Raw genomic sequence first — 144179 nt, 5'->3', positions numbered from 1 at the left:
GCCCTAAGGGGATGGTTAAGAGAGGGGAGAGAATTGAGAAGCAAAGAGACAGAAGACAAATACACAGGATAAAAAGGGGCGTGGTCACTACTTCCGAAATGGGGGGAGGGGAGACAGACCACTTACCATCATGAGGAAGAGAGTTAGGAAATACAGCATTTAATTTTTTTTAATTTTTCTTAATTTTTTTAAAGTTGATTTACAATGATGTATGTTGTATTAATTACTGCTGTACAGCAAAGTCATTCATATATATATATATATACATACATACATATATATACATTCTTTTTTTATATTCTTTTCCATTATGGTTTATAATAGGATATTGAATATAGTTCTCTTATCCATTCTATATATAAAAGCTTACATCTGCTCCCCCCAAGCTCCCCCTCCATCCCTCCCTCCCCACCACCCCTGCCTTGGCAACCACAAGTCTGTTTGCTATGTCTGTGAGTCTGTTTCTGTTTCGTAGATAGGTTCATTTGTATCATATTTTAGATTCCACATATAAGTAATAGCATATGGTATTTGTCTCTCTCTTTCTGACTTAACTTCACTTAGTATGATAATTTCTAGTTGTATCCATGTTGCTGCAAATGGCATTATTTTGTTCTTTTTTATGGCTGAATAGTATTCCAATGTGTGTGTGTGTGTGTGTGTGTGTATATATATATATATATATATATATATATATACCACATCTTCTTTATCCATTCACCTGTCAGTGGACATTTAGGTTGTTTCCATGTCTTGGTGATTGTAAATAGTGCTGCTATAAACATAGGGGTGCATGTATCTTTTTGAATCACATTTTTTTCTGGATATATGCCCAGGAGCGGGATTGCAGGATCATATGGTAATTCTATTTGTAGTTTTCTGAGGAACCTCCATACTGTTTTCCACAGTGGCTGCACCAACTTACATTCCCACCGACAGTGTAGGAGGGCTCCTTTTCTCCACACCCTCTCCAGCACTTGTTATTTGTAGATGTTTTAATGATGGCCATTCTGACCAGTGTGAGGTGGTACCTGATTGTAGTTTTGATTTGCATTTCTCTAATAATTAGCGATGCTGAGCATCTTTTCATGGGCCTATTGGCCATCTGTAGGAAATACAGCATTTTAAATGGACTCCCAGAAGACCCTCTGAGAGTGGCTTTGAAGAATCACAAGGAATCCCCGCCTCATTACTTACTGGTCAGCACAACCAGTTTAATGACCCTAACCCCCAATTATCTCAATTGCAAACCCTATTTGGGGAGGGGCCCCTGCTGTTCATTCTCAAATCACCCTCTATGTGCAGCCTGGCACCATGAGACCTGTGTGCTCACCTTGTAGACCCAGCATATGACCTATTTTCTGCTTATGGGTAGGCACTTAATAAACGTAAGCTGAATGACTAAAGGAATGCTGTGACAATTTAATGAGATGCATGTGAAATTAGACCTATATTAGACGTATGTTACAGCCCACAGCCTATGATTCAGTCTGTTCAAGAGCTTGGTACATATTAGTTTCTTTTCCCCCTTCTCCTTCCTATTTGAAAGAAGACAAATCAACTTGCCCCTCTCCTTGCTGGCTGTTGCAATTTCACAAGCTTGTCATGCTAAACACCAAAATGCCACCTGCTGAAGTTTCATAAACCCTAGGGGGAAAACTAGACTCAAAAGCAGTTTCCTTGAAAAATTACCCTGGGTGTTTCTTTCAAAAGCTGTTTGCGGATGACATAATCACTCATAAGAACTGACTCTTGTTCTCAGCTACCATTCTCAGATACAATGACTTATTTCCTAGAGAAAATTGAAGAAAGAAAAGTGTGTCGACCTTTTCTGCAATTCCTCATGAAGAACATTCTCCTTTTGTTGTTTTTGTAACTTACTTGGTCTGGTCTCCCAGTAGCAGGGCTGAAAGAATGAGTACAGCCACTAAAAGAGATTTCACAATAACTCCCATTCTTTATGTGAATTTCCAGACCCCTTGTAGATCACAACAAACCTTTTTTAAAACCCTCCTTTTCTTTCTCCCTTCCACTTCCTTCTCCAATGGCAGCTGCTCCCACATCTGCACAGGTGAAACTGGAGGTACCTGAGTTTTACTTGTTTTAAAGGCCAAAAGGAGGTCCTGAAAAATCAGTGGTTTGTCTTCCCACTTACCCACTGGGATACTTTGGGAAAGCTATGTAACTTATCCAAGCCTCAGTTCTCTCATCTGCAAAATGGGCATACCGTTGCCTATATCACAAACTGTCATAATGAACAGATGAGCTAATGGGTATGTAGGCAAAGTGCTTAATATATTGCACTCACTAACTAGGGCCTTATTACTGTCTTTGAAAATTATGTTAATGACGTGATTAGAAACAGTCTCATGTTATCTAATAATAGCTTTCACCAACTGAGAGGTTACTACAGGCAGACCTCGGAGACATTGTGGGTTTGGTTCCAGACCACCGCAATAAAGCAAATATCAAAATAAAGTGAGTCACGTGAATTTTTTGGTTTCCCAATGCGTATAAAAATTATGTTTACACTATACTGTAGTCTATTAAGTGTGCAATAGCATTATATCTAAAAAAAAACAATGTACATATCTTAATTTAAAAATACTTTATTACTAAAAAGTGCTAACCATCATCTGAGGGTGGAGGGTTTGAAATACTGCAAAGAATTACCAAACTGTGACAAAGAGACATGAAGTGGGCAACTGCTGTGGGAAAATGGCACCAATAGACGTGCTTGACACAGGGTTGCCACAAACTTTCAACTGGTGAAAAATGCAGTATCCAGGAAGCACAGTCCAACAGGTCTGTCGGTATGTTGTAAGCACTGTTCTAGGAGTTTTTTCCATGTTTTTATGTGATCCTTGCAACAGTTACAAGAGGAGGGTTTATCATCCCCAGTTTACTGAGGAGAAAACTTGGCCAAGTTTATCCACAGGTGAGCACTGGGGTTTGAACCAGAACTACACTTGACTGCCAGTCCGGACTGCTCGCCTTGAAAACACCACTGTGGGTTTATAGTCCAGAGAGACTCACAGAGACACTAACTACCAACTGGAAAGAGAAAAAAGGTTCTGACAGTAACGACACGTGTTCTTTTTAAATTTTTTACAGGCTTTGGCTCTGATTTCCAGAAAAGTGAGCTCTACTCCTTGGACAATTTGCCCAGACTTCCATAAATTCTCAATAAATATTCATTTCACATAAACAGAAAAAAAGAATCATACAAATGATTTCGTGTATTACAATATAATACAACTAGGCAAAATCCAAACACTAAAATAACAAAGCGTAGAAAAAACAATGGAAAGAAATACTCCCACATGTTGATAATAGTCGTCTTCTAAAAGTGATTCCTACCCTAGTTTATATCTTCCTGTATTTTCCAAGTTGTCTATATATTCCTATGCAGCACTTTTATGAAGGAAATACATATTCTTTCATAAAATGAATACGACCTGTTTTATCAGTTGATTGCACAGAAACCAGCATTTCTCTTAATATCTGAGCTATACAGTGGAGGCCAACTGCTCTTGTTTAAATACTCCAAAGTTCCCTTAAACACATAAAAAATTAACATCTTCTATTGAAATTCAACAATCTATTCTCTTCCACTTTTCACATATGCTGGTTTAAGCCTGACATTTAGAAACCGCTTGAAACCGTTTCTGGAATGGAATTCCGCCCAAGAAATAAAAGTTTATTTTCTCTCTGGTTTTATGCCATTGGACTGCTTTGCCCTCTCTCATCCAGTTGTTCTACAAAATTCTTGCATATGTTTACCAGCCATTACCATTGTGCTAAGTACTAAACAAACATCAAACTGATAATAGAGACAAGTAAACTATATGAAGTGTCGTTCTGCATCAGACCTAAAAGCCAGCAACACACCACAGTCAGAAAGCTTTGAACAGGCATCTTCTAAAATGTGCCACGAGTGGGACTAGGTCCTTTTGCAGACTGTTAGTATTCTGAGAAACCTGTTGCATTAGTCAAGGCTCTCCAGAGAAAGAGAACCAAGAAGAAATATAGATAGATATGAGAGAGAGAGAGATTGAGCTTAAAGAATTGGCTCACACAGTTGTGGAGATGCAAGTCCAAAATCTACAGAGAAGGCCGGCCACCTGGAAATCCAGGGAAGAGACTCAGTCCAGTTCAAAGGCCATTTGCTGGCAGAATTTCTTCTTGTTCAGGGGAGATCAGTCTTTGCTCTATTTGGGTCTCCAGCAACTGGATGAGGCTCCTCCACATCATGGATGGCCATCCGCTTTACTCAAAATCTACCAATTTATTGCTAATCTCATCCAAAAAATACCTGCAAAGGAACATCCAAATTAATGTTTGACCAAATATCTGGGCACCATGGCCTAGGCAAGCTGACTCATAAAATCAACCTTCACACCTGTGATGACTGCCATGGCTCAAAAATGAGCCTCAGAGCATCTCTAATTCCCCTCACAAAGCCCTTCTGTAGTCGACTTTTATTAATATTTCCAAAACCCCTGTGTCATCTGTTTATATTTCTAGGAATGAAAATTCTTGAATATAAAATTCAAACATATGAAAAGAAAGCTGTCAACACTGAAGTACAGAACAGTCTCATTAATTAGGCTGATTCTGCAAATGATCTGTCAGAGAAAATAATCCTGAATTATTGGATGTTTAAAGATACTCAAGCTTATTAAGTACAGCTGTATATTTTAGCCAAAACAGGATTGCTACAAAGTAGCCAGTCAATTTCTTTCAGGATCTGCTTAAATAATCAGATTTAAATGATCAGTAAACAGCACATCAATTACTGATACGGAAATAGGGGCCGAATGGATTTTCAAATAACGTGTTCTCACGGGAGGTCAACCATGTGCTCTGCAAACTAGTTTTTTTTTTTTCTTTTTTTTTTTTGCGGTACGCGGGCCTCTCACTGTTGTGGCCTCTCCCATTGCAGAGCACAGGCTCCGGACGCGCAGGCTCAACGGCCGTGGCTCACGGGCCCAGCCGTGCAGCCTAGTTTTTGTTATTGATAAATGTAATTTTTCAAGCTTATGTCTGACTTGAAGTAGATTCTATATTAGTGAGGTCCAAATTATTAATGTTCTTCTAAGTAGGGGTAAAGCAGTGTTTGTCTAACAATTTCACTGAGTATATGGACTTTTTTTTTAAGACACAATCCTTTCCATTAGAGCAATTCCAGGGAAGAAGCCAGAAAATGCCCCATGTCTTCCACCACGAGGCAATGCCCCTGTTACTGTGGTCAGTGGAATTCCTGAGGGGAGAACTACCTCAGAAGGACATAGAAGCAAATGTCTAGTGCAGGACCTGACTAAGTGGCTGCTGGATCAGAATCTGCGTCTCCTACAGGGCCAAGCTGAAGAATAATTTGCAAGTTGATGCGAGTGCAAACCGGTTTCATGATAGGCTCAAGGGAGACAGAACAAATGAGGGCAGTTTATCAAATGGGGAATGAAGAGTTATTCTAATGATAAAACGAGATTGATGGGGTCTCCTTCCCAAGAAGTTTTCTTTCTAAAATTCCAAAGCTCTTTCACAAGCGTGACTTTGTTCACGTGGAATTTGTGGTCGCCCCCTTTTAATAACAGAGAGATAGTCAAATGAAAAACTCTTGAAACCTCTTAGCGCATTTTACGTACAGGACTTGCCCAGGCTCACGCCTCTGCATCACCACACTTCATGCTTTTCCCTGATGGCCAGTCACTGCCCATTCAAGACTCCATTTTTCTTTAAAGCTTCAAATGAATAACTTATAACACAATCACTACAGTTGGCCACACTCTTCTCGATTTCAGTTTATCCTATTCTTCATCCTTTTGGCCTTGAACTGCACTGACTGCTGATGACCAGCCTCACATCCTCCCCGTAACGTGTTGGCAAAGAGACCGGGATTCCATTTCCTATGAAAAATTGCTGGGTAAACATGGGTGTGGTTTGAGGCCCTCTGCAATTATTCTGCTTCTGGATATGTCTCAGAGCTGAACAGCTTTGAATATATTCGTTCAGAGGCCCCCCAAATTCAGGAACAGGCGTTTCCTGGGCACCTCCTGAGGCGATGAGCAGAAAGCAGGCTGGGGTCCAGGAACACTTTGGTTCAAACACTTGCTTTGGCACTGAGTAGGTTAAGTTACTTCCGCCAACTGGAGTCTCCGTTTCATCCCTTGTAAAATGGGGATAATTCCACATGTCTTGCAGGCTTAACTAGAGATAATATAAACATAAATGGCTGAGTGCAGTGCCTGTCACATAGTAGGTACTCTGTAAATGTTGAATCCTCGATATTAGAAAAGGAAAAATTGGGCTATAGAATTCAGGTAGTTTGAGAGAATGGCTGCGGGAAGAGATCTACTGGAAAGAAAATAATTTCTTCTTCATACTGATGCAGCATTTTTATAAGAAGTTTGACACATTCGCTTTCGGTTTTAATAAAGAGAAAAAAAGACATATTTAAACTGGCTGCCTGTGAATTCAGCTCAGCTCAGCTCTGTCCCTGAAGGCCGTGCTGACTCAGAAAGGCCTGGGCACCTCAGGGGGTCTTTCTGTACAAGGAGCAGAAAGAAAGACGCACATGTCCTCCTAGGCAGGGGCCAGAGTGGTCTCAGAAAGCCCTTGCCGACACCAGCTGCCAACACCACGCTCTTCCCACTTTTCTTCATGGCACACCTACCTGCTTACCTTCCTCGACTCCACAGGTGATTGCTAAAGTCACCTGGAACGTTAAAAGGCTTCCACCATAAGGGCTCGGAACATCAAAGACCATCCAATCTTGGGCCTTCCTCACTGATTGTTGTGACATGTCTGCCCACCTGCTTTCAACGTCAGAGCTAAAAGAATCATCTGGCAAAGGCAACCCCCAAGAGGGAAGAGCCTTGCACGTTCTCTAACGCTGAACTGTTGATTGTACAGAGGTAGATGCTGAGATTCGTCTGATGTATATATGGCCCCTACTCTGTCTGTTGCCTTCAAAGAATGCGATGACCAAACACCACAAGGCTTCCTCAGAAACTCACCGTGGCCCCAATAAATACATACATAATATGACATGTCTTTGACGTTTATTGGCTTCCCTGAGGCTCGTGGTATATGAAATACAGGCTGCTTGAATTTTAAACAGTATTCTACTGACCCAGTTTGGGTTATTGTTGAAAACTACTTTATCTATGGACTATCCCCCCAATACAAGTAAAATAAAAGAAATGGGTATCAAGGAACTACACACATGGATATTGGCAGGTGCTTGAAAGTCGATGGAGACAGACGCCCATTTCTTCCCCGAAAGATGGAGAAGCGGCACCGCAGAAGGTGATGCCTCTTCCAGGAGTCTGACCTCCCATCTTGTAAGAAGGACTCCGTTGCTCTAAAGGTTTAATGGCATCACTTCATTTGGGGTGAATTTAGCCAGTACATAAATGCGCTCCTTTCATATAGGTGACAACTGTGCTAAGAAAAACTAACATTACTTCAGGGCCCAGAGTCAAGTTTTTCCATTGGAACCACCTGCACCAAGAGTTAACCTAAAATCCCCCAGGAGAAGCAGGCATTGGCATGCTTCCTTCTGACATCTTGCACCAATATGCTCCAACCCACCGAGGAAGCCATAGCTGATCTTCAAATGGCTGAGTTTTCTACTGCAACTCTTAAGAAATGCTATTTGTAATTGTAACCAGATTGTCCCCCTAAACACGCCATAGAATCTGGTAATGAGGGTAATGTTCTTCTATAAAACAACAGTTTCATAAAATGATCAGAGCCTGGCCCGGTGTCCTAAACACTTACCTACCCCCATAAAGTGTTGGATTAGACTAAAGTGCCATGGGGACATAACTGATGTAATGTTTCAAAATCCTAAATGCAGGGCAAGGGATTTTTAAAGCTGGATAATGGAGAGAATGGAATAATGCAATAAAAGCTGGCTCAAACGCTGAGCCTGTGATACTTGATTTATTGTTTTAATATAATGCTGTAAAGGCCATGCTTGATTAGACAGCAGTATTTTATTTATCTGATAGCCATGATCCTAACAAGGGGTGTTTAACAACAGCTTTATACAGGAGATGGTGGTACACACTGATGAAGCTGGTTTCAGGATGTTCCCTGAGAAAGGTAACAAAGCAGCAGGGAGAGGTCCCTGAGAGCCCCTCTGAAAAATAGAATTCCTCACCTCTCCAGCATTGGCTCTGTGGCTTTAGAACTGCCCCCCAACCCTGCAAAGCTCAGCAAAGTGGACACAAGATGGAGACCTGGGTGAACAATCACAGCCCTGGCCCTGAACTTATAGTCTGGGTCCTCCCTAAAGCTAGCATTGGGGAGCATACACAGCAAGGGAAGAGTGCCACAGGAAGGTAGGGAGAAAGAAGCACCCTCATCTTCCCCATCTCCCTAAAGACCCGGCTCTGCCCTCTTGGAATGTATGAGAGAAAATGCCAAGCCATGGGGCCAAAGTTCCACTTCATTCTGGGGAGTTTTTCAAGTTGTCCTCAGCTGAGAGACAGAGGATCAGGCTTGGTACATTGGCTGACATCCTTCTTTCTTAAAAAATTCAAGGGCTTCCCTGGTGGTGCAGTGGTTGGGAGTCCTCCTGCCGATGCAGGGGACACGGGTTCGTGCCCCGGTCCGGGAAGATCCCACATGCCACGGAGCGGCTGGGCCCATGAGCCATGGCCGCTGAGCCTGCACGTCCGGAGCCTGTGCTCCGCAACGGGAGAGGCCACAACAGTGAGAGGCCCGCGTACCGCAAAAAAACAAAGAAACAAACAAACAAAAATTCAAAACTCACCACCTGTGAGCTATCTCCAGCAGTTCATTGTCAGACTGTCCAGTGGTAGGGTCTTTGAATGAACTACCGTATATAACCAATATTGCTGGAACAAGAGAGTTTCAAAGGTTGTAATGAAAACTCAGAGCTTCTCTTCAGAATGTATTCAGTGGGAGACGATTTTTCTTTGCAGTTGATGGAGGTCTGTCTGAACCCTGGCCCACAACTAATGAGCCCTAGATGATAAAATCCATCCAATCACTTCTCAAATACCATCTCAATTCAGAAATGGGAAGGTCCAGTTCTAGGCAATAGTCACATGTGACTTGCTTTCGAATCTTCTCCCCTCGCCAAGAGAGTGTCTATTCCACAAAGACTCTGTCCCTCTAGAGGGTCCTCTTGGGTTGTCTCCTTCTAAATGACCTTAGACTCAATATTTCCACCAGTCTGTACCTCTGGCCAACTCTTCATGTACCTTTCTTTGACCTGCTTTCCTATTTCCTCCTCCTTCCTGCCCCCTCTCCCACGTCAGACCCAGCCAATCTCAATGTGCCCCCAAATTACCAGCACAGACAATCCACTCTCCAAGTAGGTCCCACTGAAGCCCCCAACTGTGGGGGGAGGAGTTTGGCATCAGCTGTCTCCAAAGAAATCCTCTTCACAAATCCGCTCTCTCTACCCTTTACATCCGACGGGTGGGTATGCCTACCACCGAGCCCCTGCTCCTTTGAAAATCTGCATTTAGTCTGGCATCTCACTTTGGAATTTCACGTCTATGGTATCCTGATGCCTTTATTGGAATTTCCAGTTTACTTCCTATCACGTGTGTGCATTTGCTAGCACATGCCCAGCATGTGCTTAATAGATAAGCACTTACTAAATGCCTCTACCCATAGCAATAATGTGAACATAAATTACAGCACACTGAAAGCACATCAAGTGACATCAAGTCTGGAACACGATCAGGGCACATCTCCGCTTGGCTAAAACCCGCAGCGGCCTCTCATCACACTTAGGATCAAACACCCTCCCTATCACACGCCATCCAGCCCCTGCCTGACTCCCAAGCATCATTCCCTTCCCATCTCCATGCATTCTTCCTCCAGCCACACCAGGCTTCTTAACGCTGTTCTTTCCCCAACACCCCAAGCTCTTCCCCATCTCAGGGCCTTCGCCCTCCTGCTTCCATAGCCGAAATCCTCCTCCCAGATCCTTGCTCTCACTTGGATTCCAGCCCAAAGAGGCCCACCCTGCCTACCCAAGTGGAGTAGATTTCTCTGTCCCACCCCCTTCCCAGGCACAAACAAACCCATTCTTATGAAACATTTTCTTCTTGGCATTTACCGCACTCTGAAACCATCCCTTAAATTTTCTGTTTGCTAATAGCGTGGGCTGAATGTTAGTTTTCCCCCAAAATCTATATGTTGAAGCCCTAACCCTCAATGTGATGGTATTTGGAGGTGGGGCCTTTGGGAGAGAATTAGGCTTAGATGAGATCATGAGAGTAGGGCTTCTACAATGGGATTAGTGCCCTTATAAGAGGAGGAAGAGAGACCAGATCTCGCGCTCTCTCTCTCTCTCTGTCTCTCTCTCTCTCTCTCTCTCTCTCTCTCTCTCTCCTACACGAGGACACAGTGAGAAGACAGCCATCGGTAAGCCAGGAAGAGGGTCCTCACCAGAACCCAACCTGGTGACACCCTGATCTCAGACTCCAGCCTCCAGAATGGTGGGAAATAAATGTCTGAGTTTAAGCCATTCAGTGTGGTATTTTGTTGTAGCAGCCCGAGCTAACTAAGACAGCTTATTATCTGTCTCTTTTCCTCCCCCAAGCAATGAGTGACTTCCTTACAATTTCCATCCAAAGAAAAACATCTCCCTCTTCCCAAACGCATGATGATCTCCCAAGCCCATAAGCTATGATAAGGGCATAATAATAACTGTTAACATGTATTGAGTACTTACGTGGGAGACAAATGGCTGATGGGTATTAACAATTTAACAAAACCCTCTAAGGTTGTTGCCATTATTATGCTCATTTTCTCCTGAGGAAACTAAGGCACAGAAAGGGTTAATAAACCTGGTCATGGTCACATGGCTAGTATACGGTGGTGTCAGAATTTGAACACAGACCATCTGGCCCCAGAGCTTTGATTGTTACCCACCATGCAGTGTGCCGTCTTGTACTTCTCACCACCTCTGCGAGCAGGAGGGAGGTCCGCCAGAGGGGAGACGGACACAGTCATCTCCCACCACCACACCTACTCTCTGCCTTTCCAAGTTCTCATCACAGCTACAGATTTAAGGTTGAATTTTTCACACAAAGGCACAGAGCAGTCATAAATTTGTAGATGTTAAGACGCTAAGATTTTCCCACTCAAATTCTTATTCGCTTAATCATCATTTTATGATGCTTCTCTGAATTTTTTCTATCAACATCTCCTTGGCACTAACTTGAATGCTAGACTATGAAATCCATTAATTGCTTACTGGCAGTGTCACCCCCATGTGCATCGCTCAGCCACAGGATGGATGTCACTCCCAGATCAAGTCAATGAGAACATCTCCTGCTCTCTTCTCTTTCCCTTTCTTCTGTCTTTCTTATTCTGAGAGAAAGCAGAGAAGAACTACAGGAGTCAGGATCCAAAACATTTATTTCTGGGCTCTATAAAAACAGTAATAGTGACCGTTTACTGAGTACTTCTTGCAGAGAGGCAGTGGAGGACAGTGGTTAAAATCTGGACTCTAGGGCTTCCCTGGTGGCGCAGTGGTTGAGAGTCCGCCTGCCGATGCAGGGGACACGGGTTCGTGCCCCGGTCCGGGAAGATCTCACATGCCGCGGAGCGGCTGGGCCCGTGAGCCATGGCTGCTGAGCCTGCGCGTCCGGAGCCTGTGTTCTGCAATGGGAGAGGCCACAACAGTGAGGGGCCCGCATACCGCAAAAAAAAAAAAAAAAAAAAAAAAAAAATTCTGGACTCTAGAGCCAGAAAGTCTTTGAACACTCACTTGAGATTTTGAGAAAGTTATACCCTTTCTCAGTTCCCTCATCTGAAAAATGGGGATACATCCATCATAGAATATTTTGAATATTAAATGAGTTAAAGTATATAAAGTGTTTAGAACAGAGTTGGTATACAAATGCTATATAAGTATGATAGGCCTGTCAGTTTTGGGCAAGAGAGTATAAAAGAGAGGAGTGTCAGAAGAATGAGGGAACCCCAAAAAGAGTAGGAGAGGGGCTCAACTGGCTTGTGGATTAGTCCAAATTGGCTGAAACATATCCCCAAGAAAATGCAATTACAGATAAAAGGTTTTCTGAGTTGAGATGAAACATTACAGCACAGGGCAGAGAAGAAAAGAGAAATTCTTTCATTTAGGGGTGATACAATTTTCCTTATTGTCTTTCATTGATAATCAGTTTCTAAATGCCCACGTGTCTCTCCCAAATAGGCGTCCAGCCAGTACAAGAATCATGCTCTACCATTCCCCGCCCCCAAGATGTCCATGCCCCAAACCCCAGGACCAATGAACATCAACTCATTGGCAAAAAAGGACTTTGCAGGTGTGATTAAGTTAAGGCGTTTGAGAAGGGGGAGATTATCCTTGGTCATACAGGTGGGCCCACGGACTCACAGTGTCCTTATTAGAGGAAAATTTGAATACAGAAATAGACAATTTGATGATGGAAGCAAGAGACTGAGTGCTGGAGGAAGGCATCACAAGCCAAGGAATGCAGGTGGCCTCCAGAAGCTATGAAAGGCAAGCAAATGCATTCTCCCCTAGATTCTCCACAAGGAACCGGCCCTGCCAACATCTTGACATTAACCCACCAACTATTTAAAGTGGTTAAGTAATTTGTCCAAAGTTGTAAGGCTAATTCCTAGCCAAATGGGACTTCAAGCCCAGTTTGAGTCCAAAAATAATTACATTGAATTTAACATCTAAAAATATGTAAAACTTAAATTTTCTCTCAGTGGTCTTTCTTATACTTTGGGAATCTATTATCACATGTCTGCTGGTGTGTGCTAGCAGAGGACCACACAAAAGAACTAGAAAGAATTGATATTAACAGCAAAATTCAGGATCATCAATGCCCAAGGTGCAATTGTTTATTTAAAAACCCTAGGTATTTGGACCTGTAATTATAATGTTATCATGTTTTATGGAATGTACCATTTCGTTATATTTAATATTTCTAAGCATTGTAAATGGGGAACAAATAAGAGGTGACTTACATGCAAAGATGCTCATCATTGCTAATTATTAGAGGAATGCAAATCAAAACTACAATGAGGTACCACCTCACACTGGTCAGAGTGGCCGTCACTAAAAAGCCAACAAATAATAAGTGCTGGAGAGGGTGTGGAGAAAAGGTAACCCTCCTACACTGTTGGTGGGAATGTAAATTGGTACAGCCACTATGGAGAACAGTATGGAGGTTCCTTAAAAAACTAAAAATAGAGTTACTATATGATCCTGCAATCCCACTCCTGGGCATATACCCAGATAAAACTCTAATTCGAAAAGATACGTACACCTCTATTTTCACAGCAGCACTATTTACAATAGCCAAGACATGAAAACAACCTAAATGTCCATTGACAAATGAAGATGTGATGTGTGTGTGTGTGTGTGTGTGTGTGTGTGTATACATATAAAATATGGAATATTAGGGCTTCCCTGGTGGCGCAGTGGTTGAGAGTCCACCTGCCGATGCAGGGGACACGGGTTTGTGCCCCGGTCCGGGAAGATCCCACATGCCACGGAGCGGCTGGGCCTGTGAGCCATGGCCGCTGAGCCTGTGCGTCCAGAGCCTGTGCTCCACAACGGGAGAGGCCACAACAGTGAGAGGCCTGCGTATCGCAAAAAAAAAAAAAAAAAAAAAAAAGGAATATTACTCAGCCATAAAAAAGAATGAAATAATGCCAGCAGCAACATGGATGGATGTAGAGATTATCATATAAGTGAAGTAAGTCAGAAAGACAAAGACAAATACCATATGATATCATTTATATGTGAAATCTAAAATACAACATGAATGAACTTATCTATGGAACAGAAACAGACTCACAGACATAGAGAACAGACTTGTGGTTGCCGAGGGGGAGGGGGGGGGAGGGAAGAATTGGGAGTTTGGGGTTAGCAGATGCAAACTATTATATATAGGATGGATAAACAACAAGGTCCTACTGTATAGCACAGGGAACTATATTCAATATCTTGTGATTAAATCATAATGGAAAAGAATATATATATATATGTATAACTGAATCACTTTGCTGTTCAGCAGAAATTAACACAACACTATAAATCAACTATACTTCAATTAATTTTTTTAAAAATAAAAAAAAATAATAAGGTGTGCCTTTTGAGGTTGCCATCTATGTAGAAGGCCCCAGGCCATGATAAACATTTAATTATAACAACTGTACAAATACACCAGTGATTTTTATTTTCCTCATTTTACAGTTGGGGAAACTAAGGCTTGAAGAGCTTAAATAACTTGTCTAAAGTCGCCCATTTTATGAGTGGCAGAGCCTTGGGTGAAACCAAGAGCAGTCTGCTTCCAAAATCCATGCTCTCTTCTGTAACCCCACTGAGCTGGGAGAAAACTACCAAACTCTATCTGCCTTCCCCTCGAAAATCTGTCATCCAGAAAAGCGTTCCACGCCATCCTCAGTCCCTGATGATGACTCAGTCTGAGGGTAGCATAACAACTAGCTCTGGGGAGAGATGGGGCAGAAAGGCCAGAGGCAGAGTGAGAACTGCTCAGCCCACCGTTTTGTAGTGCTCTGCAAAGAACACGATGACTTCTTGGGATGAGAAGAAGGGATGAGCTAGAAAAGCATTCATTTTGTTGAGGCCAAGTCTGTCTGCACATGACCTCAACCCCGTTCCCGTTCCCCGATCTCTGGGGTCACAGAGAACAAACCTATGCCCCCTCCAGGCGATGCAGCATTCCTGCCTCCTCCCTGTTTTTATTTGTCTCTGAGCTAAACACGTTCCTCTTTTTCAACCACCCTTGGTGAGACCAGGTTTCTGTGTTAGGATCTGTCAGAATCGGAGATGACTCTCTAACTGGCTGCTGCCTTGATTTGATTCCTGCCATCTCAGCAAAACAGACGCCTCAGGACACAGAGAGAGAAACTGGTCAGAGACTTGGGGTTTGTTTTTCTTTTCCTTCAGTTACTACTCAAGACAGTGCAATGCAATATCTAGCTCTTCTAATCGCTGCTTCCAGCCCATGGTCAAGGGAGTGATGACTTGAATGAATGGCAGCCGTGATCCCCTAAGCTGGCACTGCTCACATACACACAGGGGGCGACATACTGTGGTAGCCCACACCCCGCAGCCAACCCCATGCATGACCAAGAACCTGCTTCAGTGGGGTAGGGGGAGCATCACCTTTGATTTCCTCCCCAGGGCAGAAACATTCCTGTCTCATCCAAGGCATTCAGGGGAGGTTCCTCTCCATCTCCAGAGATACAGGCAAACATAACCTCCAGACACGGAGCCCCCTGTCACAGGAATGCCATAAATATCCCAGGGGAGAGGGCCCTGAGCACAGGGACAGTGGCCATGCTCAGTTAAGCCAATTTGTTCTCATGAAAAAGGAGAAGTTCTTCCTTCCAGGTGAGCCCCTGTGGGGTCTCAGGCCCCTGAAGGGAATCTGACCCATGATCTCCTGTAACAGTTTCCATTTTCACCATCTTGGCTCTCCTGTAGAGAATACCATTTACGATGCCCTATTTCACAATGCAGTACAACTGAGGTGTTTAAGAAAATCAATGACTCATGGTGCATTCTTCTCTAAGAAAGACAGCACCGCCTCCTTCAGACAAAATCCCCTAAAGCATACCTGTGCTGAAAGAGGAGCGCACAGACTTGATCTGGATTTTGTCACAAAACAACCGATTTAAACACATATTGACCTAGGAGGATGCTACCACCTTGCAAACCAGATGCAGGGCTCCTGCCAAGAAATCTCTGACTTTCCAACAGTACGCTTTGGGCTCCAGGGTCCTCATGGACTTTGGTTCCGTAACCATTTTCACCAGGGTCTGGGAGCCCTGAGGTCTGTGGAACAAGTAGAATCAGGAATCTGGGGTTCAGGTCCTGTCTCTGCTTGTTTTCCTTCTGGGATTTTGCACAAACCCCTCAGGCTTCTGAGCTTTGACGACCTCATCTGTGGAATCACTATCAGTTCCCACAGCAATACTTGCCTTCCAGGTTACTGTGAGAAGTAACGAGGGAAGTACTGTGTCGTACAAACATAACTTGTGGGATATGATCAAGGGGCAGATTCAGTTCTCACCAGCTCTATGGGTTCATCTCCCAGAACTGGCTTTTTCTTGCCCCTGTATCAGATTTAGGGCAAGTCACATGATTCTTCCAGACACCTTAAAGTAATCAAACAAGTCTTGGTTGGGTAATTCATATCTTTGGGTCTGAATGGATAAATAAAACTTTTCACTTCTTTGTTCACTCACAGCTTCTCCGTGTTCACTGTGGGCAAGAAGGTGGGCTGCCTGCCTGGGAGGAGGGAGCATTTGCCTTCTCTTTCCCATCCTGCACATTCATCCCTTCTCCTCAAGCTTGTTAATCATGGTTTCTGACCCTTCTGGATCAGAGCTTGAGGGAGGGAGAGAAGAAAAGGAGTTTCATCTCGGGATGACCTGGCGTGAACCCCCAGCTTCCCTCCTGGGGCTCTCCCCTAAGCCTCTGAAACATGCCCTCCCTGGCCCCATAGCTGGGGGTTGCTCTGCTGTAGTTCTGTTGACTTGGACAAATGCCTCTCTTCCAGCCAACATTCACGCATCCTGCTTTAGCCCCTGGAAATCCAGAGCCCCCTCTCCTCTGTGGTGGGAGGCACCTCACCCCTGCTGGTTTTAACATCCTGGTTAAAACCTAAGACAGCCCCACCGTCCACAAGCTCGGCCCCATCTGCTCCACAGGGCCCACTTCCTTTGCCTAGAGAAGCGCTGGGAGTGCAGCTGACCCCAAGGCAGCCGCAATCTCTCCATCACTCCATCCTCTCAGCAGCTGGCCAGTCTCTCGCCCTCTGGGATCCTGGAGATGAGTCGTATACCCGTCTGTGGTACCCACCAAGCTGCCAGAGACACATAGTATGTTGTAGTACATTCTCTGGGCAGACTCCTTACTGCCCTCCTCTCTGGACCTGAGGTGACGCACCCTTAGGAGACCAACTCACCCCCCCCCCAACACCTCCATCTTCAATTCTCTTTTTCATCTCCCACCCTCTTGCCCATCTTTCCAACCTCTTTGAGGCTGGAGGTGAGTGGTCAGGAGGAAGTCAGAACCCACGTTTAGTTCACAGTCTTGCCTGTGGTTTTCCCCCTTACTTTGGATGGTAGCCTCTATTAACACTAAGATGTACTGGGCACTGGACCAAGCGCTTTATGAGTATTCTCTCATTGAATCCTCATTACAACCCATGAGGAAGTTGTGCTGTTTGCCTCACTTGACAGATGAGGAGACTGAAGCTCAGAGAGGACCAGGTGACTTGGCTGGGATCACAGAGTCCATAAGGGGCAACCGTTGGATTAAAAAGCTGTTGGGTCTCATTCTGAGGCCAGTGCCCCAATCACTCTCCTCATTAGACACTAGAAGGCTTGTGTAACCATGAAATCAGTCATTTATTTGATAGTCTATGAGAAAGCCTTTTGTAAAACGATAAAGTATTCTTCAATTATTTATATTGTTATTGTAGTTGTAAAAAACAGTAATTTTTATTATTCCCTTCTATTGGTATGGCTTTGGGCTGCTTATATAAGACACATTAAACACTCCAAAATGATTTAAACTGAGGCTGGGAATTGGGAGGTGATAGAATAAGTGTTACAGCAGCCATTAAAATGTCTTAAACATTAAGATTCCTAAAAATGGAATATTTAACTATATTAGGAGCGCCAAGTGAAACTGGCTAGTTGCCCAAAGCACAATCTCAGTAATTGCCACTTGACTGAATAGTGAACCGAACAAACTGACACGTAGGCAACACAAATGATGTTCAAGTCCCCCCCACACACCATTAGGTACATGGCGCTTCACTGATTGCTCAGAAAACAGAACACCCATGCTTTGTTTTGGATACATACAAACATCAGAAATATTTGCACAGGTTTCCCCTCTACTTAAAAGAATTTAAAAGAGAAAGTTTTCCATTCAACCATTACATGGGTGAAAAGGATAATAATGTCAGCAGCTAACAGGAAATGAGTCGCTGCTCTTTGCCGGGCGCTGGCCTGAGCGCATCAAAAGAAAGGCTTCCTTCAACCTTCTCAACAATACTCTGAAGTAAAACCAGGAGGATTCCCGAGTTACAGAGGGAGCTTAGGATAGTCACCGTGGAAGGCAGAATAATTCTCCCCAGAGATGCCCACATCCTCATCCCTGGAACCTGTGAGTGAGCTACATGGCAAAAGGGCATTGCAGGGCTTCCCTGGTGGCACAGTGGTTGAGAGTCCGCCTGCCGATGCAGGGGACACGGGTTTGTGCCCCGGTCCGGGAAGATCCCACGTGCCGCAGAGCGCCTGGGCCCGTGAGCCACGGCCGCTGAGCCTGCGCGTCCGGAGCCTGTGCTCCGCAACGGGAGAGGCCACAACAGTGAGAGGCCCGCGTACCGCAAAGAAAAAAAAAAAAAAAAAAAGACGTTGCATATGAGATTAAGTTCACGATCTTGACATGGGGAGATGATGCTAGATGATCCAGGTGGTAATCACAAGGATCCTTGAAATCACAATGGAATCACAAGGAGACTTAAAATATGGAGGAGGGAGGCAGAGGGTAAAGTCAAATTCAAAGTCAGATTTGAAGATGTTACATTGCTGGCTTTGAAGATGGAGGAAGGGGCCATGAGCCGAGGAGTGCAGGCAGGCCCTAGAAGCTGGAAAAGGCAAGAAATGGATTCTCCAGATTCTCCAGAATCTCCAGCAGGAACACAGCCCTGCTGACACCTTGACGTTAGCCCACTGGGACCCCTTTTGGACTTCTGACCTCCAGTACTCTAAGATAGGAAAACTGTACTGTTTCAAGCCACTACATGTGTGTAACTTGTTACAGCAGCAACAGGAAACTAACACAGTCACCTCACATTAGTAAACGATGGAGGCTGGGTTTGCGCTCTGGTGTGCCTGACTCCAAATCTCATCCTGTGCTTTCTCACTGTTGTGGTTTGAATTGTGTCCCCGCCTCCCCACTCTCAAAAAAAATAATAATAATGTTGAAATCCTAATCCCCAGTATCTGTAAATGTTACCTTCATTAGAAATAAGGTCTTTGCAGATGATCCAGGTAAATTGAGGTCATTAGGGTGGGCACTAATCCAAAGTGACTGGGATCCTTATAAAAGGGGGAATTTGACCACAGACGTGCACAGAGGGAAGATGATATGAAGAGACATAGGGAGAAGACAGCCATCTACAAGCCAGGGAACGCCTGAGGCTACCAGAAGCTAGGAGAGATGCCCGGAACAGTCCTCACACCCTCAGAGGGAGCATGGCCCTGCCAACACCTTGATTTTGAACTTCCGGCCTCCTGAACTCTGAGACAATAAAACTGAACTGTTCCAAGCCACCCAGAGTGTGGTACTTTGTTTCAGAAGCCCTAGGAAAATAGCACACCCACAGTGCAGAGCAACCTCAAGGCATTGGAGTCTACAGCCTAAGGGAGACACATTCTCCGCAGCCAGCATTAAGGAAGCTATTGATAAGAAACTGGAAACAATACCAACTTACTTGTATGCATAAGTTTTTATTTTATAGGTACTTTTTACCAGTATAAACTTATCTGATCATACCACAATCATGTAAGCAAGGCAAGGATTGTGTCACTAGCGTGGCGCTACCATAGCAGTATGTATGTTTCAGACACCAGCCTTAGACTATGCAAATCCTACCCCAGTCACTGACTCAGGAAAGTTACTAACCTTTGATGATCCTCGGTTTCTTCATCCGTGCAACAGAAATCATCATAACAGTTCCTGCCTCATGAGGTTCTTGAGATGGTTAAATTAGAGAACATGTAGAGTTCTTCATCCAGCCCCAAAGAAGCCCCAAGAAAACCCTTTTATATGATAGGAAAACTGAAGCTCAGAGAAGTTAAGTGATATCCCTAAGTACATTTGGCTTCTAAGTCACAAAACCAGGACTAAAATCCAAGGCTTCTAAATACTAAGGCAGGGGCTTCCCTGGTGGCACAGTGGTTAAGAATCCGCCTGCCAATGCAGGGGACATGGGTTCGAGCCCTCGTCCAGGAAGGTCCCACATGCCGCAGAGCAACTAAGCCCATGCGCCACAACTACTGAGCCTGTGCCCTGGAGCCCGTGAGCCACAACTACTGAGCCCGAGTGCCGCAACTACTGAAGCCTGCACGCTCTAGGGCCTGTGCTCTGCAACAAGAGAAGCCACCGCAATGAGAAGCCCACGCACCACAAGGAAGAGTAGACCCCGCTCACCGCAACTAGAGAAAGCCCGCGTGCAGCAACGAAGACCCAACGCAGCCAAAAATAAAATAAATAAATAAATTTATAAATACCAAGGCAGAACTCTTTGCACCATAATATCCTGTCTCTCTATTACCTTTCATTTTCATTATTCTTTGGTTTAAATAAATCTGAACCTTTTTATCTTTTGAGCAATTCTAAATTTAGTTCTGCTTCCCATGCCCACCCCATCAGTCAAGAAAGATTACAGTTTCTATAAACCACTAAGCCTTCTTGCCCAATTCTTTTACGAGACCCTTTATGCCAAGAACTAAGTCATCTTATTGCCCAACAGCAAAGTAGTTCTCTCAAGATAATGCCTTCTCTAGGTAAAACACTGAGACGTAAAAAGATAGAAGACGCCTCAGCCCCTGCCACCAGCCCCCAAACTGCTGACTCCCCCAAACCTGCCATATTGTATTCCAGAGTCACCATGGTTTGGCAAGGCAAACCATGAAAACTCACGAGTTCTTTTGGTGTTTGTAAATAAACTCAGCACCCTGCAGATTGAAAAGCTGCCTTGGGACCTCACTTCCCCCTTATTATATTTTCTATATTTATCCAACCATCTCAGAAAGCGGTTCTCCTTAAAATTATGAGTGCAGAATGAAAAACCCATCGGGATTTAATGACCATATTTCAGCATCTTATTGCTTAAAGGAAGTTGGCTTTTTCAGCGCTTTTGCAACTGTGCAAACAAGAAGCAGATCAAAAAGGTAGAGGGAGAGTTTGATTTTTTTTTTTAACCTCCACAAACCACCCATCAAAGTTAAACTATTGATAGGGAGAAAGGAGAAGGTAGGAAGAACCACGGGTGAGGAAGATTGGAGAATATTAAAAAAGACAATCTCTCAGTCTAATAAAATACAATTAACTGAATTTCATCAAGGCCTCTATAAAAAATACACAAAGAATCAATATTAGGCATAAAACCCAAAAGTGGGTTGTTATCTCTAAACCAGAGAAAACATTTCATTAGGCTGAAGGGTTTTATACTCCCATTGGGAAAATTGCTTTTTCCTCTCACCACTCCTTTGCTCGCTACAGAAACTCAATTGAAAAGTCAATCATCAAAATCACTTAGCAAATGTCAAAAGGTACTGCCACTTTCTAAATATATTTGTTTATGGAAAATTCAACCCCTAGAAACCCTGGCACCTTTCCTCTGAACTGACTCACACCCCTCCATCATTTTGCTGTTTTTACTTTTTCACAGATTTCTTTTTCTGTTTGCTTGTTTTTGTTGTTGGAAACAGAAAGCCCATTTTATAAGGTTATGGCGAACAGCTTTTCCCTCTAACATTTCAATGTTCTTTCATAGCCACTGCACCGCTGAGCCCTCCTGCTGCCCCGAGTTATAAATAAGTATCGCTCTTAAGTCCCACTGGCCACAGCAAGAAAAGCCTTTTCCAGGCTAATCACATGTGGGGTAGTCCTTCCACACATCTTCTCTGGAAAACACTGTTGTTTCATTTACCCTCTGCCCAGTAACAATGCTGGTTTGGTTTCAGGTCCTGCCAGCCCCAGCTGGACAAGGCGCGCCCCTTCCTTCATGACTCACCAAAACACAAGTGGAACAGATACACAGAGACCCCAGGAGCGGAATGTGAAGATCAGGCACACACACACAGTCAGAGCTGGCACTTAAAGAATCACCTGGAGACCTCAGGTCATAAAGTCTTGAACCAGATAGAGCGTGATGTAAGACTGCTATGCCTGGATACCAATGACCTGACTCCTAGTAAATAGTAACCACAGTAAAATAGCAATTGATGGGGTACCTCCGATGGGCACTTGACATGTTTTATCCTTCTACTTCTGAATTCTTTCTTCACTGGCAGCTGGGGCAAATTGCTGCATTTTCTGGGCATAGTGTTGTTAAACTCACATGTAATATATCTGAACACGCTTTATCAACTATCAAGTGCTTTAAGACAGGAAAGAATTATTTTGCCTAGCACAACTTGTTCTGTTCGTCACCAGTCTGTGTGTGTATTCATTTATTCAGCTAACTAAATTAACCAGACTGTCTACATATTTCTAACATTTTGCCTTGTCCATGTGGATGTCTCCTAAAGATGACAGATGGTGACAATAGCGGACAGCTGCAGCACAGTCCTGGTCCCTAAAGAACATGTCTGGTGTCGGTGTTCTCCTAATAATCCTTGAATTTGGAAAGCCACCTCTGATGCTGTCAGGTCCAAACCCTTTTCCTGATCACCCAGCTCTTTCCAAAAGAACTTTCCATCATCAACAGGGAAAGTATCTAAATCTTAAAAGGACTTGTAAAAAAAGAATTTACTTAGTACTGAAGGATGTACTTTACCTACGTGTCCTGGTATATTTCATTAGCGCGTAACCGCCATGAAAACCTTGGTCTGCATTGCCAACAGCTCACACACGGCCTGGCACTCAGTGAAAACATAATGACAACATATTGCATCCACGAAATATCAAAAATCGGACTATAGTTAATATTAAATTGTGGTAGAAAAAGAAGAAATTGACTACATCATACAACTGAGTGAAAATCAGGATTGACCAGTAATTAGCAGGATCACAGCGGTGTGGCTAATGTACACTAAAGCCATTTAATAAATTAGCATTTGAAGAACAAAGGCAAACGTTGGGATTATTCAAGTAAGGGTAGTGGCAGCCAGCAAAGGACTTTTAGCCATAACATTAAACCTGCCTAAATCACACATGGATCTGAGTAAAGATAGTAAGAATTATGGTAAGAAAGCCAATATGATACTTCACACAATAATAGTAAGAATTATGTATTAGATATATGTAAATATATAGTTTAGTTTATAATATTTTAACAGCATATTCGTATCCATAAAACCTTTGACTTCCAACCTCTGATCAGAGTAATAAATCCCCTTTTCCATGCCAGAGAAAGCTACTGAGACTTTAACCATAGTCATGCTGTCATCTAGTGGACATCCCTTAGAACTGCGGTTCTTCCATCTGGAAATTGTTAAGAAAAGATTTAAAGTGCTAAGGTTCAAGTCAGACATCGCTTTTCCCTTAGGAGGCTAATTTGTGGAATTCCTTTATAGATTTCCTTGAGTGTATCTCAGAGAATTCTTACACTATCCCTTTCTCCTGTCTTGGTAGAAAGATATTTTCAAATATGTCAGTGACACTCGGTGAGTCAGAATAGAATTTCTGTTTATCTGCTTTTGTCTAAAAATGAGAAGCTTCTCACAAGAGGAAAGATGTCCCCTGGAAAGAAGCACCATCAGAGGGGCAATCGCCTGCCTTTTGTTGAGCTCCATGGCGTGTCTTTGAGGAGCTAGACCTCAAACGGAAACTCTGGCCAATCGCTTCCTCTTTTTTTTTCTTTTTATTGTTGTCCTGAGACATTTATGAACACTCTTTTGTGACAAAAGTGCTACTCTTTGGAAAGAGATGTTTTGCTTTAGCCCCTTTACATGCATGGCTGCAGGATTGAGGTCACACCAGGAGGAGGAAGGACATGAATGAAAAAGCAGAGAGGCTGGGCTCTTTCCTCAGCTGTGCACCCTGAAGGAGTCATCTCTCCGAGCCTTAGTTTCTCCTTCTGCCAAAAGGGCAGGGCATTAGATGACGAACGTAACTCCTCGCTCAAAAGCACATTCAGGTACATCTACCTACATATGTGAGCTTTACTGCCCTATGAACAAAGCAAGTACTGTGCCAGGATTACAAACATATATAAATAGATAAACATGTAATACGAATAAGTACATAACATACACAATGTATTAATTTATACATTGCCTGCTATACATAAAATAATATATAATGTATAAATATTTATATATATATATGTATTTGCCAAAGTGATAAGCCAAAAAATGCTGTCCTTTTATTATTTTAATTAATCTATACATTTTCGCGATATCTCCTGTGCACTAGAGCAACGCAAGTCTCACATGGTGACCATCAGAATGCTTTGGTTGACTTGGTCTCCGCCTGGGAATGGCAGCCAAGGTGGCTTCCTTACCACAAACTGCTAAAATGGCCATTCTCCGTGGATCCTGCAGGCTTTGCAGAGGTCCTCAAGGGAAGAACTGTTTTACCTGCACACCCCGGGGTGCTCTGTTCTGAAACGCATCACCCTCCAGGGCAACACTCCTGAGGATGTGATCAACCACTGCTGAGCCCCTGGTGGCCATCTTGTCTCTGTTTGCTCTGTGGTGTCTCCATTCACTCCGCAGGAAAGGCGAGCTTTTGGTTTTAACTGTAATACAGAACTGGCTCTTCACTGGTCGAAGGCTGTTCACAGGACTCCCAGAGGCACTCAGATGGGTGCCCCTTAGGGATCTGCAGCTCCCAGCTTGGGGAAGCCTGGGGAGTTGGACACACACACACACACACACACACCCAAGGTGCCAGCTTCTTGACTTGGGCCACCTACGCCATCTCTCTGTGCCTTGCTTTCTGCAAATAGTACTTTACAGGATTAAAAGAGCTCACTTTGAAAGTAGCAGAAGCAGAGGCTGCCTCCAACACGCCGACTCCCTCTTCTCCGTACTGGAAGGGACTTCTGCCCCTGTTCCCTGGGTCTTTTCCTTCTCTGCTGAAGTGAGTAGGTCCACCTAGAAGGTAACCTTAAGGTTCCCTCTGCCTCTCTCCATAACCTGCAGCCTTGTATGCCAGCCCCATGGGGTCTTCTCCTTTGGAAACCCCAAGCCCACCCCCACTGCTGCTGCATCTAGAAGCACTCAGGAGCCCCAGTCTTCCCTCTTGAAACACCTCAGCTACAAAGCCCTCTGCCCAGTCCCAATCAAAAGGACCCAGCTCTTTCAATTCTCCAAATCTAGAATCCCTTGACTCCTTCTACAAAGGATATTCATCTTAGGTGGCCGAAATAGCTCAGTTGGGAGAGCGTTAGACTGAAGATACTCATCTCTGCCATGTATATAAAAACCAGAAGCAATCAAAATGACTACAAACAGGGACTATTAGATTAGGGTCCACAACCTCTAATGAATGTAACATGGCCACTAAAAATTACAATTATGAAGCCACATAAAAATAGAGTACATTTTACAAAATTGCAAACTATAGACTAATGCTTTGAAGACTGATTATGACGATGTCAAAATGTGCCTATACACGGGCAAAGGAATCCAGAAAGAGGAAAATTGCTTTGTTGTTAGGATATAAGTATTATTTAAAATTTTTAAAATGTCCTTTCCATTGTTATAATGTCTTCTTATAACAGATAAAATTTGACCTAACAAGCACGAAGAGCAGAATTTATTTAAAATTTCCATCTTAAATGGTTAAAATAAATAGAACACTAAAAATAACAGTGTTGAATTAAATACACGTACTACAAGTTTATCGTAATGATAGCTCTCATTTCCAGAATACTTAGTATATACCATGCGTGCATAATCTCATTTAACCTGATAACCATACTTATAGGATTAATTTACCTAGTTTCACACATGAGGAACCTGCAGCCCAAAGAAGGGCTGTGTTGTGCCCAAGATCAGAGAACAAAAGGCAGAGGTGAGGGAGGTCTGTTTGGATTTCCAAGCCCAACGATGGGGGGGGGCAGGGGGCGGTCACTTATATTGCATGATTCCTTGCTAACACAGCCGAGCACCTATGGAGTATTAACATAAAAGTTTGGTAAAGTTTTCTGCCTTATTTAGCAGTGCAAGCATGCCCAAATACTTCATTTGGGTAATTTATATTAGTGGAAAATGCTTAAAAGCAGATTACACTTTTCACTTTGCCTATCTCTGAAATGCAATTAATGGGCTACAGGTAAACTATGTGATACTTATTAAAATGGAGTTTTATTGCATCCTAAATAGCTGTGGTAGCTTCACTGCAAATTTTAAATGTGCACTGCCTTTATTTTCACTCTGAAAATACAGTTTATATGATTGCTTGCTAATCCATTTCTTATCTGATTAGTATTTGATGACTGAAGTTCAGCAGCTGACACATACTAATGATTCTGTCTACAACAGTGGAATAGGGAAGGGGTGGTGTGACCCACACGAAAAGAGTGCCTGTGATGTTATAGACTAATTCACATCTGCAAAGCCATTTAAGCCTTCAAGAAAACACTGTACTCATGTTTTGTCATTTGGCCTCTCAGAACCTTGCATGAAAACATAATTCATCTCACACAACTGGTGTCCTAGACATTCCAAGTAAAACAAGTTGCTGTTATTGAATTATACTTTTTGGTCCCCAAAAAGTATTGAAAGGGCCCTGCATCCCAAGCCACTACAGAAATCATACCCTCACCCCCAACAATTTTGTCTGCTAAAATTAGGTTCAAGTGTGTTTGATAAACGAGGAGATGGAAAGTTGTCATAAAGATGATAACTACAGAGGAATATAGCGATAGAAGAACAATCCCGATTATTTGCTTTGTTGAGGGTGGAGGGCAATTATGGTCAGATTATCAATCTTTTAGCCTCAGGCCTTTATATTCTACCAGAAGTTAATGGACAATCCATAACACATGGAGAACACATCACTGGCATCACCACGTCCCTTATAATCCAGACAAGATTGGCTGTAACCCCCATTTCATTTCAACCATCCACAAGATTTCTGGGGATTCATGCCTTTCCATGGCCTCTGATTTAGAGTCCTGCTTCTGCCGAATTGGCTAAATTTCTGTATTATCTCCTCATCCGATCCCTGTTCTGCTCTGCACCAACCCTCCCCGGGGACATCGCAGTTTCCTGTATCTGCACAAACCACCTTTTCTCTTTTTCTGTCTCTCTCAATTTCTCTCTCTCATACACACACATGCTTACATACATCATACATGCATACCCACAACCATGCCTGCATTCACATGCACACACATGCACATATACATTCACACAAGCACACCACATAGAAAAAGTATACCCTTGTGTGCACAATATACTTCACCAAAGATCTCAACAAACTGGGAGGGGGGAGAGCTACATTACTAACACGCAGCCCCTTGGTGTTGAGCATTGGTCATCTCTGTGCATAAAATTCCTTTGAGCTCTTTACCAACAGGGGCACCATGATGTTTAGCTGTATGTGTCACCCTGACAAGGTCACAAGATGCCCAGATATCAAGTTAAACATTATTTTGGGGTGTGTCTGTGAGAGGGTTTCTCAAAGAGGTTAGCATTGGAATTGATGGGCTAAGGCAGGTGGCGCTCCTCAGGTGTGGGTGGGCATCATCCAGTCTGTTGAGGGCCTGCATAGAACAGGAAAGTGGAGAAAGGTTGGATTCACTCAGCCTGACTGCTTGAGCTGCTGGGACATCGGTTTCCTGTCTTTCCTCCTCCTGGTGCTCAGGCCTTCAGACCTTGACTGGAAACTCCATCTCGCAAAGAGCAGATCATAGGATTTCTCAGCCTCCATAATTATGGGAGCCAATCCCTTATAATAAATCTCTTTCTAGATTTACATATACATGTACATGTACGTATACATATACATCCATACCCTATTGGTTTTGTTTCTCTGGAGAACACTGACTAATAGAATAGAAGCACTTCATACTTCTTTGGCTTCTGGCCCCCTCTCCAGCTTCATCCTCCCTTCTCCTTCTCCCCAAGTCCTGATATCTATACACAGCACTTTTTTTTTTCTTTGCGGTACGCGGGCCTCTCTCTGTTGTGGTTTCTCCCGTTGCAGAGCACAGGCTCCGGACGCGCAGGCTCAGTGGCCATGGCTCACGGGACCAGCCGCTCCGAGGCATGTGGGATCTTCCCAGACCGGGGCACGAACCCACGTCCCCTGCATCGGCAGGCGGACTCTCAACCACTGCGCCACCAGGGAAGCCCTATACACAGCACTTTTGAAATTCCTCAGGTTGTCTTGACTCCTAAGAACCCACAGTGCTTCCACTTCCATTCCCAGATGCCTTCTCAAGATATTTTCCTAAAATAGCTCCCTTCCTGGGACTATTTCCAGTAGCAGATGTTAAAATAATACATTCTTTCCCTACATGCTTCTCTCTTCCCTACTTTTCTCATGCCTATTTTCTCCCTGACCTACTTTGTCCTGGTAGCCAGGACAATAAATGAAAGCCATATTCTGGATTTGATAAAGCCCAGTAACACAAAGAATCATTAATTAAGTTTAAAACCATTCTATCTTTAGGGGTATCCCCCTAATCTACAGGACTTTACTGGCCTAGTCTGTGTTAAACACAGAGTTTACCTGTATATTCCTTGGCTTGGGATCCAAACCATCCAGAATCCTCATCGATTTCATGGCACGCAGCTCTATTCAGGGACAGCTGGTCAACCCTCAACCACAAGATCTGAAGCCTAGAAGGCAGATGTTCAGTAATCCAAGAAGAAAGAAAAATTAAGAAAAGAATCCCATTTACAACTGCATCAAAAAGAAATAAAATACCTAGAAATAATCTAACCTAGGAGGTAAAAGACTTGTACTCTGAAAACTATAAGACACTGATAAAAGAAATTGAAGATGATACAAACAAATAAAAACATATATCATGTTCATGGATTGCAAGAATTAACATTGCTAAAATGACCATAATACCCAAAGCAATCTACAGATTCATGAAATCCCTATCAAATTATCAATGGCATTTTTCACAAAACTAGAACAAATAATTCTAAACTTTCCTGGAAACACAAAATAACCCAAATAGCCAAAGCAAGTTTTAGAAAGAACAAAGTTGGAGGTGTCACACTCCCTGACTTCAAACTATCAAACTATACTACAAAGCTGAAATAATCAAAATTATATGGAACTTGGGGGGACCTTCAAGATGGTGGAGGAGTAAGATGTGGAGATCACCTTCCTCCCCACAAATACATCAAAAATACATCTACATGTGGAACAACTCTTACAGAATACCTACTGAATGCTGGAAAAGATCTCAGACCTCCCAAAAGGCAAGAAACTCCCCACATACCTGGGTAGGGCAAAAGAAAAGACAGAGACAAAAGAACAGGGGTGATTCCCTGGCGGTGCAGTGGTTGAGAGTCCACCTGCCGATGCAGGGGACACGGGTTCATGCCCCAGTCCAGGAAGATCCCACATGCCGCGGAGCGGCTGGGCCCATGAGCCATGGCCGCTGAGCCTGCGCGTCCGGAGCCTGTGCTCTGCAACGGGAGAGGCCACAACAGTGAAAGGCCCGCGTACCGCAAAATAAAAGAGAAAAAAAAAGAATAGGGACGGGACCTGCACCTCTGGGAAGGAGCTCTGAAGAAGGAAAGGTTTCCACACACTAGGAAGCCCCTTCACTGGCGGAGATGGGGGGGTGGGCAAGGGGGAAGCTTCAGAGCCACAGAGGAGAGCGCAGCAACAGGGGTGCAGAGGGCAAAGTAGAGAGATTCCTGCACAGAGGATCAGTGCCGACCAGCACTCACCAGCCCGAGAGGCTTGTCTGCTCACCTGCCGGGACGGGCGGGGGCTGGGAACTGAGGCTCGGGATTCGGAGGTCAGATCCCAGCGAGAGGACTGGGGTTGGCTGCATGAACACAGCCTGAAGGGATTAGTGCACCACGGCTAGCCGGGATGAAGTCCGGGAAAAAGTCTGGACCTGCCTAAGAGGCAAAAGACCATTGTTTCGTGGTGCGCGAGGAGAAGGGATTCCTCCCTGTGTGCCCACAGAAGTCAGAGCACTGCCTAAACGAGCTCCAGAGACAGGCACAAGCAGTGGTTATTAGCTCAGACATCACAGATGGGCATGGAACGCTAACGCTGCTGCTGCAGCCACCAAGAATCCTGTGTGCAAGCACAAGTCACTATCCACGCACCCCCCCCCCCCCCGGAGCCTGTGCAGCACACCATTGCCAGGGTCCCATGATCCAGAGACAAGTTCCCCAGGAGAACACACGGCGCACCTCAGGCTGCTGCAATGTCACGCCAGCCTCTGCCACCACAGGCATTCCAGTTATAACTACTGTACCCCATCTTCCCCCCAGCCTGAATGAGCAAGAGCCCCCTAATCAGCTGCTGCTTTAACCCCATCCTGTCTGGGTGGGAATAGATGCCTGAGGGTGACCTACATGCAGAGGTGGGTCCAAATCCAAAGCTGAACCCCAGGGGCTGTGCGAACAAAGAAGAGAAAGGGAAATTTCTCCCAGCAGCCTCAGGAGCAGCAGATTAAATCCTCACAATCAACTTGATGTACCTGCATCTGTGGAATACCTGAATAAACAATGAATCATGCCAAAATTGAGGCAGTGGACCATGGGAGCAACTGTAGACTTGGGGTTTGATGTCTGTGACTGATTTCTTTCTGATTTTTATGTTTACCTTAGCATAGTTTTTAGTGCTTGTTATCACTGGTGGACTTCGTTACTGGTTTTGTTGCTCTAAATTTTTATTACTTTTTTTTCATTTAAAATTTTTTTTTCTTTCCTTTTTTCTCCCTTTTCTTCTGAGCCATGTGGCTGACAGGGTCTTGGTGCTCTGGCCTGCTGTCAGGCCTGAGCCTCTGAGGTAGGAGAGCTGAGCTCAGGACATTGGACCACCAGAGACCTCCTGGCCCCATGTAATATCAATCGGTGAGAGCTTTCCCAGAAATCTCCATCTGAACACTAAGACCCACCTCCACCCAACAGCCAGGAAGCTCCAATGCTGGACGGCCCATGCCAAACAGCTAGCAAGACAAGAACACAGCCCCACCCATTAGCAGAGAGGCTGCTTAAAATCATACTAAGTTCACAGACACCCCAAAACACACCACCAGAAGCAGGCCTGTCCACCAGAAACACAAGATCCAGACAAACCCACCAGAGCACAGGCACCAGTCCCCTCCACCAGGAAGCCTACACAAGCCACTGAACCAATCTCACCCATTGGAGGCAGACACCAAAAACAATGGGGAATATGAACCTGCAGGCTGGGAAAAGGAGACGCCAAACACAGAAGTTAAAAAAATGAGAAGACAGAGAAATATGCAACAGTTGAAGGAGCAAGGTAAAAGCCCACAAGACGAAACAAATGAAGAGGAAATAGGCAGTCTACCTGAAAAAGAATTCAGAGTAATGATAGTAGAGATGTCCAAAATCTTGGAAATAGAATGGAGAAAATACAAGGAGCATTTAACAAGGACCTAGAAGAACTAAAGAGCAAACAAACAGTGATGAACAACACAATAAATGAAATTAAAAACGCTCTAGAAGGAATCAATAGCAGAATAACTGAGGCAGAAGAATGGAAAACTGACCTGGAAGAAAAAATTGTGGAAATAACTACCTGCAGAGCAGAATAAAGAAAAAAGAATGAAAAGAATTGAGGACAGACTGAGAGACATCTGGGACAACATTAAATGCACCAACATTCGAATTATAGAGGTCCCAGAAGAAGAATAAAAAAAGAAAGTGTCTGAGAAAATATTTGAAGAGATTATAGTCGAAAACTGCCTTAATATGGGAAAGGAAATAGTCAATCAAGTCCAGGAAGCACAGAGAGTACCATACAGGATAAACCCAAAGGGAAACACACTGAGACACATATTAATCAAACTATCAAAAATTAAATACAAAGAAAAAACATTAAAAGCAGCAAGGGAATAACAACATAACATACAAGGGAATCCCCATAAGGTTAACAGCTGATCTTTCAGCAGAAACTCTGCAAGCCAGAAGGGAGTGGCAGGACATATTTAAAGTGACGAAAGGGAAAAACCTACAACCAAGATACTCTATCCAGTAAGGATCTCATTCAGATTTGAAGGAGAAATTAAAATCTTTACAGAAAATCAAAATTTAAGAGAATTCAGCACCACCAAACCAGCTTTACAACAAATGCTAAAGGAACTTCTCTAGGCAGGAAACACAAGAGAAGGAAAAGACCTACAAAACCAAACCCAAAACAATTAAGAAAATGGTAATAGGAACATACATATCAATAATTACCTTAAATGTAAATGGATTAAATGCTCCAACCAAAAGACATAGACTGGCTGAATGTATACAAAAACAAGATCCATATATATGCTGTCTACAGGAGACCAACTTCAGACGTAGGGACACATACAGACTGAAAGTGAGGGGATAGAAAAAGATATTCCATGCAAATGGAAATCAAAAGAAAGCTGGAGTAGCAATTCTCATATCAGACAAAACAGACTTTAAAATAAAGACTATAACAAGAGACAAAAAAGGACACTACATAATGATCAAGGGGTCAATCCAAGAAGATAAAACAATTGTAAATATTTATGCATCCAACATAGGAGCACCTCAATACATAAGGCAAATGCTAGCACCCATAAAAGGGGAAATCAAAAGTAACACAATCATAGTAGGGGAACTTAACACACCACTTTCACCAATAGATCGTCCAAAATGAAAATAAATAAACACATGCTTTAAATGACACATTAAACAAGATGGATTTAATTGATATTTATAAGACATTCCATCCAAAAACAACAGAATACATTTTCTTCTCAAGTGCTCATGGAACATTCTCCAGGATACATCATATCTTGGGTCACAAATCAAGCCTTGGTAAATTTAAGAAAACTGAAATCATATCAAGTATCTTTTCTGACCACAATGCTATGAGACTAAATATCAACTACATGAAAAGATCTGTAAAAAATACAAACACAAGGAGGCTAAACAATACACTACTAAATAACAAAGAGATCACTGAAGAAATCAAAGAGGAAATCAAAAAATACTAGAAACAAATGACAATGAAAACACGACAACCCAAAACTTATGAGATGCAGGAAAAGCAGTTCTAAGAGGAAACTTTATAGCAATACAACCATACTTCAAGAAACAAGAAAAATCTCAAATAAAGAACCTAACCTTACACCTAAAGCAATTAGAGAAAGAAGAACAAAAAAACTCCAAAGTTAGCAGAAGGAAAGAAATCATAAAGATCAGATCAGAAATAAATGAAAAAGAAATGAAGGAAACAATAGTAAAAATCAATAAAACTAAAAGCTGGTTCTTCTTCTTTTTTTTTAATGGAATCATACAGTATCTGTCTTTCCTCTTTTTTAAAATTAATTTACTTATTTTTGGCTGCATTGGGTCTCATTGCTATACACGGCCTTTCTCTAGTTGCGACGAGCGAGGGCAACTCTTCATTGTACAGTGTGGGCTTCTCGTTGTGGTAGCTTCTCCTGTTGTGCAGCACAGGCTCTAGGCGCACGGGCTTCAGTAGTTGTGGTTCGCAGGGTCTACAGCACAGGCTAAGTAGTTGTGGCACACAGGCTTAGTTGCTCCATGGCATGTGGGATCTTCCCAGACCAGGGCTCAAACCCATGTCCCCTGCATTGACCAGTGGATTCTTAACCACTGTGCCACTGGGGAAGCCCTAGAAGCTGGTTCTTTGAGAAGATAAACAAAATTAATAAACCATTAGCCGGACTCACTAAGAAAGAAAACTGCAGGCCAATATCACTGATGAACATGGATGCAAAAATCCTCAACAAAATACTAGCAAACAGAATCCAACAGCACATTAAAAGGAACAGACACCATGATCAGGTGAGGTTTATCCCAGGAATGAAAGAATTCTTCAATATACACAAATCAATCAATGCGATACACCATATTAACAAACTGAAGAATAAAAACGATATGATCATCTCAATAGATGCAGAAAAAGCTTTCAACAAAATTCAACACCGATTTATGATAAAAACCCTCCAGAAAGTAGGCATAGAGGGAACTTATATCAACATAATAAAGGCCATATATGACAAATTCACAGCCAACATCATCTTCAATGGTGAAAAATTGAAACCATTTCCACTAAGATCAGGAAGAAGACAAGGTTGTCCACTCTCACCACTATTATTCAACATTGTTTTGCAAGTTTTAGCCACAGCAATCAGAGAAGAAAAAGAAATAAAAGGAATCCAAATGGGAAAAGAAGTAAAGCTGTCACTGTTTGCAGATGACAAGATACTATACACAGAGACTCCTAAAGATGCTACCAGAAAACTACTAGAGCTAATCAATGAATTTGGTAAGTAGCAGGATACAAAATTAATGCACAGAAATCTCTTGCATTCCTATACACTAATGATGAAAATATCTGAAAGTGAAATTAAGGAAACACTCCCATTTACCACTGCAACAGAAAGAATAAAATACCTAGGAATAAACCTACTTAAGGAGACAAAAGTCCTGTATGCAGAAAACTATAAGACACTGATGAAAGAAATTAAGGATGATACAAATAGATGGAGAGATATACCATGTTTTTGGATTGGAAGAATCAACATTGTAAAAATGACTCTACTACCCCAAACCATCTACAGATTCAATGCAATCTCTATCAAACTACCAATGGCATTTTTCACAGAACTAGAACAAAAAAATTCACAATTTGTATGGAAACACAAAAGACCCCGAGTAGCCAAAGCACTCTTGAGAAAGAAAAACAGAGCTGGAGGAATCAGGCTCCTGGACTTCAGACTATACTACAAAGCTACAGTAATCAAGACAGAATGGTACTGGCACAAAAACAGAAATATAGATCAATGGAACAGGATAGAAAGCCCAGAGATAAACCCATACACATATGGTCAACTTATCTTTGATAAAGGAGGCAAAAATATACAATGGAGAAAAGACAGCCTCTTCAATAAGTGGTGCTGGGAAAACTGGACAGCTACATGTAAAAGAATGAAATTAGATCACTCCCTAACACCATACACAAAAATAAACTCAAAATGGATTAAAGACTTTTAAGGCCAGATACTATAAATGTCTTAGAGGAAAAAATAGGCAGAACATTCTGTGACATAAATCACAGCAAGATCCTTTTTGACCCACCTCCTAGAGAAATGGTAATAAAAACAATAATAAATAAATGGGACCTAATGAAACTTAGAAGCTTCTGCACAGGAAAGGAAACCATAAACAAGATGAAAGACAACCCTCAGAATGGGAGAAAATATTTGCAAATGAAGCAACTGATAAACGATTAGTCTCCAAAATTTACAAGCAGCCCGTGTAGCTCAATATCAAAAAAACAAACAAACCAATCCCAAAATGGGCAGAAGACCTAAATAGACATTTCTCCAAAGAGGATATACAGATTGCCAACAAACACATGAAAGAATACTCAACATCATTAATCATTAGAGAAATGCAAATCAAAACTACAGTGAGATATCACCTCACACTGGTCAGAATGGCCATCATCAAAAAATCTACAAACAGTAAATGATGGAGAGCGTGTGGAGGAAAGGGAACCCTCTTGCACTGTTGGTGGGAATGTAAATTGATACAGCCACTATGGAGAACAGTATGGAGGTTCCTTAAAAAAAACTAAAAATAGAACTGTCATATGACCCAGAGATCCCACTACTGGGCATATACCCTGACAAAGCCATAATTCAAAAAGAGTCATGTACCACAACGCTCATTGCAGGTCTATTTACAACAGCCAGGACATGGAAGCAACCTAAGTGTCCATTGACAGATAAATGGATAAAGAAGATGTGGCACATATATACAATGGAATATTACTCAGCCATAGAAAGAAACGAAACTGAGTTATTTGCAGTGAGGTGGATGGACCTAGAGACTGTCATACAGGGTGAAATAAGTCAGAAAGAGTAAAACAAATACCATATGCTAACACATATATATGGAATCTAAAAAAAAAAAAAATGGCCATGAAGAACCTAGGGGCAGGATGGGAATAAAGATGCAGACTTACTAGAGAATAGACTTGAGGACACAGGGAGGAGGAAGGGTAAGCTGGGACAAAGTGAGAGAGTAGCATTGAGATATATACACTACCAAATGTAAGACCTATAGCTAGTGGGAAGCAGCCGCATAGCACAGGGAGATCAGCTCGGTGTCTTGTGACCACCTAAAGGGGTGGTATAGGGAGGGTGGGAGGGAGACACAAGAGGGAGGAAATACGGGGATATATGTATACATAAAGGTGATTCACTTTGTTATAAAGAAGCAACTAACACAACATTTTAAAGCAATTATACTCCAATAAAGATGTTAAAAAAAAAGAGGTACAAACCGCTTATAATAAATGTCACAGGGATATATAGCATAATAATATACTATATATGCTATATACTAATATATAGCATAGTAATATACAGCATAAGAGATGTGTTCAATAATATTGTAATAAGTTTGTATGGTGACAGATGGTTACCAGACTTATCTAGGTGATCATTTCATAATGTGTGCAAATGTCAAATCACTGTGTAGTACACCTGAAACTAACATATATTATATGTCACTATATTTCAATTTTTAAAAAGGACTTCAGGTATTAGAAATATCTGGTAAAGAATATAAATTATGTTTGATGTTTCTCTAAAAGTAGGAACTGAAACATAAGTAAGAAGTAATCATCTAACAAAATGACCAGCATAAAATTTTTTAAATAAATTAAGAATATGCTCGTAGTATTAAAAATATTACCTTGTGATGATGGATGTTCATACATTAGGTTTAAAAATAATCTTCTTTCCAGAAAGCAGTTTAGTTTTATTAATTTGGGGGAAAAAAAGCATCCCTGTAATAGTTTATTTAATGATTTAAAAGATAAAATTCCAATTTTCATTTGTTTTTTTAACTTGCCAGCCAAAGAAACACATATCTGTTACTTTCGCTTCTTCATAAGTATGCCAAAAGTAAGTGTATTGGGTATAAATTGAATAGCCCGAAATACTGAATTTAACAGAAGAGATTGTTTTAAACAAGAAGACACGTGATTATCTTCTGTGAGCAAGCTTATGCTTTTTTCCTTTCCTATTCTACTGTCAGAAACGTTGCCCCCAAACACATGTGAATTCTACATCTCTGACCATAGACCTAAACTCTTCTCTGTTTACACAGAAATAATTCCCTGGGTTAATGCCTGCAAATTACATTTATTAAATACAAAAAAATCCAAGAAGACTGTTGGGGGGCGTGGAGTGCCAAGGGCATGATTCCGTGTCAGAACAGAAGCCTGCCCCAGACTCTTCTTAGGGGGAACCAGAGGGGATCATGCCAGCAGGAGGGATTTCAGGATAATTCAGTAGGAGTGGGCACGGAGGGGACAGCTGGAGTGTTGCTTTCAAACCTCAGTCCCTCATGCCAGACACCCGAATAGAACAGAGTAGGAAAAAATAGAACAAAAGCATGAGCAGATGTGAGCTCAGAATGCCAGGTGTCATCTTTGTTATGATGGAAAAAGGAGAGAGGAAGGAGGGGACCAACTCCCTGGATCCATGACCTTAAACATGGGGCCAGTTCTCAGTCACAGATACTCAAGATGATACACAAAAAGCCTGCTGCCTCCAGTTTCAGGGTTTCTGCCTCGGTCTTTCTCCTTTCGGCGTCCTCCTCGGGCCCCCGGGCCCTTCTCTCTCACCTCTGTCCACCCTACCTCTCACCCCACGTTTGCTCTGTGCACACAATCACAGGCTCAGAAAAGACCATTCCTGTTGCTCCTGCCTCCATGGGAAACTGAGGATGCTTCCCACAGCCCTCAGGGGAGCTGTATTTTCACCCTGTAAGGGGAAAGCTGCTCTCTTGGCCAGGAGAATTCATCCTGCCCCAGGGCATAGGGAAAGGGGGTGGGGGGTATATGATGTGCCTGTATTTTTGTTAGAAAATGTTCCTCTTTGTTCCAGAAATCATTCTCTGGCTCTGCTGGCTTCCTTTTTTCAGTACAAAAGGAGTCAGCTTAGCCAAGGATTATGAGCAATTTGGGAGGTATGATTTCCCTGCCAAGTTGCAAAGAAAATGCAACTGGTGAGGCAATAAAAGGATCAGGGAAGAGTGATGGCCTGGGAGTTCGCTGAAAGCAGCAGCCAGAACCACAGGGGGACATGAAATGCAGAGTCCAAGAGGCAATGCAAAGAGCTCTCCAGCTGAGCTCCAGCATCTAATCACAGGAAGCCCCGGGTGCAGGGCTTAAGAAGCAAATGTGGGCATGCCACTCATGCCCCCCGCCCTGAGCCGGCTCTCCCTTGCCTCTCTGCTATCACACTGCCTCCCCCCCCCACCCACCGCCCCTCAGCTTCCTTGGCTGCTTTCTCCTCTCCCTGCTCTCCTCTTCCTGACCTCTAAACTCAGAACCTCCCAGGGCTCAATCCTTGGACCTCTTTTCCACGCAATTCTCATTCTTTAGCTGATCTCATCCACGCTGCAAGGACCATCCACATGCTGATGACTCTCCCCTTAATCCCCGACTCATCTATCCACCTGCCTGCTCAGCAGCTTTATTTGGGTGTCTGACAGTCATCTCAAACTTAACATGTCCCAAACAGAACTCTTGGTCTTCTGACCAAAACCCATACCTCCTCCCCTCTTATTCAGCTCAGTAGATGGAAAAATCATTCTTCCAACTGCTCAGACTAAAATCTTAGAGTCATCCCTGAACTTCCTTCTTTTATTTAGACCATCAGCAAAGTCTATTGGTCAACTTCTAAGTCTACCTAGAATGCAACCGCTTGTTACCACCTCATCACTCCCATCCCGGTACCAACCTCCACCCCTCTGCATCTGGACCATCACAATAACCTTCCAACTGGTCTCCAAGTATCCACCCTTTCTGCAATGTACTCCACTGGACCTGGGAGTCAGAGCAGACCATTTCCCTGTTTAAATCGTCCAAGGATTTCCAATCTTACTCAGCATAACTTCCCGCACAATCTGTCCTCTGCTGTCCACCATGTCTTGTTTTTATTCTTAGCACTTTGTCATACCTGCCATGTTAAATATCTGTTTTATTGTCTAGAACAGGAATCAACAAACTACAACACCCAGGCCAACCATCTGTTTCATAAATAAAGTTCTGTTGGAGACAGTCATGTCCACTCATTTATATTTTATCTGTGGACGCGTTAGTGCAGAAACAGCAGAGTTGACAGTTGTACCCAGAGACCTATGGCCTGCAAAGCCTAAAATATTTATGGTCTGACCATTTACACACACCATAAATATATTGACAGACAGCCCCTCACACAACCCCCAGAATTCCCCTGGGGAGGGGACGCCTATGGCTTAGACAATGCAGAACATTACAGTGCGGGTACTTAAAAAGGAAAACATGACCTTATTTGGATCATACCTTTGAGACTAGGACATTTAGCTTATAATAAAATTAGCAATTTAAAGGTTATTATTTTAATGATCACCATCGAGTATTCATGTATTTATTCATTCAATATATATTGATTGAGTGCCTGCCATGTGCCCATTATTGGGCAGGTAACAGAGATAGAATAATGAGCCCAACAGACATGGCTGTGTTTTCAGAAGCTTGTGGTCTAGGAGAAGGCAGACAAAAAACAGAAATTAAACAAATGTGTATGTGCTTGTAAATTCTACAAAGGAGAAGCACAGGGAGGGAAACACAATGAAAGAAAGAGAGGGAGGGAGGAAGGAAGGAAGGAAGGAAGGAAGGAAGGAAAGAAGGGAGGGAGGGAGGGAGGAAGGAAGGAAGGGAAGGAGGGAGGGAGGGAGGGAGGAGGAAAGAAAGAGAGACGAGAGATGGAGAGGAAGGCAGGAAGGGAGTAAGAAATGAAGAAACAAGAAAGAGGGCTTCCCTGGTGGCGCAGTGGTTGAGAGACCACCTGCCGCTGCAAGGGACACGGGTTCGTGCCCCGGTCTGGGAAGATTCCACATGCCGCGAAGCGGCTAGGCCCGTGAGCCATGGCCGCTGAGCCTGCGCGTCCGGAGCCTGTGCTCCACAATGGGAGAGGCCACAGCAGTGAGAGGCCCGCGTACGGCAAAAAAAAAAAAAAAAAAAAAGAAAAAGAAAGAAAAGAAAGAGAATGGATTCTGCAACTTCTCCACACTCCTAATTTCATCTGACCCACTGTGATTTTCTGGTCTAAGGAACGTGCCCTATTCATAGCTAACTGGCTGGGTAACTCCATCTTACGTTCCTGATCAATCTCCTTCCTTTGATCAGGAAAAGGACCCCACTCTTTGCAGGCCCCCAGGACCCACTGCACACGGTCATGACACCACACCCATCCACACCCGTACAGTAAAGAGAGGTCTTCTCTTCCCAACCTCTTTCACCAGACCGGGGGACTTCTAGGTGACTTGCTAAAAATGGGAAGATGATCCAGCCTCCCAGAATCCTCCATGACCATGACGGTACAGTTCCATGGATTCATTAACTGTTTTATAAATATATCCAAAGAAGCTGATTCTCTGGTGGTCCCACTCAGTGGTGATATGAACATGGAATGGACTTATTTTCTCCAGTAAATTCTCTGCCCAAAAGAATCTGCTCTGCAAATATCTCTCTGCTGGAGAAGGGGATTGTAATAATATCTCAGGCCATTCCATCACTTTTTGGTCACTTTCAATTATTAGAACAGTATAGTTCCAGCTCCTGAAGACTCAATCTTCATTTTAACTCTTCAAACTCATACTTGATTCAAAGCCCTCTCTGCAAGGCAGCCTAGACCCTCTGCCCTGTGGGTCCCCCCTCACTCTCTCTGTCTCTTTTCTGTTTCCTACTGCTGTGGTGTTGGAACAGGAAGACAGAGAACTGCCTGGGGCCGAAGACCCTCTCAGTTGGTGGCCCCTGTGTCTATGTCAAAGTCTGACGAGACATCAGTCGTCTCCGTGGGAAGGGGCTTCAAAATGGAGTCTCAGGAGCACACTTGGGGATTCTCGTGAGGGAGAGGAGTCCTCGGGGTCTCTCCCCCCAGGAAGTCCTGCTGGGTCTGTCCTTATCCCAGCTCCCTCAGCACCCCCAGAGGAGGCACCCCAGGGGAGGCTGCAGGGACCCATCTCCAGTAGGTACTCTCTCTCAGGGAGATCTGAGACAGGCAGCCAGCCACCCCTTCTGGGGCATGTCCTAGAACAAAGGATGTCCCTGCCAGGCCCACAGAGGTTGTGAAGCATCAGTGGAGCTGTCTCTGGGAAGTCCACCTACACAGCCCAGCAGCCTGGGAACCCAGGCAGAGGAGACCACTAGTTCCCACACTAGTGGGAGACAGGATGGTTTCGACTCCTTCTTTGGATTTGGGAGCCTCCTTCCCCTTATTTTGGGAAAGAGAGCAAAAGGAAGAGTCTCTCTTCACCAATAATGCTCACACACACATACACACATCAAGAGGCTGCCTCTTCCTTGCCCCCAGCCCCTCTCCACCAGGAGAGGGTTAGGGTGACAGGATAAGGCCACTTCTCCAGCTGGTGTTCTCTTGGAAAGCCCTGCAGAGAGGGGCTGGGTCCACCTGCTAGCAGTTCTCTGAATTTGGAACATGGGGTCCTTAGCATCATTGGGTGTCAGCCGTGGGGCTTTGTGGGCAATTCTAGGGAGAGATGATTGCACTCCATGGCCAACACCAGTCTGTTACACTATTTTAACAGCTCAAGACCAAATGGGTGAGAGCATCAGAATTCAAACATACCACACTGAAAAGATGGGAAAAGCCCCAGGGAGGACCCCCTGGTTCCCTGGTTGGAGCCCTCAAAGCACGGTGACATCTCAGTTGGTGACAACTCATCTGTCAGAAGCTCAACCACACACTCACTAACAACCAACAGAACAGGAATGGCATCTTAGGTGGCACCAGCAGGGGCACCAGACATGGGGCTTGCCCCCCTGTTCTCAGTGCCAGCCACACCAAACATACAACAGTTATCAAGTCCCAGAGTCGGATGGGCACTTGGGAATCAAAGATGGACGGCACCCCACCACCACGACCTTGAGTGACTGTGAGCCTTAGGGAGGAAATGGATCCAACAACAAACCCCCTCGCCATAGGGGAAGGTGCCACAGCAGAGGCTGGCAGCTCCCGAAAGAACCAAGAAACCTTCTCAGAGGCATAGCAAATGTCCTGGTTTTTGAAGCATAGCTAGATCAAGAGGAAATGTCAGGAGGAGATGAGATGAGGAGACAATACATCAGCTTTTCAAACAAGACTATAAGGGGGTGTCTGCTTCACCTTCACATGCCCAAGACCTGAGGACCCCAGAAATCCCCTCCACAGACAATAAATGGATACCATTATCCAAAATGGTCCATGCCAGCCACCTTTCTGTATTTGAAAAGCTTTGGAGTGGGACAAGAAGTACACTTTCTGGGAGTTGATTGTGACCTAGAATTAGAAACAATTGGTGGCAGTTCTAGAAAGGCAGATTTGGGGCTCAAAACAGCTAATTTCTAATGATTGTAACTCTCCTACAATGAAGACATCTCTAGGCAACTAGGGACACCTATCACTAGAGGGGTCAGGCAGAAGCTAAACCACCACAGGTCAGAGCTGCAGAAGCGGGGATTCTCCTCTCATCCAGCCTCCGAAGCACCTTCCAAATAACTCGAAGATTGGCTGATTCTGTTCTGAAGAGAGTACCACTCGTTTGGATGCCTCATTTCCAACACGTGTATTGAACAGTAATCTCTAGAGTCCACAGATCACCAGAACAGGAAAAATGTGCCAAAGAGCACAGTTCATGAAAAGAGCTTATATGTCAAATTATTCATTCTTTGTCTGCACCTATGGCCAAAGGACTGGAATTCTTGCTTTGAGGCTTCAGTGATGGAGGAAAGAAGGCGGCTGTCAAAAATATTAAAAATATAACTTCTTATTTTTATGTCACTAATGATAGAGGCGCTTTCTTCCCACAAAACTGCTTTTTTTAACTTTCCATCGTGGTTGCCATGGTGATCTGAGCTGGTGCCTGACTCCTGCTATGAGACCCTGGCTCCCTGCTGTGGTCCAGCGTGTTCATGGATGACACTCCCAGTTTCTCTTCAGGGACCTTGGGGTTCTGTTTGAAACACTACATGGTACATTATAAACACACATACATACACATACACAAATACAAGACAGTGCACACTAAGTAAAATCACCAGAACTCCCATTCAAAGAGGACTTCTGTTAATATGGTGAACATACTCTGGAAAATTCTCTCGTTGCCTCTATTATTTAATGTGTGTGGGCTCACATGTACACTGCTTTTTACATAAAATGGATCATAATGTACTTGATCTTTTGAAACCTTAATTTATCACTTGAAATGTCATGTGATGGTCATTGATCTTGAGCAACAAACATAATAACATCTAATATTCACTGAGAACTCAAAAGGAGACATTGTATTAACTCATCTAATTCTCATAAAACCCCAGCCAAGAAGGTTATCTACTATGTCTACTTTGCTGTTATTATCTCTGTTTGCCAAATGGCAAAACTGAGTACCTTCCAAGATCTCAAAGCTAGTAAGTGGTAGAATCGGGGTTCAAACCCAGGCTCTCTAGTTCCAAAGCCTGTGCACTTAATTGCCACATGACACTGTCCCTGCGAATGCCCCTCTTTTTCAAAGGCTATTTTGTGGTGTAAATGTACTGCCATTTATTTCCTCAGTCCCCATTTGATGGGCATTTAGTTTGCAATATTTTGCAACTGAGAGCAACACTCTGATAGCAGTACTCTGATGCTTGGATATGCCTCCTGGTACCTTCATGAGATGATTTCCTTCTTTGGCAGAGACTCCTCAAAGCAGGATTGCTAAATCAGGGGATTGACCTGCTTTTACAAAGGTTTTCTGACCTTACAGCGGAATGAGGGTGCCTCTTCCCCCCACATCCTGGCCAATACCAATTTTGTCGTTGGTAATTTCAGTTGCAGTTTTTGACTGTAATAAGGTTGACAGCTTTTCATTTCTATTGACCTCCTGGTTTTCTTCTTTTGAGTTACATGTCTTTTCCTTTGCCTGTTTTTTAAATTAGCACCCTTATCTTTTACTGGTTAGCTTCTCACAGCTCTCACTGTGTACTTGCCAGGGGGCATCAATTATGGGCAGTAGATTGGCTCCTTCAGCACCTACCCTAACCTCCTCCTGTTCCAGGAGAGCTGAAAACCATACTTTCCAGACTCCCTTGCAGCTAAGATTGCAAATGTGCTATCGTTCTACCCCTGGGACATGCTGGCAGGAAACTTGAGAAATTGGGTCAGCACACCAGGCACATGTGGCATTCACGTTTGTTGCTCTGGGGTCACTGGGCTCCATGGGGCTTGTGAGTCAACAGTGCTGGCTAAAGCTTCCTGATCTTTGGCTCACAACAGTGACCCTGGGATCCAGTGACCATGGCAGGAGACAGCAGCTTCCTCTGCAGCATCCTGGGTGAACCAGAGCAGCAGTTGCCCTGGCAGGCCAGCTCTGAGATCTCCTCCTTCTGCCCTCCCAACAATTCAGGAACAGCTTAATTCCTTGTGTTAAATCCCTTCCTGCTGAACAAGCCAGAGTGGGTTCTATAAGCTGCAACTGAACCACTAAATGTTAAACCATGCTAAACATGTCTTAAAATATTTTTCCAAGTTTTCCATTTAACTTACAATACTGTTCCTGCTGTTCCCTTGCCATTTAAACAATATTTTGTTTGTAGTCATATTTTTAAACTCTTTATCTTCATTTATGGCATCCCTGGAAAAAGTTTTTCCATGGCAAGTTGATAAATGCTATATTTTCTTTCAGTACAATTATTACTATTCGCAATTTGTATGTGTGTATTGGAGGAGAAAGGGGCACAAGAACTATGACAACTGCTGTAATCAAATAATCCCAGTGATTTTTAAATGTCATCCATAGACACCTGAATGTAGACTTCATTCTATCACAAGGGTTGGCAAATTTTTTCTGTAAAGGAACAGACAGTAAATAATTTTTGGACTGCTCAAATGGTCTCTGTTGCAACTACTCAGCTCTGCCTTTGTACCATGAAAGTTGCCATAGATAATATGTAAATGGATGGGATTGGCTTGGCTGTATTTGGCCTGCTAGTCTTAGGTTACTGACCCCTGTTCTACATCCCCTATTTGTTTATTCTTGGGCCATTATCATGCGCACTGCATGACTACAACTTGAAGTTCTTTCTCATTATACTTCTTTACAGATCTTTTCTGGCTATTCTTGAATATCTATTTCTCTAGAGGAACTTTAGAATTGCTTTTTCAAGTGAAGAAAATCTTATTGGAATTACGATCAGAGAATTGCTTAATTCATTAATAAATTTAGAGGGAATGTCATCCTTACAAAATTATCTTCCAATCTCCATTTATTGAAGTCTCCTATTATCAAGAATTTTGTTCCTAGGGCTTCCCTGGTGGCGCAGTGGTTGAGAGTCCGCCTGCCGATGCAGGGGACACAGGCTCGTGCCCCAGTCCGGAAAGATCCCACATGCTGCGGAGCGGCTGGGCCCGTGAGCCATGGCCGCTGAGCCTGCGCGTCTGGAGCCTGTGCTCCGCAACGGGAGAGGCCACAACAGTGAGAGGCCCGCGTACCGAAAAAAAAAAAAAAAAAAAAGAATTTTGTTCCGAAAGAGGCAATGTAGGCACAAAGTCCAGTCCTAGTTCTATCACTTCCTGGCAGTATGACTTTGGGCAAGTTACTTCTCTGTGCTTTTATTTTCTCACCAGTAAAATGTGAATAGTAGCATTTCTCTTGCAAGGTGTTGGGAGAATTCAGTGATTTGCCTGGAACATAGAAAGCATTGTTCACTTGGTGCTCTAAACTTGTTGTTACATCTGTTAAATCATAGTGGTTATTGCTGTGGGCATCCCATCTATTTCTAACTTTAAAAACTGGTTCTAGTGTTTCACCATCAGGCATAATGAAAACCTATTGAAATTTCCCTAATATGATCTATTACTATTTTACTGTTTTGTTTATCCAGAATATATATTGACTTTTATCAAATGCCTTTGCCACGTCTATTGAAATCACCATACCTTTCCCTCTTCTTTACGTATCAAAATAGACAATTACTTTAGCAGATTTCCCCTACTGATCCATCTTTGATTTGTTAAAATGAACCTCTCTAGGCCATGGTGCTCACCTGTTATGCATTGCTATGCTTTAGTTGCTTATGCTTTATTTGGGAATTTTATATCAATGTTCTTAGGAAAGATTAAATTGCTTAACTGTTTTGTTCTTTTTAAAACATATTTATTGGAGTATAATTGCTTTACAATGGTGTGTTAGTTTCTGCTTTATAAAAAAGTGAATCAGCTACACATATACACACATCCCTTAACTGTTTTTAAGAGCTACCCTCACCCATTATTTTATACCAATGGTGTGCTTGTTTCAGAAAGATAATTCAGAAGCTTTACTTCTTTTTCCCTGTTCTAGAACACTTTTAAACAGCCTTGGAACCATCTGGTCCTCAATATTTTAAAATTATCCAAGCGGACACTGTTTGTATCTGACGTTTTACAGCAAATGGCTCAATTTCTTCCATGATAATTGATCGCTTTCTTTTTTCTTTTCAATTCATCTTGAGTCAGTTTTATTAAGGCCATTTCTTACAAAAGCATTCATTTAGCCTATTTTTTTCCAGTTGTTAGAAGATAATCTGTGCTCAGATTTACTGGTTACAGAAAAGCCATAAAATTTTTCTAGTTCACATTTGTTTAGTTTTAGTTATTTCTTTCCTTAGGTTTATTCATTAATTTTTTTTTTTTTTTTTTTTTCGGCACGCAGGCCTCTCACTGCTGTGGCCTCTCCCATTGCAGAGCACAGGACCCCGACGCGCAGGCTCAGAGGCCATGGCTCACGGGCCCAGCCGCTCCGCGGCATGTGGGATATTCATTAATTTTTAATTAAAAAGAAAAAATAGTCCACTGTTATATATACTTCACTCTGTGATTTCATAGAAGCCTTCCGTGTCCTGTCCTCCCCACCCCAATCAAATGCACAGTCTTTAACAGTCCTTACAAATGCCATCCAATAGGAGAAGAAGCCCCCAGGCTGCAAGAGCCAGGACACAGGAAGGGGAGAAAGGCGAAGAAAAACAATGGTCACTGGGGCAGGAGCCTATAAGAATGACGCTCAACGCCCACTACACATCAGAATCACCTGGGACGCTTTTAAAATAAATGCCAGTGCCTGGACCTCTCTCCAAACTAATTAAACCAGACCCTTAGGGGTGGAACCTGGGCATCCATATTTTAGGTCTCCTCAGATGATTCTATGTGCACCCATGGTCGAGAACAACCAGGCTCTGGAAATACGGAGGGAGGGAAAAAATAAAACCTTTAAAGGAATGTGGCATCATGGTCTCCAACCCACATCCACTCAAAGACTTGAGCCCTAGATCAAGTCAGTCCTGTGGTTCAGCTTTAGGGATTCTGTTCCAGACACAATGGCTTAGGTCTGGCTGTAGGAGTCTGAGAAACAGGATCTCATCCTCACCACCTAACACAGACTTCTGGCATTAGTAATGCCTCAGGGGGAAAATAAAAAATCCCATACACAAAAATAGAAAAATTCTGTCCCAACGAGGTGGAAGAGCAGTGCCTGAGGCATAGAAACCAGAGTCAGTTCTTGGGGCTCACTGCTCTCCTCTGCGTCTGTGCAAATGCACCATTTCCTCTGAAAGGTTTAGCATCATGGGAATAAACCCTGGAAATAAGATTTCAATGTCTCTCATCTATGATCTAGAAGTGATACACCACAGGATGGCATTTTCAAATGGAATGTACGGTTCAGAAGAGAGTCCCTGGACTCTCAAACAAGATAAGGTAGAAACTTTATTGCATAATTATTCTCCACTCAACCTCATTCTTTTCCTCCCCAAATACCCAACCATCTTTAGCTAATCCAGCAGGTCAGTCTTTTCCTATTTTATTCTTCCATTATTTTTTAAGGCTCAGTAACTTATCTTTAGTGCTGGATAACATGCCAGCTAGTCAGGCTTTTAAAATTCCCCATATTTAATCTAACAGTAGTTTTATACATTTCATATGATAATCAATGGCAACCCTGAAACCTCCAGCCTCCCTAGTAATTCAGGATGGAGTCAGACAGAGCAGTCCGGGTCCTAACACTCACTATGTTTGTATGCTTGGGCACATTTTCAAATTTTAGTTTTAAATATTACCTACCTCATGGGATAGTTATGAAGACGGAATGAGATAACCCATGAAAAGTGCTTAACACAGTGTCTGTCACCTTGTAAACACTACGTCCACTCATCCAACAGCTATTTATTTGTTGTTTTCTGTAGTACGCATCACGGACTGGGCTAGGCACAACGGATAGAGTGATGAGGAAAATCAAACTTGATCCCTGCTTCCATGGAGCTTACAAACTAATTCTCAATAGATGCCGGCTTTTATTATTTCAAGATGCTAAGAGTGGGAATGATTCTTTCGCTGCTAAAAATAAATAGTGTGAGCGGTACAGCAAGAATTTGCAGCTTTTTACTTGGGCTTGCTTATTCCCAGATGGCAGGTATTTGTAGAGTTAAGTTTCATGGAAAGAAACAAATGCAGCCCTGAAGGGCTGGATAGCTTTGTGACTTTGATTAAACTTGAAATGACAGGGTTTGGGGTGAGGGGTGGGGTGGGTATAGGTACAGGCTGAGACAACCAACTTCCTGCTTCCAAGAAGTCTTCGCAGTGCATTGTAACTTTTAAGTCACTTCGCGTCTCTGTGCTTTAGTTTCTTCCTCCGCCAAAGGAAGATAATGTGCCAGACTCTAAGATCCCTGCCAGCTCCAACATTTTCCAGTAATTTTAAGTGTGTGTATGTGGCTTTTGTTTTTCCCTAAAAACAATGATGATGCAGGTCTGCCAGATTTAATGTAGCAGGACTGAAAAACACTAGGCAAAATGCTTTTCCACAGATTGAGATTTTAAATAACACTAACAAAGATAAGCACCAGGTGGCAGAGGCTGGTAGTTGTTGGCCCCAGTATTCACTTTCCCTTTCTCCTGAGCAACTGAACCCAATTTTATTTGGAGTGCCAACGTGCACAGCTAAAAGACCTTAATTCCCAGCCTCTCTGGTGACTCTGGCTAGAATGTTACTAAATTCCAGTCAATGACATGTCAATTGGTCTTTCCAGTACATCTTCTCAAATGGAAAGGGCCAGGCCCTTTTTCCCCTCAGGAAGAGCAGTTAACAAGCAGCATATATGGGAAGAAAAATGCTACTGAAACATGCAAAAGAGTAATTTTCAAAAGTCAATTTTTTTTAGCAAGCTTTTTACTTAAACATCACCATAAGCCAGCAAGCCATATGCACTCTCTTTAGAGGATTAGGTAAATGGTTCTTACACCCTTTATACTGCTAGGGGAGGGAAATGTCATCACAGAGTAATTGTAGGCTTTTCATTTTACTTTCATTCACAAATGTTTATGATCATTGAAGGTTTCCCATGCACTCTTCTATCCTCTATAAAAAACAGCCCCAAACCCTTGGGTTTTAAGTTACATTTTTATTAGAAAATGTAATGCAGTACTCCAAATGAAAGATTTTATCTACTTCCATTTAAAGAATGCCAAAATGCACTTCTATGATAAAGGCATCTGTATTAGAGTCCTCCAGAGAAACAGGACCACCAGGGTGTATACATCTAGAGAGATCTATTTTAAGGAATTGGCTCACACAATTGGGAAGGCTTGGCAAGTCCAGAATCTGCCGAGGAGGCCAGCAGGCTGGAGACCCAGGGAAGAGTTGCAGTTTGAGTCCAAAAGCCATCCACTGGCAGAATTCCCTCTTCTTCAAGGAAGTTCAGTCTTTTTTTAAATTAAGGCCTTCGGCTGACTGCATGAGGCTCAGGCACGTTATGGAGGGTAATCTGCTTCACTAAAAGTCTACTCATTTAAATGTTCGTCTCATCTAAAAACTACCTTCACAGAAACATCTAGAATAATACTTGACCTGGGTATCATGGCTTAGCCAAGTTGACACATAAAATTAAACATTCTAGCATCTTAGGTAATTTTCTTTGCAAACCTTAATTATTTGCAAAGGTAATCACAGTTTATGTAAATCTGTCACAGAGGGTACGCAGGAAGAGACTCTGGGAGGCTCTGTGGCCTGGACTGGCCAGGGGAGGCTATACCTGAGAAACTGATCTTCAACTTACCCAGTCTTACAGGAAATTCTCAAATGATCCTGGGGTTGTTACCAGTTACACAAAAGGAGTAGCCAGGCACACATCTAGTCTCCAAAGCAATTGGAAAGAGACAAGAGGGTAGAGATACCCTGAATCCCATTTGTAAACAATCTGACCATATTCCCACCCCTGTTAGACAGTATCACAAGCAGCTGAGAAATCTTATGAGCCTTCAGGGCCAGAAAGTGTGCGACCCCACCTGGGAGGGTGCCACTGTATCCCCCAAACTGAAGAGCCATACAAGCACATGGTACCACCTTGCATATCAATCTTTAACACGGGTTCAAAAACACTCCCCACATTGTGTTCAATACATACCACACAATTCAAAACCTGAAACAGTGCAATCTGTCAAACAGATGCAGAAAGTAATAAACTGTCTTTCCAGTAGAATCTTCAAATCACTGAATTTCATGCTTCCCTCCCTCAGTGAATGTGAAAATTATAAATATCCTGTTGGAATGAAATCACTTCAAGCTTCTCACCCAACAATCCCCACAATTCTTCAAAGTGTTTGCATTTTTTTCTAGTTAAGTAACAATTATCAATTATATGGAGCATCAAGTTCAATTTTTTTGGAGAAGGAAAGAGGGAGGAAGAGAGAAAGAAGGAAAAAGAAGGTGGAAAAGGAGGGAGAAGGAGGAGGAGAAGGAAGAGAAGGGAGAAGGGGAGGAGGAGTGGGCTGAGGAAGAGGAGGAGGGGGAGGAGGGGGAGGGGGAGGGGAGGGGGAAGGGGAGGGGGAAGGAGGGGGAGGGGAGGGGAGGGAGGGGAGGGGGAGGGGGAGGGGAGGGGGAGGGGGAGGGGGAGGGGGAAGGAGGGGGAGGGGAGGGAGGGGAGGGGGAGGGGAGGGGGAGGGGAGGGGGAGGGAGGGGAGGGGAGGGGAGGGGAGGGGGAGGGTGAGGGGGAGGGGAGGGGGAGGAAGAGGAGGAGAACGTGTTTTAAGACAGTTTCAAGTTACCCATGGCCTAGAATCAAGCCAAAAGGCTATTTTCAGAATAATAAAATCAAATTATATTTCTGACATATATACAGAGAAAACAAGTACTTCTTTCAAGTGAAAGAAAAATATCAAGATAAAAGAAAAATCAAGTGTTAGAAAGAATCCACCTATGAGCAAAACTGTGGCTTCTAAATCATGCCTCTTGATTACCTCTTGACTCTAGTCTAACTTATCACAATGTTTGGACACCATGATAGTTTGAAATATTACTAATGGTCCTGTGAGAATGATAAACTAGCCTTTTCTAAGCAGGTCACATATCTCGAAGAATGGAATCTGCCACAAAGCTTATCTATATTACTTTAGAATGAAGTAAAATACCATTTGCAAAATGATTTCACTCGATGAAGCCATTTTGCTGCAGTGAAAATGTACAAGGCATTGTATGATCATCTGCTCTATGGGAAACAATGGATAGCAAACCGTACTGATTTGGAAAAGAAATTACCTCTTCAGATAAGCAAACTCTGAATTAAATAAAGAAACGCAGATTTACAAGCCACAGAATTACAGAGCAAGAGCTGGAAGGAGTCTCAGCAACCAGCCTCGCTTCTTTGCTTATAGGAACAGCAGCGTCAGTCCAGAAGGCTTAAGGGATTCATTCAGCCAATGAGTAAGAGAGCAGGCGTTGAACCCAGACCTTAGGACTCACGTTCAATACTGCTATCATGGCGCTCCTCCAAGTGTGACTTTTAGGTGTGTGCTATGATCTGAATGTTTATGTCTCCCCCAAATTCATAGGTTGAAATCCTAATGCCCAATATGATGGTATTGGGATGTGGGGCATTTGGGAGGTGATTAGGTCATGAGGGGAAGGGATTATTATTTTCATCAAAGGGCTCCAGAGAGATCCCTAGCCCCTTCCACTGTATGAGGACTGCTATGAGCCAGAAGGGGAGCATGCTGTTGCCTGGATCTTGGACTTCCCAGCCTCCAGAACTGTAAAAAATAAAGATCTGTTGTTTATAAGCCACCCACTGTGTGGTGTTTTGGTCTAGCAGCCAAATAGCTAAGACAGTATGTGAAGTAACTTCAGCCATTTACAAAGTGTTTTCATCTAGAGGTTTGGTTTGTCTGCTTTAATAAATACAACTCATGGTTCCCAGTACCCATATATAAACACAGTGTATCGAATCAAACCTGACCAAAAATCAAGTCCTTGCTGAGCACCTGTTAATACTGTGCACCAATACAGGGAATGCAGAAGCATGAGACATTCTTTACCCAAAGGGTTAAAAGCTACTTAAGAAGATCAAGCTGCCACCTGAAACAGCGTCCAAGTTATAATAACATGTGGTTCATATTATTAGTGTTAAAAGATTTTGGAAAAGACCATGAAGGCTAAATATTAAATTAAACGAATGGAGAGTTCCATTTTCAGCTATGAAAGAATAGTAACTAGAAATGGACCAGTACTTCCGCTGTAACCAACTGTTTCAGAAAGTAGACAACACATCCCAGGACTGTGATCCCTGAAAGAAGGGAAATAAATGAGGCAAGCCCTGTGATCTCCTATTTCTATGTGGAGGAATTTATCAGATTCCAGTACACAGAGGGGAAATACAGAGTATGGGGGCGGGGTCTTACAGAGCTGTGGAGATAGGTTCAGAGTTGAAGGAGGCTGAGACACCTGAAATTTGCAGTGCAGAGCACCTGAGAGAAGGAAGCTACGCAGAATGAGGTCCAGAAATCTGCAGAGGGGTCCATTTGCATCTTTGGCTCTAGGCTAAGCTAGGTATTCATAGTGTGAATCTCCATGGGCCAGGCAAAGCATCACCAGGGAGAGAATAGTTACAAAGGACCTATTAGCTGAACAACTATTAAAATTCTCACAGAGCTGGGAGATCCTCAAGATCTGAACTATAGTGGAGCTGTATAGTGGTGAACTCATTCAACTCCCAGAGAATTCCATGCTTTAAGAACAGGGCTACTCCAGACCTGCAGTAAAGCCTACTCTGGATCTGCCCTGACAAAGCTCTAAAAACTCCAAAAGAATCAAACTGTCAGAGCTCAAAGGAGAAATAGAAAACACAATTGTATTCAGAGACTTTAACACTCCTCTCTCAATAATTGATAGAACAAGTGGACAGAAAATCAATAAGGGCATAGACTTCTTAAACAACACTATCAACCAACATGACTTAATATTTTAAAACATTACAGTCATACACTGCAGAATCTGTATTCTTTTTCAAGGGAACATCAACTAAGATAAATTGGGTCATAAAAAAAGTTGATATATATTTAAAATAATTGAAATCAAACAGAATATTCTCTGACCAAAGCATATTCTCTAACATAATGAAATATCAATAATAAAAAAGAAATCTAAAACATCCTCAAATAATTGGAAATTAACCACCACGCCTCTAATTAACACAAAGGTCAAAAAACACAAGGGAAATTAGAAAACATTTTGAACTGAATGAAAATAAAAACATGACATGTCAAAATATGGGAGATCCAGTTACGTTAGTGGTTAGAGAAAATTTTAGTATTAAATGCCTATATCTAAGAAAAAGAAGATCCAAAATCAGAAATCTAAGCTGACATCTTAAGACGCTAGAAAAAGAGAAAATTAAACCCAAAGTAAGCTGAAGAAAATAACTAGCAAAGGTACAAGCAGCAATCAATAAAATAGAAAATAAAGAAACCTAAGGAAAAACATCTAAGAAACCAAAATCTGGTTCTTTGAAAGATAAATAAAATTTACAAAACTCTAACTATACTAATAAATATAAAAAGAGAAAAAGCACAAAGTGGCAATATCAGGAATGTCTTACAGACAATAAAAAGGAAATACTGTAAACCAGTTTATGCCAATAGACAATTTATATAGAATGGACAAACTCCTTGAAAAACATAAATTGCCAAAACTGACATAACAAATTTAAAAATTGGAGAACCCTGTTTCTGTTAGAGATTCTCAGCCCCAACTCCTCTTCTTTGACCTGCTTTGTGATACTGGAGCTGGGGTCTGTAAACACTTCTCTTTTGCCGGAGAGCAAGGAGGGTACTGCAGGGACATTCAGAGGAAAGGAGCTTTCATCCTTGAGACCATGTGCTTTCTTCTTCCTGCTCCTGTGGTGTGGGGCTAATAGCAGCCCTGGGGACACCCTGTGATGCACCCCTTCCAGTGAGGGCTGGGACAGCCCGTACTTACCCTCCAGTAGTTTTCACCAACACTCCAAGAGCTTTCCCAGAAAGTTTCACCAGCACCACAAAAGGTAACTTTCTAGAGAGTTTCAGCAGCATCCTGGGAGGTAGTTTCCCAATGAGTCTCAAATACAGCCCGGAAGGCAGTTTCCTGCTTGCCAGACCCAGTGCTCACCATCCCAGCTAACTCCTATGCCATCCACAGTGCCACAGCCAAACCACCTCCAATGAGATCTGAATCCCGGCCTTGCAAGGAAGCCCTCTTCCAAATGTGCTCCTTCCTTGAGCACTTCTCCCAAGTCAAGGAAGTGGCTGGTCTCTACATCGCCATTTCTGTATTCTTTAGGTGTCTCTTTACTCCTTAGTAGTTAATCCTATTACTAGTTAGTATCTCTTTATGTTAAGTTTTTCCTAGTGTAGCTTCTGCCTCCTGACTGGACCCTGACTAATACAACTGATGAATTCCATCTAAGATTTAAGAAACTCACAAACTCTTTCAAAAAATAAAGAAGAGGAGGGAACACTTCCCAACTGATTTTATAAGGCATCATCCTGTTACCAAAACCAGACAAAGACATTATACGAAAAAAAAAAAAAAAACTAGACCAATATTCCACATAAATATAGAACCAAAAACCCTTAACCAAATACCCAGAAATCAAATTCACTACTATATAAACAGGGTAATAAACCCCAGTTGGTCATGCTATATCTCAGGAATGCAAAGTTGTTTTATTACGTAAATATCAAATATGTGACATACCACCTTAATCAAATAAAGGAGAAAAATCATATAACTATGTTATTAGGTATAGGAAAAGCATTTAATAAATGAAATCTCTATTCGTAATAAAATTCTCAGCACACTGTAAATAGAAGGTAACTTTCCTTAGATAAAGGAATCTACAAAAAAGAAACTCTACAGCTAACATCACACTCAATGACAAAAGACACTTTTCTCCTAAGATCAGGAATAAGGTGAGGACATCTGCTCTTACCACTTCTTCCCTGCCTTGTACTGGAAGTCCTAACCAGTGCAATAAGACAAGAACATCAGAAATAAAGCAGACATACTGAAAATGATAGGGACAGAGTAAAGGGACAAACTAGGTAATTAGTTAATCCCATTAGGGTATTGTAAGTAAAAAAAAAAAAAAAAAAAAAAGTATGGGAGGCCCCTGTAAGTTAATGATCACTCAATAAAACAGGTTTACTTAACCACAAAACCAAGCAGGCCTGCCTAGCAGCAAAACCATGTGACAAAAGCACGAGACATGCCCCAAAACAATAAAACAATGGTGGCATGAGACCCACATCTTGCCCAGTGAGCTCAGTAAGTTAATGATCCCTAGGACATGCTCTCTGCACACATAAAAAACAATAATTTATGGAAAGGTGCTCGTTGTACAGAGACCTGAAATAATTTTTACAGTCCTGGCTTGACCATGTAAGGACAAAAAAACTCCCCTGCCCAACCTGGAGGAGAAGCTGATGATGAAAGCATGACGTCTACTCAGAATGAAGAAGAAAGTGGTCTTTTCCCCTCTCCACTTTTCCTTTGATTATAAAGCTGCAGCCCACTAAGTTCTCGGGCACAGCACCCTGTTGCCCGCCCACTTGTAAGCCTCACAAGTGTCCTATTCTAATAAATCACTTCTTATCTATCACTTTGCCTCTCACTGAATTCTTTCTGCACTGAGACATAAAGGACTGGGCTCTTCAGAGCCCCCCGAAACAACACCTATATGTTTCAGAAAAGAACAAGTAAAATTGTCTGTATCCACAGATGATATTATTGTATATGCAGAAAATTCTAAGGATTTTTTTTTAATGCTACTAAAATAAGTGAATTTAGAAATGCAGTAGGACTGCAGGTTGACAAAAGAAAATCAACTGTATTTTGATGTATGCAAAACAAAGAACTGAAAAATAAAATGAGAAAACACCATTTACAATAGCATCAAAAAATAAAAGATCTAAAGATAAATCTAATAAAATATGTGTAAGACCTGTACACTGAAAACTACAGAAATTGCTGAGAGATATTATAGAAAGCCTAAAAACATGGAGATGGAACATGCTCATGGATTGAAGGGTCAATATTATTAAGATATCCATTCTCCCCATCTGTACTTTCAGTGTGATCCCAATCAAAATTCCAAAAAGGCCTTTGCAGAAATGAGTCTAAAATTTATGTAAGTGTAAAGGACCTAAATTATCCAAAACAATTCTGAAGAACAAAGTTGGGGGATTTAAACTGAGTTCAAAATTTACTATAAAGCTACAGTAATAAAGACAATGTGGTATTTGCCTAAGGATAGACAAACAGATCAGTAGAACAGAATAGGGAGTTTATTATTGGTTGTACACATATGTGGTCAATTGATTTTTGACAAAGGAAGGTCTTTTCAACAAATGATGCTGGAAAAAATTGAATATCCATATAGGAAAAAAATGAACCTCAATCCTCACCTCTCATCATGTACAAAAATAACGCAAAGTGGATCACAGACCTGAATGTAAAAGCTAAATATATTACACTTCTAGAAGACAAAAGAGAAAATCCTTGTGAACTTGGAGCATACAAAGATTTCTTAGGACACCAAAAAAACACCTACCATAAAAGGAAAACATGATAAATTGGACTTCCAAATTAAAATTTTGTACTCCTCAAAAGATATAGACTTGGAGAAAACTGACAAAATACATATCTGATTTAAAAGAAAAATTGCACCTGGAATGTATAAAGAGCTCTTACAACTCAGTAAGACAGAGTACCACATTTTTTAAATGAGCAAAAGATATGAACACACATTTCACAAAAAAAATACATGAATGAGAAATAAGTCCTTGAAAAGATGCCCAGAAGCTAATACACCTACTACAAACTCACAAGAAAGCGTTAAAATTAGAAAGAATAACAATAGGAAGCATTGTCAAGAATGTAGAACAACGGAAACTCTCAAACATTTCTAATGGGAGTGTAAAATCATACAATTATTTTGGAAAACAGTTTTGATAGTTTCTTATAAAGTTAAACATACACTTCCCCAAAAGATGAAGCAATTTCACTCCTTGGTATTTACCCAGAAAAAATGAAAACATATGTCCACACAAAGACTTGTACACAAATGTTCACAACAGCTTTATTTGTAATACCAAAAACTGGGGGGACAAATTGTGGTATACCCCTTCAATGGAGTACTCTTTGAAATTAGGAGCAAACCTTTGATATACACAGCACATAAACAAATCTCAAACACTTTATGCTGAGTAAAAGAAAACATTCATAAAAGGGTACAAAGTGTATGATGCCACTTTTATGTTTTGGAACAAAGGAAACTTATCAACAGTAATAGAAATCAGATTGATGGTTGCCTGGGATCGGGGTGGGGATGAGGGGAAATGCCTGCACAGGTATACGAGAGAACTTTCTGGAGTGATGGAAATGTTCAATATCTTGGTTATATCCATTTATCAAGACTCACTGAACTGTAAACTTAAAATGGGAACATTTTATTGCATGTAAGTTATACCTCAAGAAAGTTAATTTTAAAAAATTTGTAGGGACCTAAACTGGAAATCACTTAGACTTGGTTTTAATTTTTAAATTTTCTCTGTAATCTGATTTACTCTAATATTTAGCTTCTTGTCTCCAATAGTAATACAAAACTTCATATCAGTTTAGCCTACATTAAATCACTACAAATTCCAAAATTGTAGAATTAGTTCAATAGTTTTAAACTTTCATTATAAAAAATTCCAGAATTTACTTTATCCACATGAATGATTGATTTGCTTCTAGGAGGTACACTCATGATTAGATATAAATTATACTGCATTAGAAATATGCTCACCTATACCTAAATATATTTGTACTTTAACAAAAGAAATGCTTCTAACCACACAAAATATTAGAGGATGATCCAATTCTATAAAGTAGATAGGTGTTCCTTTTCTTCCAGGCATGAGGAGATAAAAGTATTCACTAGTTATTTTAGTCTGTCACCAGTGCCAGAAGAGAAGACAGACAATGAAAGGCACAATGAAATGAAACACAAGAAAATTGCTACAATTTTACCTTTGGACCCACTCACAGCATTGGCTATATAGGGTTTTCTTCCTCCTTCCAGTCACCTGGGAAAATGATCACAGAGAGTTATAAGGGTCACGAGACTAAAAGTCGGACCCAAGAGCATTAAAAAATGCAGATAACCCAATTAATCTGCTAATATTTATTACTGTAGAAATAGCGTTAGAGGTAGTTTATTAATGGGGCATTCTTCAAATCATCCCACTCCATATATCTATAATTCAAAAGCCTCATCTTAAAAAGGAAAAGAAAAAAATACTTTTTAGAGTGTAAGCATAACATGTTGAAGTGGTTTTCAAGAAGCAGAATTTCCAAATTTCACAATTTGTATGGAAACACAAAGACCCCGAATAGCCAAAGCAGTCTTGAGAAAGAAAAACGGAGATGGAAGAATCAGGCTCCCCAACTTCAGACTATACTACAAAGCTACAGTAATCAAGACAGTATGGTACTAGCACAAAAACAGAAATATAGATCAATGGAACAGGATAGAAAGCCCAGAGACAAACCCACGCACACACAGTCACCTTATCTTCGATAAAGGAGGCAAAAATATACAATGGAGAAAAGACAGCCTCTTCAATAAGTGGTGCTGGGAAAACTGGACAGCTACATGTAAACGAATGAAATTAGAACACTCCCTAACACCATACACAAAAATAAACTCAAAATGGATTAAAGACCTAAATGTGAGGCCAGACACTATCAAACTCTTAGAGGAAAACATAGGCAGAACACTCTATGACATACATCACAGCAAGATCCTTTTTGACCCACCTCCTAGAGAAATGGAAATAAAAACAAAAATAAACAAATGGGACCTAATGAAAATTAAAAGCTTCTGCACAGCAAAGGAAACCATAAACAAGATGAAAAGACAACCCTCAGAATGGGAGAAAATATGTGCAAATGAAGCAACTGACAAAGGATTAATCTCCAAAATTTACAAGCAGCTCATGCAGCTCAATATCCAAAACACAAACAACTCAATCCAAAAATGGGCAGAAGACCTAAATAGACATTTCTCCAAAGAAGATATACAGATTGCCAACAAACACATGAAAGAATGCTCAACATCACTAATCATTAGAGAAACGCAAATCAAAACTACATTGAGACATCATCTCACACTGGTCAGAATGGCTATCATCAAAAAATCTACAAACAATAAATGCTGGAGAGGGTGTGGAGAAAAGGGAACCCTCTTGCACTGTTGGTGGGAATGTAAATTGATACAGCCACTATGGAGAACAGTATGGAGGTGCCTTAAAAAACTAAAATTAGAACTACCATACCACCCAGCAATCCCACTGCTGGGCATATACCCTGTGAAAACCATAATTCAAAAAGAGTCATGTACCAAAATGTGCATTGCAGCTCTATTTACAATAGCCAGGACATGGAAGCCACCTAAGTGTCCATCGACAGATGAATGGATAAAGAAGATGTGGCACATATATACAATGGAATATTACTCAGCCATAAAAAGGAACGAAATTGAGTTATTTGCAGTGAGGTGGATGGACCTAGCATTTGTCATACAGAGTGAAGTAAGTCATAAAGAGAAAAACAAATACCATATGCTAACACATATATATGGAATCTAAAAAAAAAAAAAGGTCATGCAGAACCTAGGGGTAAGACAGGAATAAAGACGCAGACCTACTAGAGAATGGACTTGAGGATACGGGGAGGGGGAAGGGTAAGCTGGGACAAAGTGAGAGAGTGGCACGGACATATATACACTACCAAATGTAAAACAGATAGCTAGTGGGAAGCAGCCGCATAGCACAGGGAGATCAGCTTGGTGCTTTGTGACCACCTAGAGGGGTGGGATAGGGAGGGTGGGAAGGAGGGAGACGCAAGAGGGAAGAGATATGGGAACATATGTATATGTATAACTGATTCACTTTGTTTTATAGCAGAAACACACCATTGTAAAGCAATTATACTCCAATAAAGACGTTTAAAAATTTTTGTTTTAATAAAAATGAAATAAAGGTAATACGAACAACAACAAAAAAAGCAGTATTTCCAGTGTTCTTCAGCTTCCTGTTACAGCAGCATTACCCACGACGAGGACACCAGCTCACTAGACACACAGTCAGCATGAATAGATACATCACAGTGATGATCAAGTCCCTGCCATCTGCATGATCATGTGCAAATAAGATGACGAGAGCTACCTCAGCATTAACACAAGGCTTCGAGGTCTGAACACCCAAACGACTCTGCAGGATTTGACCAACGTACCTAGTGCCCTATGTACGGGACGTATCGGGTTATATTAAAGATTCATCTGTTTCCCCTTGGAATTCTAAAAAAAAAATCTTCAAGATGGTCAAGCAAAAATATATTTTTCTCCTCATTTACTCTCCATTTTTTGTAGCTTCCAAAAGGCTCCTATATTGATCCATCAAAACCAGAAATGGCTCTGAACCAAAACCAAAAAGAAAGAAAATCCAGAGAGTGTTCTATGGCACTCTGTGAGTATTAGTGTATGGCTTCCACATGAAAGTTGTCAAACTGTGCAAATTCAAAGGAGTGAGTTCCAATCGCGGCCCAGCCATTCTTCGGGAAGTTCACAGAGACGTTTTTCCAGAGAGGCTTGCCATTCAGCGTGCCAGAAGAGAAACCACCCTGGAGTGGGGAGAAACACATCCCTTAAAGACACGTGAAACTGATCCTCTGAAGTCTGTTTCTTAATGGATGGCCCACCTACTTAGTGCAACAAATATCCTTCTCATTGAAGATTTACCACAGCAAAATGATTCCACAAGTTTGAGCAAAAGTTTGAAATACAGAAAAAATTTTCTCAAAGGAAATTCTTATCTATTTATATAAACAGTTTCCAAGGTACAAGAATACCTCAATGTTTCCTTGTACTCCACCAAAATGCTGTAAAACTTGCAGAAATGTAACACTTTTCATAACATAACGATAAAATTTTAGATAAAAGTTCACTAAAATAAAAAACCATTTGTCATTTACACGTAGTGGCATGTACATGCATTGTACTGACAGCTTACAGCCACCAGCTCTTCAGACAGGACTGCTGGGGTCAAAATGTTTTATTTATTTATTTATTTTAAAGGCTTTTCTTATTTATTTATTCATTCATTCATTCATTTGGTTGCACCAGGTGTTGGTTGTGGCTCACCTGCTCCTTAGTTGCAGCTCACCAGCTCCTTAGTTGTGGCATGCGAACTCTTAGTTGCGGCATGCATGTGGGATCCAGTTCCCTGACCAGGGATCGAAGCCAGGCCCCCTGCGCTGGGAGCGCAGAGTCTTAAACATTGCGCCACCAGGGAAGTCCCTCAAAATGTTCATTTAAGGTCTTCATTAAGGAGCCTCAGCCCAGCTGGGAGAGGAGTAATTAACCTTCGTTTTATTGCTTTATCCTCATGTACAGAATACCACTTCAAAGTTATATCAAGAGCCTACACTTAAGTTAGAAAAACAGTAACCATCAGTTAAACTGATGACTGGGGAGAGGCAGGGGGTTGAGTGGATGGAAGAAGAGAAATACCCACAGGAACAACTTCCTAGTCACTGACAGAGAAAGATAAAAATAACGTCCTCCTCAGACAGCTGCCATTCCTACTTAGCTAAGTGGCTGGCACACAGCTCTTATTATCATTATTATAGCATGCTTATGAGCATATATCCACAGCACACTCATTCCAGCTACATTTAAAACTAGCTAATTTCAAAGAGTGAAGAGCAAAAGATCCAAAGCACTAGGCCAAGGATCAAAATAAAATCTGCTCTGAAGTCATAAAATTATACGGGAATGGGCCTTCATTTACTTATTTTATTTTATGCATGGAGACACGGTGACTTAATGAGACTAAAAATCAAAGTCACAGATTTACCAGCAATGCTAGGACTTGAATTTGAGTTGCCCAACTCCACGTTCAGAGCCACATACATTTCTGCTACTACACACCTGCACAGCTACCTTCAGCTCTGGAAGTGCTTACTGAACATCTTCTGCCACATAGGGGATACTGAATATTAACACTGAGCCAAGGAGCTTATGTACACAAATTATATTCAGCAGTGAAGCTCATCCTCCCCCTGCCCCTCGCCCCCTGGGTGTCAGCCAACCTATCCTCTGGCAGCTCGTCACACAAGACCAGTCGCAGCAGTGCCCTGTGCTCAGACTGCTCTTCCCACCACTCAGCTCTCAGCTCAAACATCACCCACTTCAAGAGGCCTTCCCTGACCTCTCTATCTAGAGAATCTGGCAGGGAAGCTACTTTAACTCATTATCTCATTTTTCCTTCATAATTTTATTTATTTGTTTATTTGGAGCAGGAGTGAGCCAACCGTGGCCCACAGGCCAGCCAACTATTTTTATAAATTAAATGTTATTGGCACACAGGCACACCCATTCATCTACCTATAGTCTACGGCTCCTTTCTCACTACAAAAGCAGAGCTGAACAACTGCAATGTAGACCAAAGGGCTCACAAAGCCTAAAATATTTACTCTTTGGCTCTTTAAAGAAAAAAAAAGTTTAATAATCCCTGTCCTAGAAGAATACAGGCTCTGAGAGAGCTGGAACCTTGTCTGTCTTGTTCACTGCTGTATCCCCAGTACTTAGAACAGTGTATGTAACAGATGCTTAATAAAAATGTGTTGAGTGAAAAATAAAAAATATCTAACTCTAAAACAACCTACAGAGCCTACCTCCATTTTACAGATAAGGAAACAGAGGCTCAAAAACGTGAAATAACTTCCTGTAAGTCTCAGCATATATCAGTAAGGAAATATGAATGCTGACCTGTCTGGTTCCTAACACACCTACTCCTAAGAATATTAACTTGACTCATTAAAGTGCTCACCATATATTGGGTACTGTAACAAACTTTCATATATATATATATTTATATATGATACCATTCAATCTGCATAAGGGTGTGTCTTCATGAGATTATGATGGTAAAACAGAAGCGGAGCAACATAAAATATCTGCAAGTGACTATTAATAGACTTCAAAGTTTATCGTTCTAACCCCCATGCAACAGCGCTAAGATAAAGCATCTGATGTGTGCTGAGAAGAATTCAAAAATGGCCAATTTCAAAATCATAAAATCCTCATATTAGCAGTAATTTGGAAAATGAACATCATAAAAGATGTTGTTTTGTTTTGTTTTTCATGTATGCGACAAATATTTATATGTCAAATGTTGCTTAAGTCACTGGGAGTTTAGGACGAACAAGAAAAACAAGGTCCCTGCTCTTATACAGCTTACATTCTAGTAGAAGGAGACACACAAACACACATGATACCTAAGAGATAAGTGGCCTGTGAAGAATTAAAACAGGTTGATGTGATGACGGGTGCCTCAGAGACCGCTCTGGATTATGTGCCCAGAGTTGGTGGAACAAGAAATAATGGGGTAGGGGGTGGAGCAGGTGTAAGTCAGCAATATCCCCACCCATCCCAGTAGCAAGACTGGAGCTAACTTCTAAAAGTAGTAAATCACATTATATAAAAGACATACCAGAAGAAAACAGCTGAAATAGTTCAAAGTGGCTGTGTCAGAGGAGCAGAACACAGAATGGGGTGAGGCGGCAGGAACAGCAGTGAGGAAGGAGGCAGGTGTTTTTGATAAGCCCTTTTTTTTTAAACATGTACGCAAAATATCTAATAAAATTCAGGAAATTTACCTTCTTAAATCCTATTCAAAATTTCAAAAAATTCATAAAATTACTAAAAATAAGCCTAACAAGTAATGTGGAAGAACTATAAAAATAAAACTGAAGGACGCAGCGGGAGATCTTAATAAATGGTGAGATGCAGCATGTTCTTGTTACCATGTTCTTGAATGGGGAAACACACTATTCTTTTTTTTTTAGGAAAAAAGACTTTACTGAATTTGTTACAATGTTGCTTCTATCATGTTTTTTGGCCTTTTGGCCACAAGGCATATGGGATCCCAGCTTCCCAAACAGGGATCAAACCCATACCCCCAACATTGGAAGGTGAAGTCTTAACCACTGGACTGCCAGGGAAGTCCCTGGAAACACATTATTCTAAAAGAATATATTACTTTTGCCCAAATTGATGTATAAATTCAGAGTAATACTAGTAGCATTTTTCATGGAATTGAAAAGATGTTTTAAAAATTCAACTAGAAGAGTAAATATACTATTGAAATAGCAAAGGTAATTTTTAAAAAGAAATAATGAGGAACTTGCCTCACCAGATATCCACTCATTCATTCTACAAGGGTTCTTGCTCTGACTGTGTGTGCACCAGGCACTTTTCTAGGTGCCAGAGAGCCAGCAATGAATAAAACAGACGCCCGTCATTAAAGGAGCTTGGTTTTAGTGAATGGAGCAGGACAAACACATAGCGATCAACAGAACATGTAAGATGTCAGGAGGTTAACAAGAGCTTCAGTGAAAAATTAAGGAAGAGAAGAGGGGCAGAGAGTGAGATGGGGTGCTATCTTATAGAAGGTGGTCAGGAAGGAACTCTGAAGGAAGTAAACCATGTAACCAAAGATTTTAGGAAGTAAACACAATTTAAGGTGGGATGTTGGATAATAACAAACAAAGCAATTAAACAGAAAAAAAGCTCAGAAATAAGCCTATGTACACATGATGATTTGTTATGTCGAAAACATGGCTTTTAAATCATGGGCAAAAGGACAGTCTATGTACTAAATATGACGGCTATCCACTTGTTTTTAAAAAATTAAGTTGGGCTCTTCTCCTTATGAACCACAAATACATTCCAGATGGATTAAAGACTTAAACATTTTTAAAAATCCTAAACTTTATTTGGTTTTGGGGAAAAAATGTTCCTGACCTTGAGAAAGGGGAAGCCCTTCTTAAATAAAACATAAAAGCAATGAAAAAAAGTGAAATATGTGACAGTAGCAAAGTTTAAAACTTCTATTCACGAAATATACCATAAGCAAATTGAAATACATGTGACAGAATAGAAGCAAATATTTGTGACACATATAACAGACGAGTTACTACCCAGAATATATAGTAAATTCATACAAATCCATCAGAAAAAGACAACACAATAGGAAAATGAGGAAAGAGTGTGAATGGGTAACTTCAGAGAAGAAAAAACACAAACAGTCAATAAACATAGTAAGATGTGCAACCTCCCTAATTATCAAGGAAATAAAAATCATGTCTATTAATTTGAAAAAAATCTTTAAAGTCAGTAATATCAAATATTATTATAACTTCTATAAAAATTGATATAGTTTGGCTAGCAATAGGGGCAGGATCTGTTAAAATTTAAAATCCAATTCTAAGACCTAGTATCTGCCTAAACAAATAACAGCACATGTGTACTGTTATTTGTTCCAGCAGGAACCACCTCACACCAAAGGCACATAAAAGATGCCTCCCCTCTATCTGCAGGTAAGCCAGCCCTTACTGCCTCAGTTCACTGCAATAGGGAAGAACTAGGAACGAGGTTACGCCCATCAAGTGTGGTTTTAGTTATATAAACTGTATCACACCCAAACTGGATTTTCAGTAAATATTGTTACTGCCAGAAAAATTAGTACTGTCAATTTTGGTGGTTGAGTAAGAGAAGAGAACGAGTTCAAAAAGTTATTTGAATTCCATGTTTTATCTCTATTGTAACCTAAAGAAAATTATGACAGGACTGTTGGCAGAGAGCAGTATATTATACAGAAGAATTTCTCTACACAGCATCCCGTGGAAGCATGTCAATCAATAGCTCATGATCAACCAATAATTCTGACAAATATTTTTAGATTTCCATGATACTACCGTCAATCTGGTATCATCTCTGACAAAGAGTCATGGAAACTAACTTCTAAAAAAGTGTGCTTATAGCTGAAAACCAAATCATTCTTAACCATCAAAAAATAAATTTATGTGACTTTGCTTATACCTATTAGCTCCAATAAGAATCTTGGTTTAAGAAAACTTGAAAAAAAAAAGTTCAATTATTGATTCTGCCAATTACTCCTGAGTTTAAAAAACAAAACAAAACAAAACAAAATACTGGGGGTGATAAAGTCAGCTGCTGATGGTTCTCGGGTGGGTTTACCCAGACACACACTATCATCCCAGGGACCGGTGGTTTGCTGGTATCACGGCAGACTCTCTGCCTATTTTCCACTATTTATCGTACTTTCCCCCTTTGATAACAGAAAACGTTAGAAAAGCACAAGAAAAGGATATTTTTACCTCAGGCATTCTGATCAGCAATACTTACATTAATAGTTAAAGTGAGTGTATACCATTTTTTTGCTGTAACGTCAGCATGTCCTGAAGTATATATGATCCATCCAGCTGTAACACAAAGAGATTATCCCAGTTGATGTATTTTTAGAATCTAAATCACAGAATCCCATAACTCAGTGGGGGTTCTTAGGCGCATTTGTATGTAGTAAAGTCAGCCTTAATAAAGATCGACATTTCCATACCTACAATTGATTTAAAACAAAACATCCTTCATTCAGGCATCCATCCAGCATGCAGAGAGATCCTACTCTGAGCCATATGTGAGCTCACAAGAGAACGAGCAAAATAAACTTACAAACCAAACATGGTACAATGACGCATTAGCGTGTATAGTTCAGGTCTGCATATACACCTGATTGGACTGAATATGAAGGATAAGGAGGAAGAGTCAAAACCTACAATAAGATTTCCAGCTAGTGTACCTGGCTACATGGTAATAGCACTCGCTGAGAATTAGAGAGAAAATAATAAGCTAATTTTTGAACGTATTATATTTGAATGCCTGAGAGAAAGCCAGGATGAGATGTCCAGTGTGCAATTTAAGACACAGAGCAGTGGGGACTGAAGTCAGAGATTTAAATCCCTAGTTCCAATTCTGCTACTACCTCATTTTGAGACCTTGGGTAAAGCAATTAACCTCTCTGGCACTCTCTTTTGGATTGGAAAATGCAAGGTACCTTCCAGATCAGTCATGCTATGATTATGCAATTCCTATTCTAATGTCCTCATTACCCACTCCCTCTTTAATTTTTATTTTATTATTGGAGCCCTTTTCACCTTAGGAAGAGGCATAGGGGAACAAACTGTAGGAGAGAAGATTTTTTATTAATGCAGGACGAAAGTCAAGAGACTATGAATCAAGAAGAGTCACCACCAATAAGGTCTAGTTTCAACAGAGCGGTGTGTACCCAAACCAAAGTGAAGTGGATGGGATTCAACTTGAACGGATTCTAAGCACCTATTCTGGATAAAATACTATTCTACATAAGACAAGGACTGTTAAGATGAATGAGAAAAGTCCAGCTGTTTTCAAATTATTGACTAAATTAAGAAATAGGAATTCTCCATCTTAAACAAATCAATCCTTCCTTTTGTATTTCCATAAGCACACCAGCAACATTCTTATAGTCTTGCTTTTAGTTATAGTGTTTCCTGAGTATTCTCTCCCTACTACTACCACCACACCCCAATCTCTGGTAATCCTACTCTGACAGCCTAGCTCAACTCTACAATAGCCGATAAGCTTTGCACAATTTTCTCTTTCACTGAGCTGCCTCTGTCTGTACTAATTAACACTATAATTCTGAATCCGTTTGGCGTTTGCTTACACGTGTTGAATCTGTTCTCAATTAGATGTTCGAACACGATGAGGTATAAAGCTCCTTCATTACTACCATAAGTAACAGACAGATAGAGCAACATATCATATAGTAACCATGTGCTATAGAAGAAGCCACTTACCTAGATCACCTGTAACTCTGTAGGTTCCATTTGCAAAAATCCAGAAGAAAACTCCCCTGGCACTTCTAATCAAAATGCCACCTTTATTCACTCTTCCAGCAATGAACACACCTCCCTTCTCAGGGGCCTCTAGGTACACATCACACTTTATAGTCAAATTGGACCTGCAAAATCAAAGTGTTAGTGTTTTTAATTATGTCATTTCAAATGTAGCACAAATGGCTCTTTTCACAGTCACATGCTTCCAAACTTCTAATCAAGGTATGTGATTTGCTAAGTCCACACTTATACCAGGGATGGACTTCATTGATGATGGTTTCAAGTTTTACATGACGGAAGTCAAGTCATTTCATTGCCTCTTTTAATGACTTACTGTTGGAAAATAATATTTACTGTTTTCAAGCTTCTTAAGAATATATTTCCTGTCTTTCTATAATAAAATAACTTCTCATTCTAAGAATATAAGGAGAAGCCATTTTTTCTAGGAATACGTAAAAGATAAGTTTCCACATCATTCTGAACAAAAAGGTTTATTACATTTCCATCAGCAAAGAGAAGCAGTGGAGACTGCTAGGAACCTCTGGGAGAACAAAAGCTGCTTTTGAGGCTAATTTTTACATTTAACCCTAACAAGACACAGTCAACTCTATGTTGATTCTACAGTAGGGCTTTTCACACTTGAGCAGTATTGAAATCACCCTGGGGGGCTTATTCAGTTCAGTCTGCAGGCCCCACCCCTCAGGGTCCCATTCAGTAGGTCTAGGGTGGGCCCCTTGAGTGTGCATGTCTAACAAATTGCCAGGTGATGCTGATGCTTCTGGTCCAGGAATCTCACTTGGAGGACCGTTTTCCCCTACAGAGTACCTAAGTCTGTGCAGAGGCAGTAAAACCCTGGTTTTGGTATCACTGACAGGAGGTCAAAGGACGAGAAAGGTTCAGCCAACCAGGAACTACCAGAGCTTTAACAATGACATCTCCTCCAGGCTTCCTTTTACAAATGCTACTGGATTCCTTCTGCAATGAAATAACCACCCCAATCCAATACGACCTCTGAAAATAATTCCCCTCCCACTCAAATTCTAAGTGCAAATGGAAAAGAATTAGAAAGCTTGCACACAGTCATGTAATAAAGCAAGCAATTTATCTAAAATAAAACTAAGAATGCCAAGAAATATATTTTGGAAATGGGGAGAAATTATGTGACTTTTACATTTCTCAGAGTTTCCTGTCAGTGAATTTTGCACAGTGAAATTTTACTTTGTAAAGGAAAACATAAAAAAGAAGCACCTACAGCAGGTACACAACAATCAGGAAAATCTACATTTAATCATTTAATTAAAGCTGGGCTACTTTACAGGAAAATCAAATGCCAAGTAACTAAAGCCCAGTCTCTCTTGTATGTCCTCCCACAGCAGAGGGAATTTTTCTCTCTGTAGATTATCACCAGCATGAAACCACCAAGCATCAGCCTTGTTCCTTACATCCCCTACCTCCCTGCTGGCTCATCAGAAGTTTGAAAGTGCTACAGATCCTGTCAGCACCAAAAACGTATTCTATTTAGAGTTAGAGTGAGAGAAGATCAAACGTTTTCCTTTTATACATTACAGTCCAGAATAAGTGATTCTTGCATCACAACTTACAGGCAATTTTACAGATAATGAATAAAATAGAATAAAAGTTTGGTTTAGTCTTCCACAGCCATAATCTCTTGGAAGTGCTGAGAGAACAAAAACCAGCCAACATAATTAAGCAAATTTGATCAAAAGGATGCAGAATTCAGGTCTGTGCAGCGAAAGATAATTTTGTGATTGTCCTCAGATCCCAACCAAAGCTTACTAACAAGATGGAAGTCTTTAACAGCTTTGGTAAAGTCTACCATTTATAGTCAAATTACTGTGCTGATACTTAACTAAATCTAAATATGAAAGGTCTGTCCTAAACACAGTTCTAAGAACTGATGGCACTGTGCGCACATAGAGCCGATTTACTAGAACAGCACTATGGATAAACTCCACTAACTTACTAACTTTCCCTTTCCTCCTCTCAGGAAGAAGACAATGATTAAAACAAGGCTGTGAGGTATAGTCCAAGAGCATGGGCTACAGCACCAAACAGACCTGGCCTCTTGCCCTGGTTCTGGAATTTAAAAGTATGGGATCTTGAACAAATCTCACCCCAAAGCCTCAGTTTCCCAGTCTATAAGGTTAAGAGGATGCTACCTTTGCCAAAAGGTAGCTATGGGAAGCTCATACCAGTGTTTAGTGTTACCCAGTTTTCATTCCCTCCTTTCCCTGCAATAAATGGGCATCACAGCCAGAGAACAGAAATGAACATGGGATGTGTGTACATCTCTAAACAGATCTGGTCCCTTGAATCCAGGATAGGATAATGGGAAATAACACAGAATAAATGGGATGAGACCAAATTTTAAAAGATCTTGGAAGTCAGGCATAGAAGTGCAGATCTGGTTCGGTAGCAGGAAAGAGTCACTGCATATTCTTTTTTTTTTTTTTTTTTTTTTTTTTTTTGCGGTACGCGGGCCTCTCACTGCTGTGGCCTCTCCCGTTGCGGAGCACAGGCTCCAGACGCGCAGGCTCAGCGGCCATGGCTCACGGGCCTAGCCGCTCCGCGGCATGTGGGATCTTCCCGGACCGGGGCACGAACCCGCGTCCCCTGCATCGGCAGGCGGACTCTCAACCACTGCGCCACCAGGGAAGCCCCACTGCATATTCTTGAGCAGTGAAAGAACATGATGAAAGCAGGGCTTAAAAAAGACAAAAATAGTCCTTTCTTGACATGCATAATTGCCATTTCCTGGTTCTTTTTCTTTCAGAATATGTCACTCCTTCCTTCTCTCCCCACTTTCCCCCATCCTCCTCTTCACCTCCTTACACACTGCAATAGTAAAGACTGAGTATTGCTATTTAAATACTGCAAAACCTTCAAAGGTATGAAGAGTTTTGTTTAATCTGTAGATGGTGCTCTACATCATTTCTCTACTACAATGAAAGAGTCTCCCAGTTTTTCTGGAGTCCCAGCCAGAAACAATAGATTTGGGGTTCAGAGAGAGCCCTATGTAGTGTTCATGAGCGTGGGGGATATGGGTTGTCACAGAAACTTAAAGGTTTTCTATGGTGGCTGGCTTCCAGACCAGTGATCAAAATAACAGGGACCATCCCTTAGACAATTAAATGCAGCCACCTGTCTTACTGTAAGACCATTAGTAACAAATGACGAAATCACAAACCCCACTGACATGACCAGAATATCCAGATAAAGTGTCTGGTACAGAGATGTTGGGATAAACAGTATTTCTGTTGTATAAGAAGATAAGCCACTGAAGTTATTCTAAATTAGGCAAGAATTCTTTACACTACCCCCAGTAACTCTCCAAGGAGCTGTAAGGGTTCTAGAAGCTCTGGATAGGAGTTTCTTAAGACTTACTATCTGAGCTTGGGACTAGAATTGGGATTTATAACAGGGAGTAAGGCAATACAGAAAGGATAGAGACTTTCTGCAGCATTCTACAGATAAACAATTCAAAGCTGTTTTCCAAATTATCTTCCCTTCCCTGCCCAATTTCCAAGCTACAGATATGGCTACTTGGTGACTTGACATTAATAGTTACTATCACTAAGCCTGAAATGCTTGTGTTTTATGTTTCACAGTAGCATTATACTAGTTAAAAGAAAAAATAGAAAAGAAACACCTAAAACATTCATAATTAGTCAATACACTGGAATTCCATAACTGACTTCTCAGTTTTGCTTTGGCCATTATATTTTAAGTGAAGAATAAATACATCTTCTCTCTTTATCAAATGCCTAAATAAAAGAGTGGAATTCTCTAGCCAACTAAAAGTTGATTTGCTTTTTACTGTTGCCATCTACTGTCAGCTGGTAAATAGATTTTCCACAAAAGCTAAAACAATGTAATTCAAGTGTGAATCCAGCAGGTGGCAACACCATTTCAACAAATCAACTCTCCAGCAAAAACAAAAACTTAAAAAACAACACGCAAATCACAAAGTCTGCTTATAAATAAATCTTAAATTATCACTGGGTCCAAAAGTCCTCAATTTTTATATTAAAATCAATCTGATCCTTCAGCAATTACTATTAAATTGGGCAAATCTGAGGGAAGGACACTTAGGCAATAAAACAATTGGCTGGTTTATGGCCACCACGATATTCAACCATTATAACACACCTATTAGGTTCTTGGACAGAAGAACTGCTGAAAAGTCCTGGCTTCAGAATGTACCTGACAACATTACAAGGTTATTTCAGCCAGATCTACATAAGGATGTCAATTTTACATACCATTTGTAATCTCCTATAACACTGATGGTGTTGAATGCATCAGCAGCCCAAGTGATGGGCCTTTGATTGAGAACCTGGCGCAGCGTGAAGCGATGCTCTCCAGGGTCTTCAATATTCATAAAGTATTCAAATACACCAGTCTGATCAGCAAAATTCGGAGCTTCACTAAAAAATGGGTAATCTGTTCAGAACACAATAAATTCTTTGTTTAGTATCAAATCTTACAGAATCTCTCCTCTCTGATATTTTCTGGTCCATTTTGATATACTTTTGAAAAGTTTTAAATAAGTAAATGATACTTATAAACAGTCAAAGTTTAGGGTTTAGGTTACTAAAGAGCTATTGACTTTTACATCATCTTTATTAAGTATCAATGTGATCAGTTTGACCTACAGACTTTACATACTTAATCCATGCAACTGCTTAAGAGGAAAGATCATGAGTTGTGGAATAAGCAGACCTGGGTTCGGATTCTAGCTCAGTCGGTTCCCCAGGCAAGTTGCTTAACGGCCCTGACTTACCAAGTTTTCAGCTTCTCAGAGGTACGAAAGCAGTATGCATTCAGCAGAAACTGTACCTCAACTTCTGAACTTTGATCAGGATGCCCTCCTGTGATGCCGGGTGGTGGCAGCAGGCTGCAGTGAGCCACACTTCCATCAGCCATGCAATCACGAGGGTGAACGACAGATACACTCAGAACCATTCTGTACCCAGACAACCACTTTGCTTTTCACTTTCAGTACAGTCTTCAATAAACAACATGACATATGCCACACCTTATTAGGCTTCGTGTTAGATGATTTTGCCCAACTGCAGGCTCACGTAAGTTTTCTGAGCACATGTAAGGCAGGCTAGACTGAGTTATGAGGTTTCGTATTTTTGACTTATGATATTTTCAACTTACGATGGGTTTATCAGGACCTAACCCCACCGTAAGTTGAGTAAGATCTGTATAACTTTCATTCCAACAATAACCTCTACATTTTTTCTGGCACTGAAACTTACAGGACCCTCAAGTTGCGATTTATCTTGAAGTAACACAAAAATTAGTTCCCGTTTACCACGTAGAGATTTAGAGCTAAATTAATGTAGTTCTCACAACCATTCCATCAGGCACCGGTTTGACAGGTAGAAATCTATCCACTACTGCTGAAATTGGAAACCAAGTTAAGCTTTAGTACAAAAACTTACCGACATTGAAGTCATCCTTATAGACACAGGGAAAGGGCTGGGACTTCGGAGGCAGCAGGTAACTGCCTTTGCTGCCGGTGGTGAGCGTGGTGAGTGTGAACAGCTCGTCCTCTTGCAGTTCCAGCGTGAAGCTGCCACCGCTGTCTAGGAGCTGAGAAAGAAACGATGCTGTGTTCAGGCCAAGTGCTTTGGCTCATCTCATTTGGGTCAAATAGCTTTTTAAAAAATAAGCTTAAGATAAGCCAAACTCATTTCTTTTAGAATTTCCTAACTACTTGTAAAGGACACACTCAATATCAAGGCCCTTGGAATCATTTTTCTTAAGTTATTTATAAGACTTTATACAATTAAACATTCTAGAAAGGATATTAAAAGAATTTCTTTTCACAGAAGGAAGAAGGACTAGATGATCCCCAAATCTATTTCCATTACTCTGTCTTTTCCATTAGACTGTACTATCCTTAACACCTGTGTATAATTCAATACATGCAACTAAGAGATCTGCTTATTTATTTTTTAGGACTTTGCTAAGGTAGAAAAATCCATAAAATCTTATTGTTGACTCAGCTGTTAAACACAGAAAACGTTTACTATATAAAAAAAGTCCTACTCATTACATGTTCAATACGTATTTCAATTAACAAATTACATTTATGTCACATTTATGACCTTGGCATATAAAGCCATAATCTCTTCATCTATAGAATGAGGGGAAGAAAACATACTTCATAGGGCTATTGTGAGGATTAAATGAGAAAATGTTTATAAAGTTCTAAGCTCAGTGAGTGACCTACGAGAAACCTTCCCTACATCATAGGTGTCCTATGGTAAAAGCAGGCCTCTGAAGACACTGAAGTCCTTTGCATAATTGTCACAGGCGCTAAACATTATGTCCACTTTATGAAATCTGAGTAGCTCTTTTTTTCTACTTTATATTAGAGGTTTATATCATACCTTTGCTTTAATAAATTGTTGGTCAGATCTATGAAATATCTAATACCATATTCTGGCTTAGGAAGAACTCCAAATGATATTATTTTTCCTATGGGGAAAATCAGTTTTATTATGCTATTTCTAGCAATGTGTTGTGCAAAAATTAGAGACTATTCCTTTTTTCAAATTTAATATACAATGGGCGTTCAGTTATTGATACTGACTAGTTGAGTCACAGAACTTTAATAATTACCATAAAAAGTAGCAGATTTGTGTCAGTCAGGTGAAGTGATGTGCTTGCATGGGCCAATTCATTCTTTGAAACATTTACTCATGAGAAACCACCATTTGCTAAGCTCTACACTAGGCACCTGGGACAAAAATGTATAAAAGGCTGAGACCCAATCCTCGAGGCATCCAATGTAGTGGGGAAAGTGTTTACTAGGTAAGTACATATCCCTAGGTGGCTATGACCTAAGACTGGTGGGGAAGGCTTCAGAGGAAGCAACACTTGGGCTGAGTCTTGAAGGATGACAATGATATGAACAGAAGGCATTCTAGGACAAAGAAAAAGCATGTGCAAAGTCACAGAAGTAATTAACTTGGCATGCCATGCTCTGAAAAATGCAAGGTGTTTAGTCTGTGAGGAAAGGTCAGTTTAGTAGGACATGCATCCAGAAAGGAAAGCAGTCTTTTACCTCATGAGGTGATAACGTGGGTCACACGCCACACTAAGGAACGTGAACTTATAGGAAAAATCACTAAGGCATTTGAGCAGGGACTGACAAAAATCAGATCTGCATTTAGACGCATCATTCTGGTAGTAGTGTGATGGGTGGCGGGGAGTCTGAGAAAACAAGAGATAGTTTCCGAAATCCGAGAGAGACATAATGAGGAACTGAAACAAGCAGTAGCCGTGGGAATGGAAAATGAGTGGGTAGGAGAGATATGTGGGTGATATTGTCTATACTTGGTCACTGATGGTATGCAAAGGGTGAGTGGGAATGACAGTCTCAAATGAGACTCAAATTTCTGACGAGCAACCAAGTGATGGTTGCTACCATTCACCAAGACAAACTAAATACCAAGAACAAACACATCTACCGAACCATACTGCCTTGAAGAGGACTTCTATTTAAAAGAATGGGGGGCAAACTTTACCTCTATTATGCTTCAGCCATAAAATCAGTTATGAAATTAAAAATTAATTCATTAATCAAATTTCTGTTCCCTTTACTGTTGCAATGCTCACACTATAGGAATTGATTTAAAACTACCCATAGAGAATCCAGTTGTTTGAAAAGAAATCTCTCCGATGGTTTTCCAAGTTTGGTATACCACACCTGCAGCTCTGGTATTTCACTCTAAGGAGGAAACACAAAGAAAGCATAGTTGAGTGATTCATCATCTCCTCTTTGAGGATTTCTAAAATCTGTACCAGCAAGAATGAATCAATGACAAGGTGCATTCTATTTCTATTTACCAAAGATCCACCTCAAATCTTAAATAGTAAACATTTTGAAAGTAGGAAGACATTATTCAAGCAAATACTTTATTTCTTAAAAATACTGCAGATTTTTGGCAAATGTTCAAAAAGATTTTAGTGTCTTTGCTTCAAAAATACTCATTATTATACCTATGTAAAAAGTTCTTTAAGAATTTTCTGGCATTAAAAAACAATTCTTACACGATTAGTAGAAAGAGCACTGTATTTCTGTATTCAAATCTAACAATAGGTAGAAATAACAAGAATCTTGTCTCTTTTTTTTGTACAGAGTACTGTAAAGATCAATGTTTGAAAGTTCCCTCAACTGCACAAATGATGCTCTACCAAAAAGAACAACTTTCTTGCAAGTGACCTTTGTTAGGATTCTTCAGAACCACAAAGAGCATTACCTCCTAGTGGCTTCTGTATGTTTGACCAAAACTAGTCAGCAGACATAAGACACCAAGGCATTTACCCATTCATATGCAAACTCTTAATCACTTGTAAGACTTCACTTAAGAACTGCTAGCCCGTGATAAAATATATAAATTCTCAAATCAAAATCAAAATAAAAGTTCCACTTATTTACTCACAAAAGAACCCTTAAGGCTGAAGGTAGCAAATTGTCGTGAAACATTGAAATAGGGAAGAAGTGGCCGTATACACATGGAATGTTTATGACTCTGAGTAGAAAAAAAAAAAAAAAGAATCATGTAAGTTATCCGAATGATATACAAGCCATTTGGGGGGGAAAAAACAAACAAACATTTAATGCCTATAGATTAACAGAAATGAAACATAATAGGTGACAAATAACAGTTTATTTCAAACTTTTAAAGACGTTTTTCTTAAAAACCTTTATTGAATGTCTATTGTGTGTATGCCTAGTCAAAGTAAAACTCAATGGCATTTTGACTGAATCAAACTTTGAATTCCAGTCATTTGATGGCACACAGATTAACTTTTATGTTCTGTTTTCCAAGTAATATACATCAAAACAAAAGTAAATCTTGGGACATTTTCACTGAAAAGGCATCTCACCTATATACAACCTTCAAATACACAACTGAGGTCAGCTAAATACATATAACAAATCTCACTGCCAGCAACATTTTTTTCAAAATAATCAGTACAATGGGCTGGGATCAAAAGAAGTCTGAGACATCATCCCGACTTTAGGGGATTCAACAATCACAGAGGACTTACAATATAAGGTTCTGGGACAGGCTTTGTGGGAAAATTTTAAATTACAATTACAGTTAGAGATTTCAATACCTTTCCTCAATAACTGATATACCACTAGACAGAAGATCAACAAAGACACAGGTGATTTGAACAACACTACCAAGTAACTTGCCTGGACTGACATCTATAGATCACTTCATCCAGCAATTGCAGAATGCATATTCCTGTCAAGTGCACAGGGAACATTTACCGAAGTACACCATATTCTTAGCCATAAAAGAAGTCTCCATAAATTCAAAAAGATTCAAGTCACAGAAAGTCTGTTCTCTGACCACAATAAAACTAAATCAGAAATGAATAACAAAAATCTCTGGAAAAATTCCAAAATATTTAGAAACTAAATAACAAATTTCTAAATAATTCATGCCTCAAAGAAAAAAAGTAAAATAAAAGGTGAAATTAGAAAGAATTTTGAGCTGTATGAAAAGCAAAACACAACACATCAGGATTTGTGGGATGCCAATAAAAGAGTAGTTAGAAAAAAATGTATAGCCCTGAACACCTAGATTAGAAATGAAGAAAGGATTTGAGACTTTAGCTTAAGATACTAGGAAAAGAAGAGCAAATTAAAACCAAAGTAAGCATAGTGTATGTATGGGATTAAGAGACACGAACTACTATGTATAAAATAGATAAGCAGCAAGGATATACTGTACAACACAGGAAAATATAGACATTATTTTTTAATAATTCTAAAGGGAGCATAATTATAAAAATACTGAATCACTATGCTGTGCATCTGAAGCTAATATAATATTGTAAATTGACTACATTTCAATAAAAAAATTTAATTAAATTTAAAAAAAGTAAGCAGAGGAAAGAAAATAATAGAGATGAAAGGATAAATCAAACAAAAACCAGAAAAACAAGAGAGAATAATTGAGAAACCAAAAGTTGACTCTTTGAGAAGATTAACAGAATTGAATAAACTTCTAGCCAGACTAATCAAGAAATCAGGATAAAAAGAAAACACAAATTGCAATTATGAACATTAAGAAAGGTGACATCAATACAGAGTATATAGATATTAAAAGAATAGTGGGGAATAATATCAATAACTCTGTGCCCAGAAATTTAACAACTTAAAAAGACAAATTTCTTTGAAGACACAAAAACCCAGTGCTCAATGAAAAAGACATGGATAAACTGAATAGCCCGATATCTGTAAAGGAAGTTGAAACTGTAGTTAAAAAGTTTCCCACAGAGAAAATTGTGGTCCCAGATAGATGGCTTTACTGGGAAATTCAAGTCAACCTGGGAGCTTTGCTCAAACAGGAAGTAAGAGCTAAGGCAGAGTTGTAAACTGCCTGCCTGAGTATTGAGGCATGCCCCAACTGTACACACAGAGCCCATCAGCAAAGGCTGGGACACTTGCTAGTTCCAAACATAAGGAAATCTGTACAGTCATGATCTGACCACTAAGATAATTGAGCAGAGGCTTCAGCGGCCACAAACGATAAAGCTAACAAACTACAGAATTTGTTCAGGAAAGTCACAAAGCAAACAAACAGCAACAACCACAACAAAGAGCAACAACCACAAATACCAGATAGGAGGAAGAATCTGATCTCCAGAGTCTCCATGCTATTTTATGTAATGTGTCTAGTTTTCAACAAATCATTATGAGATTTGCAGAGAACCAGGAAAGAAAGGCCCATACACAGGCATAAGAGCAGTTGACAGAAACTATGTCTGAGAAACCCTAGTCATTGCTTATTAGATATTAGACTTCCTAGACAAAGACATTAAATCAGATATTTAAATATGTTCAAAACACTGAATGAATAATGAATAAAGGAGAGATCTGCTTCCAGAATGGCAATGGGAGGAGCTCCATGAACCTGCTCCCAGTGAACCTGGTGAAAACTATTTAAATAATAATTACAATAAAGTCTCTGGAAATGGTCCTAAGGCCATGCAACAAATATAGAAACATTTATTCAATAAAATCTACTAAAACTCATGGCATTTAAACCATGATCGACTCCCTCCCTGTCCCTCTCAGCCTAGAGTGACAGAAACTCCATGCCAAGTAGGTACAGCCAAGAACACAGGGTTCCCTCCCTCCCAGCTCCCAGATGAAGACAACAATATCTTCGTGAGAGAAACAGAATATCAGCATTTCTCACCCCCCTTCCCCTCAGCTACTTGATGCTGAGGACAAGTAGCCATGAGTGTGGCCAAGAGGCTGAGGGTTCCCTTCCTCTGTCCAGGTTCCATTCACAGACTCACCTTAAACAAGGCACACTGAGAATATGGGGGTTCCAAACCCCCACCCAGCACCATACTCCTAAATCAGAGGTGTCACTAAGAGAGAAACACACCCTTGTCCCCATCCCCAACTCCAAGCTTCAGCTCAGAGATTTTGTCCAGGGAGAGAGACAGGTTATAAAACAAAGAGTTCAGAAAGTCTCCCCAAAGAAATTGATTGTACTTAATGCAGAGCATGGGGAAGTTCAAGAGTAAGGGTGCTCTTAAAAATAATGGAAGTTTTGGTGGCAAGCAAATAAAAAGAGACTGTCAGCTTCATTAGATGCATAAGCTTAACCACTGCCCAGCTATTTTGACAGGGAGAACCACAAAAAAAGAAAGCTAAGAAGAACCCTCCTGATGTCAGAATAAACCTAAAACACTAACCTCAAAATCCACCTCTGCAAATAAGCTGGAATTTAATTGGATCAGCTTATGGAGCAATTTAAGCCCCTGAGCATTGCTGAAAACAATAGAGCAATCCACCAGTAATCAGTGAGGCAATAACAGAGAGGTACACCTGCCCAAAGCTGCACTGTCTAAGAAGCAACATTTGAGGCCTCTCAGTGCGGGGGAGGGGGTGGGTGGGTGGGTGGGTGGGTGGAGGGAATAAACTTCACTAAATTTCTCCAGCCAATCACTAAGCAAACAAGCAAGCAAACAACAAACCCCAGGAAAGGAGGGAATCAGTACCCAGAGTTACCACAATATATTATATAAAAGGTCTGGCTTTCAACATAAAATTAGGAGACATTCAAAGAAACAGAAAAGTGTGGCCCATACCCAAAACTAGGCAACAGAAACCACCTGTGAGAGCAACCAGATGCCAGATTTAACAGTTGAAGACTTCAAAGTAACCAATATAAATACATTTGAAGAACTAAAGGAAACAAGGCTTAGAGAAGTAAAGGAAGATATAATCACAATGTCTCATCAAGCAGACAATATCAATTAAGTGACAAAAAAATTTTAAAAGAACCAAATGGAAATTCTGAAATTGAAAAATATAATAACTGAAATGAAAAATTCACTAGAGGGGTCAACAGTAGATTTGAAATAGCAGATGAATTAGAGGATTTGAAAACAATCGATAGAAATTGTGCAACCTGAGGAACTGAAGGGAAAAAAAAAAAACAAAGGATAAAGAATAATGAACAGAACCTCAGAGAAATGTGGGATACCATTAAGTACACCAACATATATACAATGGGACAGTAGAAAACAGTGGAGAGAGAAAGGAGCAGAAAATATATTCAAAGAAAAGTATCTGAAAACTTTACAAATTTGATGAAAAACATTAATCTACAGATCCAAGAGGCTCAACAAACTCCAGGAGGAATAAATACAAAGAGATGCACATACAGACACCCAGTAAAAATGCTGAAAGTCAAAGAAAAGAAGAAAATCTTGAAAGGAACAAGATCATTTACAAGGGAACCTCAATAAGATTAATAGTTGGTTTATCACCAGAAACAATGGAAGACAGCACATTCAAGGAAAAACTGTCAGGCTAGAATTTTATATTAAGCAAAACTACCTTTTGAAAAATGAATATCTCACTGGAATGCAGTTAATAGAAATCTGAAGTAGACTCTAATAAGTCAAGATTTCTACACTAAATCCTGGAACAACCACTTAAGAAAATAACTCACTAAAATATAGTAAAAATAAAAATTAAAAGAATTTAAATATTACATCACAAAATATTGACTTACTGCAAAAGAAAACAGTAACAGAAGAATAGATAAACCAAAATAATGAGACGTATAGAAACTAAAAAGTAAGCTGAAAGATGTAAATCCAACTATATCAATATTAACATTAAATGTAAATGGATTAAGCAATTGAATCAAAAGGTCAGACTAAATTTTTCAAAAAGCAAGATCCAACTATATGCTGTCAAAAAGAAAGACAACTTAGATTCAAAGAAACAAACAGAAGAGGTTGGATCAAGATGGTGGAGTAGGAGGATGCGGAGCTCACCTCCCCCCACAAACGTGTCAAAAGTACATCTACCTGTGGAACAATTCTCAAAGAAAACTAACTAGGAACTGGCAGAAGAACTTCTATACAACCAAAGCTGCAAGAAGGATCTCCACGTAACTGGGTAGAATGGAAAAAAAGGCATAAGGTTGGGTCCTCCACCCCTGGAAGGGATCTGAAAGGAAGAGAAGGTTTGCTCTCAACCTGGTGAGTGAGTAGGTCAAGCCACAGACTGGTTGTCCCAGTCCTGGGATCCTAGGCAGAGGAGAATAGCTCCCCTGTTTGTTTTTTAAGAAGGTGTTCAGTTGTGTTTTATGCTATATTTTCCAATACTAACAAAGTGAATTAATCCAATAAAAACAACAAGGAATTACCATAGTTTCAACGATGATGGTGAGGTTACCTAAGCCATCCGTCAGAGCTACATAGCTTCCTCCTTTTTCTAAATGGCCAACTGTCTTCAGGTAATACCAACCTGGTTGAGTAAACTGAGTGGTATGAGCTATAGACAAGCAGAGAAAGACCCAAATAAGATTAAAACTGTGATAATAGGATTCCGTCAAAAAATAAAAAGCTGTTTACTGATTTGAGTCTGAAAGAAAACAGAACATGCCACCCCAAAATGTGCCACTTTAGCATGTGGATTATTTTGAGCTGATGGCAATCAAGACCTAGCAGACAAAAGAAAAACTTTTCTCTCTCTTTTAACTGCCTGAAAGAATTTAGATAGGGGACCTGGCACAGAAAGACAGCTACTACCAGAGACAACTTTGTATCTGAAAGATTCACCTGCATGGCAGGGCAAACATCTGCTCTTCTCTTCCTATGAACTGTCTTCCTCCCCTTTGAAGCTCCAGGTCCCTATCCCATTCCTTAGCTCAGGATGGCATTATAAACCTCAATTGCCTGACTGCAAATTTGAGTCTCATGTTTTTTTTGTTGTTGTTTGTTTGTTTTTGCAGTACGCAGGCCTCTCACTGTTGTGGCCTCTCCCGTTGCGGAGCACAGGCTCTGTACGTGCAGGCTCAGCGGCCATGGCTCACGGGCCTAGCTGCTCCGCAGCATGTAGGATCTTCCCGGACCGGGGCACAAACCCGTGTCCCCTGCATCGGCAGGCGGACTCTCAACCACTGTGCCACCAAGAAAGCCCTAGTCTCATATTTTTATGTACAAAATTAAATGTGTTTTTTTTCCTGGTGATCTGTCTTATATCCATTTAATTATTAGATTAGCCAAAGAACCTAGAAGGGTAGAAGGAAAACTTCTCCACCCCAAGTCTGATTGAGTCTAACAGCCATTTTCTATTTTGGAGAAGAATATTCACCAGTCTCATGTTTCAACTTCTAGTTAAATGGTACAATTATGGGAATATTCTTAGAATGACTTCGAAAATAAATGAACCACACTCTGTCAGTTCAAGACTACTGAGTAAACCTATTTTTACCAAGAGTAAAAAATAAAATTATCCCCTCCCAACTTTTGATGATCTCTATTTAACCCATCCTAATATAACTACAAAGAATATGGTTTTTAAAAAGTTAACAAAATATTCCAAAAACTAAGCTTTATGGTTTCAAACAAGTTTATTTCCACAATATGTATTTATTGGGCACCTCCAAAGTTGGTCCTGAAAATGTACTGAGCAATATTCCTTGTCCATTTTGGGAGGTGACACAATTAACCGGTGACAAAATTAGAAAAGTACATTAGTTCATGTAGATAATGTGGGACCAACTATTTCAACATTTAAGGGGTTAACCAACTAGGATACACAAATCCAACTTAACATTTCCATATTTTTGAAATAACAACCTGAGTTTAGAATAATGTCATGGTTACATAATGTCATGACTAAAAATCTCTGAGAAAAATATATCAACTAAAAAAAAGCCTGGTCTTAGAATAATTGAGAATGGAATACAGAAAGTAGCCTAGTTATAGAATAATTGAGAATGGAATACAGTTACCCAAAAGGTTCTTACAAAACACTATGACAAATCTTTGTCTTGAAACAGAGACACACTTAAAACTAACACACACACACACATACACAGTGTTCATATAATCCCTGCTAAGTGTTTTCTGCTTTGTCTCTTAGAGAGTAAGTTAGGGATTGAGAGATGGAATCTGAACCATACCTGATATCCAGATAGGAGCTTCTACTACATAGTGCCCGCTCCATGGCTCCTGAGCAGTCATCAGTCCACAACGCCCATATGGCAACTGTTCATAGTAACTAGCCACCAAATTCCAAGCAATTGTGCTAAAAGATTTGTTTGATAAAAAAGAAACACCAAAGCAGCTTGTAATAAAAATGTAAATATCTACAAGCCTATAGTAAAAAAGACCTTATCAGAGTTTACACAAACATATGTAAATGACAAAAAATTACCACCCAAAACAAGAAAACATAAGTTGCCTAAAGTTCACCCACACTTTGAAAAATCAAGTATTGGATGCATCTAAATATTTTTAATGGTGAATCATATAATAAAAAATACAAATGTATATGAGGTGTACAGTTTTACTGACGAATGGTGTAACCAGAAGATGAATCATGACCTACCAGTACCAGACATGTCACAAATGTGAGTCAAATACAAATAAAGGCTTTATCCATACTTGCTTTCCTTTTGACGGTCAGCATTCTAAATGCCCCAGTTTCAAGACATAATTTTATGAACTTCACTCTGAGCTGTTGCAAAGCTTTACAAATGAGAACTCTTAGAGTCAGACTGCCAGGGTTCAAATGATGGTGTAGGCAAATAGGGTAAGGGTTCCCCAGAGGAAGAGAACCAGACATAACTTTCTTGACATAAGAGAAGCCATTTTAGGCCTAAGCCATTTTGTGATCTAAGCCTGGCCACAATGCTTGCCCTTATAGAACAGGTCTCAGTAGTAAGTGATTTTAAGGGAATAAAAGAACATAAGAACAAACAGCTATTATCAGGCCAGGGAGATAACTTAACCATATCTGAGACAATATATCAGACCCCAAATAAGCTCTATTATTTGCAGCTTCTTGCTTTTTTCTTTTTTGAGTTGACACAGCTTAGGTATAGATATAGGTATAGATGAAGGAAATAAGGCAAATGTTTAAAATCATTGCATTTAGGTTGTGAGACTACAGAAGTCCATTGTACTTTTTTCTACTTATCGTGTTTTGAAATTTTTCAAAATAAAAACCTTTAAAAGTTTCTAATAACTTACGCAGTCATGTAGCCATTGATATAATTCTGATTCAATATGCGACCCCAGCAGCCTGCACCCACATCACTATTTAAAGTGCTAAAATCTTCAGAAGACCAAAGTTTCTTCTCAGTCAACCTAGCATCCTTTACTGTACGGGTCCCAGGGTAATGAGCTCTGGAAAAGAAAGGGTGGGAGAAAATGTAAAAAGGTCAGAACATGGCACTTATATCTATTTATTGAGTGAATAAAAATACACATCTTCTCCAAGATTTCTATTTTAAAATAATGGGCAACTTCCAGGTTGCTGTCAGACTGTAAGCATCCTCTTCCCACTCTGTGTCTCAGAACACCCTTAGAATGAGATAAACCTATAACACACAGAATGGGAAGGAAGATAGCAATGGATGAGAAATTTCTTTCTGGAAACCATAACATGGAGGGAAGGATGTTGACAGGTAGAGGCAGCAGAAGAGGCCTAGAACACTCCAAAGATGAATGAGGTGGAGACAGGATTCAGACTTCCCAGGGGAAACAAAGAGCTTGGACAGTAGGAAGGAAGGAGTAAGAAAGAAACGAAAAATAAGACTAATGGGTCTATTATGTAATGTAGTATCTCCTCCCCTGCTCCCACTCCTTGTAGACAGAGAGGCATTTATTGTTTATTCCCAGGCAAAAACAAAAACACTAAAACAAACAAAAATGCACAGAGAATTCTTCTTTGAATAACAAGAATAAATCTTGGGAAAACTAGAAGTTATTATCCCAGGGCAGTGTGGTTCTCAACTTGAATGCTTTTTGCCTGGTGGAGAAGGCAGGGCAGGGCAGGATTTGCTACTGGCATTTACTGAGTAGAGGCCAGAGATACTGCTAAACATCCTGTAACACCCGTGACAGGTCCCAACAACAAAGGATTGTCCAGTGAAAAATATCAGTAGTGCAGAGGTTGAGAAACCCTGCCCCAGACTAATGAACCCCTCTCTTGTTCTAGCATTTGAGAGGAGTCAGCCTAAATATAAATGTATATTTACTGTTCTAAGAGTAAAATACTGCCATAATGATGATTGTGGAAGTGACTGATTATTGAATATAAAAACAATTAAGAAATTTCAAATGGAAAATAGAAAACAGACCAACAGTTAGTATAAGAATTAGAGAGCACATGAACCAAATAACTTTAGGGACAAGAATGTATACTTTCTAGGCCAACAACTATTTACAAATAAATTAACAATAATACAAGCAGAATAACAGAGATTGGATTATATCATAATTCTAATCTTTGTGGTTTGGTGTAGTAGTATTCATAACATTAAAAGAATGATTGTGAAAACCTTTAGTTTTTACTTATTTAATTCCATTTAGATCATGAATCTTTTAAGAAAAAAATATCCTACTTGGGAATTAATTATACTAGTAAAGACGAATTAAGGCACAACATTAATTTGGCATTCCAGGATTTTATAAGGAAGAAATGGATAAATAATAAAGAATATAAAGAATTAGGGAAAAAATGAGATTCCACCAAGGTTTTGTTGAGTCACTGAACTCAGTTGAAAACAGGCATCTATTCAGTATTGTAAACATAAACAACAGAGACCCCAAGAGCAAGCCAGCACCTAACAGGGTTAAGAAATTATTGTTCTGGTACTACAATTCCCAACTTGGATAATCTGACTACTATTCTTTGAAATTATATAATTTTAATAAACTTTTACATTTTAGATTTATTCTATATCCCAGAACTTCATTCTATGGTCATGATATTTGATTTTGACACCTCAACCAAATACTATTTTTAAGACTCATCTAGTTATCACTCAGCCAAATGTATATTTGGTGTGTCTCTGGTAAAAAAGTACTTATATAAAAAAAATAGCCTGGAAAATAATATGCCATTATGTTATTAATGATCTCTAGATATTTAGATTTTGAGTAAGTTCTAACTCTATCTTTATGGCTTTCTACATTTTCCAAATTTTCTATAATGAGCATGCACTATTTTTAAAATCTAAAAAAGTATCTCTTTTAAAGTTACAGAAATAGGTATCATATCCCTCATTCAAAAAACAATGAAACTGTTACATTTTAAACCTGATTGATTTATCAAATGATCTGAGAAAAGAGGGGCAGAACTGATACTAAAATCCAGGTCTCTCCCAATGTCCAGATCCATAGTTCAACAAAATGTATAAGTTCTTTAAGAATATAATTTTTAAATGCATATAATTAGGCAAAAACATCTCTATCATTTCATGGCATGATTTTTCAAACTTTAAATGACAAGATTAAAATCAATGAAAGTAAACCAAGGTTTATCCTAACAGAAAAATATATGTGTATTAAAAGAAAAATAGAACTTATGAATGAGGTGGACCATCGTAGCCCACTTTCTGAAACTCCCCCAGTACTCCTCCTGAAACCAAACAGACCAACCTGATGACAGAAAGTAAAAACCCACAGACAATATCCGCATCAAATCTAGGTGACAGGAAATCCCCAGGAACCTTGCAGCATCAGGACTGGCCAGGATCAACAGACAGAATATGGAAACAGTGGAAGTGAAAGGGGACTAACAGGTACTCACCACCCCCCAGCAGCAGACTCTATCCTGAATGGAAGAATTGAGAACAACTGGCTAAAGTGAAAATGTCTTTACAGGCTTGAAATTGGGGCCAAGTGCCAAAAACAGTAAATTCACTAAGAGATCAAACACAATACTGTGACAGTTTAAACCAGATTTGTCCAATAGAAATACAATGTGAAGTATACAGATAACTTTACATCTTCCAGTAGCTACATTTTTTAAAAAGCAGAAGAGAAATTTTAATTATATACTGTTTAACCCAATATATCCAAAATATTATCATTCAACATAAAATCAATATAAAAATTATTAATAACTTACTTTTTTATATTACATCTCTAAATTCCAGTGCATACTTTACACTTATAACATACCTAAATTCAGACTAGCCATATTTCAAGTGCTCCATAAACACAAGTGGCTAGTGGTTACCATATTGGGCAATACAAGCTTAAACCCTTAACTATTTCAGAAATAGGTAGCAAACAATCCTTTCTGCAATGGTAGAGTCTCACCATAAGAATAAGCTGCTTAAATTAGAATCCAAATTGAATAAGACAGGAACACTTAGGATGAGGGAGAGACAACATTTACACAGTAGGGAGAATGGGGCCCAGAGGAAGCAGACCCCAGAAAGTACTGTAACTGCAAAACAAAAATCTGCAAACATAGCGCAGGTCAAGCACAACGTGAATGGGGCAGGGAGGCATACTCTTTCTATGGAGATGGGAGCCACAGGATAAACATCTCCTGAACAAAATTCCATTGTACCGCAAAAGCCAAAAATTGGAAACAATCCAAATGACCTTTAACAAAGACTAGATGGATAAATTGTGTTATATTCCTACAATTGAATTCGAAACAGTAATTAAAATCAGCATGACTTAATCTTACAAATATAGTGTTGACCAAAACAACAGATACTCTAAGATGCCGTTTAAATAGTTTTTAAACAGGAAAAATTAGTCTATGATGATAGAGGTCAGATTAGTAGTTGCCTTTGGTGCAAAATGAGAGGCTACTGCTTAGAAAGATTTCCAAGAGGAGAGCTTCACAGATACTGATAATTTTCTATTTCCTGACCTAGGTGGTAGTTGTATAGGTATGTTCACTTTACGATAATTCATTAAGCTATACTCTTATGATCTTCTATATGTATGTATGTGTGTGTGTTTGTATGTTATACTTAATAATTTGTAAGGAAATGAAATTATTAGACAACAGAGGTATATAAAACTAAAGTGAGAGAATTACAGAATAATTATTTTAAAAAGAAAAAGCATTTTAGAAATGAAGACTAAAGTAGAAGGAACACAGATTAGACACTGTCTAATAAATAAAGAGATTAAAAAAATTTGAGAGAAATATAGAATAAAGACAATATGCAAAGGAGATCCAATATGTGTAACTGGGCTTTCTACAAAGAAAACCAAAGTAATGGAGCAGGATGATTATTTAAATTAAGATTTAAGTAAAACTTACTGAAAAAAGAAAATACTGAAATATAGATATTCAAAGGGTGCACAATACTTACTGGGAAATGGTAAACAGTATAAAAGTACTAGACTCTAAAGTTAAGGAGAAATATTCTTTGGACATACCAGAATTATGCCAAGTCATTTATAAGAAAAAATAAGTCTGGCATCAGAATTCTCAACAGCAACATTTTATGTAAGTAACTAATGGAGCAAATTTTATGATACTCAAGAGTTAAGAAAATATGAGTCAAGGATTTTATACCCAGCCAAACTGTCCTTTGAGTCTAAAGGCCACAGATATATAGTAATAAACATGTAAAAGTTCAAGAAATATTGTTTCCATTAGCACTTTCTGAGAAATATAGCAGATATTAAGCTTCTGACACTCAAGAGACTAAAGGAGATACTTCAGTAAAAGACTTACAGGTGAGCACTGAATATGCTTAACAGTAGAGCTTGACTAAAAGAAAGGGTAATTAAATAGTATATAAACATTACATTTTCTAATAATGTATAACTAATATAGTTGACACAAAATAAGAGGAAAGAAAGTGAAATGTAAACTAAGTTTGCCAGTTAGCTGGGAGTAAAAGATTACAACTTGCAGCTGACAAATCAAGATCATACAAGCTTATGCTCATGTAAGAGCACAAAGATTAAGAAACTCTGGTAATTAAAATTCCATTGTAGGAGAGAGGGGGAGGAAGAAGTGGTTATAAAATAATTTTAATATTAATTACAGTAAATGAATAGACAATATCTAAATAGAGAGAGAACCAAGATTATTAATATAGAGCAGATCTCAACTTCAGCACTACTGATATTTTGGCTGGATAATTCTTTGTTGTGGGGGAGTTATCCTGTGCATTGGAGGATGCTGAGAAGCAACCCTGGCCCCCACCCATCAGATGCCAGTAGCACCTACGCCAGTGACAGTCAAAAATATTTTCAGTTATTGCCAAATGTTCTGTAGGAGGCAAAATTATCCCCAGTTGAGAACTACTGGTATAAAGGTATCAGCATAAATGTAATCAATAGAATCAAAACTTGTTAAATAATGAAAAAGACACTTCATTTAAAAAGAGCAAAGAAAACAAATCACATAGCAAAAGAATGTGTGTGGGGGTGTATTTTATATATATATATATATAAAAATATATATATGGTACAAATCATTAAATGACAAACACAGTAGAAAAGAAAACAAAACCTTCAGGTATGTCAATAAATATAAATGAGTTAAACTCACTAAAATATGAAGACTTTCAGAACAAAATCTAAACCTATGCTATATGCAGCATCACACCTAAAACAAAATTACCTTGAAAGGTAAAGAATAAAAGTATGGGCAAAGATTCTATCAGGCAAATACAAATAAAAAAAAAAAAAGGCAGAGTTCTCTCTTAGTTACATGCAAAGCGAAATTCAACCAAGAAGCATAATATGAGACAAAGAATGACTTTTTCTAATAATAAGTTACAAACCATAATAAAGATAAAACATTACTAATACCTATGTACCAAATAACACAGCAACAACTTTCAAACAGCAGTAATTTCATGAGATTGAAAGGAAAAATAGAAACTCACTAATAAGAGGAAACTAACACTCTTAGTAACCTTGGATAGTTTAAGCGAACAGAATAATTAGAATACAGAATAGCGAAACAATGCAATCAGTAAGGTGGATAAAATACACTCAGTTCTCATATCCTGATAGAAAATATACCCTAATATAATAAGATAAAAAGACGACCTTGGGAAATTTTATGAAAAAAATTAAATAATACATTCAGCATTAAATGACCACAATGCAGTAAATTAGAAAATAATGATAAAAAAAACAGACTCTATGAGATAGACCTAAAGCAGTGCTCAAAGAAGAATTCATTGCATAAGATACCAACATCAATAAAGATAAAATGAATTAAACATCCAACTTCTTCGTGAAGATACAGTGAAATCCACACTTTCAATTATTTTTTCCTAGCCAAATATATTCAAGATCAACACAACTTTTTTCCTTCAAGATTTGAGCTATTTATGCAAGTTTTAACAATAAAGGCAAAAATTACATTCTAATTTCAATGTATAAAATATTAAAATACATTTTACTTTTCTTGCCAAAAAATAAATAAATAAATAAGCCTAAATCTAATCTAATCACGCCTCTATCAATTTCTAACAAGAAACAGCATAGATGAGCATTTTAAACTTAACTACAAAGATGAAATCAGTAAAATCCAGACTGTGAGATGCTTTACAGGACAAACAATCCAGTTTCTTCAACAAATGAAAGGAAAAAAAAAGAGATGGAGCAAGAACCAAAACATTAGAAGAGACTTAGATATCAACTAATCATAATGTATGAATCTAAATTGGATCCAGATTCAATCAAATAAAACTATAAAATAACAATAACAGATATTTGATAATATCAAGAAACCATCACATAGTTTCTTGTGATAATGGTATTATTTATGGTGAAATGAAAGAGTTTTTATCTTGAGAGATAAATGGTAAAATTTTTATGGAAGAAATAACATAATGTCTGGGATTTGCTTCAAAATAATGTGAGGAGGAAGAAAAGAGGAATGGATAGGCATGTGAATGGAGAATTGTTCATGGGTTCATAGTTATGGAGGCTGAATGTTGGGAACATGAATATCCACCATATTATTCTGACTACTTTTGTGCACATTGAAAATTCTTCGTTAAAAAATAAGCACACATAGTTCAAGCAGAGCCTTCACACTGAATAAAGAACAAACTCCACATATATATGTATTCTATTTTTCAAATGTTTATATACATTATCATGATAGACAAAATTCAAATACACTTAAAAAAAAATAATACTGCTGGAACCCAGTGAGGTCAAGGCCCCAAAGGCTGAAAGGCAGAACTGGACTAAGGAGCAGGGTCAAAGCCATACTGCTAAGGATATGTGACAAAAGTCACGGTCAGTGATCATATCATACCATTTACCTAAGTGTTCATGAACCCCCAAGCACAGGAAGTCTGAGGGTTAGGAACTAATTTCACAGCACTGCCTTTATAATTTCTAAAATGTAAACACTACTCTGCCCCTTAATCTAAACAAAGCCATGTTTTATTACTCCAAACATTAAAACAATATTTTAAGTTACCAGTACATTATTCCATTGTCATAGAAAGATTCCCAAAGTATACACATTTCAAAGAAAAAAGGAATGAAATATCATTTATACATGCTTTGGTTAAATAAATACAAGAAAGCTACCTTCTGAAAATATAATCAAATGGGGAGAAGGAGGCAAAAACAAAGGCACAGTCAATATCCACAGCAAGCAGTCAGAAACTTAGTTTTCAAAGTAAAACATTCCTTACCCTATGACATCAATCACCCTCAAGAGCTCAGAGTCAAGCAGCATAGAAGCAGAAATGGGCTCCCAGAGATTATCACTCGCTATGATTTTCACTTGCTGGAGACCTTGATAGTTCAGCATTCTTCTTAACACCTTTCAGAGAGAGAAGCAGAACATAGGAAAGGTTAAAAATGAGTTTTCAGCGGCTGAATTACAATGAAGAAAGCTAAAATGTCTTCAAACTCAGCATCCTGGATGATAGTGTCAATATTATTTCTCAATAGAAATGTGCCCCGTGTGGGGGGAAAAAAGCATTATCACTAAGATAATCCACTTCATGGGAATGTAAGGAGAAAAAAAAAAAACGAAGAGGTAAAAATGTTTTAGAGGGATTTTCCCTCTGAATTTAAAATTATGTTTAGCCATAGAAAATTTGGGTGCAAGGGTGGAAATATTTTTTAAAAAATCAGAGCAGTACTACCCACAAAAAAGCCACTATTACCCTGGTATGCATTCTTTCATGAATTCTCTTACGCAGACACAATAAATTGGGATCAAATTAAATATACCATTTGGTAAATAAAATGCTTTAACTTAGTTTATTTTGAGGATTTTCCAATGTCTTTAAATATTCTGCCATTACTGAAAAGATTACAGTTCTTAGTATTTTGTACCATACTAGAAGTAGAAATAAGAAATATTCTGCTGTTACCCTCAAGTCTTTAATAGGTATACACAGGACAGGCAATAAAATCTGCCTGTAGGACTATCTACCCACCAGATTAAAAGTAACAAGCTAACTGTAACAGGAAATAAATGAACAAAGCACAGAGTGCCTACTCTGGTATTTAGTTCTGTATCTGGGCCCCATGAGGACTCTAAAAAAAGCACAAGATGGGGTCCTCACCATTAGGTGGCAAACACACTCACCAGGACACTAAAACTAACAGAATGTCCTAGAAAATCAGAGAGTAGTGTATACTGAAATGTATAGATTGCCAAAATATAAAACAAGACAAGAGAAAAGACATTATTTCACCTAGGAGAAGGAGGTTCAGATTTCAAAACAGAACTAGTTTTGTTTTGTTTTTAAATAGATCTTTATTGGAGTATAATTGCTTCACAATACCATGTTAGTTTCAAAACAGAAGTAGTTCTTGATGAATGGGTATGCATAAACCCACTGCTATACCCCCAAGCACTCTGAACTGTCAGGTTCATAGTAGCAGGTGCTCAATAAACATTGGTTGAATTAATTAAGATAAGAAAGAACAAAGATTTTCACAAGCTCTCTTTTCACTTTCTAACTTTTCTGAACTAAAGAAATTTCCAATTAATGTGCTCTTTTAGGAGGCAAATAATGAATCAATTCCACTCTGGAAGAAATCTGAACAGATCCTTAATAGTAAATAAAGACCAACTCTCAAGATTCAGTAGGATTGAGACTCCCAAGCTCTCTATTAGGAGACCAATCTTGAGTTTCATCACCCTGAAATTCTTTCTTATTCTTACAGAGAGGAAGGAGAACAACTTAGTCACATTTGCATTTATCGCAATATTATATCTAGTTTTTCTAGTGCTATTCCTAGACCATCACCTCTAAGATTGCTTACTTTTAAGTAAGTATATATTCAAATAATACTCCAAAATATACAAGCCTATAAGCTATGTTTTATAATAGATTGCCAAAATCAGTATGAATAGCAGCATTCTTTGAGCAAAGTTTTATCTAATGTATTCCAAATGTTTTTGCTGTGGAACCCATCCCTTTCTGCCCCCTAAAAAGCCTAGATAGAAACCCTACCTATAAGAGAAATGAAAAGGAAGCTGTTCTGATTGGACTGAATGAGAGTTCAGAGACTCACACATCCATTTCCGTCCACCACCCTCAGATCCTAGATGGGATTTTCAGACACAATTTTAAAACATCACTGAAAACCAGAGTAAACCATAAATACAATGTAAATAGCAAAAATAAAAGAAATAATAGCCTTGCCACCTTTACATACATTGCTTGTTTGTACTGTATTTAGTTCTACTCTTAAAAACAAATCCTCATTATTTCCAGGGGCCATCTTATTATACTATACGGAATATATATTCATTAAGCTTATTGAACCTGAACACCTACATTCATCTGCCATTATTGAACCCTTTCAATAGGCATTTTAACAAACAGGACGCAGATTCCAATAAAATCTTGCTACAAAAATGGCAAATGCAAACTAAAAGTTATTTCCTGAGACATGTTACTGCAGGTAAACTAAAGTTTCAGGGAAAAGGAAATGAAGTCTGAACTGTTTGAAACACTGATGATGAGTCTTAGAACAAGAATTACAGTCTTTCAAATCAGGTAAGCTGAATTAGAATGCAATGGAATCAGCAACAGACTCTTAATAGTAAAAAAAAAATAAATAAAATAACCACCTTAGTTGCAGACCATTAGTTTAAAAGAAAAAGGAAACTAAATTCTAATTCTTCCATCAAATGAAATGAACACAATTAAAAAGACATGTATAATCCCAAGGAGAAAAAAAAACTATGAAATGTCAAATTTGGGAAGATGAAAGTCCATGACTGCAGCAACATGGTCCACCTGACTATAGGGTTACACAGGACACAGCCACTAACTTGGCTTCTGCTCTGTCCCCCTGCTGCTCTCATCAGACCTACCTGCACTCACAGCAGTCATAACTTTCCATGAACAACTCTTGTGCTTCAATCTTACACTAGTTCCACTGTCCCACCTCCACACCACCACACTCTCACCACTTCACTGGTAATGCCTACAGCATGGAGTTAACTTTGAGTTACCTGGCTCTGGCTTCATTCAGTCCTCTAAATCTATACCTTCTCCTCCCCACAACTAGTGATTAAATTGTGCTGTTACTGCAGTGAACATAATGGCCTACTGATGGCTCAGTGCCCCCACTTGTCTAATCCATCTTTCTCCACTTGCTCTTCCCCCAAATCCCTTTACCTTCCAGTCTTCACTTCTCAAAGGCATGGCCCTGCCTTAGCAACTTGGGGAGTTCCTATCCATCCCACCTTGAAGATTCCAACTAGTCTTCCAACAGACTTCCCAAATCCACTCATGCAGAGGTGTCACCTCCTCTCTGTACCTTCTGACAACCCTGTGCATTATTGTGCCAAAGAAATTATAGCTGATATCTTAGTTGTTCATATGGGACTCTACAGTCCCCAGATGTTAACTCTTTTGGGGCAGAAACAGTACTTTTTATCCTTGTATTCCAAGCATGTACACAATGCCTGACAAACTAGGTGTTGAGTAAATGCTTCCTGGCAGACTGAATGAATAAATAAATGAAAGAAATTTAGTGGATATTACCTGCTTAAAAACATAAGACACTCAATTTAAAGAAAAAAAATTTTAAAACTGAAAGAAAATATAACCACAAAATTATATTTCTTGGAGAAAAGACACATAAAACAAGACAAATATAACCATAAAGCAAACTAAAGAATATCTCCACCTGAAAAGTTAAACTGCCATTTGTTTTCCAATGACAGAAGGGGTTATTATTCTCAGATTTTCCTTTTCTGAAAAATAGAAATAATAGGAGTTACCTCATAAAGGAGGTAGTAAGAATTAAATAGAGATAAATATTTAGGAAAAGTGGCTCAAAAAGTAACACACTTTGCAAATGTTAGTTGCTACCTATTTGCTAATCACAAATAGAAACATGTAACACACTCCAATATAATAGGCATTCCAAAGAAAACAAGAATGAGATTATATACTATAAATTTTGATATACGATGGTGAAAGAAAAATCTACATTTCTTGAAGTCCTAAAAATCTAAAATGATACAATTGTTTTTATAGCGATTATCATAATTCCACAAATAATGAATATTTAAGTAGGAAAACTCAACACAACTCTACAGACAAAGGCAATTTCGGGCAGGAATCAGGAATATAAATATTATTAACATTTTGCTTGAATTTTATGTTATAACTAGCAAAATAAATAACTGTGCTATAAAAAATATGGTGTTCCTACTACTAATTTCCATGGAACCATAAAGGAATTTTTCACTAATAACTTAAAAATAAAAAGACTTTAAAGTTGTACAGACCTTGATATAATTGATGTCAAATGCCCTCTCATTCCAAATCTGCAAAACAGAAAGTCAAAATGTCAGAATTGAAAGTTTTTGTGTCAGAAAGCAAATATTATCATTAATATTAACCTTTCTCCATTAATATTATCTCTCATCATCTTTCTTATCATCTGAAAATCCATTTTTCTTACTTAAGGGAATGTCCTGTTATTAAATTTATAGATATTTATAAGACAACATAATTTTTAATTAAAATATTATTTTTAAAAACCTTAAAATATTTGGTGGGTATTTTTCAGAAAGTCACCTAATTCCAGAGATTTCTAAAAATGGAATATCCATTCAATCATTCAACAAAGATTGACAAGGCAATGTATGCCGAGGACTATAGCAGGCACTGGAGACCTAACAGACACAGGATTGTTGTAATAATTCTTATAAGATCCCTACATACAAAGCCAAGTATTTATAAGGACAATGTACAGGAGTAATTTTTTTAGTGCACACAGAGAATCACAACGATGTGCTATATAACAAAAGCAAACTCTTAATGAAGACAGATAAATGGAACATGCACAAATCTCTCAGGCTTAGAATCATGTAGCAGGAGGTTTTAGAGTTAAAAGAGAACTTCCACGACTTTCAGTTTGTAGCTGAGAGATGGGCCTAGCCTCCAGGTACTCTTTTCAGCCTCCAGTGATACTGGAAAGTGTTCTTATCAAAGAAGCTTCCTCACCATAGCTTGTGATTATTAAGAGTCTAAAAGAGATGTGAATAACCCATTATTTACCAGAAACATTTTCTAAGTGTGACTTTACCATAAGAGAATGCTGTTTGACCCAAACCTACATTTAGTTTCACTATGGGTTAAACATACCCTGACATTTAAGAAAGTTCTCAAACAATTTTGTTGTAATCTTGGGAAGGATAACAAAAACAAGCATATTCTTGATTCTGGCTTCCTAGAGCCCTTGGCTCATCCTCATGTCCTATATCATGTCCTGTGATACTGTAGTTTATCTGTCCCAGTGTCTGCCTCTCTCACTGAACTCAAGAGCTTATTAATCTTGGTATCCCTAAAACATAATAGTCACAATGCCTCAACACAGTAGAAGCTCAATAACTGCTTGCTAATTGCATGAAAACTTTTAAAATCAGTTTTGACAGACAGCATATTAACAAGCAAAAGTGTATAGAGACCCACTATGAGTGTGTGTGAGGCTCTATGGGGTACAGTGCAGGGTGACGTATCCCTCCAGCCTGCCAACAGACCAGCTAGAAACACAAGATATCATGTTTTACATTTTTAAATCATTAAAAGGTGTTAAATAACGGTTTAGGAAAAGGGTAGGCAGATTTCTGCCAGCTTGCCAAATCTGGCCCACCATTTGTACTTTTTACAGCCTGAAAGCTAAAAATGGATTTTAACAGTTTTAAGTGGTTACATTTTAAATGATTATATAATTACCTACATAATATCCTTAATATTGCCTTTTGATCCACAAAGCCTAAAATATTTACTCTCTGGCCCTTTAAGAAGAAGTTGGTCGCCCTCTGGTTTAGGACCACGGAAGACTCATGGAGCAAAATGAGATTAATCATTCATTAAACTATATAGTAAACACAATATTGTTGTAAGAACTAGAGAAACCAGGGAAAGCTTGGAAGCAGGAGAATTTGACCTGGGGTAGTACCAAAAACAAAAACAAAGAAATAGTTCCGGGAGGCATATACTAAGTACAGTTTCTAAAGTGGGAAGAATTTGGATGGGCAGAGAGAAAGAATAAATGGTGCCATGTAGTTAATTTGTTAATAGACACCAATAGAACAAATTAGTCTCATGACACAAAGTAGTCAACAAAGTGCCACAAATTACTTTAAAAATTATAAATAAATGTCCAAAGGTTAATCATGTTCTAAAAAATATATTACATACTCCGATATAATCAATGTCCAGATCATGATAATGCTTGGCGCCCACAATCCAACTCACGACATAGTAGGCAGTCAGCTGAAGATTTACATAAGGCCAGTTGAAACCTTTCCCCAGCCATCCAGGGAACGACCATGGCAGCCCTGCAGAGAGGAAGAGGCAAAGTTGGAGTAGGTATAAGAGTGCTGGCACTATTAAAAACAAAGCAAAATAAATAAAAAAGAACAAACACAGGCTAAGCAAAGAGCCAATAAAGATCTGACTAAAGGAAAGATTACACATCATGCACAAATTCTCAAAATCCCTTCCAGTTTATGAACATAGTAATTCCTTATTGACCCCGAGAGTCAGGTTCCATAATTCCAAATGCTCTTTCAAGAAAAATAAACAAAAACAAACACCTCTCTCAATGATACTTACCAATATAAAGAAATGTAACCTACAATTTAATTTAACTTCCACACCTCCTGCTAAAAAGATATACAATGTTCAATTTTTGTTCTCTAAGGTCAAATCAAAGAGTTTTGAAAGGCTTATGCTTAACTATTTCTGTGAGGTAAGTACAATACAAATTCCTTATTCACTAGTACATCTTCTTACAGCCTGAAGCTATTTAAAGACTAATTAGTCAGGTGATCAAATTTAACAAAACTAGTTTGTCCTATGTCAATACAAATGCCATTGACTCAATAGGGAAATATACCTTCGTTACACGATATAGAACAAATAATCCACATTCTTCCAATACCCCAGTTATTATTAATCAAAAAAAAAATGAGAAGAGTAGAGAAGCACTAATTAAGATTCTAAATCCTAATTCTCTTACTAATATATTAATATTAAAATAAGGTCAACATTAAGTTCCTTAACTGTTAATATATATTACCAATCTAGTTCACCACTGAAAAAAATTAAAATCAAAGTGACAAAATGCTTATTTTTCTAAACTCTAGAAGAATGCCTAAGTGTATCCAAATAATAAATGTGACATTAAAATAATGGAATGTTTTAAAACAATGAAATGCCAAATACATTCTGAAGGCCCACCATGTGAAGTCTTTGTTAGGACATGGTTCAGCATGCCAGATTTTCTGTATTTAAATTAGAACTGACCTTGAAAACAGCACAATGGGCAAGTATGTGCTGAAGTCAATGATGCTTTTTACTGCTCAAAACATTTCTGGAATCTCTTACAAAAGTCCATTTAGAAAGAACACACTGACCTCCTCATTTTTTTTTAACTTAGAAAAACTTAGGCTTGTCCTTTAATTGGATGGTTGAAAATGATTTTTAAAATAACTTGAAATTAAGTCCTATAAAATGGATCTCAACTCATGTAATTTAGCCTGAATGTATAAGCCTGTTTAAAAAAATCAAATTCATTTCAAATGATAAAAGTATGTCACCACTGTGTATGTTTGAAATCTTTTATAGGTCTGTGCACTGCTACAGGAGAACAGTGCGAGGAGTACAGTCCCATTTAAGAAGCCATCCTGCCGCTAGAATCTAAGCTCCACGAGGACAGGAATTGGGGGCTGGATTGTTCTAGGCATCCCCAGTGCCTAGAACAGTGACCACCACATCCTCGAGGTTCAAAACAAACACACATACAAACCAAAAAAAACTTTTGTATGTACCTCATCTAGAAATGGGGTCTACTACTGCATGTAGCACACAATTTTTGCAAATAGTTGGGATATACTGCTGCATACAGGATACAATTTTATAAATAGTATTGCCCTTTTACAAATTTTGATGAGAAATTTTGTTGAGGAAATTAGTATAGCACCACAAAAAAAGAAAAAAACAAAAAATCGAAAACAACAGAATAAGGTTCTAAACCTGATTTTGACATTTACTACTTTTCTGACCTTAAGTCAGTGGTATAAGCTCTCTAAGCCTCCACTGCTTCTGTAAAATGAGAAGAGTAGTGTCTTACTCCAGAGGTATGATAAATATCAGACACAATATATATGAGCAAAGAAGGAATCATGCCTGGCACATGCTTTGCTGCTGGTAGCATACTGGTAGTATTAACAACATTATTAATACTACAGTATTAATAGATACTCCACACACATGATTCAGAATTTAAAAATTAAAGGAAAACAGACTACAAAAGTACATCAAACTTCACTTCTTACCCATGAGTGTGATCTTAGGGTTCCGCTTCTTAGCTTCCTTCATTAACCACCACTCATATCCTCGGAAATAATTCTCATCTAGTGCATAGTGCATGTGGGAGGGCTCGGTGCCATCTGCATGGGAGAGAGCAAAACAGAAAGGAAACTATCTGTTAATGGCGCTTTGTAGGCCACTCTCCCCTACACACATACACACATTTCAGAGAAGTAGTATTCCAGATCCAATCCTGACGTAGGGCACATAAGAATAATCTTATATAACTTAAGGATGGATGATCAAAGCATATTATTTCATTTTTTCATTACCATAAGCAACATAAAGGTCTTAAATTATAAAACCACAACTTTCTATTGTAAGCAGTGTTAAGAAAAGTTGTTATCAACTCATATAATTGAAAATTCCTAGGACTATATTCTGCTGGGATTTGGTCTCTCTGGGGTTTTCAAATCCCTATGTCCACCTTTAAGTTCAGATCACCTCAGCTTCCAACTTCTCAATCCTAGATGTGAATCCTGGGCTCCAAAGCCCCAATTTCCATACCCCAGGCCTTGAGCCTGTAACATGCCTTGTTAAATCAAGACAACAGAATTTTGAGAAAAAAGGAACGAGTACACTTTCCCACTGTAAGAAAATTCTATACTAACCTCTACAGGGTGTCAAGGTAGGTAAGTGACATCAGTCCTCACATGTTACCACATTTCACAAACATCTGCCCTTGTTAAGAAAGGCCTCAGAAGGAGAGGGGCCCTAGCCCTTTTCTTCTTAAAGGTGAACATCAGAATTCACAAGAACTACCTGCTTCTGTATCTCTACCTCTAATTTAGCTTCAGCAAATGAAGGTGGCCAGTCATTATCACTTCTGCAAAATAGGGTTTGACAATAAAATGCATGTCTTTTATAATAGGTTGGGGATAGTTTTGTTATGGGATTTTCTTTTGTTTTTCATTTGCATTGTTTCTTTCAGCATGAATTAAATACCAATTCCACTACACAGATATATCTATTTAACAAAAGCCACTTCCAAGTCACTAACAGGTACATGGGTATATAGACAATACTCTAAGGTTCACTATAATGGAATCTAACTGATAAAAAATAAGTTATATACAATCATTGAGAGAATTTTCTTCCTGAAAACCAGAGACCTATAAATTTTTTAATTGACTACATGTACTACACAAAGCCAAAATTATGCCAAGGAAGATTGAAAATTTAGTGGTTGAAAATGATTTTATTTTTAAAAGACAAAAAAGCTATATCTCTGAAATATCTCTGAAATTACTTATATTTTTGCCACATATTTTATTTAAAGCTAATAACATCTTACATATTTTATACATTAAAATCTTTCTTTTTTTAACTTCTCAGTAAAATTCCAAACTCTCCCTATGCTCTGTCTAGTAAATATTAGTTTATAAAAAACTGTGGATTTGTTTACTGCTTAGTACTTCAACTAAATAAGCAATCTAAAGTCCACAAGCTGCTTTGTATGGAAAAAATGCATATTTTGATATAATATTTTAAAAATAATTAGAATGAAGAAGGAACAATAAAGAACAATCTAAGCAGTAACCAACATCAAAAATGTTGGCATTCTTTATATTCTGAAACCACAGTCCATAAGTTTAAGTATAGGTTTAAATATTGGGGGAAAACGATGCCATTCCACAAATACTCCTACCTGTTGTCTGCCCATCACCACCTATTTCAACTTTTAGAATATGCAAAGAGGCACCGAAGTTCGGCTGGGGAAAGAAGTAACAATATTAACACTGTGATTCATTGTATGAAGGACAAAACACTTTAAGACAATTACTAATCACTGCCTTTGGTTTTGCAGATGAGAAAACCAAAGCAAAACTTCAAATAAACAGCAACTTATTCCAAAAGTAATTTGCCTAGTTTTTTAAAAACTAGAATGGTGAAGGTACTAAAGACTATTAGTGACATTCACCACAGTTTCTAAGATATCACAGAAAGCATTAAATAATTATTTTTTCATTACCTTAAAGAGATAATCCAGTATTTGAGAACGATAGGGCTCTGGGTAATTTACTAGAAGTCGGGAGGTTGCCTAAAAAATAAAAAGTTTTCAAAAGTATGAATAAAACAAATCCAATAATGAACACCTTTTCAGAGTGCTTATGCATGCCATCTAGCATGCCCGTATTTAGCCAGCTCTTGGGCAGCGTTGAGCTGCGGAAAGTCGTTTCCCAGGTTATCTGTTTGCCTGTCTTGGTTTTGCCCATCATTGGGCAAATACGGCTGTTGTCTGTCCCATAGCTAAAACATGGGTTCCAAGCAACAACCAGGTTTCTCTTCTACTGAGATGAGGGTTGGCTGGGAGGTAAGCTTGCTAAGTCTATTGATGAATCTCATTATTACAAATTTATCTTGAGGACCTTGACTCACAGAGTGGTTTTTAGAAGAAATGAAACAGTTTCTCTGTCTTAAGGCTGTTTGTCAACTACAACATCTGGGGGCCAGAATGGGAAAGATGAATCTCAGGTAAGTTTTCCCCTCAACGTCTTGCAAGAAAATATTACTAGCAGCACTGCTTAAAGGAACCTCCACTCTCCTCATTCTTATTAGAGATTTATAGGTGCTACCTCTCACTATTAAGAATGACCACACAGTGATTCCCCAGGCCAGGCTGTACTAAGGAAACCTCACACAAGGAAACCTCACACAAGACTTTCCATCAGAATAGAAAGAGAGAGGGGGAAGATGCAGGAAATAACACTTGATCATACCTAAACCATGGCTGATGACTGCTTGAACCAAGAAATCACAAAATCAATAACCCACCAAGTATGTATACTTTGGGGGGCAACAGTAGCAAGGGGAATAAAGAGATAGGTTTTAACATGAAACAACCAACACCTTGCCAGGTGTATGCCAAGGGCAAGACTTGACTTCCATGGGGCTTGATGTTCTATTTTACTCTCATATATGCTACCACTGGTGTCTCAGCCCCTGCCACTGACACACAGGCCCATGGAGCTACTCTCTAGCCACTTCAAGCTCAACACATCCCCAACCAAACATAGCACTTTTTCCTAAATCTGTTTCCTTCTCATGTATTTGCTATCTTAGTAAAGAATAACACCTGTCTGAGCCATAAATTTAGGGTCATCCTTTTATCAAACTTTCCATCTATCTTCAGTCACCAAGACCTCCTTAATATCTCTCAAATCCATCCCCTCATCTTCAACCCCACTACCTTCCTAGGCTCTCCTCAATTATTAGAACAGCCTAAATGGTTTCAGGGTCTCCCATCTGCCTCCCCATATTTTATCCTCCATACTACTTGTCAGATTAATCTTCCCAAAACAAAACAAAACAAAAACCTAACCATGAAACTACTCTGTTTAAACATGCCAAGACTTCCCTCCCCCAAGAGCTTTCAGGATAAAGTTCAGATTGTTCAGTTTTATACCCAAATCCCTTAATTATTTGGATTCTAACTCTGACACTTTACCCCTTATCACTCTCACACCATCTATCTAGGTCTAACAAACTAATTTTTCTCTTTCTTCTGTCTGGAATGCATTCTACACCCTCATTTGGCCAAATCCAATTCATCCTTCAGCTTTCAGGTCAAACTCCACCTGTTCAAGGAAGAATACCTTCTGCTCCTCCCCATAAGTTTGACGTAAGTCAGGGGTCCCCAACTCCCAGGCCACAGACCGGTACAGTCGGTGGCCTATTAGGAACGGGGCCGCACGGCAGGAGGTGAGTGGAGGGCAAGCGAGTGAAGCTTCATCTATACTTACAGCCGCTCCCCATCGCTCTCATTACTGCCTGAGCTCCACCTCCTGTCAGCATTATGGTGAGTTGTATAATCATTTCATTATATATTACAATGTAATAATAATAGAAATAAAATGCACAATAAATGTAACGCGCTTGAATCATCCCGAAACCATCCCCCCTCCGCCGGTCCATGGGAAAATTGTCTTCCACGAAACCAGTCCCTGGTGCCAAAAGGGTCGGGGACCACTGACGCAGATTGGACTGTGGACTCCCTCGGCACAAGGTCCACATGGCTACCATAACTCTTCTATCCCTGCACCCTCATCACTGCTTTACTTTTCTGTTTCACCTCTAAGTTCCTTGAGGACAAGGACTGTGTCTTATTCAAGTTCATATCCCCATTTATTCTATTATTCAATAACCATTTATTTAATATCTTTTATGTTATCATTTGTTGCACTGCACAGGCAACATAATATAGGCTTTGCGTCCATGAAGGTGGTATCCTGATTACATCATTTACAAGCAATGTGACCAAGGGCAATTTATCATAAAGTGGGTTATCTTATTCATTCAGCTGTCCTAAGACTAAAATAAAGTATATGTAAAGGACTTAGCACAGTAGCTGGCACATAGTAAGCTCTCAAGAATTGACAGGCACTGTTTACACAAATTGTTTTTAAAAATAGAGTCACTTTCTCAAAGAGCTTACAGACTAGCAGAGGCTCAAATATTAAAGTGAAGGAATGCTGTATATGCACACTAACCTATCCTTGACCCAAGGTACACAAAGCTGCCTGCTCTGCATTATGCTAACGATATACATTGTTGTTAGAACAGTGTGTTTCACTGTTTGGGGGTTATTTTTCTCTCTGTGCTCTTCTATCGCTAACACAGAAAGTGCCAACTCTGAGTAACCACACCACATCATTACTCTATTGCAAGCCTACAGTCACACCGAATGCAAAAGCATTAGTCAATGGCAATAGTCAGGAGCAGTACAGCCAAACGTTGAAACGTACCATGAAGCAATAACAAATTACCAAATTACTAATCACGCTCCCTGAATAAGGCCTGGAGCTCTTTACAAGCAGCCCAGGAAGCCTTAGCACAGTAGCTGGAACATAGTAAGCTCTCAACAAATGGCAGGCATTGTATACCCAAACTGGAACATGTTTTTCATTTAAAATCCTTGGAATAACTTCCTCCCCACTAATCTATGAAACAGAATGATATTAACCAAAATATTCGTGTGACAGATGCCATCCTGTGCTTTGACATCTATCCTCACAATGTTCCTACCAGGTAGGTATCACTGTGTCCCCAGAGAAAAACCTGAGATACAGGTAAGTTAAATAACCTGCCCAAGGCTGTACAGTGAGTGGCAGGGCCCAGAACAGATCCCTAGCAATCTGCTCTTCAGTCCATGTACACCATACTGCCTTCCCTATCAAATATGAAGATTCCAAACACTTATTGCCACAAACTGTGCTAGGTACCAGGGACTTCAGAAAGAAGTTTAAAGTGGTGTACAAATATAGTCTTGCAACCATTTTCATCCAATCGTATTTACCGAACTTCTAAGATGAGTGATGCATTACACATAAGGACACTATTAGAATAGATAACAGTCTCCTATTCTGAGTTACGAAACAATTCTTCTCGTTTTAATAATTTTAAACTGAGTTAATAAACTTAAAATAACAAAACATTTCCATTTTCAGCAAGTTAAACAATGGATTTAATATCAAAGTAAAGATATTAGGACATTATGAGTCCTCATTTTAAGAAATACTGGCTATTCCAGGTTTAAACCACAAAAATAGAAAGGAGAATGGTAGTAGTAAAGAATAAATACATTAGCCCATTAGTCTACTGTTTACCTTGAAATATGCATCAGCACCTATGAGTGAGGTTGCAACATTAGAAAATAAAAATGTAAAAATCAGCTGGGTTAGGGAAAAGATTTTTTTTTCCCACAGTAGAAGGTCAGATCTGTGATCAGACTACAGACCAAGTTATCCACTGGCTTTTCCTTCCTGTAATGCAAATGCAAAACTTAATCTCTGATCACCAAGGCATCCACTTTTCAAAAATAATTATGTTTTCTGGTACGTCTACTTAAAAATAGTCACCCAAATCTCGTCGGTAACTTGAAACCTTAGAGTTTTGCTAAGTTAAATGATGGAAATTAATTAAATATATAGATAATTTCCGAATAATATAAAATGCTAAAACATTAATTACTGAACATAGGTTTATCTACTTTTGGTTTCTTATCACAGAGAAACAAAAGATATTTAGATCTGTTAGAAAACATGTCTTGTGCTACAATGAAAAACTGTACCAAAAAAGAAGCATATGCTTCTAGAAATTATAAAATATATTCATAAATTTGCCAACCTACAGAATACTGGTATAACAGTTCACAATTGTTTACTTCCTAGTTTTCACTAGAAATTAAAGTTTATAAGAGTCAAGCATTCTAACTAATATATGTAATTAAAATACTGGAAATAATAAGGGAAACAATTCTATCAAGGAAAGTAGGATGTATTTTGGCTAAGAAAAGGTATGAGGTAGGGAGATGTATTTTTGTTAGGGAAATGAAAGTAATTTTGTCCTAAAGTAGACAAAATGAATGGATATAGAAGCTGGGGAAAGAGAGAGAGAGAAGAAGAGAGGGAATTTTACCTGTGTAGTCAAGCTAGCTAAAAATGAAATAAATTTATTATAAGGATTTTTTTAAATAAACTTTAATAGTGTACTTATGTAAAACTAAAACTTAATTATCTTTCATCTGCTAAGAAGATAAATTTTTATTAGACTATTGGTCTGCTCTTGATAAGCCTGTGAAAGGTTTTTCTTTACCTTTTAAGTAATCTGCCTAGGAAATAAAGATTCTGTGTTTTATCAAAATAATATTCTATGCTTCACATTATCTTTACTGAATCTTTAATTACTTAAAAAAAATGTGAGTCTTCTCTATTAAAAGAGCTAAGGTTGTGTGTTTGGGGTGGGGGGGGTTAAACTGGGATTAAAATAAGTAACTTTACGTATTTGCCTGTGAAGTTCTTGTCATTTTGGTTAAATGGATAACTAAGTATTATTTCACAGTGACCAACAATCCTATTTAATCAAGTGTTTTAACAGCTTTTGATATTTTGACAAACTTCCCAAAATCAAATTCTAAATGAAGTCTTTTTGACCTCAAAATAACTTTGAGATTTTCCAGATGGGCCCTGGAACATCTCAAAAGATGTGGTCTTTCTCCTTATAAAAAGACAGACATTAAACTAATTAGGCTTATTTGGTATGTTAAATTGCATGGGAAGCACTGTCAAAGACATAATGCTAAACCTTCTTTGGGTTATATTTGTATTGATATATGTTACTAATATATGTGTTCCAGAAATTACATGAAATTCCTAGATACCTGCTATATCCTGGTATAATGTTATCACTTGTAATTCTAGTTATTAACTTAAAATGTTGTATGTCACAGAAATAACCTAATTTCCTTGTCATTTGCATTATAATAAACTTTATCAGATCTTTAACATGGTCGTGTTTAAGTCTTTTTGTCATTTACAGACAATTATTTACTCTGACGCTTTTGCAAAAGTGTTCTTTGAAAAGTACTTCATCTTCAAGAAGACTTGTGAAAAGGACTCTAACTTAAAGTACAGGATTCTGATAATTTTCAGATCATATTGCTCAACTGGGTAAGAATTTACAGAACTCTAAGGTAAAAAAAGATTCAGGGCTTCCCTGGTGGTGCAGTGGTTGAGAGTCCGCCTGCCGATGCAGGGGACATGGGTTCGTACCCCAGTCCGGGAAGATCCCACATGCCGCGGAGCGGCTGGGCCTGTGAGCCATGGCCGCCGAGCCTGCGCATCCAGAGCCTATGCTCCGCAACGGGAGAGGCCACAACAGTGAGAGGCCCACGTACCGCAAAAAAAAAAAAAAGATTCATAAAACTGCTAACTAAAGATCAGGTTCAATCAGAATTAATTACAAGAAACTGAATGAACTGATGAGGATAATTATAATTTTTATGACTTTTTATCTGAAACATTATTAGTTCTTGAATGTTTTTTTTTTTCCCCCAGACTTAAGGAAACCCTTTTTCCTAAGCTGTCTATGACTTACAGCAATTTGGTAAAGTGTGCCCTTATAAACAAAGATAAAACAAATTTCTCCCTACCTGATCCCTTCAGAATTTAGAAACTCTTAGCGAGTATTCTCATTTTCATAGCAATATATTTATTTGCATAAGTTCCTAAGAATCTGTCCTCCTTATAACAGGACACAATTGTAAACATTGATTATATTACTAAGGTTTTAACTGGAATGTCATATCTGAGAGAGATGAACATAGACTCAGATATGACCAGACAGATTTAAGGAACTAAGCTTGACTTATGGAGCCAATAAAGCTCCTTGGAAAAATCAGCCTGCCAACTTGCTTACAGAAGCCTTACCAGGTGAGTAAGGAAGGTCGCTTCCTGGCAGATGTAGGAACCTCAGGATATTCGGTGGACCTCGGGAAGAAAGGAATTCACCCAAATCTATCAGTACTGCAGGGAAAGTCTGATGGTAAGCTCATAGCTTGGCTTCCTACCTTGAGAGAGACTTCTAAGAGTCCAATCTGTGATTCCTTGTGTGACGGTCCAGCAGAGTATACTTGAAAGAGCCTATATGGTCTATCACTATTCTTGTTGCACTTAATAAATAATAAATTAATTAATTATTAAATAATCAGGCCAGACTTATTTTGCAAGTAAATTAGCATTATTTGGGTTATCTCTGATAAAAGGTGGGGGGAAGGCGAAACTATAGGACACCCTGTGGATATCAGATTTTAGTCCTGTTAATTGCCTTTGAGGTTTGTTTTCTACCTGTAAACTGGACTGAAGACTGAATTCTTCTCACTTCCTCTAATATCTGGCTACAACTCTCCAGATATTGTTTCCAACTTTTTCCCACCTTTCTGATTTGGAATTATTGAGAACTAAAATTGCCCTTTTCCTGAAGCCATGCAAGCTAAAGTGGGACAACTAGATATAAACTCCAGAGAAATCACTACAACAGTTCATGTATGAACAATCTTTGTGCCTCTTGCTGCATGGACCACTCAGAAAGAACCCCACCACCACCAGAGATATTCAGACTACAAACCAGGAAAATCTGTGATTGCCACCATCTGTCCCCACCCCGTCTGAATATGCTTCAAGTCCTACATCTAGAAATCTCAACTGGCTACCCTCAGGCCTCAGACTAGGTTTATAATCTGCTCCAACCACTAACCATTGTTTTTCTTTTGTTTCCGTAGAAATGCCTCTTATGAAATAACCTGAATCAAATATTTGCACCATAGAGGCCTAACTTTATAAACACACCTGCATTGCTGCCTCCTCAAATGAGACACAATCCATTAATTGAACTGACCTATTCTAAGACAGTGGTTGGGTGCGATACGGAGCAATCCACCAACTCAGCACAGATTCAAACCTACTTACACCAGATGTCCCAAGATGTTAATCATAACATTATCTAATCTTTGAATGGATCCCTAGGGCCCCAACATCACTGATCTCGTTTCAAGGTATGACCAATGGCTACCAACTGGATTTCAGGACTACTGCTTTTCAATATAATTATTATAGGAGTGCTACTAAAATCCTTTCTAGGTTACAACATGCCCTATCCCTGACTTTTAGTAAATCAGCTTCTCAGGCAGTTAACGTCCTCACCACTGACTGATGTCTAGGCATCAAGGGTGGATTGTAGTGTAATCCCCAACAGTTGGTTTTTCCTTTTTTGTAATGGAAGGGCAGGACTTAAGCTTTGATTGCAAGGCATCCACTCCAGAGTTATCCACTTCAGAGATAGCTATCTCAAATAAACACACTGCCAGCCACAGAACTAGATAAAGAGCCAGGCTGGGGTTGGCGGGAGGGGGTGGGGGGAATTCTTTGTTTGAGATCTTGGTTGATTTCGATAACTGACCATCATTAGGGTCATTTTTTTTTTCTCTTCCTGCACTTTAAATTTCTACTCTTAAGTTTTGAACTCACCAATAAAAAGGGAGCCCACAAAACCCTAGGCCTCACCCTTGACCCTAATGAAAGCAGAACCCCAGGCCCACACCCCCCTCTCTACCTACAACCTCCCTGTGTGGCCCAGGTGTGCCATGTGCTTTCCAGGACCTGTGAGTAATAAACTTTTTATTTTCAAGGTTTTCTGACGGTTATCACTGAGGGCATCTTGCAATCATAGTAAATAGCACAGAGAGGAGCTTCAAGATGACAGAAGAGTAAGACGTGGAGATCACCTTCCTGCCCACAAATGCATCAGAAATACATCTACATGTGGAACAGCTCCTACAGAACACCTACTGAACGCTGGCAGAAGACCTCAGACCTCCCAAAAGGCAAGAAACTCCCCATGTACCTGGGTAGGGCAAAAGTAAAAAGAAAAAACAGAGACAAAATAGGGACGGGACCTGCACCAGTGGGAGGGAGCTGCGTGAACACAGCCTGAAGGGGGCTAGTGGGCCACAGCTAGCCAGGAGAGAGTCCGGGAAAAGGTCTGTAACTGCCAAAAACGCAAGAGACTTTTTCCTGCCTCTTTGTTTCCTGGTGCGCGAGGAGAGGGGATTAAGAGCGCTACTTAAAGGAGCTCCAGAGACGGGCGCAAGCCGCGGCTAACAGCGCGGACCCCAGAGATGGGCTAAGGCTGCTGCTGCAGCCACCAAGAAGCCCGTGTGCAACCACAGGTCACTATCCACAGCTGCCCTCCCAGGAGCCTGTGCAGCCCGCCGCTGCCAGGGTCCCGTGACCCAGGGACAGCTTCCCAGGGAGAACGCACGGCGCGCCTCCGGCTGGTGCAACATCACAGTGGCCTCTGCCGCCGCAGCCTCGCCCCGGATCCGTACCCCTCCCTCTCCCCGGCCTGAGTGAGCCAGAGCCCCCGAATCAGCTGCTTCTTTAACCCCGTCCGCTCTGAGCAAAGAACAGACGCCCTCCGGCGACCTACATGCAGAGGCGGGGTCAAATCCAAAGCTGAACCCCGGGAGCCGTGCGAACAAAGAAGAGAAACAGAAATCTCTCCCAGCAGCCTCAGAAGCAGCGGATTAAATCTCCACAATCAACTTGATGTACCCTGCATCTGTGGAATACGTGAACAGGCAATGAATCACCCCAAATTGAGGAGGTGGATTTGGGGAGTAATGATTTTTTTTTTCCCTTTTTCTCTTATTGTCAGTGTGTATGCGTATGATTCTGTGTGTGATTTTGTCTGTATAGCTTTGCTTTTACCATTTGTCCTGGGGTTCTGTCCTTTTTTTCCTTTTCTCTTTTTAATAAACTATTCAGCACTTGCTATCATTGGTGGATTTGCTTTCTGGTTTGGTTGTTCTCTTCTTTCTTTTTTTTTAAATTACTTTAAAATATTTTTTAATAATTATTTTTTGTTTTTTATTTTAATAACTTTTTAATTTAATCTTACTTTATTTATTTTATCTTTTTCTTTCTTTCTTTCTTTTCTCCCTTTTATTCTGAGCCGTGTGGATGACAGGCTCTTGGTGCTCCAGTCAGGTATCAGGGCTGTGCTTCTGATGTAGGAGAGCCAAGTTCAAGACATTGGTCCACCAGAGAACTCCCAGCTCCACATATTATCAAACAGCAAAAATCTCCCAGAGCTCTCTGTCTCAATGCCAAGACCCAGCTCTACTCAATGGCCAGCAAGCACCAGTGCTAGACATCCTTTGCCAAACAACTAGCAAGACAGGAACACAACCCCACCCATTAGCAGAGAGGCTGCCTAAAATCATAATAGGTCACAGACACCCCAAAACACACCATCAGACATGGGCCTGCACACCAGAAAGACAAGATCCAGCCTCATCCACCAGAACACAGGCACTAGTTCCCTCCACCAGGAAGCCTACACAACCCACTGAACCAACCTTAGTCACTGGAGGCAAACACCAAAAACAACGGGAACTACAAACCTGCAGCCTGCAAAAAGGAGACCCCAAACACAGTAAGTTAAGCAAAATGAGAAGACAAGGAAACACACAGCAGATGAAGGAGCAAGGTAAAAACCCACCAGACGTAACAAATGAAGAGAAAATAGGCAGTCTACCTGAAAAAGAATTGAGAATAATGATAGTAAAGATGATCCAAAATCTTGGAAATGGAATGGAGAAAATATAAGAAATGTTTAACAAGGACTGAGAAGAACTAAAGAGCAAACAAACAATGATGAACAACAAAATAAATGAAATTAAAAATACTCTAGAAGGGATCAATAGCAGAATAACTGAGGCAGAAGAACAGATAAGTGACCTGGAAGATAAAATATTGGAAATAACTATCACAGAGCAGAATAAAGAAAAAAGAATGAAAAGAATTGAGGACAGTATCAGAGACCTCTGGGACAACATTAAACGCACCAATATTCGAATTATAGGGGTCGCAGAAGAAGAAGAGAAAAAGAAAGGGACTGAGAAAATATTTGAAGAGATTATAGTTGAAATCTTCCCTAATATAGGTAAGGAAATAGTTAATCAAATGCAGGAAGCACAGAGAGTCCCATACAGAATAAATCTAAGGAGAAATACGCCAAGACACATATTAATCAAACGATCAAAAATTAACTACAAAGAAAAAATATTAAAAGCAGCAAGGGAAAAACAACAAATAACATACAAGGGAATCCCATAAGGTTAACAGCTGATCTTTCAGCAGAAACTCTGCAAGCCAGAAGGGAATGGCAAGACTATTTAAAGTGATGAAAGGGAAAAATCTACAACCAAGATTACTCTGTCCAGCAAGGATCTCATTCAGATTTGACGGAGAAATTAAAACATTTACAGACAAGTAAAAACTAACAGAATTCAGCAACACCATACCAGCTTTACAACAAATGCTAAAGGAACTTCTCTAGGCAGGAAACAACAGAAGGAAAGGACCTACAACAACAAACCCAAAACAATTAAGAAAATGGTAATAGGAACATACGTATCAATAATTACCTAAAATGTAAATGGATTAAACACTCCAACCAAAAGACATAGACTGGCTGAATGGATACAAAAACAAGACCCATATATACGCTGTCTACAAGAGAACCACTTCAGACCTAGGGACACATACAGATTGAAAGTGAGGGGATGGAAAAACATATTCCATGCAAATGGAAATCAAAAGAAAGCTGGAGTAGCAATTCTCATATCAGACAAAATAGACTTTAAAACAAAGAGTATTACAAGAGACAAAGAAGGACACTACATAATGATCAAGGGATCAATGCATGAAGAAGATATAACAATTGTAAATATTTATGCACCCAACATAGGAGCACCTCAATACATAAGGCAAATACTAACAGCCATAAAAGGGGAAATCGACAGTAACACAATCATAGTAGGGGACTTTAACACCCCACTTTCACCAGTGGACAGATCATCCAAAATGAAAATAAATAAGGGAAGACAAGCTTTAAATGATACATTAAACAACATGGACTTAATTTATATTTATAGGACATTCCACCCAAAAACAACATAATACACTTTTTCCTCAAGTGCTCATGGAACATTCTCCAGGATAGATCATATCTTGGGTCACAAGTCAAGCCTTGGTAAATTTAAGAAAATTGAAGTTGTATCAAGTATCTTTTCTGCCCACAATGCTATGAGATTAGATATCAATTACAGGAAAAAGTATGTAAAAAATACAAGCACATGGAGGCTAAACAATACACTACTTAATAACCAAGAGATCACTGAAGAAATCAAAGAGGAAATCAAAAAATACCTAGAAACAAATGACAATGAAAACACAACAACCCAAAACCTATGGGATACAGCAAAAGCAGTTCTAAGAGGGAAGTTTATAGCAATACAATCCTACCTTAAGAAACAAGAAACATCTCAAATAAACAACCTAACATTACACCTAACGCAATTAAAGAAAGAAGAAAAAAAAAAACCATACGTTAGCAGAAGGAAAGAAATCATAAAGATCAGATCAAAAATAAATGAAAAAGAAATGAAGGAAACAATAGCAAAGATCAATAAAATTAAAATCTGATTCTCTGAGAAGATAAACAAAATTGATAAAGCATTAGCCAGAATCATCAAGAAAAAAAGGGAGAAAACTCAAATCAATAGAATTAGAAATGAAAAACGGGAAGTAACAACTGACACTGCAGAAATACAAAGGATCATGAGAGATTACTACAAGCAACTATATGCCAATAAAATGGACAACCTGGAAGAAATGGACAAACTCTTAGAAATGCACAACCTTCCGAGACTGAACCAGGAAGAAACAGAAAATATGAAAAGACCAATCACAAGCACTGAATCTGAAACTGTGATTAAAAATCTTCCAATATGGGCTTCCCTGGTGGCGCAGTGGCTGAGAGTCCGCCTGCCAATGCAGGGGACACGGGTTCGTGCTGCGGTCTGGGAGGATCCCACATGCCGCGGAGCGGCTGGGCCCGTGAGCCATGGCCGCTGGGCCTGGGCGTCCGGAGTCTGTGCTCCGCAACGGGAAGGGCCACAACAGTGAGAGGCCCACTACCACCAAAAAAAAAAAAAAAAAAAAAACTCTTCCAATAAACAAAAGCCCAGGAGCAGATGGCTTCACAGGCAAATTCTATCAAACATTTAGAGAAGAGCTAACACCCATCGTTCTCAAACTCTTCCAAAATAGCAGAGAGAGGAACACTCCCAAACTCATTCTACGAGGCCACCATCACCCTGATACAAAAACCAGAAAAGGATGTCACAAAAAAAAAAACCACTACAGACCAGTATCACTGATAAACGTAGATGCAAAAATCCTCAACAAAATACTAGCAAACAGAATCCAACAGCACATTACAAGGATCATACACCATGACCAACTGGGGTTTATCCCAGGAATGCAAGAATGTATATTCTTTAATATATGCAAAATCAATTGATGTGATACACCATATTAACAAATTGAAGGAAAAAAACCATCTGATCATCTCAATAGATCCAGAAAAAGCTTTCGACAAAATTCAACACCGATTTATGATAAAAAACCTCCAGAAAGTAGGCACAGAGGGAACTTACATCAACATAATAAAGGCCATATATGACAGACCCACAGCCAACATCATCCTCAATGGTGAAAAACTGAAACCATTTCCACTAAGATCAGGAACAAGACAAGGCTGCCCTCTCTCACCACTATTATTCAACATTGTTTTGCAAGTTTTAGCCACAGCAATCAGAGAAGAAAAAGAAATAAAAGGAATCCAAATGGGAAAAGAAGTAGCAAAGCTGTCACTGTTTGCAGATGACATGACACTATACACAGAGAATCCTAAAGATGCTACCAGAAAACTGCTAGAGCTAATCAATGAATTAGGTAAAGTAGCAGGATACAAAAGTAATGCACAGAAATCTCTTGCATTCTTATACACTAACGATGAAAAATCTGAAAGTGAAATTAAGAAAACATTCCCATTTACCACTGCAACAGAAAGAATAAAATACCTAGGAATAAACCTACCTAAGGAGACACAAGACCTGTATGCAGAAACTTATAAGACACTGATGAAAGAAATTAAAGATGATACAAATAGATGGAGAGATATACCATGTTCTTGGATTGGAAGAATCAACATTGTGAAAATGAGTATACTACCCAAAACAATCAACAGAGTCAATGCAATCCCTATCAAACTACAACTGATATTTTTCACAGAACTATAACAAAAAATTTCACAATTTGTATGGAAACACAAAAGACCCCGAATAGCCAAAGCAATCTTGAGAAAGAAAAACGGAGCTGTAGGAATCAGGCTCCTGGACTTCAGACTATACTACAAAGCTACAGTAATCAAGACAGTATGGTACTGGCACTAAAACAGAAATATAGATCAATGGAACAGGATAGAAAGCCCAGAGATAATCCCATGCACATATGGTCACCTTATCTTTCATAAAAGAGGCAAGAATATAAAATGGAGAAAAGACAGCCTCTTCAATAAGTGGTGCTGGGAAAACTGGACAGCTACATGTAAACGAATGAAATTAGAACATTCCCTAACACCATACACAAAAATAAACTCAAAATGGATTAAAGACCTAAATGCAAGGCCAGACACTATCAAACTCTTAGTGGAAAACATAGGCAGAACACTCTATGACATAAATCACAGCAAGATCCTTTTGACCCATCTCCTAGAGAAATGGAAAAAAAGCAAAAATAAACAAATGGGACCTAATGAAACTTCAAAGCTTTTGCACAGCAAAGGAAACCACAAACAAGATGAAAAGACAACCCTCAGAATGGGAGAAAATATGTGCAAATGAAGCAACTGACAAAGGATTAATCTCCAAAATTTACAAGCAGCTCATGCAGCTCAATATCAAAAAAACAAACAACCCAATCCAAAAAAGCAGAAGACCTAAACAGACATTTCTCCAAAGAAGATATACAGATTGCCAACAAACACATGAAAGAATGCTCAACATCATTAATCATTAGAGAAATGCAAATCAAAACTACAGTGAGATACCACCTCACACCGGTCAGAATGGCCATAATCAAAAAATCTACAAACAGTAAATGCTGAAGAGGGTGTGGAGAAAAGGGAACCCTCATACACTGTTGGTGGGAATGTAAATTGATACAGCCACTGTGGAGAACAGTATAGAGGGTCCTTAAAAAGCTAAAAATAGAACTACCATACGACCCAGCAATCCCACTACTGGGCATATACCCTGAGAAAACCATAATTCAAAAAGAGTCATGTACCACAATGTTCATTGCAGCTCTATTTACAATAGCCAGGACATGGAAGCAACCTAAGTGTCCATCAACAGACGAATGGATAAAGAAGATGTGGAACATATATACAATGGAATATTAGCCATAAAAAGGAACAAAATTGAGTTATTTGTAGTGAGGTGGATGGACCTAGAGTCTGTCATACAGAGTGAAGTAAGTCAGAAAGAGAAAACAAATACCACATGCTAACACATATATATGGAATCTAAAAAAAAAAAAAAAAAGTCATGAAGAACCTAGGTGCAAGACAGGAATAAAGACGCAGACCTACTAGAGAATGGACTTGAGGACATGGGGAGGGGGAAGGGTAAACTGGGACAAAGTGAGAGAGTGGCATGGACATATATATACTATCAAATGTAAAATAGATAGCTAATGGGAAGTAGCCGCATAGCACAGGGAGATCAGCTCGGTACTTTGTGAACAGCTAGAGGGGTGGGATGGGGGGGGTGGGAGGGAGACGCAAGAGGGAAGAGATATGGGGATATATGTATATGTATAACTGATTCATTTTGTTATAAAGCAGAAACTAACACACCATTGTAAAGCAGTTATACTCCAATAAAAACGTTAGAAAAAAATAAAAATAAAAAGAAGCTCAAGGACCAGTCCCTCCACAGCACTGGTTATCAATAGGCTGAGACCAGCCCAAAACATCCACCCAGCAAGCAAGCATTCAAGCTGGTTCTGAATTGCATCTAAGCTGGTTCTGAATTGCATCTGACTCAACCCAACAAACAACCCATTCAACCAATTCAAGAATTCTGCCTTACCATTTTCAAATAAAATCAGTTTTAGGTATGATCTGGGGTACAAAAAAGAAAATCCCTCTCACCCAAAGATCTGCCACCATAAACCCCATGGACCCAAAAGCTACAAACACAAGGAGATAAAACAAAGACAAGACAATGGTTACAAAGAGCATGAGACAGGACTAAGTAAATTGTTAGGAGCCAAGAACACTCAAGCTACTGTGGCAAGCTCCCAGGCCTAGGAGCCACCCATCAGCATGACTAGGGAACTAAGGAAATTACCAGCTGTGCCCACACAAATGTTGCATTAAGCTGGAATGGCCCTCATGTCTCCCTTAACATAAGTATTTTAAAATGCCCAGATAATACAAACTTATCCCAAGTGACACAGCCTAAAAAAGACTAAAAAGACATGCCAATTAAATGCCATTAGTATCCTGGATGGGATCCCGAAACCGAAAAAGAGCATTAGGTAACAACTAAGGAAATATGAAAGGAAGTACAGACTTTCATTAACGTAATTAATATTGGTTGGGACAAATGTCCCGTACTAATGTGGGATGCTGATAACAGGAGAAAATTGGCTACAGGGTATATGAGAACTCTGTATTGTCTAGGCAACTTTTCTGTACATCAGAAACTATCTTTAAATTAAAATTTTATTTAAAAAACAGAAAACCGCTTGCTCCAGAGATCCTTGAATCAGGAAAATAATTCTCTCAACATTTAGTATGAGAAGGCACTGGCGCATTTGTTAAAAAGCAGATTCTCAGGCCCCACTCCAGAACTGTAAAGTCAGAATGGGAGCTGGCGGGGAGGCCAGAGTCTGCATGGAAACAAACGACCAGGTGATTCTTACGCATCTTAACGGTGGTGAGTCACTATCTTGACTGGTGACCCATCGTTTCCCTCTCCTCACACACATAAATAGCCACCAATGAGGCATTGCCCCTTCCAGAGGGCAACTCACCCCCTTAGGCCTTTGCCATCCCAGGGGAAAACAATCCTCCAACAGTAAACAATCCTAAACTATCAGTTGATACTGGTGTAGCCTGCCATTAGAAAAAGAAAAAAAAAAAAAAAGTCCCAGACAGTTTCTAGCCTCTCACCTTCCTAAAGAGGCCTTGAGATACCTGCTGTGCCTCCAAACAAAAACTTATCCGGGTGCTTCCCTGGTGGCGCCATGGTTGAGAGTCCGCCTGCCGATGCAGGGGACGCGGGTTCGTGCCCCGGTCCGGGAAGATCCCACATGCGGCGGAGCGGCTGGGCCCATGAGCCATGGCCGCTGAGCCTGCGCGTCCGGAGCCTGTGCTCCGCAACGGAAGAGGCCACAACAGTGAGAGGCCCACGTACCGCCAAAAAAAAAAAAAAAAAAACTTATTCGGTAGTTGACCCTTTGAAAGAGCCCAACCGCATCCTGCAGTACTGGTCCAGGACTCCCGAACCCCCTCCCTAAAAAAGAAGAGGCACAGCCAAAGCATCCCACTGGGGCATCCTCTTCAGCAGACGGATGCTCCTCGGCTCCCTGGCCGTCTCTGGAGCGACCCTCCCAGAGTGCCCTCTCCAAGGCGAAGAGACCCCCCCCACACACACACAGGCCCCGCTGCCCAGAGAAAGGAAGGGTTTGAGCTCCAGCCTTGTCACTATCTAGACCTGCCACTTACTCGGTGGACCCCCGGATTTGTTAAATCTAACTGGCTCTACAAGTTCATTTTAAACCAGCAAACGCAGGTTACAGCCTCGCGGCCGGCGGGTCCGGACAGCCAGGCGAAGGGCGGCCGCCGGCAGCCGGGCCGCGACGGGAGAGCGTCGAAACGCTGGGCTACGCCGCGGGGGCTTGTGGGGCGAGACGGAGCTGTGCCCTGACGCCACCCGTGCGTCCCACCCCTCGCTGCTCACCCCGCCGCCGCTGATAGCTCCGATGCCGTCGAACTCCCGGCCCAGCCCGTCGGAGTCGTCGAGCACGTACGCGCTGCCGGGCGCCAACAGCGCGCACAGCAGCAGGGGCACCGCGGCTTGGCCCGCCGAACCCGCGGCGGCCGTCATGACTTTCACTTGGCGTTGCCGGGAAGCCCGGAGTAGGTGCTCAGCCATTGTGTGGGTCACATGACTCCGGCGCCCGCGGAGGCGGGTCCGGTTGCCGCCATGATGGAGAAGGGCAGGAGGCCGCTGGCGCCGCCGCCGCCATGTTGAGTGTGGGCCGCAGCTCGTTGACGCAGCCGCCGTAATGTTGGGGGAGGGCGGAGCGAGGCTTTCCTACTCGGCCGAAGTTCACGGTTCGAGTTAAGCCTTCGCGTGTATCCGTTCGCTGCCTCTCCTTCGGCTTCACCCACTGGAGCACTTTATCGAAGGGGAGGTGGATGTCCAAGGCCAAGGGAGCAGGGCAGTGCGTGGCCTATTATGGACCTCCCCGAACGTCTCCGGGCGCTTCTGCCACCTGCCAGTACGTGGCAGAACGAGAAAGAGGAGCAGGCTTGAGTCTCTATCCTAGTCCCTGTTCAGCTGTCAGCTTGGTGGAGTCACTTAGCTTTATGAGCCTGAGTCTCCTCTTACGTAAGATGAAGCAAGAAGAGCAGCCGCATGGGGACATATGATTAAATGAAATACGAGTAAGGCAACAGACAGGCAGTAAATCTTAGCTGAATGCGTGACACACTTAGCAAGCCTTAGTTGACATGGATCTTCATCCTGGTAACAACTTCATCCTGGTTGCTTCATAAGGTACTTGCCGCTGCCAGTTGAAATGGTTCCAGGCAGATAACCCTAAATTGGCAGGGAAGTTGTGGATTGTCCTGGGATTCCTGCCACATCCGGCATTGGTCTGAGATTTCTGATTTCCTTGGTATTGAAACAAATTGAAGAGACTATTGAGAGGCTGCAGAGAAAGCATCTCTGATCCCCAGGTCTGATTGTTTTGCCCCTTAACTGCAAACGTAAATTTAAGTGTCAAGACTACGATTATACCAGGAGGAAAAATTTATCTGGGCAGTCCCGTAAACACACTCGTCAGGCCCTTATGATATCTCTAGGTTCTTAATGGAGAGTATGCTTACTCTTTCCACCTTCCTAAATTACTATAGGTCTATTGTGATTTACCAAGGACAGTCCCAGCTTGTGTCTATTGTCCTAACATAATTATTGATAGTATCCCTTTCACCCTCAAAAATGTTCTGGCTTGTATGATAAATTATATAGTTCCCTGTATATTGGCCACTTGTTTTCTTCCATTTCTTCTTTTCCCCATACAGCACTTATCTGAACTACCTTCCTTACAATCACCATTCTGTGATTCAAGTCAGTAACTTGTCAAGTTCCATAGATGTACCTTCTCTGAACTCACTCTGATCCATCTGTTCTAATAAAATTTTAAACATGAGCGGAGCACCAGTGGATGCAAGACGTGGCTGATAAATCAAGTAACTGCTAAGCTTCCTACCAACCCTGAGATTTTATATCTGGGATATGCATGTAACATCTGCATAATCATGTAACTAGAAGAAAATAGAGGAAAAAATACCATACAAGCGAAACTGGGAAGTTGAAACCAGAACCCAGCATATGTCATTCTGTAACACACTGTTGCACCTTGTATTTGGAAGGCACACCACAAATATTTGTGCAATGTGTGATATTTGTAAAAGAGGAAACAGAATATTTAACAGTAAATATGTACCACTAGTTCCCATTAGTTCATAACCAAAGTAATTCCTTACCAGGGAAAATGTCTCTTGTTGCAAATTTCTAATCTACGCTCAGGAAACCATTAGACGAGAAAGTTTCTAATAGGGCTTCCCTGGTGGCGCAGTGGTTGAGAGTCCGCCTGCCGATGCAGGGGACACGGGTTCGTGCCCCGGTCCGGGAAGATCCCACATGCCGCGGAGCGGCTAGGCCCGTGAGCCATGGCCGCTGAGCCTGTGTGTCCGGAGCCTGTGCTCCGCAACGGGAGAGGCCACAACAGTGAGAGGCCCGCGTACCGGGGGAAAAAAAAAAAAGTTTCTAATAAAAAAGCAGTAAATACAAGCTGAGAAAGAGAGATCCTTGAACTGCTGGGCACGGCACTCAGATGTGCTCAAGACATGAGATAAAGGGAAACGGCCGTTATCAGACAAGTGATTGTGTGTTCGGCTTCCCTTGCTTCTGTGGTTTCAGGGTCCCTGATATACACCAGACAGTAGGAAAGAAGCGTCTCTCAGTTCTCAAAAGTCAGATGAGTTTAAAAAGTAAGGACAGTTTTTCTCTTAAATAAGCAACGTTTCTGAGTATCACAGCTGTACTTCAGCCACAGAAAATTTCTCAGTTTTCTGAAGTGATCAAAATCAGATGGTCTTGAGAAAAGTGAGCAATCTTGCCTTTTAATGAAACGTTATTGATAAAGTCTGTTGTCTCACTTTAAGAAATGGCTTTACTTTTAGAAGTCTGAATTAGGTGATGGTGTCTTAAATCACTGGAAGAGGATGGGCTTTTTAAAACATGATATTGGGACAGCTGGATAACTATTTGGGGAAAGATCAAATTTTAGATCTATACCTCACACCACACATAAGTATAACCGCCAAATGGATAAAGCTCTAAATGTAAATAAATGAAACCTTACAAGTTGTATTAGAAAACATGAGTAAATTCCTGTATAACCAGGGGTCTGGATAGGACTCAATATCTTGACACAACAAAATAAAAGTTTGATTTTTAGAAAATCACTGAAAAATCATATAAGGGGGTAAGAAAAAAGAATTATTTATAAAAGAAGTTGGAAACATTTCTTAAAGTAAGAGTCCTCTGGGGCCAAAAGTATGAAGTATTTTCTTATCATGAACTATCCTGTAACATCTGTCATTTATCTGATCTTTACAACTTGTACGTAAGTTGCTTGATTGCAGTTGTTAATTATATCACCCGCTATTCAATGACTTCTCTCCGTAAACTCAGGGCTTTATATATAAAGACAGTAAAAATGGTTCAAAGGATAGAACCCACATAACGGAATAAATTATATATTGCTTACTAAACATCTTCTTAAGCATAACTACAGATAAAAATTGCTATAGTAAGGAGCAGTGTGGTATAGTAGTTAAACGATCAGCCCTGGAACCCCAGACTACATAGCTTCAAATCTCTCCTACCACCTACTAGCTGTGTGATTTTGGCCAAGTTACTTTACTTCTTTGGGCTTCAGTTTAACCATCCATAAATAGAGATGATGATAGAGAAGTCGATATGAAGGTTAGCAGAATTAATATTTATGAAACATTTAGAAGAGTGACCACCATATTTATATTTTTATATATATATAATCATACTGCATGCTGTGAAAGGGTTTATTATATAAATAATAACATAAATAGAATACAGATTAACTATAGTGTAGCTCTTGAGTTTATTGCTCTCCACAAAACTAAGACAGTCCTGAGGAAAAGGATTCTTCCTGTCTTTGTACTGGTCTGAATTTTTTTTTCTGTTTTCGTTGTCTACACTCATCCAAATCCATGTCCCGTGTGGCTGATTCCCCTCATGTGAGTCTTGGTGGGAGGCAGATTCCACCTCTTTCAGGAGTTAAGGCGCCACATCCTCCCTCTTCTCACCCCCAGCAGCATGGGCTCTAGAGCCCCAGTGACCCAGCTCCCTCAGTCAGTTCCCCAAACCTGTGACTTTGATCTTGGAAGAGTGATTAGATGTATGGACAGCTGAGAAAGCACCCTGGAGCAGTGTCAGAGTGCAGAGGAGGTGGTGGCATAGAGGCTCCACCAGATGGGCTTCAAGTGCCAGGAGCAGTAGGGTGAGAAGTGCCATCCTAACCTATTGCTCAGGCAGGATGACCTGGGCTGTCTTTCTAGTCCTTTGGCCCATTTCACAAGACAGGTTCTGCAGCCTCAGCAGCAATTCTGTGCCTTATCTTGATTTCTAAGTCTTTCATTTTTGCTCAGGTTAGCCAAAGATGGTGCTGTTGTCTGCAGCTGAGAACCCTGACTGATACACCAGGTAATAATCAAGACCAGTTGTGATCACTGCAAAGAATTCTCAGCCTCTGGGTCTGCATTAACCCTACTTTAAACACTGCCTTCACCACCTGTAGTTCTTTTGTTGGTAATTGTTTTTTTGGGTTTTTTGTTGTTGTTTTTGGGTTTTGGTTTTTCTTTTGGCCGTACTGCGCAGCATGTGGGATCTTAGTTCCCCCACCAGGGATTGAACCCACACCCGCTGCAGTGGAAGTGTGGAGTCCTAACCACTGGACCGGCAGGGAAGTCCCTGTTGGTAATTGTTAATGCATGGATTAGTTCCAATAAAGGAACTCCAGGAAGTTTTGCTGTCCTCCTGTTTCACCTGTGATATGTCTATTCTTCTTTGGATCGTCAATACCATTTTCTGCACTCCTACCAGGGGAAGAATTCTAGAGTCCACCTAATTTCAAGTCTTAGGCATGAAGAAAATAAGAGTACAAGAGGTTCCCATGGCTCAAAAGATTTTTTTTAAACATCTAGTACAATTCCATCCCACAAATGTAAGGCAAAGCACATACATAATTTGAAATTTTCTAGTAGCCACATTAAAGTTAAAAAAAAAAGCAGGTGAGATTAATTTTTGATGATACATTTTATTTAACCCCAGATATCCAAAATATTATTGATAAATATGTAATCAGTATGAAAATATATTAATAAAAGATTTTGTGGGGGGTTTTTCATACGAAGGTTTCAACAATCTAGAGTGTGTCTTACACAGATAGCACACCTCAATTCGGATTAGCCTCATGTCAAGTGCACAATAGCCACATGTGGCCAGTGGTGCTGGGGTTGGACTGAGCAGATCTCATGTATGCCAGGCCCTGGGTTGCCTCTGGCTGCTAAAGATGAGATTGAAGGATATCCACTCTTTGCTGGGGCTGCCATAACAAAATACAACAAAACAGTGGTTTAAACAACAGAAATTTATTTTCTCAGAGTTCTGACATTCAGCATCAAGGTGGTGGGAACTTTGGCTTTTTCTGAAGTCTCTCTCCTTGGCATGCAGGTGGCCACCATCTCTCTGCATCCTCACACGGTCTCCCCTCTGTGCATGTGCATCCCTGGTGTCTCTTTGTGTATCCAAATTTCCTCTTCTTATAAGGATACCAGTCAGATTGGGTTAGGGCCCATGCTAACAATTTCATTTTAACTTAATCACATCTATAAAGGCCCTATCTCCAAATACAGTCACATTCTGAGGCACTGGGGTTAGAGCTTCAACATATGAATTTGAGGCAGACAAAATTCAGCCTGTAACAATATCTAACAGTGGTTCAGTTGTAACAAACTGGTAAATGTCAGTAAAATGCTTTCCTGAGTTCCAAGAGCCATTCTGGCAAATTATTGAACCTGAGGAGTGGGTTGTGGGAACCCCCAAATGACAGCCAGTTGGTCCAAAGTACTGGAGACTGAGGTCTTGTGACCAGCATCTGAAGTGGAAACAGCCCTGTGGGATGGAGCTCTTACCTTGTGGAATCTGGTGCGTACTCCAGGTAATTAGTGTCAGAAGTGAACTAAATTGAAGGACTTCTAGCTTGTGTCTGGAGTACTGGAGAACTGGTTGTTGGTGGAAGGAAAACCCACACACACTGGGTGTCAGAGGTGTCCTGCAAGGAGAAACAGAACAGTAGTGGCCAGTCGTCCCAGGCACCAGCCTGCAGCAAACATAACCCCACCATGTGCATTCATGCCTATTTGTAAGAATTACCTGCCAGTACTTGTTCTACATTCACTGCTGTGATCTTCCTCCCTAGATTTCCGACTCCCGTCTCCATACTCTGACTGCCAGTATTGTTTTGGGCTCTATCCCTCCAGTCACAGGCTACTTCAGCAGCCCTGGCTTCTCACTTTGCTTAATTGATTTTGACACCAACAGTTTGGATGAAAGACCTCCCCCTCCTGCATTCTGGCCCCATGGAAGCCTCAAATGCTGTTTGGTTTCCATCCCCCACTCACTGTACTTCTCCCCAACATCAGGAGAGGATAATTTGGACAACAACCTGCTTTCCCACCCCATCTCAGACTTTGATTACTGGCTAAATTTTTTCCCTCTAAAATTCATATATTGAAGCCCCAACCCCCATTGTGACTGGATTTGGAGATAGAAACTATAAGGAGGTGATTAAAGTTAAATGAGATCATAAGGATGGGGCCCTGATACACTAAGATTAGGGTCCTTATAAGAAGAGACACCAGAGTGCGCTCTTGTGGGCTCTCCCCCCGCCCCCTGCTCTCACATCCTCTCTCTCTCTCACTTCATCACTTCTACCCCACCACCTCTACCATGTGAGAACACAGTGAGAAGACAGCTGTCTGCAAGACAGAAAAAGATCCCCTACCAGAAACTTTATGGCAGATACCTTGACCTTGGACTTCCAGCCTCCAGAAGTATGAGAAAATCAAGGCTTCTACTGTTGAAGCCTCCCAGTCTACGGTATTTTGTCATGACAGCCTGAGCTGACTTATACACCTACTGTCTGTCTGTACTGCTTGCATGTCCAAACCATAGGATTAAAATTTCTTTTTTTTTTCCAGACAGTTGTCTTTTAATTAGCAATAAGTAACCATGATTATTAGGAAATTTTGTTTAAAATGAGTTAAGTATATGCCATAAACCCAGAGAGTTAACAGAGTATTTTGGTTACAAAAAGGGAAAATTTCTTGAACACTGACAATTGCCTGAATTAATCCCAAATTCATAATTTCTCCATGTCACAACATTCACATCAACTCAACAATATATATACTGAATTTGTTATCTGTTCCTGTGTCATAAAGTATCCAAAGTTCAGTAGCTGAAAACAACAAATATTTAGTATCTCTCAGTTTCTGTGGGTTGGGAATACTGGATCACCTTCACTGAGTGGTTCTAGCTCAGAATCCCTAGTGAGGTTGCGGTAGGGATGTTAGCAGGAGCTGTAATTATCTGGAGGCTTGAAGATGTACTTCCAAGATGGTTACTCAGTATTGTTGGCTCACTCAGATCCCCACCACGTGGACCTTTTCTCACGACAGGGCAGCTGGCGTCCCTCAAGACCAAGTGAGCAGAGAGAGAGAGAGCATGAGGAGGAATTCACAGGATTATTCTGACCTAGTCTCCAAAATAGGGCACCATCACTTCTGCTTTATTTTCTAGGAATGAGTCATCTAGTCTAGCCCACACTCCAGGGGAGGGAAATCGGGCTCTACCTCTTGAAAGGAGGGGTGCCAAGGAATTTGTGAACATATTTTAAAATCACAACACTTACCCATGATGCATTTCAGCAAACCACTCATATGATATAGTATTAAATATTGCAGTAACTAATATTTTGAGGGCTTATTCATAGAAATGGGTATGATAAAATGATATAAGGGATTTACTCAGTTACTGCACGTTTGCAAAGATACTTTAGCATCCTCTAAAAAAGCACCAAGGAAAATAAACACTCTAGCATTATTTTCTGTAAAATGGCAGGTATTACTATCACTCTTGGGTTTTCACTATAATCTCTGCTCTGCTCTGCTCATTCTGTGGATTCTGGTATGACCCACAGCTTCGGGTAACAGAACCTGCCTTCCCCAGTCCAGATGCCATAGAACCCACAACACTTAAGCTGGCTTCAGATCCTCCCTCCTGTCTGTCCCTAGCCCCTCTGCCCCAGTTGACTCAATTTTTTGCCAATCATTTCTACTTCTCTGCCCTATCCTTTGGATTGAACCTCCTTAAATATTAGTACATGTCTTGGTTAAATCTAAGTTCATGAAATATTTTTTTGATCCTAAAACTTAAACGATTAGCTGGTTATCCCTACCATAAGCAAATTCAACAGATAATTCCACAAGGACTTACACTTCTTATCCTGACTTTAAAAATTAAGCTAATCAGCAGTCTGCACATCCGCAATACATCAGAGGAAACTATTTGGAGTTAATCTTCTTAAATTTGGTTATTTCAATAAATGAATATAACAAAGGAATTAAAAGGCATTTATGCAATTTACAGACATCATGAAATACATATTAGATGTTCTGAAAAGGTATTTAAGATATTAAAGACTCTAGTCCTTAGTTTGATAACATATCTCCATTTTAACTGTTACTATACTTACGTTCAGACTTAAGCTTTAAGTTAAAATCATTTACAAGTCTGAAATGAGAGGCTGTATTAGCTCAACTGTTTTGAAAAGGGCAGAGCCAAGTGAACTAATGGTACAATGATGCAGAAAGGAATTTAAATACTGATGAAGGGATAATAGGGCTGTAGGGGAACAAAATCTGCCACCCCAAAATGTGTCTCTTTGGTATGAGAATTGATTTAGACTGATTATTTTTAAGAAACAGAAGACTTGGGAAGTTTTTCTTGCTACCTCCCCCCTTAACTGTCTAAGAGAATTTGGATAAAGGGCCTGTTCCCAGATTAGAGCTATCACCAGAGATATCTGCAAATGTGGACTGTGATGGAGGAAACTCAGCAGAGCCTAGAGATCAGTCCTCTGTGTGCCCCATTGTCTCTGCACGACCCAGCAAACATTTGTTTACCAAACATTTGCTTTTTCATCTCCATATGAATTGCCTTCCTCCTCTTTGCAGTCCTGAACAACTACCCCCAACATCCTCTTTTGTCTTTAGCTGAAGATAATACTTAAGTTGAGGATTTCAGCCATTTTAGTGAGTTACTCAGTTTTCCTGGGCCTCTCCAGTGCATACATGCTATTAAACTTTTGTTTTATTTTCTCCTGTTAATCTGTCTCATGTCAATTTCATTCTTGGACCAGCCAGAGGAACACAGAAGGGTAGAGAAAAATTTCTTCCTTTCTGACAGGGTTAAAGTACCAAAAGCAAGCAAGAATTTGAACATAAAGTGTTTCCATACTCTTCCCTTTTTAGAGGTTCTGTTCTCCCTGTCTCTCCACCACCCACCCCAACAGTCTCTTACCCAGGCAACCATCCTGTACACCAGTTGTTCTCAAACCTTGGGGCAACTGAGCCAACGTGCCACAACTACTGAAGCCCGCGTGCCTAGAGCCTGTGCTCCACAACAAGAGAAGCCACTGCAATGAGAAGCCTGCGCACCGCAAGGAAGAGTAGCCCTCGCTCGCAGCAACTAGGGAAAGCCCTCACGCAGCAGCGAAGACCCAACACAGCCATAAATAAATAAATAAATAAATAAATAAATAAATTTATTTGTTTATTTTAAAAAATAACTTTGTTCCTTAAATAAAACAAAACTTTGGGCATCAAAACTACTTGGAGTGTTTTTTATAACACACATCACTGAACTCCAGCCCCAGAGCTTCTGATTCCCTGGGCCTGGGGTGAGACTGAGAATTTTAATTCTCCAATGTTCAGAGGTGACATTGATGCTGCTAATCCAAGAAGCATACTTGGAGAACCATTGATGTAAATGGATCTCAGGCAGCTTTGCCATAATGTAGAAGCCAAGTAAGGTTTTATCTGACAACTTAATATTCCGCCACCCCCCCCCCCGCCCGAACACAAGGAATATATTTGCATCCTTAGAAAGGAAGCCTGCTGGTAAAAGTTTCAAGACCCCCCCCCCCCAATAAAAGTCATCTAATAGTTACATTTTAGGCTCCATGACAAGTAATGAGAAAAATATTTTTGCTCAGTAGTCCTATTCAAAGGCTTAATAAATGTTTGTTGAATTACACATTTTAAATCAAACACATGAAGTGGATTCCAATCTCAGGCCATAATCAGAGATGCCAGAAATAAAATATTCTTTATCTTTCTGTAACTCAACTAAAATTCCATTTCAATACCCCATTCTACCAAACTGGTGGACACTTAATCACAGTCAATTCAGGATCCTACGTCTTCTTCTTCTGGATTCTGCCTGTGTTTACTTTGCTAGGACTGCCATTACAAAACACCACAGACTGGGTGGTGTAACCAGCAGAAATTTATTTTCTCACGGTTCTAGAGGCTGGAAGTCCAAAATCAAGGTGTCAGTAGGGTTGGTTTCTTCTGAGGTCTCTCTCCTTGGCTTACAGATGTCTACCTACTCTCTCTGTCCTCACCTGGTCTTTCCTCTGTGCATGCGCATACCTGGTGTCTCTTTGTGTGTCCAAATCTCCTCTTCTTATAAGGACACCACCGATCAGATTGGATTAGGACCCATGCTAACAGTTTTATTTTAACTTAGTCATCTATTTAAAGAGCCTAACTCCAAGTACAGTCACATTATGACATACTAGGGATTAGGACCTCAACATATGGATTTTGGCAGAGAGGTAAGGGGATGCAAGTCAGCCCATAACACCATCTAGGATCCAGGGAGTTTGTATGTAGGTAAGGCTGGAGAGGTTTACCTCAAGCCCCAATTCTCAAGGCTGCCCTCTGTGCATGCTGGCCTCTCGTGAGATGTCCTCATTCCCTTCTGGTCCTCAGTAGTTAGCCCATGCAGGACTCACCTGGGTTGTCCCCCATCAATGCGGACAAGGCTTCTTCTGTGACACACTGGACCATTGGAAGCGCCATGAGGTGGGCTGAGGCCTTGCATCACTTCTGTGCACCCCTCGTGTGCCCTGACCAGCGCTGTGCTGGGCACAGGGGAATGTGGTAAGTTTGTCTCAGGCCTCTCACACATGTAGTCCTGAGATAGCCTCCTATCTGGACTTCACCCTGGACATGAGAGACAGGATCACTCTCCTCCCCACATCATGCAGTTTATCAGAGTAACTGTCACCTCACCCCCACCTCAGGGATTGCAGGGGAGAGGGTACAAACAGTCAGGATGCAGTGTCCCTGTATCAGGCAACCACATCTGAATTCTCATGACTTCCCTTCTCACAACCCTAAGCCCCAGCCCCACCGGCAGGAAAAACCTTTTATCTGTTCTTGGGGGCCGGAAGATTTGCTTTAGCTCAACAGATATTCTTCCAAGCAGATTGTCTGCACCTCAGTCCTTTTCATTCTCCTGAGTTGCATGAATCCTTTGAAACTCTAAACCTAGGATTGTCTTCTCCTCCCAACCTCATATTTTTCTGCCAAGAATTCCTTCTCTTGAGGCAATAAATGCAAAATGGCTAATTGAGTGTGTGTGGGGGGGGAATAGGGATGGGGTAAAAGGAAGTAAGGCTGGGGAAATAAATCAGTATTTCATAATGTTCCCTGCCATGTTTAGCTGCTACTTGAACTAGTGAAATTGCAGCAAGTGGAAAATGTGGATGCAAAGGACCCTTCATCAGCAGATTAGATTCTTCCACTGTCTGCCCCACGGAGAAGTTGGAGCCAAGCAAGACCACATTCACTTCCCCTTTTCCCCATGGGCAGCCCAAGTGCCCTGCACGGGCCAGTGTTGGGTGTCCATTCTGTGGCCTCAGGAAACCAGATACCAACATGCCAGGAACACCAAACCCCTCAAGGTAGTATTCTGAATGCTTCTAATTGGCTTTTTCTCACCTTGGAGTTGTTTAAATGTCAGAGACTCAACAGCTCTGGAATTTCCATCTCTTCATCAGCTAGCTCTGTAGTTGAAAATACAGTATTGTCAAATATTCTGGACTAAATAAGAAGCAGAGTTATTACAGGTTCTTAAATGTCCTATTATGTGGAACTGACAGAGTTTCAGCATAGGGCAGCCACAGTTTTTCTCATAATTAATCAGAAGTGAAAGTTTGCGTTTCCTGTGCTTTGTAACAACATCCTTTTTTTCTTTTGAATAGCAAAATACATAAAAATCTGATGTGGATATTAAGATGCCATTTCCCTAAAAGCAGAAGTATAGTCTATTTAGGTAAAATAAGAAATTGTGAGTGTCATGAGATACCCATGTATAGAAGCCACAGATAAGTAGATGTGCAAAACCGAACAAAAATGAGAATTTTGGATTAGAGTGACAAGTAAACTGAAATCATTGCTTTCATTTTTTTTTTAAAGGCTTGTCTTACTATTAATTTTCTACATTGTACTTAAATTTTTTATTATTTCAGTAAAAATAGAAAGTATTCTGAATTTTTAAGTTCCTATATGCTAAATTACTTTGCAAATGTACTTTATAAACCTAAATGATTACTTTTATTATTTTCAATAAAAGACCTACAAAGGAAGTATAGGAAACCCATTATACTCTTGTTACATTCTGAATAACCTCAAGGTTAAAAATCTTGGTTATATCACAAGATCATCTTTTCCAGTTCTGGGGAGAAATTTTAAAAACCCTACCAACAGGAACTTCTAATGTCCTTTTACAAAGGCAGGCTCAAATTGTCATGATTACAGTTTTTAAAATGAAGTTAAATTTTTCCATCCCAAATTAATTCTGTCCTTATAAAGTAAAAATTTCCTCTTCGTGTGTAATAAAAGTTTATTAAAGCAAGGTTCAAAAGTGAAGTCTCTGGCTTTTTTATATCTCAGAAGTTCCAGGAGCTAATTTCACTTCACATTAAATCACTTACAGGGCTTCCCTGGTGGCGCAGTGGTAGAGAGTCCGCCTGCCGATGCAGGGGACGCGGGTTCGTGCTCCAGTCCGGGAAGATCCCACATGCTGCGGAGCGGCCGGGCCCGTGAGCCATAGCCGCTGAGCCTGCGCGTCCGGAGTCTGTGCTCCGCAACGGGAGAGGCCACAACAGTGAGAGGCCCGCGTACCGAAAAAAAAAAAAAAGCTCACTTACAGATTTGGCAACAACTGTCAAGGTGTTACTATACTAAGTGAATTTTCATTATAACATCCCATGTCTTTCTCAAATAAAGTTTCAAGTCTCATAAAATTATTGATTTGCCTAAGCCAGTTAGTTCAAGAGGCTTTAGCATGGTTTAGCAATTTCTGATGGAATCTTCTCTTCCAAGAGGAAAATCAAAGGAGAAAATGGTTCTACAATAAAATACTGTATAGCTAATATATAATCCCTTTGAAAAAAAACAAAAACTTTACCTAGTTGGCTACCTTGACCCCACCATCATGCCATTAAGCAATGAACATGCTCTTTATACACACATCCGCATTCTCTCTCTGTTGTTTTTCTCCCAGGATCTTGATCACCCTGATTCCATCTACAACAGCCTCTCCTATTCTATACATCCAACGACTCATCCTATCTTTTTGTACCTCTCTTGGAGTATTTATCCATTTTTACTATTTTTACCATTGCGGTTATTAGCGCTTTCTCCTTCACTAAGTGATAAGCTCCTTATGGGTTAGGGTCAGGTCCTATATATCTGCCAGCACAGTGGTCTCTTAGGAGAGGAGGATAGATATATGTGTTGACAGACAAATGAGTGAGGGAGGGAGTGAATGAATGAATGAGATTCTAGTACATATTCTATCAAATAAAGCACATATAGTATCAATATACAATTGTAATTAAGATGCAAAGAGAAAAGTGAGTAATAAAAATTATACTACAGTAAATAATACATAAAACATCTTTTAAAATACTTAGGAGACTTCTGTTGCTCAAACTTGGATAATGTACATCCTTCTCATTAATATGCTGCTTCCTCATTGGTTTGTGATGAAATATGAGTGCAATTTCCTGTCCCCTCAATAATATTGGTTTCTCTTCTGGGTGCAAGCAGATTTATCTGGCTCCTCGGTCAACAAAATCATCATCCCAAGAAACATGGGTAAGTGTAAGATTAAAAAATAAGACTTTAAGTAGATAACATACTTTTGAATGATTGTCAGTAATATTTGCAACATTTTTTCTAGTTTGGGCTGTATAAATGTGGTCATGCAAAGCATTATAAGACGGGGAGAAATGAGGATGACACATGGCTTCTCTACTTTGAGCAGTAGTAAAGGATGTCAAAATTTACATTTAGAAATAGGTAACACTATCAAAATATAAAAGAGGAATGCTTATGCTCCATTTCCTCTACAGGAAACAGTATATTGGCAAAATGAAAATTAAGTGGTTAGGGAAGAAATGTACCAACTCCTGGCTGTAGCGCTATCTAGCACCACTTCCTCAGCAGTATAAAGGTCTAGTGATATTTTTTTATACCATCAGAAACTATGTGAAATTTGAAAATAATATTTCCAGTATTAATTAATATTTCTAGTATGTATTAATTAATTAATAATTCTTAAGAGATGACTATCACATTGACACACAGTAGAGTGTTAATAAGTAGCTATTCAACTGATAAATGAAGGCAAATGTTTCCTATAACATTTTATCTTCTGATCATTGTCATCAATGGTTGGTACTGTTTTAATTCTGATTTTTACCAACCATCAATGGTTGGTACTATTTTAGGAGCTGTGGATTATCTTCTTTGGGCATCAGGTAAAAATTAAAATCAGAATTAAACACTTATCCAAATTTCTCAGCACTGGATCTAAAAACAGTTTTCTCAAAATATGATTAAAGCAATCAAAATAATATCTGAAAAGATGTATGAATAATAAGAATTATGTATTCTGTTAAAATCTCAGATTCACACAAATTAATTTAACAGCTCTCCTCTGCAGCGTTTGGTATCATGTGTGAAATGTTATTATATAAATTATATACTGAGTGCCTCTGGTTTCTCTGCTATGCTCTGGATAGGTGGCCAAAGATGATCTGCTTTCAGGAAATGTAGGGGACAGCACAGGCCACCAGTGTTGTCATTAGAACAATATCAGTTAACATGTCATGAAGGCTTACCATGTGCTCAGTACTGAGTTTCATGTGTTATCTCATTTAATCCTCACAAGAATTCTGTGAAATGGTTGCTATCTTACGCCTGTGAAAATTGAAACTTAGAGAGGTGAAGGAACACACATGGTCACAAATCCCCCAAGAGCTGCTGAGAACCTTTGAGTCTCCAGAGCCCTCACACGTGTAACCACAAGCCCCCAGAAACACTGCCTCTGTTGCCCAACCCAGAAGACACCCAGTATCTGCTTCATTAAACCATTCAGTCTTATGGTTGTTTTAGTTAAGGCAGGAAATATTCCTACAGAGAAAGAAATTTATTCCACTGAGAATTTTGTAAGTCCTCTCAAAACTATTTTTCCATTTGACCCTTCCTATCTTTTTTTTTTTTTAAGATGAGCATTTGTTGAGTAACATGGACAAAGCAGGAAGGGGCACCTTCCTGCTCATCACCCAGTTCTCCCAAGTCCTTCTTCTAAGGAAGAATATTTTCATGGTTTAAGTGTTCTTCCCCAGACGCATGAGCCTAGTGATAGACATGATGTTGCGTAACCGTCAGAGTTCCATCCTCTGTATCTTATTAAATTTTGTGCATCTCAGACATTTTTCGAGTGTCATTTTCCTTCTTCACTTATGTTCTTTAGAAGTCCCTTTAATGAGGATTTTGGGGGTCAATGTTCTCAGTGGTAGTTTATCTTAAAATATCCTCATTTGTGCTCTCATTTTGAAATTTAGTTCTGTTGGGTATTCAGTTATAGGATGACATATATCTTCATAACAATTTGGAAATATCAATCCACTGTCTTCTGGTTTATGTTATCATTGTTGTTGAAAATGTCTTTGTCGGTCGAAATTTCATCCTTTGTAGGTAGTCCATTTTTTCTCTCTGGCTCTTTTTTTTCTTAGTCTTTGGTGATCTGCAGCTTGATTGCAATGTTGGCTAAGTATAGATTTCCAGCTCTGTTTGTTTCTAATCTTATTTGGGGTTTGCTGAGCTTCATAAATCTGAGGATGCCATGTCCTTCATCACTTTCAGACATCTCTCAGTCAGCATATTTTCTAACATTGCCTCTCCCCTACTTTCTCTCTTCTGTCCTTGTGAACTTTAATTATACATGCGCTGACCTTTTCACTTTATCTTCCATGTCTCTGTGGTATTTTCCTGTCTCTTTAGCACTCTGATAATTTTGTGTTATTTCTTTAGCTCTGTCTTACAATATACTAATTTTCTCTTCAGCTGGAGCTAGGCAGTCGGTTAGTCCCTGTGTTAATTTTTAATTTTATATTACTGTATTTTTTAATTTCTGAAAGGTCTATTTCAATCTTTTAAAAAATATGCCCAGTCATCTTTTATAGTCTCTTGAGCCTTACTCATGTGTTCAGATTCCTTCTCTTGTTTCTTTAAATGTATTAAACATACTTGTTTTGTGTTATATATCTATTAATTTTATCTCTAAAGCTTTTGTGGATCTAGTACTCTTCTTTCTTGCTTTTGCTGAATCTCACACATAGAAGCTAATTTCTGTATATGTGTAAGTGTGTGTGTTTTCTTCTTCACATTTCTTCTAGTGTGGTAGCAGGATATTTGTTCTTTTTATCCATCTGTTTTTAAAATCGAGTGTGTTTGGGGTTGGGGGGTTTTAATCAGCCTATATTTGTTAGAACAAGATCTGTGAGAACTCTTTAAAGCCTGGGTTGAGGGAGCTTCCCTCAAGGCATGGTTTGTATTTACTTCTTCCACGTGCCTAGAATACTTATTCTTTCATATGGTAAACTTTTATTATGGGTGAATTTATTTTCAGATTATTTAAGTTGTTTATTGTTTGTTTTGTTGTGTTTCTATAAATTACTTTTTATATGTGAGGAAAGAAGTGAAATCATACCATTTCTTAGGAAGACATATATGCTGTATCTGCAGGTTATTCAGATGTTAGTTGTCAAGATTCTTTACATCTCATCTCCCATAGCCTTTTGATTTCACTTTTTAACCTTAATTGCAATATAATCTGCATGCAGCAAAAAGGAACATATCCTAAGTGTACAGCATGATTCATTTTTACAAACTGAACTTGTTCATGGAATCAACACTCATATCAAGAAACAAAACATTACCCAATTTTCAGAAGTCCTGCTGGTGCCCTCTTCCTGTCATTACTCACCCACCACCACCACCACCACCACCACCCCCGCCAAAGATAACAGCCATCTGACTCTTCTTTCTCTGTCTTTTTTTTGTTTTTTTGTTTTTTTGTGGTACGCGGGCATCTCACTGTTGTGGCCTCTCCCGTTGCGGAGCACAGGCTCCAGACGCGCAGGATCAGCGGCCATGGCTCACGGGCCCAGCCGCCCTGGGGTATGTGGGATCCCCCCGGACCGGGGCACGAACCCGTGTCCCCTGCATCGGCAGGCGGACTCTCAACCACTGCACCACCAGGGAAGCCCTCTTTCTCTGTTTTTTATAACTAAATATTTAATATGACATTCTACATAGTTGTCTGCAACAATGTAGGTGGGCTTTGTTGAGAAGAACGGGAATGCATGATGGTTTTCCCACTTCCAGTTGGTCTTATTTACATTTTTTTCATTACCACATTGTGAGTGGTGAAAGATAATTAATTTTGGCTTTAAACCAATTCACAGATGATTCCTGATCTAAACAATAGACCCTTCAAAATTCAGCCTCCTGACTCAAAAAACTGGGAGATCTTTCCCCCACTCCCACCCCGCTCCCGCCCTCCCCGTGGTAGCAGGATATTTGCTCCTTTTTAGCCATCTGTTTCTAAAATCAAGTACAGGAAAAATAAAAGCCTAAATAAAATGTTGCCTTATCCATTATATAAATTACTGAAAAGGAACATGTTTAACCTTCCAAAGAAAATGTGTTGACAGATATACGGAAACATAAGGACACATTGTCAGAGTGTGAGACATGATGTAAGGTGATGATTCTCACAAGTTTATTTGAAGTCCACACAGTTTAATAGAGAACATAAAAGTGACGTCTTTTAGAAAATGTAGGGTTGATTATTTTATATCTAGTTTGCAGAAATTTTCATTCACGTCATTTTCTTTAATTAGAAGAGCCATTATAGTTGAAAGACCTGTACGAATCCATCAGTGCTACTATTTAGGAGGAAAGTAGAAAATATTCTCTTCCTTTTCAACAAAGCTAGTCTGTGCCGTAGCAAAAATACCTCAGACATCTAAGGTATTTTTATGTAAAAGGCAGAAGACAAAATAGTTGAGTCAAGAGGCTTTAGAGTTAAACCTAGGATTGCAGCCAAGTTCTACCAAGATTAGACAGGCAATATGGGGCTAATTGCCTAATATGTGGCTCAATTCTTCTTTGTAATATAGGATTGTAATAAACAGCACAGAGTTACAATAAAACATAAATTATAATAAATATGCATGCCATTTTATATGGAGTCCAGCACACAGAAAGCCCTCAGTAAATGGATTGCTACCCTGATTTCTGACAGCATAGATTAACACTACCTGGTTCTTCATCAGATAATATGTACCCTTTCTGCCTGCCTTTTTCTATCCCTCTGCATTACTTCTGAGCCTCAACCATGTTATTGCATGTAACAATAATTTGTTCATTTTCATTAATGTATAGATTTTATTGTGTTAATATAGCACAATCTATTTACCTCTCTTAACGCTAATAGGCATTCCAGTTGGGGGATATTACAAATAGTGCTACTGTGAACATTCTAATTCTACCACATGTAGAATACATGGGAACCACATGTATGTATTTCTATTGAGCATATCCCTAGAAGTAGAGTTGCTGAACCATATGATTTGTATAAGAGCCAAACAGTTTTCTAGCCAACAGTATATGAGAGTTCCAGGTGTTCCACATCCTCACTAAGACTTGGTATTTGCTATCTTTTTCATTTCGTTTATTCTGGTGGGTGTGTAGTTGTATCCCTCTGTGGTTTTAGTTTGTAGATTTCTGACGACTAGTGAAGTTGAGCACATAGATCCTATATTAATTCACTATTGGCCTGAAGTTTATGGAACCAGATTAATAGTATAGACTCAGACCCCATTCCCAAGTGAGGACCAGCCAGAGGCCATGAGTACTCAGGGATTGTTTTTTTTTATGATAGCTCCTCACAGAAACAAAGGTAAGACAGGGAATTTGCCAACGTTCCCTGCTGTCTGTCTGTAAATATCTGTAAAGTTTGTTATTTTGTTTATTTTGATGGCTGAGGCTCCTGGATCCCAGCATGAGTGGGATGTCGAGGACCCCGTGCTACCTGTGTGGGCCCATGCCCTGCCACTGGCCCATGCCCTGCCACTGGTCCATGCTCTGTCACTGGCCCATGCTCTGCCACTGGCCCATGCTCTGCCACTGGTCCATGCCCTGTCACTGGCCCATGCCCTGTCACTGGTCCATGCCCTGCCACTGGTCCATGCCCTGTCACTGGCCCATGCCCTGCCACTGGCCCATGCCCTGCCACTGGCCCATGCTCTGTCACTGGTCCATGCTCTGCCACTGGCCCATGCTCTGTCACTTGTTCTCTGCAGTCAAAGCTCTAGTTAGTTCCTCCAGATCCACGTATGCCTTAGGGTACCCAGAGCTTTACTGCTCACTTACCTCTCTGATCTTAGCTCCTGCTTCCTTTTTTTCCTCTCTGGAAGGTTTCCCTATTTATTTAAAGGCTGTTTAAGAGGGGGAGGGATAAATTGGGAGATTGGGATTGACATATAAACACTACTATATATAAAATAGATAACTAATAAAAACCTGCTGTATAGCACAGGGAACTCCACTCAATACTCTGTAATGGCCTATATGGGAAAAGAATCTTAAAAAAAAAAAAGAGTGGCTATATGTATGCGTATAACTGATTCACTTTGCTGTACACCTGAAACTAACACAACATTTGTAAATCAACTATATTCCAATAAAAAATTTAAAAATAAAAGGCTGTTTATTCATATTTTTAGGTGTGGAAAAATTAGGTGATTTCAGGAATTTTAGTGCTCCATTTTGTGTTAAGAGTGACATATCCTATGGGCTCTGGATATGGTTTACTCTCCCAGCAGAACACTGGTGCCTTGTGGTGGCAGGTCTCTTTTGTGCTAAGGGCTCATCGACACTTGGAAAGGGACGGTTTTGAGGTCCTGTAGGCCTCACAGCACACAGGAAGAGGACATGTCTTCCTCCCCCTACATGGTGACTCTACAAAGCTTTCTGTGAAGATTCCCCTCAGATAAATCATCCAAAGCACCAACAGGACTCACTAGCAGAGGAATAAAGCTAGTATTTCTCTATTCCAATATGGAGAGAAGGATGGATTCTCTGTTCCTACGTGGATGTACATCAGACATTTTTAAAAAGCTAACCTAGTAAACAATCAGGTATAAATGTAGAAACTGATGACCACAGATTTTACCCAGAATGGAGCACATTCTGCCCTCTCTTTCACAAGAGTATGAGAAGGATAACGTAAATCAGCCCACAAAGAAAGCAAAGGAGAAACAAATGAGGTAGTGTTGTCTAATTATTTACGAAGTTTCAGCAAACTGCTATATTTTCAAGTGCTTCACTTTATCAAACTTCTTGTGACAATTTTTTCTTGGCTAATAAGCATATTTTGCAAATAAGTGCCTTATACATAGATTGCACACGAAATAAAAAAATTGAAATCCTATAATCATACAGTTTACCATACACTCAAATGCATTTACTGATTACAAACAAATAATTGAATCCGCCATCTTTTTTTTAAATTAGCTTCTAAAATGACTTTTAACTTTAGTTTTGCGTGCTTAGATTGTGTCTAGTGAGCAATATAATTCCCTCTAACCTGGCATCCCTTGGATAATTCTTATTTAAAAAAGGTCAAATATCTCAGCCTGATTTCATTTACTGAAGTCAATTAGACAATTTTCCCTTTTTAAACATCTTCATTGTATGCAATTTCATGCATTTTGATATCCTCAATAAATGAAATAAAATAAGATTGTTTCAAAACTCATGATGTCTCTTTTAAGCACCCAAACTATTCTAGTTTGTCTTTCATTACAGAAACGAAGCCATTTTAAAAAGAGATGTCAACCTTTGTGAAAATAAAGCCTTCTATATTCACATTCGCACCAATCTCCTCTGAGTTTCACAAAGAAAACCAAACTGAAGACAGCATTCTATGAAAACTGATGGATAATGTGGCGAATCCTCCAGGGTTCTTCATCAGCAGGCTGTGAGAATAAGCACATGGACTTCTGCACATTAAAATCACTGATCACTTTAGTAACTGCCGGGAACCTGGATCCTGACTTCCAGCCATCGATACCTGTGTGAAACTTGATCTCCACTCATCCTTTAAGACCATTGATGAATCCATCAGAACTTTTGAAAGCAAAGGACAACTGAAGAAATCTTAGTGAAAGAGAGTTAGGTGTTGAAAACAAACTACCAAGAGACAAGACTTATCTTGGTACTTACCATCTAAGAACACATATAATCAGCACCTAAAAAAGAAAACATGAACAGCACATGTATTGAAGAACAGCATGACTTGGATCACTATTTGTTTCCAGTTGTTTACATCTTTGTGACAATAGTCAGCATTCCAGCCAACATCGGTTCTCTATGTGTGTCTTTTCTGCAAGCAAAGAAGGAAAATGAATTAGGCATTTACCTCTTCAGTTTATCCTTATCGGATCTGCTGTATGCCTTAACTCTCCCTCTATGGATTGATTATACTTGGAATAAAGACAACTGGACATTCTCTCCTGCCCTGTGCAAAGGGAGTGCCTTCTTCATGTACATGAACTTTTACAGTAGCACAGCTTTCCTCACCTGCATCGCGATTGATCGGTATTTAGCAGTTGTCTACCCTCTGAAGTTTTCTTTCCTTAGGTCAAGAAGATGTGCGTTCATGGTGAGCCTTTTCATCTGGATATTGGAAACCATCTTGAATGCTGTCATTCTGTGGGAAGATGAAACAGCTGTTGAATATTGCGATGCCACAAAGTCTAACTTTACTTTATGCTATGACAAATATCCTTTGGAGAAATGGCAAATCCGGTTTAACTTTGCTAGGACGTGTGTAGGCTATATGATACCTTTGGTCATCATAATGGCTTGCAACCAGAAAGTCTACAAAGCTGTGCAGCAAAATCAAGCTACAGAAAACAGTGAAAAGAAGAGAATCATAAAACTACTTGTTAGTATCACGTTGACTTTTATCTTGTGTTTTACCCCCTTTCATGTGATGTTGCTGATTCGCAGCGTTTTAGAGCATGATGTGAGCTTAGATGAACGTATGTTTGACCATAACAAGCCTGGGAAGCAGAGTTATAAAATCTATAGAATCACAGTTGCATTAACAAGTTTAAATTGTGTTGCTGATCCAATTCTGTACTGTTTCGTAACTGAAACAGGAAGATCGGATATGTGGAATGTATTCAGAGTCTTTACTAAGAAGCTTAATAAATCAAAAAGACAAGGAAAAAGCATACTTTCTATGTCTACAAAAGATACTGTGGAATTAGACATCCTGGAATAGAACCAAGGTCTAATTTTTTAAAGATATGCAATATTATACCATCAAGATTATATTTTCAAAAGGAAATCTCAGCATGAGAGGGGAGTAAAGGTTCCCACTGAGGGACTATTTTAATCCTCTCCGATGGAAATATTTCAAACGTGTGCTCTATAGCTCCCTGACTTTTATTAAACAAGAATTAAACAAAATTGAATATATTCCTAATGACTCAGGATCATCACTGTAGAATGGTAATTGCTTTTGCATCTGTGCTCTAATCGCTCAGTCCAGTAAGATGTACTGGACTGTGTGTTTTTAAATTGGTGAGCTTCGTGTCTGGTTGTTGTGATTTTTCTCACTCTTTCTATGGATCTCAGGCTATCATTTCTCCCAGCCAACAACACCAACTACTAAATACTGCTTCTAATCTTCTCATTAGATAACAAACATTTATTGAGCCCACTCTATGTGCTAGGTTTTGTGGTAAGTACTGGGGTTACAACAGAAATGATCTCATAAGCCTTTTGAAGCTTATATCAGTTTGGAAACATAGCCACTGAGCTTGTAAGTGTTCTTTATAAAATAAAAGTAAATAGTCTCTGAGTGAGAGTCTGAAGGCCTCATTCATGATATAAAGGACATGAGCTTTGTGAAAGTTCTTTCAGTTAATCAGAGAACTTTTTACTTTCTTTAAAATCACAATTTTTAAAATTTTGATTCTTTCAAAGTTTGCTGTTGAGTACAGTATTAGAAGTTTAATGTTTAGACAAAAAGATATACTATAAACAAAAAAGACATTTATTATATTAAATCTTACATTCAGAGACTTCTTTGGGGGTTTAGAGTATTTAGAGAATCTTGATATAATATATTCTTTTATATTTATATTTTCTCATTACAGAAGTTACTCCGCCTAGTTTTAAGTAGGCATCAGGTAAACATTTTTCTTAACCAAAGTATTTTTTAAGATTTTCAAAGATGTTTTTATCCTCCTATTCTCCTTTTCTCCTTCTCTCCCTTCTCTTTACTATCTGTTCCTTCCAGTCCCCAAAATTGATCAGATAGTAAATGTCTTGGTATCATTTGTGCCCTCATATTAGAAAACAAAAATCTGATAACAAAAAAGACAAATAATGAATTTCTAGATATACACTGAAAAAACTCAGTTAGTGCACAAACTGACTCCATTTTCTATTAAAGTTGTCCATGACAGTTTGGGTGCACAAGAGAAAACCACTTTGCTTTGAGGCCCTATATGCTTTCTCTGCTATTTGCACTTTTCTCATCATAAAGTTTCTGGAGAATTAATAGATTGAGTCTGGGCACCCTGAGATACACTTATACATACTTAAAGGCTAAAGATACACCAATGAAACGAAAAGGAACTAAAATAGTTTGGGCTGTTCGATTCTTTCCTGATAAATTATTGGCAGCACCTACATTGAATACGTGTGAAAGTAAAAGATCCAGGAACAATTTTGCCCACATTGGAAACTCAGATGCAGATTGTCTTGTCTGAGATCACACAGTTCGTTGGAAGCAGAGCCACATCTTGAGCCCAGAAACCCCGACTTCCCTCCAGAGTTGCTATTCCTCCTTCATGCGTTTATTTTTTGGGTTTTTTTTTTTTGACATTTCTACCATTTCTTTCTTTAGGGATGCAAAAGGCATATATACATGGAGAGTTGTTCAAGATAGTCATTGGATTTAAGATAAGAATAAGGAGGAAAAGGACAGTTATTTCATAAATTAATACCTCTGGAAATAAAATAAGTCATATAGATAGGAATTAAGCTGATCTGTTACAGAGAACTGGTTAGAACTTGACCTCAGTTGGTTATATCAAGAGATGTGGCAGATACACATTTGTGGCCCCCTTAGTAAGAACGTTCTATTTAATAAGTAACAGCAAAACCATTGATCTAACATGTAAGTTCCAAAATGAACCAGGCTGCCAAAATCTATAAGCAGGGCCAACCATGGAGAACCCACATTAGGAGGATGCTCATATGATTTAGGTAAAGCACTCTAGACATGATCTAAAATTATGGACAGTCCCAACATTGGGAAGTTAATCCTTTAGTCTTGAACGGCTTTATAGGTTCCTGATTACAGTTCTCCATTAAACTAAAAGGATTTCTGGAAGGAATAAGACCTTGTAGCTATTGTTACCTGGGACGCCTTTGTCAGAAGACCTAGATTAGAACACCAGCAGTTATCCACTTATGAACCGTTTGATCTCAAAAAATGTTCAGCTCTCCCTAAGGCTCAGTTTCTATAAACAGCAGGGAGAGTAGCATCACTTGCTTTTAACAAGTAGATGTGAAAACACTTTGTAAACTATGATGAGTTTTCTAAATGTTTCTTATTATCAGTTATTCTCATCTTCATCATGATTAGTGGATAGCTACCCACAAGATAGAACAGTCCCTGGAGGCACTCTGAGCGTAGGAATGTAGCAGCGTGAGCTAGTAGGGCCTGGCTCTCATACACCA

The 144179-nt window shown here is 39.9% G+C and overlaps 2 protein-coding genes across 3 annotated transcripts; one reads left to right on the top strand and one right to left on the bottom strand.

Moving 5' to 3' along the window:
- Positions 1-60299: 60299 nt before the first annotated feature.
- On the bottom strand, positions 60300-119722 carry GALC (galactosylceramidase). 2 transcript variants are annotated; one of them, XM_082853721.1, is made up of 17 exons: positions 119485-119722; positions 102238-102306; positions 101914-101977; positions 100232-100345; positions 98091-98230; positions 96170-96208; positions 92091-92221; positions 84679-84834; positions 83607-83731; positions 81843-81970; positions 76584-76673; positions 75782-75868; positions 73572-73722; positions 72381-72561; positions 68059-68222; positions 66569-66645; positions 60300-60978 (listed from the first exon to the last, which is right to left on the bottom strand). In XM_082853721.1, exons 1-17 carry the CDS (start codon positions 119677-119679, stop codon positions 60832-60834), a joined length of 2058 nt encoding a protein of 685 aa, XP_082709847.1. In that variant the 5' UTR covers positions 119680-119722; the 3' UTR covers positions 60300-60831. The 2 variants fall into 2 exon arrangements, with proteins under 2 accessions (XP_082709847.1, XP_082709848.1); XM_082853722.1 differs by lacking the exon at positions 101914-101977 and having other exon boundaries at positions 119485-119524.
- Positions 119723-140679: 20957 nt separating this feature from the next.
- Positions 140680-141833, top strand: GPR65 (G protein-coupled receptor 65; the record flags this gene model as incomplete). Its single annotated transcript, XM_082832876.1, has 1 exon — positions 140680-141833. One exon carries the CDS (start codon positions 140680-140682, stop codon positions 141703-141705), a length of 1026 nt encoding a protein of 341 aa, XP_082689002.1. The 3' UTR covers positions 141706-141833.
- Positions 141834-144179: the final 2346 nt, after the last annotated feature.

The sequence above is a fragment of the Leucopleurus acutus genome (genome assembly GCF_964270905.1).
Source record: "Leucopleurus acutus genome assembly, chromosome: 1".
Taxonomy (NCBI): Eukaryota; Metazoa; Chordata; class Mammalia; order Artiodactyla; family Delphinidae; genus Leucopleurus; species Leucopleurus acutus.
The sequence above is the reverse complement of the archived record's forward strand: the minus strand, read 5'-3'. Positions and strand labels throughout refer to the sequence as shown.

What these genes read in the sequence shown, in the direction of transcription:
- GALC (XM_082853721.1), bottom strand. Translation starts at nt 119,679, where the DNA reads ATGGCTGAGCACCTACTCCGGGCTTCCCGGCAACGCCAAGTGAAAGTC. An exon ending in TGGACATTGATTATATCGGA is followed by an intron (nt 96,209 to 98,090) that starts GTATGTAATATA and finishes TCTGTTTTGCAG; the next exon opens with ATTTGGAATGAGAGGGCATT. An exon ending in CACTCACTTTAACTATTAAT is followed by an intron (nt 60,979 to 66,568) that starts GTAAGTATTGCT and finishes TCCCCACTCCAG; the next exon opens with GGTGGTTTCTCTTCTGGCAC.